This window comes from Nansenia antarctica, assembly GCF_963989245.1.
Source record: "Nansenia antarctica genome assembly, chromosome: 6".
NCBI classification, from domain to species: Eukaryota; Metazoa; Chordata; class Actinopteri; order Argentiniformes; family Microstomatidae; genus Nansenia; species Nansenia antarctica.
In genome coordinates, this window is record NC_137676.1 from 17,263,682 (window position 1) to 17,393,681 (window position 130,000).

Genomic DNA, 130,000 nt, shown 5'->3' on the forward strand with positions numbered 1-130,000 from the left:
ATCTTAACCGTCTAAAGACCTCATCCTCCCCCAGGGCTCGACAGTGCGACTGTTTTGGTCGCATTTGCGAGTGAATATATTTCTGTGCGACTTGGAAATACATTCAATCGCACCAGTGCGACTAACTGAACTACTGTCATGCGCAGTCAAACTTATGTGTATAAGCGATGAGGGAATGAAAACAGTGAACAGAAACGCGTGTCGCAGAAATGCTTCACGCGAGTCCTATATGCGCTTAAAATGCGCATAATGGGTATATGGGATACAGCTCTCATAGTTCGTAGCGCTGTGTTTTGTTAGCCGCTAGCTGCTAGCAGCGTTTGCTTCCGGTTTCATTACAAAGAGGTTAACCCTATATGTGCCTGACGTCTAACAACATTCAAATGACTCTAACTTCATCTTTTTTCGGATTTCAATATATGACACATCATTTGAAAGCTTATGATCCGTAGTTCCAATCCACAACACGTCACATTTTGAAAGTGTTTATGTAACTTTTTTACATTTGAAAGTGTTTTTTGTTTATATATATTTATATTATACAATTTACCAGTCATATTCTGGAATGTGTCTAAATGTTAAAGTTCCATAAGTATAAGCAAAATAAAGTAACAGTTTGTTAATAATTAGTAGCATTTAAAAAATAAAAAAAACACGAACCGTGACCCAAAAACCGAGGTTCATACCGAACCGTGGGTCAACTGAAATTAATATTCTTACTTCCCCTTTACATTGTGTGAGTCTCCATTTTTATTACGGCCAAGAGCTGGTTATGATCATTTTGATGTTATGATTATGATAATTTGTTGTCGTTGTTGACGAAAATTGCGCAATTTTCATTGTGCTACTGAAATTCTTGGTGTGCTACTAAATTTTTCAACATGGTAGCACAGTGCTACCTGGGGAAAAGGTAAGCGTCAAGCCCTGACCCCTCTTCCCCCCTGAACAGTTTCTCTACGATATATATAGAGATAGATGATTCACTTACTTAGACAATGTATTCATCGTAAGTCGCTTTGGATAAAGGCGCCTGATAAATGCCAAATGCCAGTCAAGTTAGGATGAAGTGACAGGCCAGTGACAAGGAACAGCAAGAGAAGTCTGTGTCAATGAATGTTGTTTATATAAATGAAGCGATGGCTGTCTTCCTCTCTGTAGTTCATGTTGCACACAGGGGGTCCTCATGTCAGGTCATTTAGTACACATGCACACACATACACGCACGCATGCACACGCACACCACGGGCGCGCGCGTGCACACACACACACACACACACACACACAAACTCAGGGGGAGTGTCAGCTCACTGAGCGCAGTGGGAGTGTGACTTGAGTGTGCTGAGGGGGACAGAACACGGTTACACAACCACAGCTGCTTAGTCAGGGAGAGGACCAGATTGGAGATGCATCTGAGGACAGCTACTCTCTCCTTCCTCAACCCTCTGACCCTCCATCTCTTCTTCTGACCCTCCATCCCCCTCTCCTCTCCCTCTGTCCCTGTTCTTAGCGGTCTAATCTCTCACTCTCTCTCTCTCTCTCTTCTTTCTCTATCCATTATAACAATGCCCCCCCCCCCCCCCTCCCCTCCTCTCCCCCTGGGGAGTAACTGTAAGCTGCCTCTTGTTGCTACGGGCTCTTTTTTGTATGCTGGAATTCTCATGTAGGTCAACAGTAGTAGGCCTAGGGTATCAATAGTCATGGGCTTTCTGAAAAAGAATCAGAGTATATCTCATGTTCTGTAAATCTGTATCCCTACAGAAGGGCTGTTCACAATTGATATCAAATCCAATATACTGCTAGTGTAGACAGCTACCGTAAAGATGTTCATAGTTTTATTGCCATCTGTTGGTATCAGAGTGAAAATACCAAACATCACCTCTACAACAAACTGTTGCACTGACCGACCTGTTGAGGAGTTTGATTGACAGCCTGTAATTTGTTCTCTGTTTTGGTTGGCAGCAGAGACAGATAACTCCCAGAGGGTGTTAGACAACGAGTCGGCCCAGCAGTTGAAGCTGAGAGAGAGACAGCGTTTCTTTGAGGAGGTGTTTCAGCACGATGTGGACTTCTACCTGTCATCGGCTCACCTACACATCGACTGCAGGAAACGTGAGAGACGCCAACACAACCTCTCTCTCTCTCCCTCTTACACACACACACACACACACACACACACACGCACACACAAAGACACACACACACACGCACACACCATACATACAAACAAACACACACACACACACACACAAACACACACACACACACACACACGCACACACACACACACACACACACACACACACATACACACACACACACACACACACAAAATAAAAAAGACAATAAGTCAATTTCTGAGGGAAATGTGTTCTCCTTGCAGCTCCTATGGGTAGTATCTCCAGTATGGAGGTGAACGTGGACATGCTGGAGCAAATGGACCTGATGGACATCTCTGACCAGGAGGCCCTGGATGTGTTCCTCAACTCAGGGGCAGACGACGGCCCTCTGTCCTCCCCACGACCAGGTATACTGGCATAGGACAGCTGCTCTAGACTGATAGAAGAGAATCACACATCAAAAATACAAAAAAAAGGACATCCTTTGTCTTCCCAATGTCTTAAGAGGTATTGTCATTGAGAGGTAACCTCACTAACCGCCAGAGAATTCCAGAACATTCAACACCTAGAGTGCTTTTACATAGCATACATAGCACACATACACACACCCCACCACACACCCTCTTGGGGACCAGAGATAACTGGTTGGTCAGGTTGATCTTCCCCCCCTGGGGGGTCTCCGGTCTAACCCAGGTGCCCTGGCTCGACTGTACACGGGTCTCGACTCCACATGTACACGGGTATTTTAAAAGACTGGGTTTTTCCCTCCTTCGTTTAAAAAAAACTAAACAGAAATCCCATCCACACAAGCACTGTTATAGAAAATATCTCCAAGAAAACACAAAAACTATTTAAAACGCTCACATAAGCATACCAGGCCAGTAAGTGGCGATAAAACATTATGTCAAACACCACAGAAGAACATTACAAGCATGCACATTGATGGGCTTCTTCTTGAGAATTCCGTCCATTGCACAAAATGTCGCCTCTGGATGATGTAAACAAAGGAGATAACAGCGCACACTCTGATGTCACAAGCCAAAAACTCAGTTTTACTCGTCTACACATCAACAGTAAAAGGTTGTAAAAAGAGGTCTGTTTTCAGTGACCTAAAACGCAGTTTGCGTGTGGACGAAAGGCCAAAACGCATAGAAAAAGCTACGTTTTTAAAAAATACCCGTGTTTGTGTTTGTCTAAAGCATCCTGTCCTGTCTGTCATTAAATGTAATAAAAAACGTGATCACAACAAGAGACAGTCTCTAGACTGTAATCTCATTATAGCCCCTATTCCTGCTTCTGTCACTGTGGCACTACAATAATAATTATTGTATTAATTATTATAATTATTTTATTGCATTAATTCATAATAATGAATACTGAATAACAATACATAAACCGGTCTCTTGTGTAAACCTCTCTGGTGCAGTGTCAATACAGATGAATCTTCTCCCAGAGAGAATGAAAGAATAGCATTGAAGTGACTGGGCACTGGAAGCGTGTGGGAGATCATGGGAGCTCAATCTGGGATTAACTTCGTTTATCTAGATTTAGTACACTAGTGTACCTATTATAAGAAACACTTTTTGAGTCATTAATCAAGAGTGTGTGTGGTTTGTCCCCATTCATCCAGGGATTTACAAAACAATGTGTCATACTGTATGACACGATATAAAACAAGCTAGATGGATTACCCTGGAACTTTCACAGACCTACCAGAATGGTGTAATCGTGTGTAGATACCCCTTTGCTTACATGATGTTGATAAACACTGAAAAAATATGACATAAACAGTAAGTACCGGTAGTGAAACTTTCTAGTTCTATGCTTTGATCCTCAACGTCTATCCTCATTCATTGATGTCTGCACGCTTCTAAGTCTTCCACTTGTTCTCTTTCTCTTCTCTGCTGCCTGCTCTCTTACCCACACCAGTGGTAGACGATGAAGACGAGGAGGAGGAAGATGAGGATGCAGAGGTTGTCTACAGGGAGCGCGGCGTGTCTCAGCGGCGACCCAGCGAAGGCCGGTGGGGGTCGAAGCCTCGCATGGCGTCCACTTCCTCCGGTTCCAGTGACACCAGCGGGGGCGGAGCCAACACCCCTGTGATCCAATCAGACGACGAGGAAGTGCACGCCGACACCCTGCTGCTGACTTCTGTGCACCGGACGAGAGATGAAGAAGCAGAGGAAGAGGAGGAGGAAGAGAGAGCTCCGTCCACTCGGTCGTCATAAAGACACCACTGCCCCCCAGCTAGAAAAGAGGAGAGGGTGAAAAGACTAATTGAGATATTCCATGAAACATCTCTTTCTCTTCCTCTTTCTGTTCTCCAGCAGAAGCCTCTGGATTTCCCCATGGGAAACCCCTAGCATGAATGACCGTCGTAGTGGTTTGATCTGTCTTCATGGGTCTAATGACTTCATTATGTTTGACATTATGAAAATCACTTCACAAAGACGCCTCATCATTTCAACGTGTTCCCAAATACCTTTCTAGAGACTTAACCAGTTTTATCCATTCATACTACTTTTACAATCCCTTTAACATAAAACTGATTCTTACTGTAGATACAACACCCTATTCTATAATCGGGTCAATTTATAACGTTCGTCCCAAACAGGTTGGTTCATTTACACTCATTGACATCCCTTGATTTAAAATCATTGAGAGATCTACGTTCACAAAATGACAACTCGTCAACGACACCAGTGAATTAACTGTGCCGTAGCAAACTGGATTTTCAACTTCCTGTTATTTTCCTGTCCCGAGGTACCTCCCACCGAATTTTGAATCTTTGAAGTCAGTGACAGGGTGATAAGGTATGGTAAGGAGTTGAGCGTGGTATTTATTCACATAAATCACAGGTGTGGCATTTGTGGTGTGTGAGTTCTACCAGGCCACTACCAGGCCAACGCCTTGCTATGAAAACACCCTGCCCTGCTATGAAAACACTTTGCCCTGCTACGAAAACACTTTCTGTTCATAAGAAAACAATAAGGGACACGGATGAGTAACACTGGTGACTTCTTTACCAGAGAAAAAACAAACCACAGAATCAATGTCCTATTTTTGGTGTACTGTACCATCTCATCTGAATATGGTGAATGTGACTGTGTGTTAATGCATGCCAAGTTGTACATGTGTGGACTGTAATACTGTTTTAGTTAAAAATGTACGAGGTGTTCAATGAGGTGTTTTATTACCAGGGTACACTACCAGCGTGTTTCTGATTACAGAGAAGGCCTATCTATGCATGTTGTGTTGTGTGTACAAACAGGGTGTGTCTCTCCTCTCTGTAGCCTCTACCTGAGATGGCCGTTAAAAAGCTGCATGTGCAGAAACTTGGCAACAAACAATGGAACACAGTGTCTACTGGTATAACGTAAAGTAAGAGCAGGGGAGGCTGGCGGAGTGTGTGTGTGTGTGTGTGTGTGTGTGTGTGTGTGTGTGTGTGTGTGTGTGTGTGTGTGTGTGTGTGTGTGTGTGTGGGTGGGTGTGGCTATGGGTGTGTGTGTGTGTGTGGGTGGGTGTGGCTATGGGTGTGTGTGTGTGTGTGTGTGGGTGGGTGTGGCTATGGGTGTGTGTGTGTGTGTGTGTGTGTGTGTGTGTGTGTGTGTGGCTATGGGTGTGTGTGTGTGGGGGGGGGGGGGGGCTATGGGTGTGTGTGTGTGTGTGTGTGTGTGTGTGCATGCGTGCGTGCGGTTATGTGGTGTGGCTGTGAAAAACATCCTGCATGTGAGTTCCATGGGTATGTGTCATTGGTGTGTGTTTTCAAGCAAGGTTTTTATAGGTTTTTCTATGTGTTAACTAGTTTCAAAGTGAGCCTTTTTGACAGTGGATGACCTGTTAATGTACATATCCTCGCCCTGCCCTATCTGCCCCTCCAGTAAAGCTAAAAACCATGAATAAAATCGATATACAAGTTTATGAATACAATCTTTCATATGTTTTGTTCTTGTCGTGTGTGTGTGTGTGTGTGTGTGTGTGTGTGTGTGTGTGTGTGTGTGTTTCCTGGGGATACAATCTCCTTGAATTATCTTGAAACAAAATAAGATGAATGGAATGTTCAACACTTCCAATCATGTTCTGTAACTTCAAGTTGTTAAAATGCTAACATTGTTTTATTGAGTGCTCTTTAAGTGGACATGAAGCCATACATTGGACTTGTATAGATGTGATTTCCAATCAACGTGTTTTATCTTGAACTGGATAAGAGAGAAGTTTTTTTTTGACTAGTCAAGAATAAATTATGCTTCATATGGCCCAGGGCATCAGTGGCAAGTCTGGAACTGAGGGAGAGAGTAATATATCTAAAGTTTTAGACAGGAACTGAAGTCCTTTTTCTGTTTTTTACATAACTCTGAAAGGACAGATTGTAAGCTTTCAAATGATGTATCACACATTGAAATTAGGAAAAAAAAGCATTTTTTAGGATTCACAAGGTTGCAGGGTTGGCGAGTGGTAGCACTTCTCACCAGCACACATCACATATGAGAAGATATGAGAGAAATGGTACAGAGAGGTATAATAGCATGATAGGACATGAGAACCTCTGTGTTCATTTGGAGTAATTAAGGATGCGTCATAGGATGGGCAAAACAAAGTCTTCTACCCTTCAGTGACTTGATAGCACATGTCAAGTTTGAGCGTCAGCTTGACAAGTAGTCTCTGCATCGATCAGGTTATTCCCACACTATCAAAATGGAAAGAGGATTAACAGGTTTATTCAGCCCCTCCTTTGCTCACTGTAGTGATAACTTTCTGTCTGGGCCATGTTCATTTGTACATCTAAAATATTTGTATCAAAGTTTCGTATATGTATCAATATCATAACATGTTATTACCATATTCTATATTTATTTTTTTCCGTACTGTATATTGCATGACTCTGTTGAAAAATGTACAACAATTGGTCTCACACTTACGTCACCATTTTGCCTTTTTGAAACTGTGTTATGATTGGCCGATAGACTGGTCATCTCTCACCATCTTCTCCAACATGCTACCTGAGGTTGGGATATAAGGTACTGTATATCTATGTTAGGCTATGCTATAGTTGCAAAGGATGTGGTCAACCTGCATTGACAATATGTACAGTCATGGCCAAAGATATTGGCAGATAATGCACCAAAATTGTTACAATTACAAATGCTTTGGTATTCACATGTTTATTTCTTTTGATTGCATTGGAACAACACAAAAAAGCAGAGAAAAAAAAATCTGATATCATTCCTCACATCTGGCAATATACTAGAAATCACACTTGCAACCAGTTAAAATGGAGAAAAGTTGACTCAACATTTGTGTTGTGTGTCTGTGTGTACCATACTGAGCGTGGAGAAAAGAAAGAAGAGCAAAGAATTGTCTGAGGAGACCTTCAGAGAAAATATCAGGCCCCTATAGTCTGTGACTGTGTGCATGGCATCATGAAATCTGAAGACTACCAAAGGATTTTGGGGCGCAATGTAGGCCCCAGTGTCTGAAAGCTGGGTCTCCGTCAGAGATCATGGGTCTTCCAGCAGGACAATGACCCAAAGCAAAACTTCAAAAAACACCCAGAAATGGTTTAAGACAAAGCGCTGGAGAGTTCTGAAGTGGCCAGCAATGAGTCCAGATCTATATCCCATAGAATCTCAAAACAGCAGTTGGGAGAAGGCACCCTTCAAATGTGAGAGACCTGGAGCAGTTGGCAAAAGAAGAGTAGAGAGGTGTAAGAAACTCATTCATGGTTACAGGAAGCGATCGATTTAAGTTATGAAAGGGTGTGCTATCAAATATTAAGTTGAGGGTGCCAATCATTTTGTCCAGTCTATTTTGTTCCAATGCAAACAAAAGAAATAAACAACAATAAACAAGAAATAAACAACAAAAAAGCATTTGTAATTGCAACAATTTTCTGGGAGAAGTGGTGCATTATCTGACAAAAGACCAATATTTTTGTCCTGACTGTAAGTGGGATATCGTGTTGGAACAGGACCTTACGCTTAATTGGTATGAATTCATGGAAAAAGCAGAACTCCAAATTTGTATGAAATCTTAAATACATCATCATACATACGGATACATCATAAACTGATGTTTTGTTGCGTGGGAGTTGTGTTGCGTGGCACTTAATACAAATAATACAAATTAATTAGAGTTTTTTGGCGGGCATTTAGCAGACGCCTTTATCCAAAGCGTCTTAAAACAAATTATGTAAGTAAGTTAATTATCTTTCCATCAGTCATCGCAAGAAAAAGTAATCTATGCTTGGGCCAGAGGCCAATGGCAGTCAACATGCTAGAAGAAGCAAGAACTAAGAATTAAGGCGTCAACCAGGTTTGATAAAAAAAGACAAGCAGTGTCAAATGTCTTTCAAGAAAGGCTTGATAATAAAAGTCTAAAAGGGTTGGGCATTAAAGGGAGGATATAAACTTGTCAGCGGTGACTGCTGTATGGAATTATTTCCTTGTTACAACAGGTTCAAGGGTCAAGGGTCAAGTTCAAGGGACAACGGCTGAAATGTTTATCCTTCTTCATAGAATTCAACAGCACGCACCAACCTGTATGTAGCCTTCGCACAGGGACATGGGGAGAGGGGGGGGTTAAGTCATGTGCTCCCAGACATATTTTGTATACTTGAATGTTGTGGTCATTTAACTCCAGGCAGGGGGCTCTACAGAGCAGAGCCATCCAATTAAATGTATCACCATTTTCATGCAATACATAATTAAACTGATGTGAATGTCCCACTGACTGAACTTTCCATTACAACAATCTGCAATCTGCAACTCTGTTGAAACCGTAGCCCCTCATCCATAGCTTTTGATCTTTTGATTTTGAAGAGAATGAGCATAAACGTGTGACTTTCTTCATCACAGGATCTGAAATTAAATCCATTCCATCGTATGATCAGGTTATTCATGGTTCTTACAGTACATGAATAATCTGGGCTACCTGGACCTCACACAGCTTGTGTGACACGTTCACCTTGATGTTGAGAGCTCGCTTGGAGAGGTAGTCTGTCTTTGATTTTGGATGAATAATATACATTTTACATTTTGCCATTTAGCAGACGCTTTTATCCAAAGCGACTTACAATTACGAATTACAGGGACATTCCCCCTGGAGTAACTGAGGGCTAAGTGCCTTACTCAAGGGCACACTAGTAGTGGTGTGGCTTCAGGCGGGATTTGAACTCACAACCTTCCGATCCCAAGTCCATCTCACTATCCACTAGACCACCACTACCCCTCATATCATCTTTGGCTGGTAGAACTGTGGCACTCATCTCCTTGCATTACTATAATTCTGAACCACTGCGTGCAATATGACTCTGGGCCATTCCCAGGTGGTAAGTCACAGTCAATTCTTTTTTTTTTATATATAATATTTTTATTGAAGGGCAAGATTATTATTATTATTTTTAAACAAAAACCATCCGGCTTCAGTCACAGTCCATTCTAATAGATCCCAGAGGTTATAGTGAGGTTTTATTGTAACATCAAGTACTTTTATTTTATGTCTGTTGTCAGTGTTGTTTCAAAAAAGGTGTGTCAACATGGATGACTCATTGACTGCAAAACAAATTTACCTACGGGTACAAATACAGCAACCTGAACCTGAACCTAGGGTGGGGCTGCAGGGTGGGATCTTAGGTGTGAATATCAATTATGTGGGATATCAATTATTACCAAAGATATCAGATGAAAACTAGATGTGAACTGGTTTGGTGAGTGTGTATCACTCTGCACTGTGCTTGTGCTCTAGGTTTGAACAGTAGTAAAAGAGGATGACCTAAGATAAACCTGTAGCGATGGAGGGGCTATACACATTTGAGCCAAGCCCCACCCAAAGGCCTGAGGTGTAACCAATACCTGGTTATTAAAGCTCAAGAAAGCGAGAACACATACCTGTGTCAGCTGTCTGTTGCCTAGGGCGATAGTGGGCCCTCCCCCTATGCAAAGTGTCAGGCTCCTTCAGCATAGGTGAGCAGTTGCCATTGACTCTGAGAATATCAGGCGGAACGGACCAAAATGGGGAACTTTACCTTGGTTCTGCTGTCGGTGGGTACAAAACTGTATTTTATGTAAATATAATGTAAAACTTAATTAGTTTTTGACATTATAAACCTGTAAACAAAGTATTTGCAGAGCATTGTAGTGGTAGGCCGATGTTTTTCATGCAGAGAGTATATATAGCATTTATTTTATTCAAGATGTTGCTATTATCATTCTTTATTTTCACTGGACTCTAAGCGTAAGGTCCCATGTGTGGAACAGTATGTCACTGTCATTGAGTGTTGCAGTAAGCGGTGTTGCAGTGAGCAGTGGTGCAGGGACCAGTGTTGCAGACTAATCTTGATCAACAAATTATTCAGTTGACAACAGAAGATCATGTGTTTGATCCGAACTGCCTGTAGTTTTCCAATACCTGCGTCAGTCCGATTCAGCATGTACTGCACATGTTGGGGGGAAGAGTAGACTAACAGCCAAACTATACCAATGTCACCATGACACTGCACGTCTGTAACGTGAGCTGCAGTTCAACACGTTTAACATGCCAAAAGCAGTACATCTGCGAAGCGAGGCTCTCTTGAAGCTGTGTAGTAGTCTATTTTCCTTGGCAGCTAGAGTGAGGCATAAGCCCTATTCGCACGGGACTAGTATTATCTGGGGACCTCTTAGTAATCTGTAATAATCTGAGAGGTCGTCTGTGATCTTAATCCTGTGCGAATCTGCCATGTCCGTAATTTGAGTAAAGTAAAAATTCCATCGCAAATGACCTACCATATTTTGCCAAACACAGAGGTCCTGTGATAATATTAGTCCTGTGCGAATTCACATCTCTGTGATTTGGGGTCGTTTTTCTGCCATGGTTTCTCTGCTGTGGTCGAAGGGATTAAAGTTTTCACAGCATTTTGGGTGCAAATTCTGGAGGCTCATCTCGCCACACAGCATGGAGTACCATTCACAGAAAGAGCAAGCTCAAGTCCAGAGCGAAATCTCAAAAAGATGATGAGATGGGTGACATACATGGCTTGTTACATATGTATAATAGATATTATATCTATTATATATATACAGTATATATTGAAAAAAGTCCCACTCATATTTAAATTTTTATTGTGACAGAGATAGTAGAGATTTGACAGGAAGGATGGGTGAGAGAGAGAGAAGGGATGACGTGCAGGATATGTCCGCAGCCGGAATCGAACCGGGAACCCTGCGGTTACATGGTCGACGCTTAGTCCGCTACGCCACCTAAGCGCCCCATATATATATATATATATATATATATATATATATATATATATATATCTTGTTACATAGATAACTTGTTGCATATCTGTTACACAGAGCCTTGACATCGTATTCGGGGCATAATGTCAGTAAATTCGAGTAAAATTCAGACTTCACTTATCCTGTGCGAATGGGGTAATTAAAAAGAAATGAGGCCACAGATAATAATAATAAAATAATAAAATCTTGTGCAAATAGGACTATATAGATACAGAGAAATAAACACATAATATAATACAAATTCAAAAATAACCTCAACCATCCTAAAACTAAAGCCCCTTTCACACATACGGTAGTTACCTGTAAATTACATGGAATCCCAACCCGGGTACGCCAGTGATTTTCGCCGTTCACACATAAACTAAATGCCCGACAATTCCTGGGTTGTTCGTACTCTACTTGAATCACGCATTCAACTGGATGCAGTACTGAAACGAGACAGGTGCGTGAGAATGCCATATACCATATATATATATATATGTATACTGTATATATCTGCCATATATCATACCTCCGCTTTATATGTATTTATCATCATATTTTTCACATTAATTTAACAGTGAGTCAACCTTGTATTATGCTTGCTACGCTCGCCAACTAAAGCACTTGATTGCCATTGATATAAACATACTATACTAGTCCAAAAGCAAAGTATGGGAGAACTTGGTGATGGTAAGCATAATATGAGTTAACTCAATTAGACATATTGCTATGCGCTCTGCGCTGCGGGCTCTCTTCCTGATGACTGTGCGATGCAGGATAGCTGGGAGATGATGTGGGTGCACTGCTCCGTAATGCGTCTATATCACAAAATGTACATTTGATAAGTAAGTAAGCTAGCTAAGTAAGTAATCTAGCTAACTATGATTGGAAACTAAGTGCTATCTAGTTAGAATTATAAAAAATCTAGTTGTGTTTTCCTGCTGGTCTCGCTGCCTGGGTTTGAACAGACTTTAGGATCAACTACAACGTCTCCAGTAAATTAGAACTTTGCATCTTTTGAAAAATATGGCGGGATGTAAGGATCTTGTAACTTCGCAAACAATAGCTACATGGCTACATAATAGGATACATGGCTTGTAAACAAAGGACGTGTGCAAAAGCAAGGACTGTGTGATCATCTATGTGTAGTTATGTGTAGTTATGTGTTTTTAGCATGTTGATGTTTTATCAGCAAGTTGTGATGTGCTAAACCTGCAGTTACATGTTCATAGAGATGTTCCTTGCTAGCTGGCTGGCTACTATCAGCTGTCATGCATGTGTTTTGTTACAGAGCAAGTTTTTCCGGTATTTGGTTTGAGGGGTACCAACATTAAAATAAGCATATCTTCTCCAACTATTTTCAGATTATCAGATTAGATCAATGTATGATAACATCATTTGAAAGTTTACAATCTGTACTTTCATAATCTGGAAAAAATAAATAAATGACATTTCCCTACTTGAGGACATTTTCACCACACCCTGTCACAAATGATTGATCAGGATGTTTTGTCTATGAATTTCAGAGCGGCAACATTTCACCCAACCCCATCCCACAGCTTTATGTGGCAGGGGGTGTTGTGTTGCTTTTCGAATAGCAAAGATTGTGGCTTTAAAAATGTGTCCCTTTAGGGCACCTCTGTTAGGTTGACCTATTCAGCTGATTATATATTTGAACACAGCGGATTATGATAATCCCTGGGAACAGTTTACCTGAGATGACTCAGGGATCATGTCGGTTCAGCTATGAATGCCCTCAGAGTTGAAAGTAGGACTTTGTTAAAATCAAAACATCCTGTGTACATTTACATTTTCCTGCTGCACTGTATATTCCATAACCTTTATGGAACTGTATACGGTGTTGTTTATTGTGCTCCAGAGCACCAACAATGTCTTACCTGAGAACCAAATATTGATCTTTCGATAGGTGAGGAACAATACCAAGAGGATTATTTGATGATTTATTAGATATTGTTATACTAGCTTGCCTGATTACATAACTGAATATCACAAATGTCTGTGAAATGTTTAGTGGCTGTTATGCATGCGTATTGGATGTAATATTGTTTTCACATTGAGGTTATTTGTGATCACACCCTCCCCTCAGGCTCTCCTTCAGTCATTCATGAAAAAAGTGATGACTAAAAAAAATAAAAAAAATAAAAGTGATGACTTAACCTCAATTAAAGAAGAGAACAAAGCTGAACCACTGCCAGTATCAATGTATCATTGTATTATAAGTTGTATGTTAGGTATGTTCACACACCCCTCGCACCACGCCCACCAAACCCATCTCACCACCTTCTTCTGGCATTATGAATGCAAATGGCTCCTTGCCCGAGCATAATGTTACGGTACATGTGGGAATACGGTACATGTGGGAAAACTAGAGTTAGGGTTAGGTGCTAGGGTGCTAGGGTTAAGGTTAGGGTTAGGGTTAGGGTTAAGATTAGGGTTAGGGTTAGACATGCCAGCACGTACCAAGTCGACGTAGCACCTAACCCTAACCCTAGTTTTCCCCACATGTACCGTATTCCCACATGTACCGTAACACATAGATTACTTTTTCTTGCTATGACTGATGGATAGATGGTTCACTTACTTAGCCAAAATTGTATTTGTTGTATGTCGCTTTGGATAAAGGCATCTGCAAAATGCCAAAAAGGTAAAATGTAAATGTAAAACTTGTTCTATTTACCTTAATATAGTTCAAATAGAGGGTGTGAAATTGGCTGGATGAATCAAATATTGAACAGACTTTGACACAGGTCTAATCTGTGAATGTTATGTGGGATCCCCTGTGAATATTATGCTCTATCAATGTCATCAGGTCGTCATGACGATCGGACTGGCACTGGGACACGATGGCAACCATACGATCAACAAACGTGGCAAGAGGGTACGTAAAACAGGCGCTCTGAAGCATTCACAAAATACCACACAGAAATGTTTTAAATGTTTAAACAGACTGAAACATTACATAACATTAGCCCACCCTCCCCTTCCTTTGTGTACTGAAGGAGCTACTACTGCGTTCCAAAAGAAGATGGGTTCTCTCCACCATTGAACTTGTAGAGGAGGATACAGGAGTTTTCCCAAAAATGGCCACTCAGGTAAAGACGCTTCCCCCACTCAAACAGGACACCTATATCAAGTCATTGAAGGTGCATTTTAGTCTAGGATTAGGTTTAATCTGTGTAATCGGAAAAACCAGCCCTTAACGACACAACCTTGTAACCTTGTCCCAAATGGTACATACTGTAACTGTGCACTTGTTTACTGGATCTGAAAGAACACATTTCAAATGAAACTGTAGATTGTGGACGATGAAGGAGAGTTTCATTTGAAACTGTCAAGCCTACAGTGTGTAACCCAGATGAAGGTAAGCACGGGATCGAATGACACTCTTTGTGTCTTTTCAACAGATGTTCAATGACCAGACGGCGCATATGGCAGACCACAAGTTCCGTATAACAGGAACTGGTGTGACTGAAGACCCGTTGGGTGTGTTCTCCATTAACAGCAAGAACGGGGTTGTCATGGTCCACATGCCCATCGACAGAGAGAAACACCCCTTCTTTCATGTGAGCACCAGCACTTGCACAACCCTCCTCTATACACTGGAGAGAGAGAGAGAGAGAGAGAAAAACATAGACAGGCTGAGGATAAGTATTGTTTGTGTGTGTGTGTGTGTGTGTGTGTGTGTGTGTGTGCATGTGCATGTGTGTGTGTGTTCTGCCTCTATCTCTGTCCTCCCTGTGTCTCTGAGGAGAGATGGGGGGAGAGAGACGGAGACAGAGACAGAGACAGATGAGATATTGACAGAGGAGAGAGATAGAGGAGAGAGACAGAGGAGAGAGACAGAGGAGAGAGACAGAGGAGAGAGACAGAGGAGAGAGACAGAGGAGAGAGGCAGAGACAGATGAGGTATTGACAGAGGAGGGAATTTATCCCTTTCAGATCCTAAGTCATAGACTCTGCAAAGTCATAGTCGTAGAGAAATCAATGACTATAAGTTTGATACAGGTACCAATCGCTTAAATCCAATTTAGCAGAATTCAAGTCAATTAATTCAAATATTTTACATGGATATTGACATTTTAGAATACCCAAAGTTCCCAAAGAGTTTGTGAAAGGAACAAGATAATTGCTTGTTGTTCTCCCAGATCAAGTTTGACATCCTGGACATAAGAACTGGTAAGCCTGTCGACCGGACGCTGGCATTTGACGTGGACATAATGGACATCAATGATAACGCACCTAAATTTGACCATCCTATCATGAAAGCCACTGTGCAGGAGAACTTAGTAGAGGGTAAGTATTTGTTCACATACTATACTGTTTGTTCACACGTATGTAAATCCTTGTGTGTTCACCTGCAGTAACTCGTATGTAAATCTTTGGCCTGCAGTCAAACTGTATGACAGCAGCTGGTGAAACCGGGAACAAGTCAACAACTAGTCAAGCCAAAACATCGCAATGTAATGGATTCGGTGTAATCCCCACTTCTCTACACTAACTAGGTCGTAGTGGGGATTGCTCACCGAATCCATTGCATTGGCTTGACTAGTGAGTCATTGATTTTCAACAACGTTGACATTTATTAACATTTTTCAGAATAAAAGTCCGAACAATTTGATCGGTTGCCGACTTGTTCCCGCTTTCACCAGCTGCTGTTACATATACACCAGACCTGTGTACATGATATACACATGAAAAAACACATGAGGTGCGCTTGGTTTAGCATGCAGCGTTTGCACTTCTGATACTAGACCAATACTTCCATTGTGCGTGACAAGGTAATCAAGCACACCTCATGTTTTTCAAATATTTAAATGTGCATGTTGCCCAGGTCTGCTATCCATGCCACATAATGCACTTATCGATTTATGATGATTGTTTGTTCCTTTGGTGTGTTTCATTAAAGCGCGTAGACAGGTTAACCCTCCTCCACCACACTATCATCCTTTCATACTTTATCTCTCCATTTCTTTTTCTCTCCACACACCTCTTCACTTTCTTTCCCTTTCCCTTTCCCTTTCCCTTTCCCCCACCCCCACCCCTTCCCCTCCTCCTCTCGTCTTGTCTCAGGGTATCTGCCAGTGTCTCTGGTAGCCCGGGACATGGATAAGGAGGGCACAGAGAACTCTACCATCACCATGACCGTGCTGTCCCAGGTGCCTGCCGAACCCAAGATCTCCATGCTGCAGGTGGCAGGCACCAAGATCAGCCAGCTGACCTTTGCTGGCTGCTTCAACTATGACGTGAGGCACACACACACACACACACACATGCACATGCACACGCACACGCACACACACACACACACACACACACACGCACACACGTACTCATAAACATTTAAGTGTAAAAGTACATGCACGCACACACACACAAAGAAACAACACACGTACACAAACTCCAGTGCAGCTTCTACAATTAAGCTATATCACACGAGAGGGAGTGCTGTTATACTGAAAATCAGCACGGCTGTGATTACCTACGACAAACAGCAAGCGCCATTTATCAACAACAGATTATGATTTGTTTATTTAATCATTTATTTGGCTCCGCCAACACAAATAGTTCCGCAACTGAACTTGCTCTTGAACTTGAACTGGTTCAGACAGTACGTTTTTGCAGTGCAAAGTTTGTTACAATCTGATATATAACCACCGTTAATGTAGCCTAGCCTAATTAACGGCAATTTAATATGTTATTTTAAATGATATAGAGTATATCATATAGAGTATAATATAGTTAAAAGTCCCATTTCTGTTATACTCTATATCAGCACTCATGGAATGCCTTTTGTTTAATCAAATGACTTGGTCGCAACTAACTATTGTAAAATGATATGTCATTCACTTAAATCAATAACTTATTTCTGTTGCTCTTCACATGTGTTTTTCAGAAAATAAAGAAGTATAAAATCATTGTTGAAGCGAAGGATCATGGGAAGCCACCTCTATCTTCAACTGCAACTGTCAATCTCTTTATCGAAGACTCCAACACTCACGCACCAGTGTTCAAAGAGCCAATTGTAAGTTTTGATTGATTCATTGATTCATTGACTCATTGATAGATAGATAGATAGATAGATAGATAGATAGATAGATAGATAGATAGATTGATTGATTGATTGACAAACAATGGGCACTGGGGGGAGGTGCTGTGGAAGATGATTGATGCGAAGTAAAGCCAATGGCTAAGCGTTGTCCGTTTTCCGACACTCTTTTTATTGGCCTAATTGATTTTGATTTGACTTTATTGGGATCCCCATAAGCATGATGCACAAACATCAGCTACTCTTCCTGGGATCCACACAAAACATATACAAGGAAGAAACCATCACACAAAACAAGAAATAACAAAAATACAATTAAAATAAAAAATCAGCAATGCAAACGGCCTTAGATCTTTGTTCGCATCACAAACAAACAACAACGAAGAAACCATTAACACACAAAACAACAAATAACTAAAATAAAATGTAAATAATAAGTGATGACTTACCTTAACATTTTCCTGTCTAGTACCATGCTGAGATGTGGGAGACTGACATCAACAGAGAGATTCTGAGACTGGGTGTGACTGATGGAGACACACCCAATACCCCTGCGTGGAATGCCAAATATACCATCCTGAAAGGGAACGAGGAAGGCAACTATAAAATTGATACTGACCCCAAAACCAATGAGGGGATCCTGGTGGTGATCAAGGTGCGTCTGTTTGACCAGTACCAATTGTAATAGTCATGATACAAGAGCCATCAAAGTTTTTAAGCATAAACCCCGCACTTACAAGTCACTCTCTGAGTTGTTTCACATTGCCTTTTAGTGCTCTAAATGTACATAATATAGTGACGTTCCACATAGAGATCTATAGTGGGCGCTGTTGCATCTTGTCCTGTGTGGTCTACCTTCTCTCTCTGTTCCATATATTAAAATATCTATTATACTGTAACCATGTTTTGCCAGGGAAAAGACTTTGAGAAGACTACGTTTACCAACGTGACCATCGCCGTGGAGAATGCAGAGCCTCTGTTCGTGTGTGGTGCCAGTCCTGGCACCGCCCCTCGGGTCCCGGGGGCTCCTGCCCCTGTGGTCCCTAATCCCCCTTCGGTCAAGCCCCCACCCCCCAATACGGTGACTGTGGCAATCAAAGTGATCGATGCCAATGACCCCCCTAAGTTTGATAAGGTGCAGAAAGATGTGTATGCCAGAGAGGAGGAAGAGCCGGGGATGGTGATCTACAAGCCAATAGTCACCGATGTGGACTCAGACGTAGACGAAATCAGGTTGGTGACACCACACACCTCTGGTGCGTCTGTGTGTGTTAGTAATTAAATGATGTGTAAAAATGCAATCTCAGGTACTACGCTTGCATGAATAATTGCTTTCATGATATTTACCGTAAGGGACACACATATCATTACAACGTTTTTTATTTTATTTTATTTTTTACTGTATCTATTAACATGTCTGTTTCCTGCCCTCCACCCTGTGATGGTCAGGTTTGAGCTGAACAACGATACAGCAGAGTGGCTCGCCATAGATGAGAAGACAGGAGTTTTGACCTCAGTGAAGAAGATGGATCGGGAGTCACCCCACGTCGACAAGAACAACATGTACACCGTCTACGTCAAAGCCATAGATAACGGTAAGCTTCACTACAGTATTTCAAGTTTCAAGTTTCGGTGCTTTGGCAAACCCACCCGGCTTTCCTTAAGGAAACCATGTGATATGTTGACATGTCAATATAACATGTCTCTGCAGCTTGTTGAATTAATCATACGACGATATTAGAGTTCTAGAAGTTTCACTAGATGAATTCTCTCCCTCAGGTGAGCCCCCGTGCACAGCTACAGCTACAGTCTTGATCCACGTGGGGGATGTAAATGACAACTTGCCCAACCTGGTCCATAAGAGCCTCATCATGTGTGGTAACAAAGTGAACCGCATTGCCGTGCCAGCTGAGGATGCGGATGACCCTCCCTTTGCAGGCCCCTTCTCTTTCTTGCTTGGGGGTGAAGACAAAACAATACGGACCACCTGGAAGCTGGACCCCGACTCAGGTGAGCAGACCCACCCATACCCACACACACACACACACACACACACACACACACACACACACACGCACTAACCCCTCCCACTGCCAAGTCTGGGTGTAGTCTAGTAGTTTCACTCAAGAAAAGAGCGGATGTAATTCGTAATTCGCCCGTAATTCGCCCGTAATTCGCCCGTAATTCCTCTATAAAATCATACTCACAGTCCCCCTTCCCTCCCTTCTCTCCCCCTCTCTCCCCCCTCCCCTGGGCCAGGTATGGAGGCAGGGCTGGTAAGCCTGAGGAGCCTGGCCTACGGTAACTACACAGTGCCTCTGGTGATCCGGGACCAGCAGGGCATGATCGGGCCCGACAGCCTCGTGGTGGTCGTGTGTGATTGCGCCGGCGGCGACGAATGTCGCGGCAAACTGCCCGCCACAGCCAGTATGGGCTCTGCTGCCATAGGCCTTCTGCTGATCGGGCTGCTGCTTGTCCTGTGTGAGTCTCACCAGGGACCAGGGGGGAGGAGCTTTGTCAACGCATGCATCTGTCAATCAATTAGTCACTTAGTTAGAGACATCTACATCCCCTCTACCCCCCCTGTACAGTTTCTCTACTGTTAAATTCTTCCTTTTTCTAGCATTACGACTGCCAGTGGCCCCTGGCCTGAGCAGAGATGACTTTTTCCTGCTATGACTGATAGATAGATGATTCACTTACCCAGTCAAATGTATTTGTTGTAAGTCGCTTTTGGATAAAGGCGTCTGCTAAATGCCAAAAACGTAATTGTAACATAACGAGGGTAGCTTGGGTAACTGTACTAACTGTAACTGTCTCTTCTCCAGTGCTGCTGTGCCTCCTCATGATCTGCAATTGTCCAGGGAAGAAGTTCAGCCCCATCATGGCTGATGAGGGAAACCAGACGCTCATCAAGTACAACGAAGAGGGAGGGGGCTCTGCATGCAGGGTGTGTACAAGCGTTGTGTGTGTGTGTGTGTGTGTGTGTGTGTGTACATGCTACAGTGCGTGCGTGTATGTGTGCATGCAAGCTACTGTGCATGTGTGTGTGTGTGCGTGTGTGTGTGTGTGTGTGTGTGTGTGTGTGTGTGTGTCTGTGTGTGTGTGTGTGTGTGTGTGTATGTGTGTACTGTATGAGTATTGGCAGTAAGTCTCAACAGTACACTGTAACATGAACATGACACAGTCGGAGGAATGTTCTGGAAGACAGTGAGGTATGATAGGTACGACAGGTACGATAGGTATGATAGGTATGCACAGACAGGCTCTATTGTTCTTCCTCCGAAGAGACACAAGCAACCAAAATTAATCTCGCCATTTCCTCTTTACTTCATTTGCCTCTCCCTCACTCCTCCCCTGTACTCTCCTCTCCCCTCCCCTCCTCTCATCACATCTCCATTCTTTCCCGCTTCCGTCCAATTCCCCCATTCTATCATTGCCTCTTCTTTTTATATCCTCCTCCTCTCCTCCTCTCCTCCTCTCCTCCTCATCTCCTCTCCTCCTCTCCTCCTCTCCTCCTCTCCTAGAGTGATCCTGTATTGATCCTGACTCCCACCCAGACCCAGATAACCGTGACAGACGCACCGTCTCAGAAGCAGTCCGCTATGCCGGTAAACAACAGACACACACACACACACACACACACACACACACACACAAACACACACACACACACACACACACACACACACACACACACAAACACACACACACAGGGTGTCAAAGGAGGCTTTAGGGTGTGTCAGAGGAGGAATAGATGTACACTGCACAAAGTACAGTATGTGTTAAAAACAAGACAAACAACAAGCTTCAACACATGTCCATTGCAACATGTCCTTGTCAAATTGCTGTCGGCAGAAACACCTGTGGGCTTTTGGAAACAACACATGGGAAAAACTAGTTGTGAGTACAGGCATAGCTATAGAATACAATAGTATACAAGGTCCAGTATGTAGATTCCAGCTTAAATAGTGCTAAATAGTGTTGAATGGCCATGAATCGGTAGCAATCAAGGAATGAGATCACATGATCACACTATAGTCTATACAGTCTCTCTATAGTCTTCTATAACGTTCAGTGACGTTCGCTGTTTTGGACCAAATAAAATGTTTTCTAAAATCTGGTGTTGAGGTCAGACAATGGCCATTACGTATGTTTTTATGTTTCGTTTGTTTTTAACACGACTTGCACGTAATTGACACTATTAGAAAATTGTCAAATGTTTAGTGTGGCCAGAGATGGCAACAATGCGCAATCAACTACATGCTCCACATTACATCAAGGCAGGGGACACTTCAACAATTGTTAAGATCACATTAATTATCTCCAGCATCATGCTAGTGTCATATGTGAAAATATATTATGTGAAAATATATGTGAAAATGAAGATTTGAAGAAAATGAAGATTTGATGAAAATGAAGATGTTCATCGTATAATAGAAAAACATAAGAGAAAAGGAAATGACCCCTCATTTCGTTGTTTTCGGAAACTATAATGAGTTCACATCCAGGGGGAGTGTGTTTGTGGCTGTAGTTTTTGAAAGTCAATTAATTCAATATTAGTTTCACACCCAAATTACATCATAGTGGGTACTGTACTGTTCCATAGGAACTTTTGTCTTATCTTTGTGACTACAGAATGTAGAAAATCACAGTTTTCACATATGTAGACACTAGTATGGTGTCGGAGATAATGATGTGATTGGAGATTGGAAAAAAATGTGTGAAGTGTCCTTTTAAGTGATGGCTACAGTACTGTGGTATCTCCTAAGAAATACTTATTTAGAGTGTAAGGCATAGGGTGGAGACAAGAGTATGTAGTATGCAGTTATGTTCACTAGAGGGCATCTGTGTAAAGCACACTCTGGGAGGCTGACGTGCAACCCAGTAACTTGTGACTCAGTACATCGAAATGTTATGGTGGTTTCCTAAAAATGTTCCTAAAATGGCGGGACTTTCCAAAAATGGAGGGACGTAAAATGGAAGGGAAATTGTCCATACAAGTATATCACCACACTGCCAATGGAGAGGGGAGTAGAGCCAAGCCTTCTACCGTACCTGCCTCTACCTGTCTACCTCCTGCTGCTGAGCCAACCGAGCCACTTTATTCTGATCCAGTCAGACGACCTACAAGATTTCTTTTTGTCCACTTATCCCACTGTTTACCCCCTCACTCCTCAGCGTATACATGCATAATCTCCATCTCTCACCATCTCACTTAAACACTGAACGGAAATACTGTACTGAATAAGATTACTGTCATGTATTTATTTACTCTTTATTTATTCTCCGCTCTCTGATTGGCCAGATAATGGAGATGTCGACCCAGGACGTTGATGAGACTAGGTACGAAAGTGGCAGGATGCCCATGGTAAGTGACAGTGATTATTAAATGAAGTAGAAGCTCTTGGTTGAAGGACTTAATGTCCTTTTTATGTTTAGAGAAGATCAAATATAATATAAGGGGCTGCACTAATAAGTTCAACAAAACCTGGGATCCTTTTCTTTGTTTTGTTAATGCAATTCCTTCTTTAGATGATTAGATTATACTTATTATAAGTCTTATTACTTATTTTACAAAGCACACAGTATGGTACTATTTTTATTTATATATTCATAGGTCAATGGTTGGTTACAACATTGATCATTGATTGTCCTTCTTGAAGTATGAATGTTCATTCAGCCCCATGTGCAGCACAGCCATTTCTTTGTTTTGTTTTGAGTCCTCTCTTTTACAGTTTTTTCTTAGTTTCCTCCTTTTTTGTACTGTACTGTCCTTTTTGTTTTTGTTTTGTATTGTTCTAAACATTTAAAAACGGGTGATTTTATACTTTCAACAATTTGTCTATTTGGTATTGGTAACCCAATAAAGATACTTCTGAAGAAGAAAAAAATGAAGTAGAAGCCGCACAATCTAGTTCCAGATGCAAAAGAGTAGATTTTAATTGACAACGGTTTTCGGCCGTAGCCTTTGTCAAGTCTTAAGTGACAGTGATTATCTGGCCGATTATCTGACAGGTGTATTTTCCCATGTCTGATCTTGCTCCCTCACTGTAGCCCAGCCTGAATAGTGTGAGAGAGTTTCTCTCAGACAGGAGCACAACAAGGACATGCCGAGGCAGGCAAACGCAACAGTGTCTAACTTGGCTAACAGTGCTTTTGTTTTTACATTAGATTAGATCAGATTGGTTTCAACTTTATTGTCATTGACAGAGTACAAGTAGACAATTGTACTAGAATCTACTGTACATCTGATGGTTTATTTTGCAGTGGCACTGTGTACTTTTGAACTGTTTCTCATCTCAAATCTCTGATGAGATCATGGATTTACATTACATTTTTGGCATTTAGCAGACAGCTTTATCGAAAGGATTACAACAAATATATTTTTTTACTGCGAAAACAGTAGTGTCCTCCTTTAATTCTACATTTTTTGACATTTTTGACATTTAGCAGATGCTTTTATCCAAAACAACAACTACATTTGTCTAAAGTAAGTGAAATATCTACACATCAGCCATCATAAGAAAACATCTATGCTAGGACCAGGTGCCCGTTGGCAGTCACAAACCTGCTTATTATTATTAACAGTAGAGGAACTGTACAGAGGGGTAGTGTGAGGGGGAGGGGGTGGGGGGTGAAGAGGCCTTTAGGAGGGACAGTCAAGATGTAGCCTTATCCACTATCTTATCAGCCCCCATCCACTACCTCTACCTCTCTCCCTAGTTCCAGACCCAGATGTTCCAGACCCAGGTGTCCTCTGGCAATGCTGGGTTCTCGGGAATGGGCGAGGCAAACGGAAGTACGAGAATGGGCGAGGCCAACGGAAGTATGAGAATGGGCGAGCCCAACGGCACTATGAGAATGGGCGAGGCCAACGGCACTATGAGAATGGGCGAGCCCACCAGAAATATGAGAATGGGCGAGGCCAATGCCACTATGAGTAGGAGCCACGGTGGGCGGGACATGGTGAGTGACAGCTGTTTCCGATAGCAACAAGGGGGCAACACAACCCTCCTCTTCACACTGCATAGCCTCTTCCTTCTGCACCTTGAGGCTATTCCTCACAGTGAGTGCATCGGTGGTGGAGGAGGTTAGCTACTGGAAACCCACACAATATACAGTTACGAGAGACTTTGTGAAAGAATCTTAGATGCGATTTCTTGTAGTTATTCTCTATGTGATATGTTCTTCATCATCACATATCTTCATGATATGTTTGAAATTGTTGCCCATAACAATAGATTTAATTTATAAATAAAATAATCATATAAGAAAAAAAAGAAGAAAAAAAAAAGTTTTTCAATAAAATGTTAGTTAAAAAAAATGAAAAATGGTGTAAGAGCTCTGGTAGCTATGGCCAATAGTATTACTCAAAAATATGAAATGAGGTTAATAAATAATAACCATAGCAACAATATCAATCTGTATTTCTCAATTGCAGTACTCGACATGGACGACAACCAGGACCAATACCAACAGGGTAAGAGTTTCTGTGCACCGCAAATGGGAACCTGTTTTCTGCTCTTCCTGGTTGAGGTGTATCATAGTATCATCAGGAGTTTTCATAACACCAGATTAAGATCTCTAACATGGAGTGAATACCTCTTATTGTTTTATTTTATTTTACCATAGAGTAATGCTACCCTGCCCTTGAAAGTGTGTAGGAAGCATCGACAACATGGTGCTGTAGTAATGATAGTGGTAGTCACATTTACCCTTACTGCAGCCAGGCATGAAAACAATGCAAATATTTCAGGCTTGGAAGTGTATATGTTACATGTGGGAATACGGTACATGTGGGAAAACTAGGGTTAGGGTTAGGTGCTACGTCGACTTGGTACATGCTGGCATGTCTAACCCTAATCCTATCCCTAACCCTAACCCTACCCCTAACTCTAACCGTAGCACCCTAGCACCTAACCCTAACCTTAGTTTTCCCACATGTACCGTATTCCCACATGTACCGTAACATAATATACTGTACAGTACGGAATAGAGTCCAGGGAAAACTGTTGCGCCTTGCTTTGTCCTTTTTTCTCTTCCAATGATTGGTTGCAGGTGCGGTAGTTTCAAAAAACGATGAGACAGTAAGTGTAGAAGAAAGAAAGTTTATGCAGTGTGCGAGTTCTTCTACACTTACTATACTGTACAGTACAACATGTTTTGTCTTGTTGTGTTTTCACACAACCCTCTGCTCTGTCATCAGAACCAGAGAGGTGCATCAAGGTTCTCCCGCTCCTTCAGCATGATGGCAGACCAGAAGATTGCAGAGCACATAGATCGGGTAAGACAGCTGTCCTTCACCAGGCTAATCACCACAGAACCGGTTGGGTGACGTGACCTGGCCCCATGTGTATAATCCCATAATGAGACCCCTAATCCTCGTTGAGGGTCCTCTCTGGGACATGAACTCTGGCTAGACACGCTAGAGGGCATTGGTGCAGTATGTCTACTGAATACAAAAATGCTGATGACTAACATTAACTAACCTTTTCTTAGACAAATAGTTTTTAGAGGCGGATAAAAAAGTTGAAGGTTAATGAACTGCTTTCTGTCTCCTTTGTTATACAGAGGCTGTTCATGATCGGAGGGTATGGAGGAGAAGAGCGTGGGAACGTCCCAGTCGACCAACCCTATGAGTACACCTACGAGGGGAAAGGCAGCAAGTGCCTATCGCTGGATGAGCTGTCGCTAAGCGACCCAGGAGAGGACCTTCTGTTCCTGGAAGACCTGGGTTCAAAGTTCAACGTTTTGAGAGACATCTGCCATGAGGACATGCAGGAGAGGAATCTGAAGTGGTAGAACATGGCTGGACTGGGACTGGTGCTTTGTTTCAGTCGCTGGTCCTCTTTAGGGTCATTGGGGCCTAGCACACGCAGAAGAGGACATTTGCAGTTACAGAAGTCCTCCATTTTGGATTTTGGACTAAGCGCCAAGGAGATCAAAGACTTTGTATCTGTGGGACTTGCTTTCACACGGAAAAAAATGGGAGGGCCACTTTTGTTATTTTGCCAATTTCATACTGAATTAATGATTCATTGATTAATGCACTGAAAAAAAACTGTATCAAGGTTCATTGGCTTTGTGGATTATGGTTTTGGCAGAGTCGGGGTGTGTTTGCATGGGTTTTGCTTATATGAAATATGTGATGATGTGCACATCTACTGGATATGCCAGAATGGAATTAACTTTTAATCCAGGACTTTGATGGAAACATCAACACTATGTTTGTGGGAGCTTTACTATTTTTGAGGGGATAGATTATGTTTTTATATAAAATTACATATTACGAATTAAAATTAAATCTACTTGCCATGTGATAGAATGGTGGCACAGACTCTGACTTTGGGGGGCTTTTTGAAATCAAAACTGTGTCATTGTGTATCTGATTCATAATGTTTATAATTATAAATATATATAATAAATATATATTATAATTATATAATTATTTTGTTTTATTTACGTTCAAGCTCTGGTCTTCGTTATACCTTTTTGTCTCCATAAGGGGGGAAAAGTAATCCACGTAACCCTTAGGAAAACTGATTCTAGCACACTGTCAGCCGTTACACATTTGAATGAGGCACACACAGGTAAATAGGAAGACTACACTATAGTGGAATAAGCCATATTAGTGAGATGCAGTTTGTATTTTACCATCACATTTGTTTGTGAAAACTTTAAAAGCGTGTTATAATGGTATGGTAAGCACTGTATAATAGCATGTTTATCACACTGCAGCAGAGCTGTGAATGAAAGGCACTGAAATATAAGGTCTATAATGTTCTCTCTCTAACATCAAGCTAAACCTTGTCAATAAAGTCCATCAAAGAAAGACGCGTAGGGTGGCTTTTCAAAATCAGGTATATTGAACTGGTAAAAACTGCAAGACAAACAGCACAAAACATGTTTCAACAGGATGTAAACAAACAGTGGTTAGCTAGAAAGTCCGTTTTTTTGCCTAACAATCTAGCTACAAAATAATAACAAAAAACATAATATTCCCAACAAATGATGACTAATATATAAAGCTACCAATCCAACACTTGATATTTCGTACTTACAACATTGCTTTGTGTAAATCTGAACATGGATGTTGAATGATGAATGGAGAACAAACATAACGTCTCGGTCTCTCTCTGGCAAAGAACGATCTCCCAAACCGGAAGTAGATTTGCGGTAAAACAGGAAGTGATGTCACTACATCAAATATTAACTAAAATATTTATATACATTGTTAACAGTTGTAAATAGTTCGTTTTTAGCAACAAATACATCTTATCAACTTTACTTCTCTTTATGAACTTCTAAAGAAAATAAAGAAAGTGTTGCCGGACAACATAAGGTCTGATAAAGACTATTCATCACTGCAAATCAACATGGTCTTGTATGTCTTAATGGATGTTTTAACTAATATCATATGGGTATTGAAGATGATATATCATATAGATAACTCACAAGTGTAACATGTCATTAGACGTGTAGGCCTAAAGCCAGTGGGAACCACTGGAACACACACCTATTCCTCAGTAACAACAACAGGCCAGCAGTCACAGGTGGATGAGGAGGAGGAAATGGAGGAGGAGGAAGAGGATGGTTTTCATATTTCCATATGTCTTGTCGTTATAAACCTAGCCATAGCCTATATGTGTTATAAACCTATCCATAGCCTATATGTGTTATAAACATAGCCATAGCCTATGTGTTATAAACATAGCCATAGCCTATATGTGTTATAAACCTAGCTATAGCCTATGTGTTATAAACATAGCCATAGCCTATATGTGATCCAATCTGATTTGTTAAATATACGATTCACTGGATTAACTAATGGAAACTGGTTTCCATTTTGGTCCACATGAACTTCAGGAGTGGCCCTGTCTATTTGAGCTTTTATAATTATCTATTTGCTTTTATAATCCTTTCACTCAACATAAATGTCAGGTGGCCTCGGGCTCTCCCACTCATAAAGTGCATTACTGTCTGTGGCCAGATACTACCCAGTATGTGTATCGATAGACAATGGATCTTACAGTCTACTGTCAAACAGAAGTATAATTCAGTCAGGACACTTAAGTCGTTGTAAATGTATTTAGTTTAATGAATGTACAATAGATTTGGCGTAATGGACGGTTCCACTCTGATATAGCTCCCCGCTGAATTCAACAACATTGCAACACAATATAATATTTGCATTTGACCTTGAGTGATGTGAGTGGCGTTGTGAAACATAGTCCCTTTGATAGATGTTTCCTGGCTCTCGGTGAGAGAGAAGTGATGTTTGACAGAGACGAAGTCAGGCAAAAATAACACGCAGCATTTTGAGGAAGGAAAAGGATCAGTTTTTAGTTATGCGGCTTTTAGACTTAAGAGTTGAGTATGTACTAATAACAACCGTAGATGTATAGGCGCTTTACTCCATTGCGAAACCTGAGTCCCTCCCTCCCCAAAAATGCTGTTGCCTAGGACAAGATACCATTGTTTAACTACAGTATGTTTACTTTGACCACATTCTGTGATCAATCACATACCTGGCATGGTACTATACTTTCATGAATACTCTCTTTTGTTTAGACTTCCAGTACAGTATCACTGTGTAAATACAAGAACGACTGGATATTCACTTCCAAATCAAGAGAACTATCCCTGAGTTGAAACATTCAATTTGTTCAGACCTTCCCAAAATGAAACAGATAGTGTTTGTTCGTACTATGTTGTTTCGGCAACGCTGCTACCACCACCTGGCACCAAAGTATCCTGTGTTGGGATGTAAACAAGCCATTAGTAACACAAGTACAGTACGTGAGTAATGTGCCAGCGTTCTTAATTGACCCAGGGCCATTTTGGAGAGAGCAGAGACCCTGTCTCTCTCTGTGATTATGTGTTCCTGGCATTCACAGACAGGTTATGACATGAGGCGCTCTGAAACGACTATACCTTTGTTTGGGTGGATCAAGACTACCATGCTCTGTAACATGCAAATATTTGACGTGGACACACCCTCCCAGGCGAGAGTGTGTGGGGGCTGAGGACCGTCTGACTGGTTTGATAGGGACAGTCTGTGGGTAGAAATAATATTGAATGTGTGTCCAATCTCGCCATCATGGTTTCATGTTTACGTTCACAGCGGTAGCGGTAGCGGGGCCATAAAAATGGGTGTGTAGTAGCTTTTTATTATTATTTCTTTCTTTTATGCAGCTGCAGGCGTTATACTATTTGCTCAATCTCCCATGAGATTCCCCCTGTACTGTGTCTCCTAAGATTTCTACTTCCCCCCCTTGTACTGTTTCTCCAGTGTCAATAAAACGACGACTATCACAACCACTGCCAATGGGCAATGGGCCTGAGCTAGAATACTCTTCCTGCTACGACTGGTGAATTGATGATTCACTTACTTTGGAATAAGGCGTCTGCTAAATACCAAAAGTGTAAAAAGAACACACACATTGTGGCACACGCGTGGCACACGCCAATGGTTCACAGGTTGAGTCACCGGCTAACCACGTTCATTCACTGATGAACCTGGCCACTCTGGCCTGTCTTCTCTAGCCTAGAGTCATACATGGGCAAGATGTGTCCCTGTCTCTGTCCCATAGCATAGCCACCTCCCCCCCTCTGTCCCATAGCATAGCTAGCCACCTCTCCCCCTCTGTCCCATAGCATAGCTAGCCACCTCTCTCCCTCTGTCCTCCTCTCCCCACCTCTGTCTCCCTTTCTCCCCCCATTCCCCTCCTCATTGTCCCCCTCTCCCCCCTCTGTCGTCGTCCCCCTCATTCTACCCCTCCCCCCCTCATTCTACCCCTCTCCCCCCTGTCCCTCATCATTCTCCCCCTCTTCCCATCTTTATCCCCCTCTCCTCCCCCCCGTCTCCCCTGCCCCCCCATCATTCTCCCCCTCTTCCCCCCTGTCCCCCATCATTCTCCCCCTCTCCCCCCCTGCCCCCCATCATTATCCCCCTCCCCCCCGTTCCCCCATCATTCTACCCCTCTCCCAATCTGTCTCCCCTTCCACCTATGTCTCCCCCTCTCCCCCCCTCTCTCCTCATCTCCCCCTCATTCTCTGCCTCAAATTCAGCTATTTCTAGATCGTAGAAAGGCCCATTGCCAATGGGCAATGGGCCTGAGCTAGAATACTCTTCCTGCTACGACTGGTGAATTGATGATTCACTTACTTTGGAATAAGGCGTCTGCTAAATACCAAAAATGTAAGAAAAACACACACATTGTGGCACACGCGTGGCACACGCCAATGGTTCACAGGTTGAGTCACCGGCTAACCACGTTCCTTCACTGATGAACCTGGCCACTCTGGCCTGTCTTCTCTAGCCTAGAGTCATACATGGGCAAGATGTGTCCCTGTCTCTGTCCCATAGCATAGCCACCTCTCCCCCTCTGTCCCATAGCATAGCATAGCCACCTCCCCCCCTCTGTCCCATAGCATAGCATAGCCACCTCTCCCCCTCTCTCCCATAGCATAGCTTGCCACCTCTCCCCCTCTGTCCTCCTCTCCCCATCTCTGTCTCCCTTTCTCCCCCCCCCATTCCCCTCCTCATTGTCCCCCTCTCCCCCCTCTGTCGTCGTCCCCCTCATTCTACCCCTCCACCCCTCATTCTCCCCCTCTCCCCCCTGTCCCTCATCATTCTCCCCCTCTTCCCATCTTTATCCCCCTCTCCTCCCCCCCGTCTCCCCTGCCCCCCCATCATTCTCCCCCCCTCCCCCCCATCATTATCCCCCTCTCCCCCCCTGTCCCCCATCATTCTCCCCCTCCCCCCCGTGTCCCCCATCATTCTACCCCTCTCCCAATCTGTCTCCCCTTCCCCCTACGTCTCCCCCTCTCCCCCTCTCTCTCCTCATCTCCCCCTCATTCTCTGCCTCAAATTCTGCTATTTCTAGATCGTAATACCACACAGAAGACGTGAAGTTGAAAGTAGTACAAATGTTACACAGTTGTTGCACAGTTCTTAGACAGGCACAATGTTAGACAGTTCCCTTAGACTTCCAATCGTGACTGTTTTACTTGTTTTTGACTCATCATGAAGGATATCAGGAAAGATATTGTTCTCAGCAGATTTATGGGTCCTGAGTGGGCAGGGGTGTGTGGGTGGAGGAAGTGAGTGTTGCAAGTATCCCTGTGAAAATGTGTTTGAGAGATTGTATTAAAATTCTCTGGATTGACTAACTAACCACTGGATTGACTAACTAACCATTACCTCATCAGTTGGCTTCATTGAGTCCAATGTGGGTGTATTCATTCAAGGAATTGAACTATTATTCCAGCCCTTGAATTACAAATGTCCCTATTATTTCTTCCCTCAATCATCAATCATCAACCATCAATGACGTACGTACGTATTTCAACATTGGTAGATGTTGACGTCAGTTCTCCCCCATACATTGTGAGTGCTTTGGGTAGTCTAGAAAGGTTACTATCAACGCAATTCAAATTAATTATTATCATAAGGGACCGTAGACACAAAAGGTAAATAACCACAAATACAATGTCATGAGAATCAGCAGGATGGCTAGAGGAGAGATGTAGACTCTCACTTATCAGTCAAATTACATTATGAAATAGCCTATTTTTATCTCTTTAACCTCGTGCCGCAAACACCCCCCCATCTACATCAACGGGACGGAGGTAAAGTGTGTCTCCTGCTTCAAGTTACTGGGTGTCCACATCTCCGAGGACCTCTCTTGGACCCTCAACTCCTCCACCCTGGTCAAAAAGACGCAGCATCGTCTATACTTCTTGAAGAGACTGAAGAAAGCCCATCTGTCTCCCAGGATTCAGGCCAACTTCTACCGGCGCACCACTGAGAGCATCCTGACAAACTGCAGCATCACAGTGTGGTATGGCAGCTGCTCTGTCTCCGCCCGGAAAGGCCCTGCAACGGGTGGTGAAAACCACCCAGTACATCACCGGTACTTCCAGGAAAGTCGGTGTCTGCGGAGGGCGCAAGGCATCATCAAGGACACCTCTCACCCCAGTCATGAGGGGGTTCTCCTCACACCAGCAGGCTCAAGACCACACAGCAGTCACTGTACAGAACACTAGAACATTAACCCCCAGTATCAGTGTAACCTCCTCACACAACCTTAACAGCCCCACACCACCACTGGCTGGACACTCATGACTTCAATTTAGCCTTTGCACTATTGCTTGTTTGCACATACTATAGTACCATGTATTACATTGATCTCAATATATCTAACACACCTCAAGCCTAATTACCCTTGTTCCGTATATATATCATACTGTACATAATATCATATCATAGTGTTACATATCATATTGATATTCATATTCAGATATTCATCTCATGTATATTCTTTTATTTATACTCCTAGTTGCGGTTGCGGTGTGCTCTCCGCCCTGAGACACCTTTGTTTTTGGTTGAGGTTTGGCCTTGGTTATTGTTATCATACAACATTACAACTTTACAACATTACAACACCTACAACTTCAGCTCATGCACTCACCTACACTCCTGACTTTACTGATCACACACACTCTATATCTTTCTTTATGTTATTCTCTTTGGTTAATAAACACTTTGAGAGTTTACTTGGTTGTGTGCAGTAGTCAAGTTGTAAAAGAAAATCAGGGGGGATGGTGGATTGTATCATATATGGGGACAATTTTAGCATCCCCACAGTGTCAGTGACTTGGTAAAAGTGTCAGTGACTTGGTAAAAATGTCATTGCATGTGTGCGTGCCCCCTCGCCCACAGTATTTTACTCAATATGCGCAAAACTAAATGTTGAAATAGCAGTAATACTACGTTCATTGATAAAATGACATAAGGGATGGAAAGGGGGGATGGCAGTTTTAGAAGGGGGATGATTTTGACTGTTTTTATTTCAGGGGGGACAGCCCCAGCCTACCTGCAAGCAATGGTCACCCCCCAAACTTCAGCCCGTTCACTGCGCTTCTCCACCTCTGTTGTTACTGACTGGCCCCACCACCTCTACACCAACGCGGCAGTCACACTGCCCGGGCTCATCTCTTCACTACACTGGCTCCTCTCTAGTGGAATGAGCTTCCCACGGCTGTCAGAACCGCAGAGTCACTCCCCATCTTCCGTCGGAGACTGAAGACCCATCTCTTCAGGCTACACCTTAACTGCTCCTCCTGAGACATCTACTACCCCCCCCCCCCCCCTGCACTGTGTCTCCAGAGACGCCTGCTTCCCCCCCTATACTGTTTCTCCTGAGATGTCTACTACCCCCTTGTACCATTTCTCCAGTGTCTACTAATAATAATACAAATACTTATTATTATTATTTTTTAAACGTTCTTCTTCAAGCACGACGACTGCCAATGGCTGCTGGCATGAGCTAGATTGATTTTCCCGCTACGGCTGGTGGATTGATGATTCACTTACTTAGTCAAATGTATTGATTGTAAGTCGCTTTGGAATAAGTGTTTGTGACAACTGTAACACTTTATACTGTAATACCATACACTGTCTACATTATCATGTCTTTTTGCACTATGATGACACCTATTGCCTATTACCTTACTCTGTACATATCATATTGCACTTATCATTTCATAATTGTACATATCATATTGACATTTATGTACATATCATACTCATGTATATTCACGTTATATTTATTATTCATACTCACTGTAATACCTATACTGTAATTCACACAATTCCATGGAATTTAAGCTCTTATGAATGGGACTGTACAATGACAATAAAGTTGAATCTAATCTAATCTAATAACATTTTAGACAACAAGTCCATACAGTATGGGATTGATGGACCATGATGTACTGGATCACTTCCAGGGAAATAGAGTTGTACGTATCTCTGTCTGCTGCCAGGAGTTCCACAGAAACCCTTCCCTGATTTCAACAGATTGTGTGATAGACGTGCACTAGCCATTGCCAAGATGCCTAAAGAGTTGCCAAAAGAACTTGACCATTTTCTTGTTAGACTGGTTCTGTGTTTGTGTGTGTGTGTGTGTGTGTGTGTGTGTGTGTGTGTGTGTGTGTTTGTGTGTGTGTGTGTGTGTGTGTGTGTGTGTGTGAGTGTGTGTGTGTGTGTGTGTGTGTGTGTGTGTGTGTGTGAGCGAGCGAGCGAGCAAGAGAGAGAAAAAGAGGGAATTATAGTAATTATATATAATTTGATTTAACATTTGAATGCACATAATCTTTCGGAGTAAGCTACTGTACATGTCGCAACATTCTAGTCTAACCCTAAAATGGAACCCTGTGGCACCCCTGTGGCACCCCTTTTCCTTTCTATCTACCGCTGAGATAGTTCCGTAACCAAACACAGGCACCCCCATCCTGATCAATAGATGTCAGTCTATTCAAAGGTTATTTTGAAGTGGGGCAGCCCACTCTTATATTTTTCATTTTTATTCATGATATTAAAAATAGACAGGAAAGTAAGGGTATGTATGTCAGCAGGGCATGGGCCGGAGTTAAACCCATGCCGACATGGGCATATGTGTGCACTGTAGGCCATGGTGCTAGACCACTGCACCTCTCCAGGCCACATACCAGTCTATTCAGCAGAAGATGAGGATAAACTCTATCGAATATCTTAGACAAATCATAAATAGAGCAATACATTTTAGTGTTTATTCCAGACACTAACAATGTCATTCATGACCAGATGCCGAGATGGTGTTATAACCAGGCCTAAAGCCAGATTGATGCAATCAACTTTTTAGCTAAAAAGGACTGCAGTTGAGCATTTAACCAAGGATTCTATTGTTTTATCTACACATAAAAGCTTTAAGATCGGGCAATAGTTAAGTGTCTCCTCCCCTGTGAAGGTACAGGTGTGTGGCAACAGTGTCACAATAAGGTGTGCTGCAATTTGTAAAGACCAGGATCCAGTAAGTCTGCCCCAGTGCACTTGTTTATAGTAAGAGAAGCATGAAGGATTTTCCTCTCTATGATCTGTTTAAAAGAAAACCTTTGATGCCCACTATCCAGCAAACTATTACTACGTGATCCAAACCAGTCAATGAACTGCCATATCACCTGACTGACTTTGAATTTGACACTTCAAAGATATATCCAGCAGAAATGAAATGTTGATTAAAAGCATCACTTACTTCCCTTTTGCCAATAATAGGACCAGCTTTAGTCATGATGATTTGATGGGGCAGTGTGGGTGCGAGACTACGTTTCAGCGATTTAACAGTTTTCCAAAATGTAGCTTCACACTGCACTGCATTGACCACGGTTTAATTACCTGATATTATATTTTCTCTTAATTTGGAGTTGATACAAGACACCCATCACATCAATCGCAGTACAGCTACAGTAGTTTCTGCTCACAAGAAACCGATTAACCACATGCTGAAGTTTCCATGCCAAGCTGAATTTCCATGCCAAGCCTCTGAGTTGCTGAATTTCCATGCCAAGCCTCTGAGCTACAGTCATGTTTTCAACACTTAAATCGTCCCACCTATAGAAATATCATCATTAGGGACTAGGTAACACAAAAGGTAAATAACAACACTACTACCAGTCATGACAGTAATAACAGTATGATGTTACAAGAGATAATAGACATGATTAGACATTGACCTTTACAACGCCATATTATTGTTAAACTGGTTTTATGTTTGTTGTTTTAGAGAGAGAGAGAGAGAGAGAGAGTGAGAGAGAGAGCGAGAGAGCGAGAGAGAGGGAGAGAGGGAGAGAGAGAAGAGGACTTTTGGAGTAAGCTACTGTACATGATAAAATCAGGAAACTAAATAGTGGTCACTGCAGTGCTGCATGAAGCTTTGGCTGACTAGAATGTTCTACAACATGTTCTACAACATTCTAGTCAGCCAAAGCTTCATGCAGCACTGCATTGACCACCATTTAATTTCCTGATCGTATCATTTCCACTCATTTGGAGTTGATGCATAATATAAGTAGCTGGATCTACACAACATGAATTTGCCTCAGTTCTGAGAGATGTCAGTCTTGACATTGCCAATAGGATCCACCGTACAGAGTCCACACACAGAAGTATAGCTCTGACTTTGTAAACTATTTGAAAACAGGTTTTTCCAGGGAGGGTGATGGACAGGGTCAAAACATGTTAAAATACTATAGCTTCAAGTTGAAAAGCAGCTACAGATTTTAACAAACACAGACAGACAGACACACACACACACACACACACACACACACACACACACACACACACTAAAGGCTACAGGCTTGTTTCACCACAGTGAATTACCATACTGAGCCTTTCAGGTGTATATGACATCACTCATTCAGCCAACACTTCAGCCCTCCCACTTATAAATACTCCTGGAAACCACTTCAGGTGTGTTGTCCTCCGTTCCTGCTTTGGACTAACTCATAATCTGGATACAATATGGGGACCAGCGCTGTCAGGCTTCTCGTGGCACTGGTAAGGCTGGATGCTTGCCTTTGGCTATCCTTTAAATAAGTGCTCTTTGTTCTCAATAATGAATTTCTGGCAGAAACCTTTGTTTTTACATTTGATGACATGGTTGTTCATTGTTTGGTGTATAGTATGAGCAGGGATGGACGTGTATGACTATGTAGCAGGAAAGAACAAGTCCGGCACCCAGCATTAAAACACACCTGAGGGCATATGAAGCGTGACGAGAGAAAAAAATGATATATGGAATATTCTGCTTTTACAAAATGTTACGCTGCTTTCAAAATGAAACAAAATATCCTGCTCTTTTCAATGCATTTAGAATAAATGGTTACAGTAACTCCCCAACGGTTAGACTTAACTATGGTAAAATAACAATCCTTACGTCAATATGCAAACCTCTGGTTGGCCTACTCTCAAACCCAAAAAATAATGATCCCACTACTCCCTTTCTCTAGCACCTGGAGTTATTTAGTCTCATTGTGCATTTGATAGGTTGGTACTAGGCCAGACATGAGGGGCATAGAATACTTGGACAGAATTTTTGGGGGGCATTTAGCAGACGCTAAAGACAGACGCATACATTTGACTGAGTAAGTCAATAAGTAAATTATTATTATTATTATTATTATTAGTAGTAGTAGTAGTATTATTTTATTTTTTATATTAACAGTAGAGAAAGCTGTACAGGGGGGTAGAGGGAATGAAGAGGTCTTAGCAGGGACAGTTAAGGTGTAGCCTGCAGAGATGCCTCTTCAGTCTACGGCACAATTGTCTCAGGAGGGACATTTGGACAATTCTAACAGCGTATGTAACGAGTGTAGCATGAGACATGGAGGTCCCTTTTTTTACTGGATGACCAGTACTACTAAGAAGTGATAGAGCAGCTCCGTGTGTCTTCTATTCCCAGGGTTCTCCCTGACGCAGAGGCACTCATTTTCAGCCCTGTCCTCATTAATGGCAACAACCGTAGGCCCCTACTCACAATGAAGGGCATCTCGTGTTTCAGGGGACTGGCTCTGGGAGAGAGGCCATGGCATTGTTGTCAGAGGAAGAATACATGGGGAGTAGTTTCTCTACAAATGTTTTTTTTTTTTTGGTCTGTCTGCTTGGTTCTGTAGTGCCTGGGGATCGTCTGTGTTTCGTCCTCAGAGATTCTGCTCCGGCAGAAGAGAAACTGGATCGTAGATTCCTATTCGATCGAGGAGGAACATCCAGGCCCTTTCCCTTATTTTCTAGGCAAAGTAGGTACATGCCAACTTTCACATGGGCATTGTTGTATGGTCGTATGCATTATGCACGCACGCACGCATGCACGCACACACACTCTCTCACTCTCACACACACTCCCGCCTCTAATAAATAGATTGAAATTGATTGAACATTTATTCAAAAAATCGAATGCATGTTGTATTTTCAGATTGACGTTGACATGAAGGTTCAGGTCGGTTTCAACCTACACGGTGAAGGTGTTGATAAGGAGCCCAAAAACATGCTGAAGATTGACACCAAGACAGGAAATATCTATGTTCTTGGAAAACTCGACTACGAGGCCCACCAGGTTCTTCGGGTGAGAGGTCCTTCATGTAGGCCATAATTAGTTTGGTAATATGGCTTCGTCCTCTTCATCCTCTTCCCTCTCCACCTTCTGTCATGAGGATGTCGTTTGTCTCATCATCATCATCCTCATCCTTCATCATCACATTTTGGTTATAGCTCACATTCGAGGCCCATGGACCGAACGATCCAAAAGATGTGCACACCAGACTGGGATTGGAGGTCGCTGTGCTGGACATCAATGACCACCCGCCTATTTTCACACGGGACACTTACTACACCGACGTCAAGGAGTCAGACAAACAAGGTAATAGGCTGTACGATGCTCTACATTATTCATGACCAGGCGTGTATTAGGGACAGATGTGTTAGGGACAGGTGTGCTAGGGACAGGTGTGTTTTGCTTCAATGTCATTAGACCAGCTATTATTGGAGACAGGTATTTACTGGAAACCTGGCACTTGTTGCAAGTTGTATGGTAATCAAGATACTTTCATGTAAGAATTTAGCTGCCAAATGCTATATCCACCACTTTAAAAAATGTGCTTTCTCTTCTATGATAAGATATTTTTTGATATTTTTGAAAGGACACTAGCAACGATATTCTATGGAATTCAGTGGAAGGGCTCATTGTAATGCATGGAACGGAATGAGGAATAATATCAAACACGCAATTACATAATAATCATATTCTTGAAGTAGAGCAAATCCATCTGGATTATTTTGATGTTTTATGATAAATGTAAGTTTCAAATGTTTTTGAAAATGCATATCATTCAGGAATTAAACTCCTTTAATACAATAATAATAATAATTCCACTCAAACCAATCCATTCCTCTTTTTTACCGCTTTTACTTTTGAATCATCAGGAAAGTACATCATCACTGTGGTAGCAATAGATGGTGATTCATCAGCGACCAACAACGGCACATTTGACTTGAAGATAGTCTCTGTCTCCCCCGACGATACGGACGTGGAGTTCTTCCTTGACCAAAGAAACACAGCCGGAACTATTAACTTCAAAGGTTGCCTTGACCATGAGGTATGACCTCTGTTTGACCATGTCTCTTCTCCTAAGCCTATGTGCATGCCTGTAGTCTAACCCTCATGAATGAATGAATGAATGAATGGTCTTTATTGTCATTGATATAGTACAGGTACCAAACAACGAAATTTGGGAGGGGGGGCTCCCCTGGTGCTAGGAAAAAAAAAACTAAAAACAAGAAGGGAAAATAGCTGGTTTACATAAATAAAGGCTATGTACACTATCCACTATACTATACTATACAAATAAAACACTGTGCTGTACTCTATGCTATGCTATACCTATTCTAACATTTCCTATCTCTGAACCTTATGTACCCGAGGGTTGTCATATTGCACATAGTGTTATTGCACATTCATTTAAAGTGTCGCAGTTTGCAGGTTTGAAATGTTCACAGTTGTGTTTCAGTATTGCACTTGATTTCAATCTAGTAGCTGCCATCAAATTGTCGAGATTGTCCAGGGCCTAGAACCTAGGTCTTTGCTGTGTTCAGGGCCTGAATGGCCCTGGGGTAGAAGCTGAGCTTCAGTCTGTTTGTCCTTGCGAACATGGTCCTGAACCGCCTGTCCGAGGGCAGCCGAGCAAAGTGTTCGTACCCAGGGTGGGATGGGTCTCTGGAGATCTTGGAGGCCTTCCTGAGGCAGCATGTGTTGTACAGCTCTTCCAGAGAGGGGAGGGGGGCGCCGGTGATCTTCTGGGCCGATCTCACGACTCTCTGTAGCGCATTCCTCTCTGCGGCTGTGCAGCTGGAGAACCACACGCAGATGCAGTAGGTGAGGATGCTCTCCACTGCGCAGCGGTAGAAGGTCACAAGCATCTCCTGTCCGATGTGGTTTTTCCTGAGGACTCTCAGGAAGTAGAGCCGCTGTTGTGCCTTCTTGATGATGGCTGCTGTGTTGATCTTCCAGGACAGGTCATCCTGTATGTGCACCCCCAGGAATCGGAGGGTTGAGACTCTCTCCACGCTCCCTCCATCGACGAGCAGGGGCTGGACCTCAGATTTTTTCCTCCTGAAGTCCACGATGATTTCCTGGGTCTTTGACTGGTTCAGCAGCAGGTTGTTAACCTTGCACAGCTTGCCCAGCTGCTCCACCTCATCCCTGTACGCCGCCTCGTCCCCCCCCGAGATGCAGCCCACCACGGTGGTGTCGTCTGCAAACTTTACGATGGAGTTGCTGGGGTGGACGGGGGTGAAGTCGTAGGTGTAGAGGTTGTAGAGGATGGGGCTTAGCACGCAGCCCTGGGGGGACCCAGTGCTGAGTCTGAGGGCTGTGGAGGTGTGGGAGCCCACCCGCACCCTCTGGGGGTGGTCAGACAGGAAGTCCTTGATCCATGCACATATAGAGTGTGATAGTCCCAGGTCTAGTAGTTTGGTCACTAGCCTGTCTGGAAGGATGGTGTTGAAGGCAGAGCTGAAGTCCACAAAGAGCAGTCTCGCGTAGCTGTTGCACACTTGCCACCCAGTTTAACCTTGTTGAGAGACCTAGTACGGAAAGCCTCGGGATATCCATTGCAGAAACTAGCTACAAAGGGGTGGAAACCGGTTTGAATTGAGTGACGCCTCGCAACACAACATGTTGAACCAATCAAATACCTTGCTTGAGTGGAGAATCAGAATTCAGTTTCTCCTTCAGGTAATTTTTTTTCAAAGTTTCAAGCTAGCATAGGGAACAACCGCACACTAATCCTACCTGGTCGTTAAAGATTGCGCACAAAACAACAAGCAACATCCTACGGGCATGTGGGGGGAGGGTTCTGGGAATGTAACATCCAATGAAATTGTGACCACATTCTCCTATCACTCTACTGTCCAGTTCAATCCAGGCCAGAACAACTAATCTAAAATTCTCCAGTCATCCAAAAAACATGAGAACAACGTGATTTGGAGCCATGGTTACACAAGTCTATAGAGTGTGCCTGTCTCAGATAACTAATAGACGCTGTAGATCATGTTGAAAATGGAAATTCCCCTCAGGTCAATAGAACTACAGAATTACACATTTTGTTTTGAATGATAATGTACCTCGTTCCTCCTCAGAAAGCAGAGAAATACACCATCCTGGTGGAGGCTAAAGACCGTGGAGACGTAAAGAAGTTTTCCACCACCTGCACGGTCATAGTGAATGTGGAGGATGAAAATAATCACATGCCAGTCTTCATTGGACAAACGGTGAGCAAACGTACATAACTCAGAGAAACCTGGCAGTTATTAACTGTACAGCATGGTAAATGGACTGCACTTATATAGTGCCTTATTCCAAAGTGCTTTACAATGGCCTCTCATTCACCCATTCACACACACACACACACACACACACACACACACACACACACACACACACACAGCACACACACACACACTCACACACCAATGGCGGCAAGCTACCATGCAAGACGCCGGCCCGCCCATTGGGAGCAATTTGGGGTTCAGTGTCTTGCCCAAGGACACCTCGACACGTGGACAGGAGGAGCCAGGGATCGAACCACAGACCACCACAGACTTCATTAGACGCTGACTCTACCTTCTGAGCCACAACTGCCCCAAACTAACAATGTATAAGGTATAACAATGATACGTCGTTAGTTGTATATCATTTATTTGATGTAGTATTCTCCTGTGTGTCTTTGGTTATTTCAGGGCGTAGGAACCGTGAAGGAGAGAGAGACCGGCCTGGAGGTTCTTCGTGTACAGGTTTCAGACAGTGACACGAGAGGCACGAAGGCGTGGAAGGCCAAGTACACTATCCACGGAGACGAGAACAACCAATTCACAATCACCACTGATCCAGAGACAAACGAGGGAGTCTTGTTTGTGGAAAAAGTAATTTATTTTTTCTAATAATTCACAGACAGATCGTTATTTCACGTGGGGCACAATTGTGATTGTTCCTTAGTGCATTACTTGATATGAAAACGTTAGACATTTAACGCCAAAACATTAGAAGACATCAAAACATTAGAAAACTCTATTGCCGTATTGCAGTAAATCCTATGAATGGATGTGTGGTTGATCGTAGTCCCAGTCATAGCAGAGCTGTGATTTCCAATGCTCTTATACATAAGTAAAAGCTTGTATCATGATACACATGTCCCGCCTCTCTCTACCCTGGCAGTCTCTGGACTATGAGAAAGGCGCATTGAGGAAACTGTCCATCAGCCTGGAGAACGAGATTCCCTACTTCACCTGTACGGTCAAGGGTCGTCCAGAAATAGGCCTGTGGGACGTGGACTTGACGGGGGGTGAGTCTGGAACAGCGGTCACGACCCCGGTCCGAGAGGTGACGGTGGCAGTGGAGGACGTTAACGACCCGCCCGTTTTCACCGATGCTGTCAAAACCGTGCTTGTGGACGAGAATGTGCCGGTGGGACACTACCTGGAGACCTTCACCGCCGTAGATCTGGACGGCAGCTACGCCAACAGCTTCCTGTAAGACTGGGGCTTCTCACCATTTAGCAGAGGCTTTTATCCAAAACGACTTACAATTACAGATTAAGGGGACAGGGTCTCCCTGGAGCCCTTACTCAAGGGCACACTGGTGGCGGTGTTCCCAGGTGGAATTTGAACTCATGACCTTCTGATTACCAGTCCAACTCACTCTCGACTAGGCTACCGCTACCAAGTTAGATCTGCTGACGCATCTTCTTCTGTTCCTCATTAGATTAATTTAGATTAGATTAGATTCAACTTTATTCTCATTGCAGAGTACAAGTACCAGACAACGAAACGCAGTTTAGCAGAAGTGTAAATAGTGACATAGTGCAAAGATGTGATGGTGTAGACAAAATAGGATATGTACAGTTATGAAATGATAAGTACAGTTACAGTATATACAAGATAAGTCGCATATACAAGAGATGGATAACAATAAGCTATGTACAGTTATGATATGATTGGTACAGGATGGTGTAGATGGATGTATAATTAGAGACTAATATGAAAAATGAGGGACAGTCAAGCAGGACTGTGTGACCATTCAGATCACTTCAATGGTGTTTCCACAGCCAAATTACATTTTAATAGTCCCAATACAGTCTAAACAGTCCCCACGTAGGGGGCGGTGGTAGCCTAGAGGTTAGAGAGGCCGTCTAACAATCGGAAGGTCACTGGTTCAATCCCCGCCTCAGGAGGGAGCTGCATCTGAGCTGGTGACTGGAGGGTTGCTGGCATCACATCTAAGGTGCCACTACCATTGTGCCCTTGAGCAGCGCTGACCCTGCGCCTAGGGCAAAAAATAAATGTCCTTGTACTCTGGGCAATGACAAAAAAGGGTTGAATCTAATCTTTAAAAATTCAATGTGTATCGCAGGTACACGAAAGGAGAGGACCCATATGACTGTGTGGCGGTAGACTCAAAGACCGGCAAAATAACAACTACCAAGATCTTAGACCGAGAGGCACCTGACGTTGTGAACAATATCTACACAGTGACAATCCTAGCTGTTGACGATGGTAAGAACCAGATGCATACCATTCTACTCTTTGCTAGTAGTCTTTTCTGAAAACAAAGCTAAAGTGAATAGATTGTTCATGAAAAACGATCGCCTGATTTCCATATACAGGATGTACCGCCACATGTGTCAGATGAGAGTTTCTGTGATTGACAGGTGAGCCCCCCATGACCGGGACTGGAACGCTCAAAATCCAGCTGAATGATGAAAACGACAACTTTCCACTCCTGAGTGACACCACTCTGGCCATGTGCATCGGAGTGGATGAGGACGAAACCTCAGTGGCCAACATTACAGCCAGTGACCTGGATGAAAACCCCTACGGCGGCCCCTTCAACTTCCATCTGGAGGGAGATGTCAAGGGCAAGTGGAGGATAGAGCCTACCAATGGTAATAATAATAATAATAATAATTCATCAAATGTATATAGCGAGGCTCAAAGACGCTGGAAAAGTGAGAGTCTCCTACTCTATGCCAGGTCCTTTTAGCTTCATTTTACTCAGACACGTCATACCGTATAGGCTTTGAATCCCCATACATATAGTCTTGTGGGCTATATTTACTAATACTAATACTAATGCCCCTTCCCCCCCCCCCGCCCTCTGTCTCCCTCTCTCTACCCTTTCTCTTTCTCTCCCTCTCCCCCCCCCTCTCTCTCTCTCTCGCTATCTCTCTCTCCCTCCCTCTCTACTCCCCCCTCCTCTCTCTCTCTGTCGCTATCTCTCTCGCCCCTCTCTCCCCTCTCTCTTTCTCTCCCCCCCCCCCCCCCCCTCTCTCTCGCTATCTCTCTCTCCCACCCTCTCTACCCCCCTCCTCTCTCCCTCCCTCTCTACCCCTCTCTCTCCCTCCCTCTCTGTAGGCTACAAGGTAAACCTGGTGAAGGAGGGCACAGTACACGCAGGGCACCATGAGCTGCAGTTGCGAGTGTTTGACCTGCAGGGTCAGTCCATCCTCCAGAACCTATCTGTCACCGTGTGCCAATGCTCTGACTCCTCCGACGCGCAGAGCTGTTTCCAACGCAGATCCAACAACGTCCAGCTGGGGGCTGGGGCCATCGGGATCTTTTTTCTCGCCTTGCTACTTCTGCTGGGTAGGTATCTAAACACATGAAGTAGGCTGGTATTTAGACCTACCCAGAGTCTCATAGCTGGAAACAATGACGACATGGTTTATATGAAGACAGACTCTCTGAGGTTTCTCAAGCTGTTTCAGGTGAAAAGTTCCTCTCACCTCACTGTACTGTACTCTTACGCCTAAGTAGACCTACGACTTGAGCAGAGACATTTTGACTTACGTCGCCACCTAGTGTTGACATGGCAGAACGTATACTGCTCATTCCTTAAAACTTCACCGAAAAAAAACAATGATGTTGCAGTGTGGGAGTGTGTGAAGATCTGTGTTGTGTTTAAAGTGTACCAACGTGTTGTGTCCTAGTTTTGCTGCTGCTCGCCCTGCTGTTGAGCTGTAAGAGCGAGAAAAAGTTCATCCCTACTGAATGCTATGGAGAACATCTGATCAAATCTAACATTGAGACCCCAGGAACTGACTGCATGGTAACTAGTAACCACTCACAATGATACAATCAAAATAGTCAATATGTTAGATTACATGACCTAAGCATTAGTAACGGGTCATTATTATGCATGAGTACTTTAGAGTCAACGCTTAAAACAATACTGAATTGGCTATTACCAATGAATGTACTGTATACACTCAAACTAAGCTATTGCTTTTTATGATTATCTACAACTCTGTGTGATCCTATAGGTACCTTTGCCCACCACATTCCAAATAGACAACCAGGAGGAGGTGGAAACACAATATCCTGCTCAGCAAATGCAGATGGCATCAGTGAGTAAAGCTATGATACCGTATTATTCTTACCACATGAGAGGTTGTACCAGTTTCAATACTTCATGTTTAGATAAACAGCAAAGGCGCATGCAGCACATAATAAAAACCAATCAATCAAGACTTAAAAAAACTTTAAAATTAAACTGTCAAATGCTTTCTTTTCCCCAGGCAGTAGAAAAATCATCAGCACCCCCAGCCTCATTCCCAGCCCCAGCCCAAGAACCGGACGGAGGCCTATATTCTTCTGAGTATTCCCTTTACCAACAGAGGAACCAACCAGGGCAATTTCAACGAACAACCTCAACACGCAAGGTACATCTTACCTACCATTTACTTCCACCGTCGTTTACTTTTGGCCTGTCAAATACCTTCTCAGTAACTCAGTTCTGAGGTAACCGTTCTACTTTTGATTTCAGAGCGCGACGATGAAATCGAGTACCGGTAGTATGATGAAATCGAGTACCGGTAGTATGATGAAATCGAGTACCGGTAGTATGATGAAATCGAGTACCGGTAGTATGATGAAATCGAGTAGTTTGATGAAATCGAGTAGTATGACGAAATCACAAAACACCAACGGATATGCCAAGGTATTTTCAATCAAGCTCACATAGCTTTTACTTATAACAATATTATATTGCGTTGCTTAACGTCAGATGTGTGTTATCGTTGTTGTAATTGTCTGTGTCTGATCACTCAGGGGTTGAACCGGATGGAGTCCATGTCGGGAATGAGGACGACAGAGTCGACGTCGGCGATGAGGATGATGGGGACGGGGTCGAAGTCGATGACCACCAAGAATTACTCCTCATGGGGAGACGAAGGGGACAGATCTGACGCCCTGTTCACTCTACTCAGTCAGGTATTTACAGACACGGGAAACGCACAGAAAATAGAAATCCAGATTCAAACAGTTTGCAACTATCATCCTGTAACCAAATAGCATTATGAATATCATCATCAGGGCTGCAATGGTGTCAGTTTCTGTCTCTAACTGAGTTTTCGGTCCCCCTGTCCCCCCTTCTCCACAGAGGACGTTTGCCCTCCAGAGTCCAGGGGCGGAGCTGGGTGACTACGCCCCTTACCCATACGCTGAGGAGGGGGACCTAGAGACTGACTTTCAGCTAGACGCCATCTCCATCCCGGAGATCCCTTTCGACACGGACATGCTCCTGTACCTGAGCCCCAGGTTCAACACCCTGGCCACCATCTGCAGGCCAGACGCCGCATCTTAAACCCACAACGCCCTCACCCTCTAGGGCAGAGACTCTCCCAAGAGCAGGCTTCAGCATGCAGGGAATGCTAGGCTGGGTTATAGCACGCTTACATGGGTGAATAAACTGCACTAATTGCTTAAAATGCGACGGAACTGCAAACTCACCTGGATTACGATGTCATGATGAAGCAGTCATTCTTTACAACAACAACAAACAAAACAAAAAACTAAAATCTGGAGTTCAAGAATCGACACGCCAGTGTTGAAAGAAGTGCCCAGCATAGAATCTACTCTGGTGCTGAGTGGTGATCAGGTGGACAATTACAACTACGAGAGGCTAAGGATAAGGACAATGGCTATTGGAAGCTATGGAGAGGGATTGCATAATGTCTGACAACAGACCGTTCTATCCTGGAGTTAGTGCTTGAAATCACAGTTGGTTGACCAGTCATCGTTAACCAAAGCAGGAAATCCTTGAATAATGCAGGTTCTAGCAGGTTTTGTGAATGTTGTGACAACTATAAAGTGCTGTAGTGCTGTAGCACAGATACATAAGGTGTGTGTTGGAAATTGAACATTGTACAGTTTTCTGTTTTGTATTAATAATTGTTTTTGTTCAATTTCGCCAAACTCACAAATATCCTCTTTCACACAATGCCAACATCATCCATCACAATGACAGCATTCAACAGGACAAAAAAAACAAACATCCCAAAATAGCCATTCAATATATCTTGGAAGGAGACAGACAAGGCACAGAAAGACCAGACTGACAGACAGACAGACAAAAGACCAGACGCTCAAACAAACAAGAGATCTTACAGATACTGATAACAAAAAACGACCATGGCAAACAGAAACAAATGACAAGAAGAAGCTGTCAGACACCATAGGCCCTTGTTATTGATGAGCCAGACATGTAGGATGTAGTGGGAGGGGGGGGGGGGGGGTCATTTCACAAATGTTGTGGTCTTGTGAAGGTGTACATGACAGTATGTGGAAGTCTATGTGCGTCGTCTAGCCTACTGGTTAACTTGCGACTGCTGTTGGATTCTACGCTTTTCACTCACACAAAACACTATGTTATTCTTCAGTCAGAAGTCACCAGAAGCTTGGTTAACAGCTGATATGCAACATTTTCGGGTACATAAAGAGCAGGGGGGTGGGGGTGTCTTCTGTCGTTGGACAAGTAGCCAAAATGGCTCGTGCTAGATTGCAGCGCAGGTTTGGATGAGTTGGGATTGATATAGTGACAAATATGCAACCAGTATATATGTGAACTGTATATCGGATCCGGACAGGTGCACATTGTGTCATTTAGACCTCTCAGGCATTCACCTGAGACCTGATCATTTCATGCTTTTCACTCGCACAAACCACTAAGTTATTCTCCCATCAAAAGACACCAGAATTGTGTGGTTAACAGCTGATATGTAACATTTTCTCTGGGTACAAGGGTAAGATTATTATCTATGATGGTCCATTGTTTGGAATAGTTATGCCTTATTTTGGGATTTGTGTGTACATATTGGTGTTGCCTTTGATTGTTGATCTTCTGCATGTTTATATGTATGTATTATAAATAAAGGTAAAAAAAAAAAGGTGTTTTGCATTCAAATAGTTGTATTCATTTGGTTTTACGGCATATACACACACAATGATCTAAAATATTCATAAAGCACTTTCCCAATCCTTTTTAAAAAACAGGTGTTCCTTTACTGTAATGCAATATTTAATCCTCCACTAAGCCAAAGAACAAGTGTTCAAACATCTGTCTTAATCATCCAAACCCCATCAAGTTTTAATGAGCAACATCAAGCAGTCAATAGCAGGCACTGTGTGAGTGTGTGTGTGTGTGTGTGTGTGTGTGTGTGTGTGTGTGTGTGTGTGTGTGCGTGAATGTGTGTGAATGTGTGTGTGCGTGTGTGTGTTTGTGTGTGCGTGAATGTGTGTGTGTGTGTGTGTGTGTGTACATTTGTATCTGTGTGTGTGTGTGTGTGTGTTCCAGTTAGCATCATTTGGTGCTGTACCCAGCCTGCAGGAGCCAGTGGTAAGCGGCGAGGGCGCTGGGTGTGATCTCCTGACCCACCTGGAAGCCTTTCTGGGGGTAGTCACGGATCCTCTCTATGACGCCTAACATGTAGGAGATGAGGTCCGAAGCCGTCCCCACAGTGGGATGGGGGTAGCCAGAGATGCCTGTCTGCGGGGAGGTGACGACGGCATGCGTGTGTTCCCCGTGTCCAGGCCACTGGCGCAGGAAGGTGGCAAAGACCCTGCGCTCCATGAAGGGCTGCTGGACCAGGATCACCCTGTCGGCTGAGACAGAAAGGTGAGAGACGGAATCAGCAAAACGGACATTTGACCAATATAACCACCAGTGTTTAACTGCACATGACAATGACACCAACCGACACGGCCGGTAACTGTCACTGGACCCGTAGTAGGTTGTGTCCTAGCGCCCCCTAGTTGCAGAGTAATGTAACAACAACAAACACATGAATGAGGAACTTTTGTTGTGGTCCTAGTATGGAGTGTGGTCCTATGGATGGTCACCTGGGACGTTGTGCTCCTGGAGGACCCTGTAGGAGAAGCGGATGTTCTCTCCGGTGTTGGTGGCCTCTGTCTCCAGTAGGATGCTGCCGCGGGGCACCCCCATCCTCAGAGCCACGTCCAGGAAAACATCCGCCTCTGGACTCGTCCACACACCTGTACCGCATGTCACTTCACTCAGATCTCACATTGGAAACAAGGTGTGTGTGTGCGTGTGTGTGTGTGCGTGCGTGTGTGTGTGTGTGCGAGGGGGAGAGGGAGAGAGAGAGAGAGAGGTAGAGGTGTAGAGAGCAGAGAGAGACATAGAGATGCCCTCAGTGCCCTCACTGACCTGCAGTCTGGTTGCCCTGGTAACCGGTGAAGAGTAGCCATGGAGCCCATCCCTCCAGGAAGAGAGCAGCCGACCTCTCAGCGACTCGCAGATCATGGCAACCAAGGCCAATTATGACATCACTCTGAGGGAACACAATACCATTATGCCAATATATCAAGACAGGAGATGACATATAAGACAAGATGATGACATTGTTTCAAGAAAGGAGACGCATCCATTAGTACATCATTCTAAGAGAGCATGAGAGCAGTTTATGACATCCCTCTAAAAAGAAAAAGAAGAAGAAAATGATTGACGATGATTATGATCTTACTTTCTGTAACACGATATCATGACATCACCGAGAGAAAGGGAGAGATTGTGGTATCACACTAACATGGCATCACACTAACCAATTGCGACGAGTCCATTAAAATGGAACCTAAATCTAAATGCAATGTATCGTGTGTCTCGTGTGCGCTGCTACAACCAGATGCCAGTCCTTGCCTTTTCCAGAGGTTGGTGTAGACAGAGGTAGTCCCACAGAACTCTGGCCCACTTCTCACTCTCATTGTCCATTCCTCTCACATGCTGGCCTGCGGGAGAGAGACAACACAACCATAAATAAATAAACCTCAACACATCACCCGACACCCAAACAAACAAACAACACAGATATGAAACTGGACTAACAAGCAGAGTCCCCCCCCACCCCCCCCAAAAAAACAACCCCTGTTTAAAATGAATGTGTAATGGAGGGGTAGGAGAGGTACATACTCCTCACCTCAGACCAACACAAACAGTAGAGTAATGGAGATCCGTTCACACAAAAGGAAATGTGACACAGCATCACCACAACAACACCGCCCTCAGGGCAGGTGACGTAGGTCGTTCTGCAGTGGCCGGGGCCACAACACAGGCTTTTTTCGTGCTGCACTGCACCGCTGTTCAAGTCGACTGGCTTTTCCCAACATCACAGGTCATTAACGTTGTCCCCTGTTTGTCCCCTGGATGAAAGCTCAGCGTACACACCAGCAGCTCTGTCTCCTCTTTCACCCTGCCCCCCCCCCCCCCTCTGCACTCTCCATTTTTCCTCCTCTTCTTCTCAATATCTGATTAAAGAATGACGTACGGTTTTCAGCCTTTACCCAGGATGCACTGCCATACGATTACTGTGGCACAGCAGTTGTGATGTAAAACACTGTGATGAGCTGACCGATATTCTATCCAACTGTCTCAGTCTAACTCTCATTGGCTTATAAAAAGTAAATCTCGGTGTTTACTTGTTTTAATTTTATTATTGGTCTGTCACAACATCCCTTCTTCATGTTCCTGTAGCTGATGCATGTCTCCTAAAAAACTAACTGTGATTGGCCATTGTTTGCCTCTTTTTTTTTGTCTCTGATTGGCTGGACCCTAATTACAGGGAGTCTGAGGACAATAGTTTCCTAGAAAAGAAGAAAGAGGCTGACAGACAGATGAAAAAATCGAGTGAGCCCTCTAGTGCGGCACTGTTAACACTGAGCCTTGTCCTGCTAGCAGAGTTAACATCCTTGTGTTATTCCTTTATTTAGTCAGGGTTTTGTGTGTTTTCTGTCACAAGACTACATACAACCACTGCGGGCAACAAAGACACAAGGGGCTGCCTCTCATTCCAAAGAGCTGCCCTAGTTCACCCCTAAAAACAGAGCTGAGACGATTAGATAGGTGTTAGCATTAGCCCCAGCTAGTTTCCTCCATATTGCTTTCATCTATCCAGATTGATGACTGAGGGCAGAGGGAGGGGAACAGTGTGGAATGAGCCCACCCTCGCTGCTACTCTGAACGACTGACCCCCACACAGAGTAAACATCCTCCCCTGCGCGCGGCCAGGGTCACGGAGGGGTCAAAGGTCAACTCGGTTACACTGCTGGTGTTGATTTCGTTTTTCAACCACAGAATGGACAGAAAAGTATTTTAGCACAGATGATGGACGCATCACTGCGAGACTGAATGAATTGACTCTGCTTTTGCTATTTAAGCAATATCACACGAGAGGGAGTGTGTTATACTGAATATCAGCACGGCTGTGATTCGGTCATAGGTACGAGGCCGCCAGGCCGAGTACCGAAGACAATCACAGCCGTGCTGATATTCAGTATAACACAAGACCTCGAGTGTGATATTGCTTTTATACAACAGTTCTACAGCGCAATTTATTAATTAACAGTAATAAGTGACAACAGATTATTATTTGTTTGTTTATTTAATCATTTATTTTGGCTCCGTCAAGAAAAAATAGTTCCCCAACGGGACTGTTCAACTGGACTGTTGCCTAGTAACCTGAACACAAACTAGCTACTTTGTATCGTGGCTAGCTACTTTGTATCGTGTACATTTATTTGTACATTTCCATGTATTGTGCAACCAGTGAAATATGACTCGGTTGACAGTCGCTTTGGTGGCATGTGTGAATGTGATTCAGAGTCAGACCAGTTGACATCAGACAGCACGCTGCTCCATCGTTTTCTAGTGTGCACATTATAGTCAAATATCAACATGAGTCAACTCTCTAACAATGAATACGGTGAGGTGTCGAGTAGTACACAGTCTATTCTAGCACAAGCAATTGAATCAGACGCGCCTCTTGAACTCACACGGACAAATGTCCGGAGGTTAGAACAGCGGTACGATGGCGCAGGTCCGCTCTACAATGTAGTCTAATTAACGGTCATTTAGAACACCTGTGCGGCGGAGTGATACATCTAGTTAAAAGTCCCAGTGCTGTTATACTGTATATCGTAACTCATGGAATGCCTCTTGTCCAATCAAATTACTTGGTCGGAACTAACTGTTGTATAAAAAGCTCTTATCATTTAACTAACTGTTGATAGGTCAGACCCTGGGGGGACTACTTACCAGTGTTTTCTAGAAACAAATAATTACATTTTATGATATTTATATTTGAACATAGAGAAATCCCTGTAAATGTACATGTGACATCACAATAATTCTCTGATGTCATAACTACCAACATTAACACTTCATAAATAGAATATGATATCTCTTTACAATACAAAAACATACAAGCTATCAATAAAACAGGAAAGCAAAAGAAGAAAAGGAAAATCATGTAATGAAACTAGTTAACATGAGTAAATAAAACAATGAGCAGATGAGTGTATTAAACATACTTTATTCAATCAAAAATACATTTCATGTGTCACAGTTACATAAATATCTGTCTTAGTTCGACAATTCAAACAAACTACAGTTTGGCAGGAGCAGAGCAGAGAGGTAGTTGGGGTGTAGTGCTCTCTACTACCACCTAGTGGGCTTCTCCGCGCCACTCCCTCCTCCCTGTAGGTAGCCATCATACAGCTCTCTGAGGTGGAGGATCAGCTCCTCTGTGTTCTGTCCAGTGAGTGCTGACACAGGGATGACCCTCTGGGTCACACGACCCCTCAGGGCCTCCAGGTTACCCAGGGCTTCGGGCAGGTCCATTTTGTTGCCCACAATAACCTGGGGTCGGAGAGAGAGTCCAGGCTCGTACTGGTCCAGCTCGTAGCGTAGGTGCTGGAGCTGGGTCCAGGGCTCTGGGGTGGACAGGTCCAGGACGAAGAGCAGGAAGCGGCAGCGTTCTATGTGCTTCAGGAAGGAGACCCCCAGGCCTCGGTTCAGATGGGCTCCGCGGATGATACCTGGGATGTCCGCCACTAGGCAGGAGGGAGAGGGGGTGACATGTCATGTCATTGAGTATTTTGGCATCTAACCAGATGTGGCATAATGCAAAAAACATGAATGGAGACTGTGCATGGTATTACAGTATAGGTATTACAATGAGTATAAGTAAATTAATATAGGAGGGAATATACATGACAAGATGAATATCAATATGATACGTACAGTTATAACATGATATGTACAGTATGATAAGTACAGGAAAAGGGAAATAGGTCTTGAGATATGCAATATATTTAAGATGTATAATTAACAGAAATAAATGGGGTATTTTATTCAATTCACTTGAGTTGATTGCGTTTTTGTCTGTTTTAAATTGTCTTCAATTAGACTAATACATTGTAAAACCTTTGTCTCCAAGAGAAATTCGAGGTTTTGCGACAGTACATGAGGTTACAAATGAATGTGTGTAGCCAAACCATATTATAATCTGATGGAGGCATCAAAGCTGAGACACGTGTTGAATGCAATGGGGAAATAAACGAAATAACACTGCAATGAATGATGGGTGTGTCCAACTGACACCTCCTTTTTAAAAGCCAACATAACATAAAACAGTCAGATGATGAAACCCCATTACCTGCCACTTGCTCATGGTCCCTGTACGTGACGATGCCCACGTGGGGGTTGAGTGTGGTGAAGGGGTAGGCTGCCACAGCAGGCCTGGCGTTGGAGATGGCCCTCAGCAGAGAAGACTTCCCTGCATTGGGAAACCCAACCTGCAATAAAAAAACACCCATACACATATCAGTTTCATCAGTACAATGAATTGACAATGACAATGCTGACAGTACCATTAGATTAGATTAGATTCAACCTTATTGTCACTGCAGAGTACAAGTACCGGACACCGAAATGCAGTTTAGCGTCTAACCAGAAGTACAAATAGCGATGTAGTGCAAAGACATGACAGTGTACACCAAATAGGATGGATAACAATAAGCTATGTACAGTTATGGTATGTACAAATGTATATAATATAATTAAAGACTAATATGAAATCATTTGAAATAAGTCAATCAGTCAGTCGATATCTTTTGCTCTAGGCACAAGGTCAGCCGTGGATAGTCGGCGACCCTGGAGCAATTAGGGGTTAAGTCAGTGCTTTTCTCAAGGGCACAAGCAGCTCCCTCCTGAGGCGGGGATCGAACCAGCAACCTTCCGATTGCTAGCCGGCCTCTCTAGCCACTAGGCTAAAGCCGCGCCGCCCCCTGCCGACCCACTGCCGTGTCTCACCATTCCGGCGTGGGCCATGGTGCGCAGCTCCAGCTGGAGAAGCCTCTCCTGGCCCCGGTCTCCCGGCGTCGACGTCATGGGCGCGCGATTCTCATTGGACAGGTAGAAGCGGTTCCCCTTTCCCCCGGCCCCTCCGTACACCGCCACGTACTGCTGCCCGTGCTCGGAGAGGTCCACCACGGTCTTCCCTTCCTCCTTTACCACGGTACCCACTGGGACCTGCGTGGTGTCAAAACATCACACGGACACCAGGTTACATTCTACCAGTCCGCTATTATACGCTTTTATATGGGTTTTATAGAATTATATGGGTAGAAATGTGACACTATACTGTGTTATGTAAAAAAAAAAAAAAAAAAAAAAAAGGGGAACTGACTCACAGGAATGTAGAACGGTCTGGCATTGCTTCCATAGCAGTTCTTGTTGCCTCCCGGTACGCCATCCTCTCCCTTGTAAACCGGAAGAACTTGCGCCAGGGACTTAATCTGCCGGTGGACTGAAAGCAGGCATATAAGAAAGATATAGGCCATGGCGCAAATCCTCTTCTGGTCAAAATGCCTGTCCAAGTTCGTTCAAGTTGAGATGCTCTTTTACCCTTCCATTGTGTAATGCTGTATGCATGCGTCACCTAAAATGTTATCAACTGTAGTGTAGGATGCTCCATGCTCCATGGTACCGTGCTCCATGGTACCAAACCAAATTCCTAACATGTTTACATGTCATGGCAATAAAAGTCTTCTGATTCTGATTCTGATTCTGATGGTAATAGGCCTAACTCAAAACAGAGGAATGGAAATACACAGGCTAATCAAGACCAGCACTTTTATAACACTTGTTGATTGCTAAACCCTCTATAACCAGTACACTGTGCAGTGCACAAGACTGATGGACAGATGTTGTCTGTGTCTGTGAGCAGGCAGGCATCAGGACAGTAGCCTACCTTTGATGATGATATCTGCCCCGTCACCCCCGTTCCCTCCGTCCGGTCCGCCCCACTCTTTCCTGGGCTCACTGTGGAAGGTGCAGGCTCCTTTACCACCTGCTCCGGCCACCATCTTCACATTGCGATGGTCCACAAAGTATCGTGTCTAAAGCAACCAAGACAAGAGCATCTGACGTGAATGAATGTTACACATGGGGTCTGTGTCTTGTGTATTCACACACACAGTACTAACTGCAATGTTTATTTTTTCATGTTGCTCCAAGGAGGAAGAGTGAAAGCTACAGTACATATAAACACTGTAGAGTTAGTCATGATGTCATGAATGTAAACAAACAGTCTGTCCTGAACAAGCCAGCAACTATGGTCATATGGTATAATCAGGGACAACCAACTCATGACATGTTGTTCTGGGGTGGTTAAATACGTACCAGTTTCTTTTCAGACATCTCTCTCTTCTTCTGAAAGCCATGAGCCTTGGCGCAGAGTGCACAGCATGTGCTGACACCCCTGATCCCGCTGGTCCTCCCCATCCTCTGTGTGGCTGATGTCTGATGGCTCCTGAGCCCCAGCCACCCTCCGCCGTGCAGCTCCCTCACGCACACCTGGGCGAACACGCGGCTCATCTCTTGACCGAGCCATGTTGTTTGACTCGGGACCTTAGTCAACGTGGTGAACATTATTAATCTCGTGCAGGAATTATTAAAATGTCTAAAACGGAGAGATGTAGTTATAGTTACAGTGTCGCTATGATGACCTCCGTTAGCCTAGCTAGGCTATATGACTGACTACCTTCCCACGCAAGCTAACAATAACATGCTGGCTGGCTAACTACCCAAGTCACTGACTGTCTGTCGCCAGTTAACTAACACAACTAGAGAAGATGTCAGTCATTTAACTATAATACAACAGCCGCCCTTATAGCAATGTACGTGGTATTTTTAGAAAATGAATTCCCGTTGTGGCTGTTGTTCACCATTCAATGCGTTAGCTAACGTGCTAGCTACCTAACTTCCAGCATGGCTATGCAGTGTGACAGCTACGGAAAGAGCGGAGGACCAAAACAGTCCATAATAAGTCAAAGCGCCAACTTCAAAACTCCAAATAGATCATAGTTCCGCACAAATACAAAACAAGTTCAAAGTAAATTTATTTTTACATAAGAAACAGTAACAAAAGAGAGCTGAAAAGAAGCATTTACAGTATTCAACACAGAACACCAGACCCTCTGTGTCTGACACGCACGCGCACGCACGCGCACACACGCACACACACACACACACGCACACACACACACACACGCACACACACACAGATGATATCACACTATAAAGAACTCGAAAAGACTACAGTACACATATCCAATTCACAGGAAATGAATACATTGACATTGACACATGATGTAGTGTAGAGAAGCCTATGATTGTCACTGTAGAGTTGAGTAGCGTACAGTACAGTACAGTACAGTAGAGCTGTTTGACAGCCAGGTACCCCAATGTTGATTCTCACTGCATTTGTAACATACAAACAGGATGACTTGTGCTGGCCCCTTTGGGGTAAATAGAATATAATATCAGCACAGTGTTTCACTCTGACGTAGTTACAAGGATGATTATTATTAGTAAACCATGATTTGCAAAATGGTTGGTAGTGTCCTCTAAATCTTTTGGAAATAAAAAACTACCACAACATCTGTCCATTTATAAACATTATCATAGAAAATAACAAGGCAAGTGTGTTTGTTGGACATACCGATTGGACACTTGTCTCAATATCTTCTACTGGTTTACACCCCCAACACTTGATCTATGGTTGCACTGAAAACAGTGTAAGGTGCCCGATAAGGATATTAATGGTAAACAAATGTTTTTTGCAAGAAAAATAAAAACATGTATGCTATAGGTACACTTACACAAACACACATACAGTAGGCTAAAAACAGATCACATAGGTTGGAAAGCAACATGAGAAAAACATCTCTAAAAAAAAATCCAACAACAACCAGATCCCAAATACAAGATTGACCTTTGACAAAATAATACTTTGGATTATCTACTCAACAAGATACAAGCCAAGACCTCTTCAGACTGAGGTGGTTGCTTGGCTGCACAAAGTTAGTTATTCAGTTATTCAGGAAGTCTGTTATAAGGTCCACTAACAACCTGCCACTGGGACTGAGTGTATTGCACTTATTGAAGCAGTGATGTGTCCAACACATCCCTGTGTGTTACTTTGGCTGTTTGAAGATCACTTCTTAGAAACAACATGAATCATACTACAATAAATAAAACTGCATTATACAGAATGACACAGAATAAGAATAAGTGCTGTGATAACTGAGTTAACAAATCAAAAACAGCGTTAGCACACTAATGAGTAAGTTAACGACACAAGTCCAGACAAAGTAGCACAGTACAAAAAAGTCCCACTAAGTGGACATTAATTATTATGATTACACATAAATGAACTTTGATTAGAAGGCTAAATGAATCGAGAGCTAGAATAAAGGCATTTAATTAAGACAAAAATCAAGTTCTGCACCAGACTGGCACTAACATAGATAGGGAGGGACCCTTTACTTCCACATGGTAGAAACATATGCACGGTGAAATCCATTCAAATAAATAAAAGGAGCTTATCAGTAAAATGTACTGTATTGGTTACATGTTCGTTGTAAGACTATTATTGTTGATGATGCACTCTCTGACGAAATCTAAATTAATCAGCAATTATCAATCATCTATTGTGTCTATAACCTTACAAAGACGTAGATACGAAGAGTGGTAGCAGGGAATGTTCAGTTATACCACACACATACACAACTCCACAGTTTAGCTAACAGATTAAAAACAACTCCCCTGATTGAATCAGGTTGAAGCACAGACTTTTTCACCCTCATATACTGTATGCAATTTCTTATCATGAATTAACATAATTTCTCTTCACTGGATAAACAGACGCTGAGAGTTTGCCATTAGATACATCTCAGGGAAAGTGGGCTTTCTTTTCTTGGCTTAATTAGCGCATTTACAGCTACAATCTTAAAGACAACACTTATCTTGTGCACCCTGTCAAAGACAAAGAGGAAGGAGCAGGAAGAGGAGAGAGAGCGGGGGAAAAGATAGAGGTGGAGGACAGAAAGGAATGAGAAAGAGAGATAAGGGAGACATTTTGAGAACAAAAAGTATACTGTATATTGAGTGAATGCACTAAACCAGTAGTCAACACTTATTGTGGTGCCCATGTCAATGTTCCAAATACTTAAAGGGGGTCCATTATGATGTGTTATCAGAGTGGCCAGCACTCCTTGGCACACTGAGTGGAACCATGTTAGTGAGCAAGGAGGAGAGAGGGGTGAAATGAGGTGCTTCATGCTAGACCTCCTGGCCCTTCTCTCAATGATAAAATAACAAACAAGACTAGTGGGCGATGGGTCTGATTTAGGCTAGCGTCCTAAACCACGTCTTAGCAAACAAAAAGGACTCGGAGCTGATAAAGGATCGGAGACAAGTTTGCACACAATTGTTATGTGGTATTCACAGAACTATTCCCTTGCCTAATTCGTCCAACAGTCTTCCCAGGAAGTGATGCTTTATTGCTGGTAGTTTCCATATTGACCCTAAGAGACAAAGGCAAAAGAAGAAACATTTGTGTGTGATCTGCGTTTGCTAGTGTTGCTCTCATCATTGCGAGACCTACAGTAGACAGTATGAGGAGGAGTAGCATGGTGTAGTAGAAGCATCCAAGGCACATGTTAGGTCATCGCCCCCTTTGTCCTTGAATATGCCTTCTCCAGAGAGTTGACCCACTTACCCATTTTTTAGGTCGTCATGTCTTTTGTACAAAATGCCTGTGTCTGTGTGTACCGGTATATGTACCTGTTTGGTGTAGGCTCTCTGTCTGTGTGTGTGTGTGTGTGTGTGTGTGTGTGTGTGTGTGTGTGTGTGTGTGTACCTGTTGGTGTGGCTCTCTGTCTGTGTGTGTATGTACCTGTTCAGCGTAGGCATAGGGTCTCTGTGTCTGTGCCCCAGGGCCAGTCTGGGAGGCTCTGTAGGAGCTGTATTGCTGGCCCTGACCCTGCTGATACTGGGAGTACTGGGAGGAGGCACCCTGACCTGGACCTGAGGGAGAATATCACAATCAATCATTAATCAAGCAAGCAAGCAATTCATGTGTGTGTGTGTGTGTGTGTGTGAGTGTGAGTGTGAGTGTGAGTGTGTGTGTGTGTGTGTGTGTGTGTGTGTCTGTGTGTGTGTGTGTGTGTGTGTGTGTGTGTGCGCGTGTACGTGTGTGCGTGTACGTGTGTGCGTGTGTGTGCGTGTGTGTGTGTGTGTGTGTGTGTGCGTGTGTGCGTGTGTGTGTGTGTGTGTGTGTGTGTGTGTGTGAGTGTTAGTGTGAGTGTGAGTGTGAGTGTGCATGCACGTGTGTATGCATTTGAAGGAATCACAATTGGTCCTGTGAATGGATGTCAGTCCTGACCTCTTATTGAACTTTCATTCATATTATTTCTTACACTTTGTTGTGACCATGTCTTAAAACGTATGTAGCAGAAGGTTTTAAGCATTACAGTTATGTTCCTCACCAGGAACAACTAATTTATGTGTAATGTGTTATTATTACGTAGTCTTGTGTGTCAAAAGCTATGTTTAGAGAACATAAGATAGGTGGGGAATCTAGACAATGATGACCCCGGGGTGATATACAAGTGTCACAGGTAAGTTTGGCAAATTAAATTATTTTGTACACTTTTATCCAAACTGACTCACAATTAGAGATTACAGGGACAGTCTCCCTGGAGTAATTTAGGGCTAAGTGCCTTACTCAAGGGCATACTAGTGGTGGTGTTCCCAGGTGGGATTTGAACTCATGACCTTTTGATCACCAGTATCACTATCCACTAGGGCACCACTACCCCCTTGCCAGTCTAGGTAGGAGGAATAAATGGATTCTGCCGCATGAAGTAATCAGCCAGAAAATCCGACATCCTAATTAAATCAATGAGATTAAGTCTGTGAGAATCTCCACACACATGATTTACATGGTATTTTTCAGTATATAGCAAATTAATGTTCAACTTCTCGTCAGAGACTCTTTGGGAGCTGTGTCTTCCAGTAAACAACTATTCTATTTCACCTAGAATATGTTGTTGCTCTTTCTGTTGATTATTGCTGTTGTATTTTTACTTGAACATGAATTGAGTATTGAATGAATGACAATAAATCGTTCATTTGATTCATCCCAATTAATGTTGTCTGTCTTGTGTTCTTTATTTCGAGAGAAAAAGTATATTCCGACACATTCCTTACCGTAGCCCTGTGTCTGCCCACTGTAGCCCTGTTGAGAAGAGTACTGCTGTTGGCTGAATGGCTGCTGCTGGCCTGAGCCCTGCTGGTACTGGGCCTGCTGCTGGGTGTACTGGGAGTTGCCTGTGGGACACACAGACCCACTGTGACATCAACACTACTGACCTGAATCAAATGAAAGTCATCACTGTAGTCTAGGGTGACCAGATGTCCCGCTTTGCGCGGCCACGGGGGCCAGTGTCCATCTGCAACCAAGCGCCGCAACCAAGCACCGACATGTTCAGTTGCAGCAGAACGTCCAGATTCTATGGAACGTCTTCAGCCTATCAGGAAACAGCATTCATGTTCCCATGCAACGGCCCCACGTGGATATAGGGAGCTGGCTGAATGTGCGAACCACCCGCTGACTCGGGACATCTGGTCACCCTACTGTAGTCCTCTACTCATCCGGCTCGACAAAGAGTAAGGTAAAAAAATTACCTCAAGACTTACTGGGCTAGGGTAGGTTACGCCACACTATCTTTATACATATATATATATACGTGTAATTATGATATAATTGATATTGAAGCATAAAATCCAAATGGGTGAGGAATAAAGTTGATGCTCAAAGGATAGTTGGATTAAGACAATTAATTCAGACCTGGGCTCACACACCTGACTGTTCACACATCTGTGGCCAACCAGCTAGGAACAAAGGAATGTTACTAATATCTTTATAGATGGTGATCAACAAGTTGGCCATAAAAAAACATCTGGCACTTATGTCTTGGCCTGGTGCCAGGAAGTCTAGAACCCTTATCACCGTTACTATGGCAACCAAGTCAGTTAAAATAACCAGGATTAAAGAGATGCCTTAGGAAGAATTTCATCCTAACTAATACAAGATACTGCGGTCGGATGTTGTAAGGCTGGGTACAGTACGCACCTCCTTCATAGTAGTGTTGTGAGGATTCATCAAAGGACCTCTCATAGCCCTGTTCACCGTATGATGACTGCTGGTAGGAGTACTCCCCGTGACCTGTAGGGGGCAGGAAAGAGCACATGCCAAAACAACTCCCTCAAGTGGCTCCTCAGACACAGTGGAAAGTGCTGACAGTGTATAAAAGCATCCCTAGACGTGCACCAAGAGAAGATGACCAGAGCACAAACAGACGCTTGCGATGCCTCCGACACTCACATACTTATCAACTCACAAACACACAAAGCACAGAGAAACACCCTACGATCAGTTTGAGCTGTCCTGAACAAACAGATACACACACACACACACACACACACACACACACACACACACACACACAACAAAAACGGAAATCTGAAATTTCGGCACACCAAAGGGGAAGCTATTGACAGGGACACACTGGGAGAAAACAGTTTTGAGACCAACCTCAGCTCTTTATAATCATAATTCCGGAAACATTATGACCATAGAAAGAGCTCCAATTGAACTCCCACATGAGGTGGAAAAGAAGACAATAACCAATAACCCAGAGGATTGGACTTGGAGGATCGGAGTAACTCGGACACAGGGCAGTGGGATGACGCTGAGAGGGGATGACAAGTACATGTGTGTGCTTGAGTGTGTGCGTGTGTGTGTGTGTGTGTGTGTGTGTGTGTGTGTGTGTGTGAGTGTGTGTGAGTGTGTGTGAGCCGGGTTAAGGCCCTGCATGATTACCATCAGGGTAATTCTGAGTGTGTCCGTACTGCTCTCCGTAGAACTCGTCTTGTCCCATGTACTGCGTTGCAGATCCTGCAAGACAGGCGACACCAGGATTGGTTAATCAGCTGGTCTGACCAATGGGCCTCTGTGTGGATGACTAAAGGGGGCGCTGCCAGGGATGCTCAGGCAGTTGGAGTGTGTGTGTGTGTGTGTGTGTGTGTGTATGTGTGTGTCAGAGAGAGAGTGCGGATACTTATGTTATGAGAAGCTTTTTCCTGCTGAAATAATTCAGTCTTAAGTGTTATTACTAGCTAGATCCAGCTGAGCAAATGGTAGTTTCTGAGGTGTTTATTATGCCTGCCTGTTGTCGAAAATGAATAATAGATAGACTTTATTGATCCCAGAGGGGAAATTCAATAATAGTTCAGTCTTCAGCTAGTCTGTTTTAAATATGACCTATGATCTAAATTGTGAATTGATGGAATGAATAGGAAATGAATCATCAAAAAAAGATGAAAAAAGGACAACTGAATTATGACTGCAATTTGGGTCATCTAATTTCGGAATGTTCCTGAATGTTCCAGAGCCGTAATAAAGGTAAGAATCCCACGGGAACGAAATGAAAGAGAGTCTTTTGAAAATTACCAATGAAAGAGAATGAAAGTTCTCAAAACAAAATCACAGAGGGCCAATGGTAGGGAAGAAGCTGATCTTGGTGGTGTGCAGAAACTCCAGATGCCACTCCTCTCCTTTAAACCCTTAAAGACATCCATAGAAACCCACAATATTAACACCCCAGACTGCTAAAAGAAACCCGAAATAAACCTTGCGTGTCATCGACAGATGAGAATAAGAAGAACCATTTTTTCCATTGAAAGTCCGGCAGCAGATCAGTACTCTATCTGATATCACTATTTATAGACACCCGCTGACACAGCATGGGTAACATGATTTACAGAGACCGGGACACGATGTGACAGCAGCGATAAATCTTTGGTCTGCCTCTTAAAGTCACAGGCGGACCATAAAGACAGTCGAGATAACCCTAGCGACGCACCTGGGGTGCCATGGCAACGCTCAACCCATGTCATACATCACATCCGCCGTATCGGTCCGGCTTATTAGTTAGCGCCCTCAACTCAAGACAAGAGGAAGACGTAAGCACGTCCTTTGCGGGACAGGAACACCTGTCAGCCATTCACTCGAACCTGACAATCTGACTCAACAACCGCAACCAGTCGAGCTCTGTCTGCAAACCTTTCAGGAACGACGACTGATCTAACTTACTCTACGAGAAACAGTCTGGGCTTTCTCATTGGCGGAGGTGGGAATCAGTGGACGGGGCTCATTGTGAATGAAGAACCGTTCCTCGTTCCGTGTGATGAGACCCCGTCCTCCGATTTCTACCTCCGCCAGCCTCCACCGACGCAAACATGTACTCCTCCACCACACGCACACGCACACGCACACGCACACGCGCACACCCGCACACGCACACGCACACAGCGAGCCCCATCATGCACCCCTGCAGACGCAGCATGCCCCCAACAGCACAATCACACAGCTAATCATACGGCAGCCTAGAGGGGGAAAAGCCGTCACCTACCTTGCTGTGAGGGCCGGTACGTTCCCATGGGCCGCTGGGCCATCATGCTGTTGCCTTGGCTACCCTGGGCCATCATGCTGTTGCCTTGGCTACCCTGTGCCATCATGCCCATGGACTGCTGCTGGCCCTGGTAGTGCTGCTGGCCCCCCGCCTGGGTGGAGGTGTAATGGGGTGTGGCTGACTGCTGCTGCATCATGGAGACTGGAGAGGAGGGTTGGGGTGGGGTTTGGGGGGAGGGTTTGGGGGAGAGATCTTTTACACATTTAATACACACAGGTTCAACATCATCAGCGACAGCATACAGAACATCATTGTCGTCATCATCATCATCATCAACATCGACATCATCAGAACTGAAACAGGCAGAGTCAAATGAAAAGCTAAAGGGAGGAGGGGCCATGACAGCCAGAGAGCAACCAATGATTTTGTTAATACAAACTCAGAGAGGTTAGAAGAGAGGCTTTCAAATGCTGTGTAATGCAAACAAAGCCAAAAAGAAGGGGGGGGAGGGGTAGTGCATAAACAGAGATAAGTACACATGGAGGTACAACCATGGACAGGCGGGCTGCATGTCAGGGGTCAGAGGTCAGGGGTCAGGAGAGGAGAGGAGGGCCTGAAGCAGGGAGGGAGGTGGGGACCTACTGTTGCTAAGACTGGAAGTGGAGGGGCTGCCAGCCTGGATGAACTGAATGTGTTTGGATTGGTTTGTCTTTCATACAGGACAAAGAAGACATTCAGAGATTATGAAGTGTTAAGTCCAGCACATCAAGGGTGTGGGGCGTGTGTGTGTGTGTGTGTGTGTGTGTGTGTGTGTGGAGGGGGGGTGACATTGAGAATGGTGTGGAGGAGCTGTGGGTGATTAAAACCTTCTCTAATGAGTCCATTGCTTGGACAAGTCAATTATCCATCTGTAACAAATCGTGTCATGTCCATATAATGGGCCGGCAATTTGAGGTTCTCGTCACCTTTCCTGCCATGATTTCGGGGGGGCAGAACTCACTCCCATCCCTCTCTTCACCCTACTGATTGGGACAAACACCTGTGCCTTCACACCCTCCCTCCCACCCTCCCTCCCTATTATCATCTCCGATTTCATTTGTCCTCTGTTTCACTTGCCCTCTAAACATCCCCCCCCTCCCTCTCCAGATCTCTAACATTCACTCCGATGGAGACTAGCCACTCAAACCCTCACAAGCCCACTCACTTTTCCTGCAGCATCAGAATGTCTACGGCTCTACGCACCACTGGAGCCCCCTGGACACTGGACTCCCTTGCACCTGGCTCACCTGGGTTGGGCTGCATGTTGTTGAGGTTGCTGCGGGAGGAGGAAGAGGAGGTAGAGGAAGAGGAGGAGGATGAGGAGGAGGAGCCATAGCCCGGGCCGGGGGTGGGGCCACCAGGGCCCTGGGAGGAAGGAGCGGGGTGGCTGTAACCGGCGCCCGAGGCAGGCAGCGCAGAGCCACCATGGCCGCTGGCCGGCAGACTCAGAGATGAGGAGGAGGAAGGCACGGCCGACTGCGTCTGACCGGGCTGCTGCTGCTGCTGCTGCTGCTGCTGCATGGGAGCGTGGCTGGGGCCTGGCGTTACGACACACACGCACACGTCAGAGAGCAGAGCAGAGCAGCTCAGCCGTGGGGCAACCATGGAAACGCAACACATTCAGTTCATCGCTATTTGCACAGGACACTTGTGTGTGTGTGTGTGATTCAATGAGGACTAGAATGAGGAGTTTAGAATCTGGGGTGCGGATATCATGTGGGAAGAAAAAAAACGAAGAAAAAAAAATAAATCTTCCTTGTTTTAGAATTTTGACTGCCAATGGCCTCTGGCCCGGGCATAGATTACTTTTTATTGCGATGACTGATGGATTAGATGATTCACCTACTTAGACAAATGTATTTGTTGTAAGTCGCATTGGATAAAGGCGTCTGCTGAATGCCGTAAATGTAAATGGAGAAGAGGTAGATATGAGGGGACAGGTAGCTAAGACGACAGACACCTGTATGGATACGTAGAACATGAGCTGGACAGAGGGGAGTACTCGAGAGCAGAGAAGCTGCCATGCAAAAAAAGGAGAGGTAGACAGGCAGTCAGTCAGACGCACGAGGAGGATGCACAGACAGACACGGAGCAGTCAGTCAGTAGCGAGGAGCAAGACAAGCAGTCGGACAAGAGGCCAGGCAACCATATGTACGGACGCATTGGATGGAGGTGTGTGTGAGTGTGAGGGGGGGGGGGGGGGGTCCCACCATTGCTCATCTGACCCTGCATCATTGAGGTGGGGGGCAGGCCAGGGGTCAGGCTGTCATTGAGGTTGGTCTGGGAGTGACTGCCCCCACTCTGCCCCATTCCGGCAGGACCCACGCTCATGTTGGGAGTCGGTGGCTGTCAGGGCAAGGAGATGAGAGGAACAAGAAGTTATAGCAGGATATATATATATATATATATATATATATATATATATATATATATATATATACATGTATATAGAGAGAGGGGGGGGGGGGAAAGGGGGGGGGGAGAGAGAGAGAGGGGGGGGGGGAGAGAGAGAGAGGGGGGGAGAGAGCAAGAAGGATAGAGAAAGAGAGAGAGATGGAAAGAGAGAGAGAGAGAGGAGAGAGAGAGAGAGAGAGGGGGAGAGAGAGAGTGAGAGAGAGAGAGGGGGGGGGAGAGAGAGCAAGAAGGATAGAGAAAGAGAGAGATGGAGAGAGAGAGAAAGATAGGTCAATAGGGGGCTCCATTGTATTGCTTGTAAACTCACATGTCGCTCATGCCAGACTTACCGCAGGTAACAGTGACTGCATGTTCTGATTAGAATCGGCTATCGTGGCTAGATAGACCAGGTTTCTGTGCAATATCTGCTGATACCTGTCGAACCAGAGACAGTATATACTGTAGATGCACTGGCAACAGCCTTTGAATTGATCATCAGCCGTATGACAAGAGAATATCTTCATGCATAAAACTTATCCTCATTGAAATATACAGTGAGTGTAGAATATCTGTGATCTACAGCCAACATACAGGTACATACATCTGGTAAGGATAGGTGATATGGACAGGTTTGGACACCTACTGTGTGCATTCGGCTGTCTTCCCTTTGCTCTGATAATCCATTATGCATTGTATCAGATGGTGATTTTCATCCAGCATCTTTAGAAGACAAACACATGTTATGAATGATTTGAGTGCTATAATTAATGAACACGTGTCCTGAATTCTCGGAACTCGCGCGCATGTTATTTTTTTCCCTTTCCTCTCTTTCCTGATCTCAGAAGACATTTATCTGGGTCAGATGTTTTTCTTGGAGTATTTTACACGTCGCCAGAAAAGGCCTCGGGACAGAAGAGATGGTTTAAGTGGGACAGAGTTGTTCTTATATTCGGTGACTCTTAAAAAGCCTACAGTTTGGCCACATCCAATCACATTTGCAACATCCCAACATCAGTAAAAGGCAATTGTGAACAAGGGACAGTGTCGCACGTGTAGGCAGCAACCTACGCACAGTAGCCTAAATCATTTTAAAATAGTGCGCTCTAACACATGAAAAGCAATTCAGATGCTCTGATCACATCGGATCGTTAAATTGATCTTGTATACTGTAGTTACATCAAGGATTAACAAAGGTTTAAGGATGTTGCACGTAGGCTGTCCCGTTAGACATTTTATAATCACTCCCTGTCGCCGGAGTCAGACCATCATCTCTGTCCACCTGCCTCTAGTATTCTGACACAGGCCTACTGCCATGGTTATCTTTAGTAGCCAAACAATATATACAAGTCTGTATATATTTTCAGCAGATAAAATGTTGCTACACGGTAAGTGTACAAAAATAAAATTCCATACGTGCATGCACTAAGCAATATTTCAGACACTGGTAAAATAAAAAATAAAACTCTAAATTAGGCTATATGTAAACTACTAGTCAATGCATTATTTCTTTTTTTTGTGATATACATTTTCAGCTTCTTCTATCATTTCCGACACTAAGACTTAACGCATAACACCTTGAAAGTCAAACCCGAACACAACGTTGAACACAGACACCAGCATTAACGGTGTGTGAGTCAGTGCGTTTTTATTAGCTGCACATCCTGTACCCTGGCTTTGTTTAGATCGCATTGTACTGGAGCAGGTTTCATCTCTGAGGCTGATGTTCACTAGCCTATACTTTCCCACCATTGACACTGGCTGACTCGCTACACGCTCCCCACGCCGAGCAGATACAAGGCATTCTCCTGATGTAGTGATGCAGAAAACCACATTACCTTTTGAATCGTTTGTTGAGTTACCTCTCCTTTACTCCTTGGCCGCGCCGATGAAAATGCAACTGACATTTTTTTTTATTTGGAAAAAAATATGATCGCTTCTTTTTTATTCTAACATTTATTATCGTGCGCGCACAGCCCCTCTATTACATAGTTAGGTTTTCCATTTCTGACAAATAGGGGTGTTGAACCCTTTGGATTGATCCAACATTAAATTTAACCTTGCAATAAACCACTAATGGTACTCGAAGCAAATTCATCACGCATATTCGGTTCTGTTGCAATAATGGACATCGTCCCCAAAAACACACTTTTCCAATGAAAGGTTTTGTTATTGGCGAGATATTCACTCTGTAATTTTTTTGGTATAACCCAGACCGCTACAGTAGCCTTCACTTTTTTCATAGTAGTAGGACTGTTCTTTGATTCACGACAGCCAATACGCTCTCTCTCCGACGTAAATGTGACAGATAGCTGCAATAACGGTCGGGGCACTGAAGTCAGGGAGAGGCGCTGTGCCTAATGATGTTGAACGTGATTTTGCAGTTTCATTCAGCCAGGTCACTTTCACTTTTGTTATAGGGCGCTGATCAATTCAAAGACAAGCATAATCTGTGAGGCTACGCGTCCTATACAATCAATCTACCCTGAACGATGAGCTACGATCGCGCAATCACAGTGTTCTCGCCTGATGGACACTTATTCCAGGTGGAGTACGCTCAGGAGGCGGTTAAAAAAGGGTCAACCGCTGTAAGTAGTTTAGCACGGCGCGCCTCTGACACATTTACGCACACAGCAGGGATAAGTTGCCAAATGAAGTTAAGTTATTCTTTTTCATAGTGATTAAACTGTCTGAAAATAAACCGGGTCTAGTGCCAATAGATGCTATGTAAAATGCTTTCATAGGTTGGAGTACGAGGAAAGAACATTGTTGTGCTGGGAGTGGAGAAGAAATCTGTCGCCAAACTTCAAGACGACAGAACGGTGCGCAAAATTTGCCCCTTGGACGACAACGTTTTTATGGCTTTTGCAGGTAGGCCTGATGTCTGTATTGTATTGTGGCCAACTGACAAATCATTTGAACAGACACTGAATGACGGACTATGGTGTGTATTATTTATTCACAAAGTTTGATTGTTAATTGGTGTATCATGTCCTTTTTGGCCAGGATTGACAGCAGACGCCAGGATCGTAATCAACAGGGCCAGGGTGGAGTGCCAGAGTCACAGGCTAACTGTGGAAGACCCTGTGACGGTGGAGTACATCACACGCTTCGTATCCAACATTAAACAGGTGAAGTAACCTAGCTGCGGCTTAATTCATTAATTGGTTTTTATTGCCATGCAATGAACTTGTCAGTCAATTGTTGGAATTTGGTATTTTTAGGCTCTAGGCAAGGGGTCCGCCATAGACAGCTACCCTGGAGCAATTAGGCATTCAGTGCCTTGCTCAAGGACACCTCAACATATGGCCAGCGAGGGTTCAAAGTGACCCCTGAACTTGCTATCATTAGACGCCGGCTCTACCTCGTGAGCCACAGCTGCCCCTTATCAGCCCATATTCAGTTTAAGACAGGTGTATTTGTAAACATTGTTGACTTATTTTGCACTTGACTATGATATAACCAATGCGCGAGATAATACAATTTAATTATGCTAATAGATGATTTCTTTCACTTCCAGCGCTACACCCAGAGCAATGGTCGAAGGCCCTTTGGGATCTCTGCCCTCATCATGGGGTTTGATTCTGATGGAACATCCCAACTGTACCAAACAGACCCCTCCGGAACATACCATGCCTGGAAGGTAGGGGGACCCTGAAATCTCTTGAAATACTGAATACATTTCTGTTCCTTGAAAACCTTTCTACCATTGGCCCAATGAATAAGCAAATATAGGGCTACCACACAACATACTCAGAGGTAAAAGTCTCAAAAATGTGAATGTGCATATAGGCAAACGTCATTGGAAGATCTGCCAAAACTGTGCGGGAATTCCTGGAGAAGAATTATAAAGCAGAGGATATGGAGTCTGACGCGGAGGTCATTAAACTGACCATCAGGGCGCTGCTTGAGGTGAGACGTACTACCCTTGTTGATTGGTAACACAACTGGATAAACCTCTACCATCTAGTGATCGATCTGGAAAACAAAACTCAAATGTTCCTCAGTCATAAAGTCTGTTTTCTGTGTTCACAGGTGGTCCAGTCTGGAGCTAAGAATATTGAGCTGGCTATCATGAAGCATGACACGCCAATGAAGGTCGGTTGAAATTCATTAGTCTTCTTCAAATCCAGACAATTTCATCTGAAAGTACCTCGGGTAAATTGAATGCTATTTATAATGTCCCATTCTCCCTCACCCCTCTAGCTTCTGGTTCTAGAAGAAATTGAGGAATACGTCTCGGCTATTCAAAAAGAAAAGGAGGAAGCCGATCACAAAAAGAAAAAAACTACCATTCCCTGATTGAGAGTGAAGAAGCGATGACCATTTAAGCAATGTGCCTTTAAAATACGGTATCAGGAATGCCATTGTTTACATGCGGCTTGTCTTATGGACCAATAACATGTAAACACATCACCAATAAACAATATTTGTATGCAAACTAATTAGCGAGTCACAGTCACTCATTTTGAATGGGGCCCAATAAACCAGGGCTCAGCAGGCTGCAGACAAGGATAACAAGGAGATCAGCATTGACCCATGTTTATTAATGGCTTGGTAGCAATTCAAGCATCTCACTTCATTTCCTCAAAATGATAGAACACAAACCAATACATGGGAATTCAATCTTTTATGCAGACATCTGGTCTGTATTACGTTATTGCACATCATATTGATAAGTAACATTTATAATACCGTACATCAAAAAAACTAACTGAGTGTATTTTTCCCCTCACCACCTTCATGGTCGAATTTTGCATTTACATAATCAAGGAAGTGATGTGAAAATGTCAGTCATTAATCATTATTACAAAAGGTAGAAATGCAAAACAATGATGTAGTCGCAGTTTTGATTTACCAAAAGGCACAAATGAAATGCAAAAGTAACATTCACTTCCTATACAATTCACAAATTCTGTTGTAAATTTTAATTCAGGGCCCAAAAGCCTAACTAAATATATGTCCATTCTTTTCGAGTCACCTAATGGTGGTGGAGGAATCGAAATAAATATTTTTTGGTCGACCACAAAAACAAAGGTATATACACAAGACCACTTCATGGGTATTCAAGCTCTGTGGCCGTTCCAAATGAGATCTGTTGAAAAATGGAAAGAGATAAGTGCCCAACTTATCTATCCTGAGTGCTAGCTTGATGGTAGACTGCCACAAATGTGTTTCCATCATGACAGCTTATTTCACTAAGTGGGCAGTAATCAACAGCCTGGCACTGTTGATTACTTCCATTAGCATGAAACACATAATGTCAAATCTGAATCACATCTGGTGTTTTGGGCATATCAGATATACAGCTGATGTATTTTTCTTGACATGGAATCTGATCTTTTGAATCCTGATTTGGACCAAACATACAATTCTGATACCTGGCAATGCAGCAGTCTGAACAGACAATTTTTCAAAAAGGTCCAGTGGGGTATTCCATCAACGTTGCTAAAGGAAAAACCAGGCATATGTTTGATAAGTCTTCCTAGACAAAATAAGCCTGTTTTCTTTCCTTTGGCAACATTGATGGAATACCACCCAGGTGGAGTTGACATGCACACAAAAGGACTTCCTTACCTGAACCTCACTGCCTCGTGCTCCCAACCCTTTGCGGGGGCAGACGCTGTGCTGCCCCCCACCCTCTCCGGCCACGGTAGCCCCCACGGAACCCACGGCCCCCGAGGAACCGACCGGGAACTCCAAAGGTCTCGACGTTAAGCTTCCGCTCCTCTGCCCAGGTAGTGCGTCTAGGCACAGACAAGTAGGGCACTCGTTATTCATGAATTAGACTGTTTCCAATCGACAAAGCTTTCAGATGTGGAAAACATCAGTTTAGGGCAGTGGTTCTCAAACCTCTCCTCGGGGACCACTAGCCGTTCCACATATTTGATCTGTTCCACCACCAGCACACCTGATTCAACTAATCGAGTACAAACCATAATTGCTTTGCACTTGATTAGTTGAATCAGGTGTGCTGGTGGTGGAACAGATCAAATAGTGTGGAACGGCTGGTGGTCCCCGAGGAGAGGTTTGAGAACCACTGGTTTAGGGAAACTTACTTCAACTTGTTATTAAACCTATTCAACTGAGCGTTTCAAATATTTACCTGGATTTATTATCTGACGAGATGTTGTCAAAGAAGGATTTGGCTTTGTTGTAGTAGCACTTAGGCCCGAAGAGATCCTCCTCCTCAGTCTTCTCACTGGGTGGCTTGTCCCCTCCTGATTCAGCCTTTTCCTCCCCCTCATCCTTTGTGTCTGGCGAGAGATTGAAGATACACAGATCCTGTACTCAAGATGAAAACAGTGACCCACCCGTGCTCTGAAAAGCTTGGCACCCATCGCCAAGTGGGAAAATGAAGGCGTGCCATCATCACAACCCAGGGAAGCGTGCGTTCTAAATGATAGTTGAAAGCAAGTGGCTTGAGGCTACGAGAGGCTTGCAGATGGTGTTATCGCATGCATAATCATGCAAAGGAGACACTAGCGTGCAGGAAATCTGCACAGTTGTGAATTTGTGGCTATTGTTATGCAACAAACCTTTGATGTTCAACATGTCCTGCATCTCCCTCTCCAGCTCATCCTTGTTAAACTGCGCATTTGCAGAATCAAAGTCAAAGTCTGACTCAAACTTGAGGGTGCTCGTCTTGGAGTTTCCCACAATGAGCTGACCCCTACCCCGGTTCCTCGACCTACGGGCTCCTATAACAAAATGAAAACGTCTTTACTTCAATATTATTATAAGCAAAGGTCAATCCCACAAGCGGAGGACACTATTGAAATCTCTCCACAGCACATCACATTTCACACATCACAAAATCTGTAGTTTATCAGTGATAGGTCTAGGCGTAACAAAGGTCTAGGTGTAAAAGAATGACCTTGTCTCCTCCTTGGCGGTGGCGGCCTGTTTTCCTCATTGCCCTCGCTCTGTGCTTGAGATGTCCTACCAGGATCTGACCCACCTGCAAGTGAAAAGACTTTAGGAGATACTGTACCCCTCCAGCTTGCTCCGGTGAGGGCCTTTCCACCCTGCCCCTGCCGCCAAGTCTGCTTACCCATGGGCCCAGAGCGTCTCTGGGTCTGTGGGCTCCCTCGTCCAGCCTGCTGGGGCTTACTGGTGTCCCGACGCTGGTCCTGGGATACACCCAGACCTTTTTTCGGCCCAGCCTTCTCTGCAGGCACTGTTTGGACTGCCTGCTCCACCATAGGACCTCTTCTCACCTGAGGGCCTTGAAGTCCAGCCCCTGGGGAAAACAATTAACACAGTATTAGTGACCCACAAGTTGGACATTCTCATTTGAAGCACCTGTTGAGCCTGTGTGCCATATTAATAGACTAAATGTACTTTTGTTCATAGTAATCATTTCACACAATTGTCCCTCACAGGCTGTATTTCCATTGAACCTTCACTAATAGGATGAAAAGATCTTTCATCCAAGCACTCCAATCTGAAGCCCAAGTAAATAAATCAATAGACATTCTTCTTACCAAGTGACTCACCAACTGTGAGCCCAACATTCACTTGATCAGTCTACTAACTCACCCAGGCCAAGTGCTGCAGCATACTGCTGGTTGAGCAAGGAGCTGGCAGCTAGCTGGTTATATGAGGGGATCCTGAAAGGACTGAATTGTCCTTGGTTGGGGTAAGAGCTTGCTGAACTGCCGATGGAAGACTGAACCAGAGAAGGAGGGGGATAAATGGTAGTTTTAACAGTGTAACAGCACAAGCTGTTTTTGATGTATGGACTGGGTTAGGGCAGGCACACATGCATATACATACATAGCCTACATACCTGCACTATGGCAGGGTCCTGCGGTAGGCCGTGCCCGTGGTGGGATTTCGGAGGCTCACACAGTGTGATGTCTTTAATGTCACTTCCCCTGAAGATGATGTATTCGTAGATGTCATCTTTGGGTGGAGTTGGTCTGTCTGTAGGTCGCCCCTCTGATCCATACGACTTCACTGTCCAAGAAAAGAGGAATGAATGAATGAATGGTCTTTATTGTCATTAATACAGTACAGGTACCATACAACGAAATTTAGGAGGGGGGGGGCTCCCCTGGTGCTTGGAAAAAAGACTAAAAACAAGAGAGCCAAGGGTAAAATAAAAGAGGGAAAAAGAGCTGGTTTACATAAATACATCTTTCAATTTCATTGACAAAGCCAACTCAAGACTCAAGTCACAGGAGGATGATCACCGCCTATATTTTTTATCAGTAGTCTACTATGTTCAAGTCAAGGGCATGTGATGTGAAAGTTTGGCTACAGCCTACATGACTAGGGAATGGCTAGGCCAAACCTTTAGCCTCACCGCAGCATGGGCATTCGTTTGGCAAGCAATCACTCACCCTTCGCCAACACCACCGTCGAATTCACCGTATCAATTGTGTATAAGATGCCCTCGTATCGATTTAGAGCTTTCGAAATCAAGCCTATCTTACTGCCGATGTAGGGCGTTCCGCTCATGGCTGCTGAACCGATGGCACTTAATAGGCCTTTAGTTTTCTGCGTTGTTGTTGAATTCCATACAGCAGCACACGTGCGGCGCGCCATCGGATAGAATTTATAGTGAGTGACACAAACCGGTAAGCCACGCCCACGCCTCTTCGTTTCACTCAGGTGCACCTGTGCACATGGGACATGTCCAGCCTTCTTCTTCTTTTTATTTGATTGGCGGTTGGCAACCAGCTTAAGGTGCATTACCGCCACCTACTGGACTGTGTGGCTCATTACCACCCCCTACCGGACTGTGTGGAACGTTAGCTTGACAGGGGGAAAATTGTAAATGAAATAAATAAACAAAATGGTGGGGAGGGGTAGGGGGAAAAATGTAAATGAAAGAAATAAACAAAATGGTGGGGAGGGGTAGGGTTAAATCCTACCTATCAATCCTGTTTCTTTCAGATATTTAATTACCTGGTTATTTACTTTATCTGTGTTTCCAAGTAAGTTCCCTACAGTAAACCTTAACTTAACTTTCTGAATTGCTGCTTTCAGGAGCTTTCTCTGTTCTTCATATTTTCCACATTCCAGCAGCACATGCTGAACAGATTCCGGGTTATTGCAGTGTGCACAAATGCCGTTTGGGTGTTTTCCTATTCTGTAAAGTGTGTCATTCAACCCAGTATGACCTATCCTGAGCCGGGATATCACTGTCTCTTCTTTCCGGTTCCTGCCCATCCTACTTCCTATTCCGACTTTCTTTTGAATGTTAAACAAATGCCTTCCTGTTTCATTTCTGTTCCAGTTTTCTTGCCATAGTTCCTGCATGTGTTTTTTAATGATTGATTTTACCTCAGCTTTACTAAGTGGAATATCCATTTCTATTGATTCTGATTTAAGTGACTGCTTAGCTAATATATCCGCATCTTCATTTCCTTCTACCCCTACATGAGCAGGAACCCAAACAAAGCAAACAGTGATATCCATACTATATATTACATAAATTAAATGATGGATCTTGAAAACAATATCCTGTCTGCATGATTTCAACGATCTGATACTTGACAGTGCTGCCCAACTGTCAGAGGCAATGAGTGCATTACTAACCCTATTCTCTACCAACCATTCTAATGCTGTCAATATTGCTAGGAGCTCCACTGTGTACACTGATAAATGATCAGTGGTTCTTTTTTTAATTCCTGTTTTATACTGTGGGAAGAATACTGCAGCTCCTGTACGTCCTGTCTCTGGGTCTTTTGAGCCATCTGTAAAAATTAAGAACTTGCCTGTATAGTGCTGACCAATATAGTTTTGTACCACATTCCCAGGATGTGCATGTTTGGACTTCTTTCGTAGTTCTTGCTGTATATCTAAATCTACTAATGGATTCACATATAACCAGGGTGGAATAATTGAGTGCGGGATTACTGGACTATACCGTAATTTATCTAAATCGTACCTTTTTGCTATTGTATTCCCTATCCATCCAAAACTCATATAATGAGTCTTATTATGCTCCCAACAATCTTGTACAATAGACCTAGTTGGATGTGAACTATTCTGACCTTGGAGATTAACCCAGTAAGCTAACAATAGTTTAATTCTGCGTATCCACAGTGGCTGTTCCCCAACTTCAACTTGTATTGCTGCTACTGGGGATGTTTTAAAAGCTCCACTACAAGTCCTTGTGTTTGTTGCACATCCAACTTTTTAAGATGGCTTACTGCTGCTGACATGTATCCTAAACATCCATAATCTAGAGAAGCCCTCATCAAAGCCTGATACACATTAAACAATGCTGCTCTGCTTGCTCCCCAATCTCTCCCTGACAGGCATCTTAACAGGTTATTGACCTTTTTACATTTATCTTTTACTTTATCCGTGTGCTGTTTCCAGGTCAACTTTTCATCAAATAAAACACCAAGGAATCTAATTACATGAACCTGTTCTAAAGTATGCCCATATAATTTCAATGACACTTCTCTCGATCGTTTAGAAAAAACTATTACCTGTGTTTTAGGTATAGATAATTTGAACCCCCACTCATTTGCCCATTGTTCCACCTTCTCAATTGCAATCTGCATTTTCTTCTCTATGTATCTCAGATTCCGCCCCCTTATCCACAAGGTCCCGTCATCTGCATACAAAGACTTCCCTATTCCTTTTTCTATTTGTTCAAAGATGTCATTAATCATGACATTGAATAATACTGGACTACAAACACTCCCCTGTGGAGTCCCATTCTCAACCCTGTATTCCTTTGAATGTTCTGTCCCTACCCTTATCTGTATTGTCCTGCCAAAAAGAAAATCTAACACCCAGTTATATAACCTACCATCTACCCCCAGTTTACTTAATTTGATTAGCAATCCTTCCTTCCACAACATATCATAAGCTTTCTCAACATCGAAAAAGACAGCTAACACCATTTCTTTGTTAGTTTGAGCTTTCCTAATTTCTGACTCAAGACGTAAAATGGAATCCATAGTATTTCTTCCTCTACGGAACCCACTTTGAAAAGGAGAGAACAACTCTTTACTTTCTAAATAGTATGTTAGCCTTTCTGTGATCATTCGCTCCATAGTTTTCCCTAACTGTGATGTAAGTGCTATTGGTCTGTAGCTTGATGGATCTGATGGGTCTTTACCTGGTTTTAAAATAGGTACAATGATTGAGTGTTTCCATTTGTTTGGAATTTTACCTGATTCCCACACTTTATTAAACAACTTTAATACTACATATAATGCATGATCCTTCATATGAGCTAACATACTATAGCAAATACCATCCTTCCCTGGTGATGATTGCCTCCTCACATTTACAGCCCTTTTTAATTCAAGCAATGTAAAAGGTAAATCTAAACTATCCCTTGTTGCACTCTTCTTTACATTAACATCTATATTCTGAGCAAGAATTGTATCCCTACGGTGTCTAGCATTTACTGTTAAATTACCTGAACTGTGAACTTTCACTAGTGTTTCTGCCAGAAGTTCTGCCTTATCTTTATTACTGACTGCTGATTTATTGCTACCTGTCAACACTGGTATTACATAATTCCTTTTAATTCCACTCATTCTTCGGATCATTCCCCATATATCAGACAGCTTAGTCTCCCTTCCTATCGTATTACAATATTTCCTCCAGTATGTCCGTTTAGCTGTTTTTATTGTTTTCCTAACTACTGCTTGTGCCCTTTTATATTGAATTAATGATTCCAGAGAATGATGTTTTTTCAACTGTCTAAATGAACTATTCCTATGCTTAACTGCTTGCCAACACTCTTTATCCCACTGCACATGGGACATGTCCAGCCTTTCCCCCCAAAATGATACTAAAATAAATATTTAGAGGCATCTTATTTTCAGCCTATCAACGTCATCCTGCTTAGGGACTGCTTAGGGGCTGTGTAGGAAGTCACGTTTTCACTCGAAACAAATAACGTGGGACTGACACTAGCGTCTCATAAATCAATAGAATAATTTATTATCAATTCATTCAATACTCAATTCAGTCCCAGTAAAATGCAATCAAGAGAAAAAAAAAAGACAAACTCGCAAGGACAGAGCAACATTATACCCCGGTGAAATAGAATAGTTGTTTACTGGATTTAAGCCTTCTGTTGCATACATTTTAAAACATAGTATAGTTGGTCACAACATCTGTGATTCAGATTCCTTCAGCTGTAGACTACATATCCCCAAGAAAGCCTGTATACAGACCAAGGCTTATTATTGATTTATTATTGCTATTATTGTTATTATAAAGAAAAATAAAGCATTGGAACATTTGCTATACGGGCCTGTTTTGGTCTGGATGGTCCACAAACACTAACGTATTTGTTTCGCATAGTCTTTTTATAGTTATGGGGAAAAAAAAGGAATCTCAATTATCAATTTTTCTTTCAATATTATTTTTATTTCACAACAGACAAACATCAACATATTACATTATAGATGAAAAAACAACAATAAAATACATAAACCAAATATTGTTTAATGGATATTATTTTATTAGATATTATTGCTATTAGTGGCTTTAATAGTCCGCGCCAGCAGAGCTGTCTAGTTCAGTTTGACAGCGTTGAGCGCCTGATATGCGCTCTCCTCTCCTGCGCGGTGACAGCTGCTCGCGGACTGCACTCCAGAAAAAAACAACGCAGCCATTTTGAGTCGAGCACAACAACTCAAACGGGAAAATAAACGTGTCGATGTACTCGAAAAAACGATTCAAAGTAATCGCCATGTGTTGTGCAATGACCATCCTGTGTGGTCCGTTTCCAATTTGGCGATACTACGGCCATCTCGCAGCCTGTCACAGTCTGTCGTCCCTATTTTCGGCCGTGCCGTCTCATCCGGCTGGCATTCTGAAATGCAACTCGTCACCATTCATCCCAAAGCTTTAAATCCAAAAGCGACCAATCAGCGCCGCCCGGAATCCGATGTCAGTGAGGTACATCCAATCGGCGCATGCGTCTCACGAGCGAGCGTAGCACGGTCAAGATGGCGGCGGGCTCCGATTTGCTGGACGATGTTTTCTTCAACACAGAGGTGGACGAGAAAGTAGTGAGTGATCTCGTCGGATCTTTGGAGTCTGAGCTCACGGGATCGGCTCACGGAAACTCCGCGGTCAGGGTCCAGGCTGCAACCAATCACATAGGCAATTCCAATGTCCAGGACAGCAAAATCATGGGACTTTCAAAAGAGCTTGCTAAAGCAGGTAAGCAGCGCTATGGGCTTAGCGGGTGACTCTGGTTAGCTCATTTTAAATGGTCACGTTGTTTTGTTTATTTCCATCTCTTTTACACACAAGTAATGGACACAACTAACGCATGAGTGGCATGAGTTCCGCTACAAATATGATCATATTTACCTTTCTCTCATGTATGTATTTTATCCGCTGTGGTAGGGAGCGGAGTCCAGGGAGGTGTCATTAACAGTACCAGGTCCCCGTGTTCCACCATGGAGGCGGCAGCGGGAGCCGGGACCACATCGGCGGCGGGATCGGGCATGACAACCGGTCCCAGTCAAGGCAAGGCAACGGGAACAGTTAGTGGTGTTGTAACTACTATGGTGTCTGACCACGGAGGAGCAGGGATCGGCAAACCTGGGACGGCTGGCATGCAACAAACTTTGAATGGAAGTAGCGTGGTGACGAACTCTCATCATTTAGGGAACTCGGGGAACAACATGAACATTCAGTCTGCTGTCACGGTTGTCAACAACGGACCGTGCTCCTCCGTGCTCAAAGGAAACCTAACGTCGCCCCCCCCAGCTTCCAGTACTACTGTCATTCAGAACTCTTTGCAGAATGCTGTCACTTCGACTGTGATCTCGAGCGGTGTGCCCACTGTCACACTCGTGAGGCCACCTATGCAATGCACCCCCGGGACAGTCACCTCGCAAAGCGGGAGCAATAACACCGTTTTAACACCCTCCTGTGTCAACGTTGCCCATCCTGCGAGTTTGTTAGGACAGATCAACAAGTTTGAATCGCCTAAGATCATACAGACAACAGCGCAGGTCGTCGCGGCTCCCAACGTTGTGAAAAGCACACTTTTACAGAATGTGACGAGGACTTCGATGCCATCGGCAATCGCCGCCAGTCCCGGCGGGATACGGACCATCGCGCCCCAGATGCTGGCCCCCAGGCTGCCCCATCCCCAACAGAATGCTCCAAACATCCAAAATATTCAGCTCCCTCCAGGTAACTTTAACATTTTCTGACCAAGTTATTCTTTAAAAGCGTTCTCCTTCTTCTTCTTCTTTTTCTTTTTCTTTTGTAAACAATCCACTGTTGTGAATGATGCTCTCACAAAAGTGACCTATTAACAATAACTTTGTTGATAGCCTAAAACTTGTAGCATCAGAAATGCAACAGCTTCACATGTCATTGCTTTTCGACACATAGGAACCTTTTGTTTGTTTATCAGAGAAACTGCCAATGGACACTCTGTGTCCCTCCTGGAAGTGTGTGTGTGTGTGTGTGTGTGTGTGTGTGTGTGTGTGTGTGTGTGTGTGTGTGTGTGTGTGTGTGTGTGTGTGTGTGTGTGACAGCCAGAGTGAGTGAACATTCCATTGATTCTGTCTATTCCTGTTATCATGGTGGCACAGTGACACAGTGACATCAACAAGGACATGTTTGCAAGCACAGTCAAGCTACTGTTCAAGCAGCAGGCAGAGGTCATGTCAAACAAGGCTATTCCACCGTAGGCTGTTATTCATCTGACTCTGTGATGCTTTGATAACGTTTGCACCTCACGGCTACACGTTTCGAGAACTGATTCCGCAAACTTTTGAAAACTCTGCAAGGGAGTTTTCCGTATTCGTATATTCCTTGGATTCCGCAGCCGTATGGTCAGCGATACGGGAGCGTGTTGATACCGTCACTGGATAAAAGCATCTGCTAAATGTCAAAAATGTAAATGTACATATCAATATGCTACGTCTGTATGTCATGGCTAACTACTATCTCAATGTCCACACTTGTACACAAAATAGAACGCATGGCCAATACACTGGTGAAGTGCATCATCATAATCGAAGAATACCATGACAACGAAGATAAGGCTGTTGTTTTGCATGATCAAATGTTTGTATTTGATATTCAATACATGTGTACTGGTGCAAGTAGCGTGGCTAATGTGACCAGTCACTAATACAGCTAAAAGAAATGTTTTTGAAAATAAAAAAATTGTATCACCCAATTTAAGAGGAACATTGGAGAATCAGAACATTGCCTAGTAACCAACCTACAAGAGTTTCAAGAAACACCTTTATCATTTTGAAAGCTTATGAAGTGTATTCACGGTATGGACTCCTAAGAGCCCAATAAATAGCCTACACTTGATGAACCAGTGCTGTGATATTATTGACAGTCTTCTAGAAACATCTTAGCAAGAGGCACTTCAACAATTATCATTAGGCTAAGTTTATTATGCTTCGGCTCTTTTCACACAACTAAAGTTAAGTTACACAGATTAATAACATACTAATAACATATATATTGGGTGTGTGTCTGTGCGTAATATAGGCGTAAGAGAACAAAGGCCTAGAAATATGAGTAATAATTAAAAAATAAATAATTGTATATGAATAAAAACACTTTATGCTATGAATGGTACTTTATATAGAGTAATATTGCGGAGAATGTTTTGTTGTGCTTCCTGGTTTCGTATCAACACGTGCATGCCCTTGTGTGATGTAGTGACGTGCTTCTGGAACGTGCTGAATAAGTTCCTGTTTCTACCAGCTGTGATATGCGATTCTGTGTGGCTGGAAAATCTTTGCATAACAGTGTGAAAACACTTGTGTGACCAGAGATCAGATGGGCTCTGAAATCGTGTATCGACGTTGTGTAGCCATGCCCTTACGTTAGGCCGACTGATTTGGGTCCGGTCTGTAAACTTTAAAATGTTTATTTAAACAATCTTGTTGATCCTTCCCTTCGTTGTCTCTGCCTTCTTGGTGTTTACACATCTAAGGAACTGGATTAAACTGGTTTAAGCAACATGGCAAAAGCTCCCTCTAGCCTAACTGGAAGGCTAGATTGACCCATTAGCAAAGCTTACACCTACCTGGTTCTTTCAGCCCTGCAAACTCTGAGACGGTGGGGTTAAGTTGTGTGTATGTTGATCCTTCCGGAGCTAGACTCTGACCCCTGTGTGACCTCTCACCTATGACCCCTTTGTGATGTTTTCCCTTTGCAGGGATGGTCCTGGTGCGCAGTGAGAGCGGGCAGCTGTTGATGATCCACCAGCAGACCCTGGCCCAGATGCAGGCCCAGTCTCAGTCCCAAAGCGCCATGACTCCACGGCCCGCAACCCCCACCAGCACTCCCTCTGTCCAGATCACCTCTGTGCAGGTAAACACACACACACACACACACACACACACACACATTCATCTGCACTCCTGCCCGTACATTTACACAGTCATAGACACAGATATTCCTTAAGTACTAAGCAGGCTCACACACACACACACACACACACACACACACACACACACACAGACACACCAGAATTCAGCTTTGTGAACTGTAATCTCCAGGGGTAGAGAGGACATGGCATTTTGGAAGGTAAAGACAGGAAAAACACAGAGGCCTAGGAGAACCCCTGAGCCCCCCTCTCCTCTTGTCTCTGCTCCAGGCTCCAGGGGCGCCCCTCCTGGCCCGTCAGGTGACCCCCACCACCATCATCAAGCAGGGCTCCTCGGCCCAGACCAGCGTGCAGGCGACCACCACGCTGCAGAGGCCGCCTGTACTTCAGGTAGACAGACAGACAGACAGACAGACACCTGTTGGCTGACCACACACTGACACGTCACACACACTGCCCTCCAAACACACACACACACACACACACACACACACAGACAGACAGATACCCCCCATGACGATGACTGACTCCACAACATGTCATGTTACTTTATTAGGACACCTAACAAACCCTCACCCCTTCTCCCCCTCCCCACCCCCTCTCTCTCTCTCTTTTTCCCTCTCTCCCCATCTCTCTTTCTCACCCCCCCCCCCCCCCCCCCCTCTCTCTCTCTTCTCCCCCTCTCCTCTCTCTCATGTCATCTCAATTCCCGGTCTCCTGTAGAACACCATCATGCTGGGGGGCACCGCCACCACCCCAGGCCAGCCTATGGCCACGCCCCCTCCGATGCAGCCTGGGGCGGCAGGAGCAGCAGCGGTGGTGACCCAGAGAGCAGGGACCCCCGGAGCTGCTACTGCTGGGACCCCTGGTACCCCCGCTGTGGCCACCACGGTGAGGCAACGCTCCTCACCTCCACCTCCCCGAGCCCCAGTAGCAAACCTGTGTGTCTAGTTACTCCGTATTGAAACTCACCTTCATGCACTAGATACTCCCACATATAATACACTACCTGACTATGGTTAAAGTGTAATGGAAAGAAAATGTTCCCAGTTTTGCTCTTTGACCTGGTTCAGACACCTCTGTTCCAGCGCCAAGTTGCTGGCGTGGTGGTAATGTGTGTGTGTGTGTGTGTGTGTGTGTGTGTGTAGGAGACCCTCGAGAACGTGAAGAAGTGTAAGAACTTCCTGTCTACGTTGATCAAGCTGGCCTCCAGTGGGAAGCAGTCTTCGGAGACCACTGCCAACGTCAAGGAGCTGGTCAAAAACCTGCTGGTATATCTCTCTCTCCTTCCCTCCCTCAGCCTCCCTCTCTACCTCTATGTTCTCTTCTCCCATTGGTTGTATAACACTTGTCACATTCCCTGATGCTTCTCGTGCGTGTGTCCACACAGGAAGGGAAGATGGAAGCGGAGGACTTCACCAGTAGGCTATACCGGGAGCTCAACTCTTCCCCACAGCCATATCTCGTGCCTTTCCTCAAGGTGAGACTAATGGCTATCAGCAGGTATGAAGGACTATCCAAACACAATGAGAGAGCATCTATTTTACATGGGCATTGGCTATCATTTTTATCAGTTGATATTAAAGCGCTTGTATATGGGGAGCAATAGGCTGCTGTTATTAATCTGTAACATTGATGTATTGATGCCATGCTAACTCAGAGACGCGTCACAAATAACTAATTAAACCAAATACTGTATGTAACTGACGATTAGCAATTCCTACCCACCAAATACAGTGGACAAATAAAAATGGAAATAAAATGTCCCATTCGAGGACCGACTTGTCCAGTGACAAGAAAAAGTATGTGAACCCTTTGGAATTACCTGTTTTTAATTTAATTAATTGATCATAAAATGGGATCTGATCTTCATCTAAGTCAAAAGTATAGACAAACACAATGTGCTTAAGCTAATAACACACCAACAATTATAATCGTTCATGTCTTTATCGAACACACCCATTGAACATTCACAGTGCTAGTGGAAAAAGCAAGTGAACCCTTGGATTTAATAACAGGTCGAACCTCCTGACGTTATCCTGACAAACTTGGGAATGCATTTTCCCCTCTGATGGCAAGCTGTCCAGGCCCCGAGGCATGAAAGCAGCCCTGAATCATGATGCTCCCTCCACTGTACTTCACTGTTGGTTTTCATGTTGGTATGTGGTGCTCTTTTTACGCCGTAGGTAGTGCTATGTGTTCTTCCCGAAGAATTCCACCTTAGTTTCATCAGTCCATAAAACATTTTCCCAGTAGCGTTGTGGAGTGTCACGGTGCTCTTTGGCAAACCTCAGGAGCGCAGCAACGTTTTTTTGGGGAGAGCAGAGGCTTCCTCTGTGGTGTCCTGCCATGGACACCATGCCTGTTCAATGTTTTTACGTATGGTAGACTCATGAACAGAGATGTTAGCCAGTTCCAATGATTCCTTCAAGCCTGTAGCTGTTACTCGAGGGTTCATTGAGAATTCTGCGTTGTGCCTTTGGAGTCATCTTGGCTGGGCTCCCACTTCTAGGGAGATTAGCCACAGTCATAAATCATCCCCATTTATAGACAATTTGTCGAACTGTGGACTGATGAATGTCTAAACTCTTTGAGATTTGGTAGCTCTTTGCAGCTTTATGCAAATCAACAATGTTTGATCGTAGGTCTTCGTATAGTGGGTTTCTCTTTATTTGTGGGTTAAAATGTGTATATTGAGAAGCTTAAATTGTGTGGAACTGTATATATTGAAATGACCTCAAGGAACCAGAGGGAGGGTCTTGTCTGAGCAGATTAACACGTTGATGATCACCCTAAAACCTGGCAGACAATAGAACTAGGGATGCTCCGATCTGGATTTTTGGGGCCGATACCGATCACCGATTTTTTTCCTCAAGATCAACCGATACCGATACCGATTTTAAAAAAAATACATAACTGTAGGCCTACTGACTGGATAGCCTACATATTTTTTGCTTTTTAGACAAAAGTTTTGATCCATTAGGCACCAAGCAAACGCAGACCCATTTTTATGGCATAGTAAAGGTCTGGCCTATCACCCAGTTAGGGCCTGAAGCCCAAGTCAGTCGATATGGCTGTATAAAAGACATCATAAACGTGGCCTTCATGGTTTACATACTGTTACGTCCTCCTATGTTTTCTGTTCAGTTATCTGTCTTCCCCAGGGGAAAAAAAAAAAAAAAAAAGCCGTTTTTTTCCGATCGGCCATTTTTGCCGATCACCAATCGAGTCATTTGGAGTGAAATCGGCCGATTTAAATCGGTGGCCGATAAATCGGAGCATCCCTAAATAGAACCGGTTTTCTGCTCAAGTTTCGTCACAGCAACAGACAACAGATGCATCTGAATTGTCACAAAGACATGGCCACCTCTTTTGTTTTCTCTAGTCGGCCCATGACGCCTAGGAACCCATGACGATATTGAGACAGCCAGGACAATGGGTGGGGAAAAGACTGTATAAGGGATATGCTGGCGGTTGTTCAGGGCCTGCTTCATGAACCAGCCCGGCTTTGATTGTCTGCAATAAAGAAGTCTACTGAGACCATCAACAGCTCTGGGTTTGTGAGATATTATTTAGAAGTTTTTTTTAAGTAAAAATGTGTTACGACAATCGCAGATCTCTTTTTTGCAAGGCATGGCTCACATCAGCCAGATTTTTCTTGTGAATAGCAAACTCAAAATGTTTGTCAAAACAGTCATCTGTTTTCAGTCATCTCCAACCTCCCATCTCGTTTCATTGATTGGACTCCAGGTTTGCTAACCCTGTCTCCAATTAGCTTTTGTAGAAGTCGTTAGCCTAGTTGGGTTCACATACTTTTTCCAACCTACACTGTGTGAATGTTTGAATAATAATAATAACTTTTTATTTGTATAGCGCTTTTCTTGCAAACGTTGCAGCTCCAATCATTATATAATCATAATTTAATTATTTAGTAATTTAAAGGCAATATTAAAAAGATGGGGTTTTAGTCTTGACTTGAAGATATTTGCTGAGGTTGCATCCCTAATGTAAACTGGCAGTGCATTCCACAATTTGGGTGCATAAAATGAGAATGCAGCCTCACCAAATCTCTTCTTTTGTACATAGAAAACGAGCGTCAGAAGACCTGAGAGCTCTATTGGGCTGATATGCTAGCAAAAGGTCTTTCAGATATTCTGGTGCTATGCCAGTGAGAGCTTTATAAACAGAAAAAAGCAGAAGGATCTTGAAATCTATTCTGAACTTAATAGGAAGCCAGTGTAGAGTTTCTAAAATAGGAGTTATATGAGCTTGTCTGCTTGTTTTGGTTAAAACTCTCGCTGCTGCATTTTGGACTAATTGCAGCTGGCCAATAGCTTTCTTCGGAAGACCAGAAAGGAGACTGTTACAATAGTCCAAACGGGTAATAACAAAAGCATGCATTAACACTTCTGCGTCAGCTTGCCGGAGAAAAAGCTTAAGTCATAATCTATAATCACACCTAGATTCTTAGCTTCATGTTTGCAGTTTGAAAGCAGGGTTCCCATCATATTCGACAATTTGTCTTTTTGTTGTTCTGGTCCAATGACAAGAATCTCAGTTTTGTCCTGATTTAGTTGTAGAACATTTTTGGACATCCAAAGTTTTATATCTCGGAGACAATTCTCCAGCGAGCTGAGTGCATGTGAATTATCAGGCAATACTGATATGTACAGCTGAGTATCATCAGCATAACTATGAACATTTACACCATGTTTTCTGATTCCACCTAATGGGATCATGTACAGGGAGAAGAGCAAGGGACCAAGAATAGACCCCTGAGGGACCCCACATGTAATGTCAACATTATCAGAAACAGAGTCTCCCAGGACAACAGAGAAATGCCTACCAGCTCGATACCATTTAAACCACTCTAAGGTCATGTTCTCACATGAAACTCTGAATCATGAGATGATTGCAAGTGGATGAGATTGCAACATTGTTGCATAAATTATTTCTCTGATTTACGTTCTCACAGCCCTTTATGTAAACGAAGTAACATACGCAATCGAAGCAACAGACGTGGTAGTTGATTGGTCAGTTTGCCCGTTCATCCCACTCTTATCCAGATCAACACGCATGCGCTGTTGTTTTCCTATGGACAGCCTCGATGCGTTGTTTCTAATCGGAGCGAAACCACCCTTTTCAAGCGGAGCATCCATCGGCTGTTTGCTCCAGGAGTGACTTCGAATGCGAGTTCTCATAGCTCCAAACGACGCAGAGCAAAGCGAATTTTATCCTAAACTCTGATTCCAAGTGAAGCAAATGTTCTAGTGAGAACACATCCTAATACAAGTCCTGAGAGACCAACACAGTTTTCTAAACAATGTATTAGAATAGTGTGATCTACTGCATCAAAAGCAGCACTCAAATCTAACAAGACAAGAACTGATACACCACCAGCATCTATGATAAGTCTGAGATCGTTGTGAATGATTGTATTCAAAATAGACAAGAACAATACAATAATCTGTGTTATTAGTTCAACATTTTTTTTTATATCATTATTTTTAACTTAATTCAGATCAGACCATATTTTAAGACAAACTTATACACATCCAGGTAATTCCAAAGGGTTCACTTTTTCTTGACACTGTAGTTGTTTGTGTTTCTGACTCCCCTCCCCCTCCCTCCCTCCCTCCCCCCTGTGCCCCTCTCTCCAGAGGAGTCTCCCTGCCCTGCGGCAGATGACCCCCGACTCGGCGGCCTTCATCCAGCAGAGCCAGCTGCCCCAGGCCAGCACCCAGCCCGCCTCTGCCTCCACGGCCCTCACCGCTGTGGTGTTGGGCGGCACGTCCATGCAGAGGACCCCCCTCACCACCACCACCACCGCCACCCCCACTACCGGTGTCGGGGCGAAGGGGATGTTGGTGGGGGCGGGCACTGTTCATCAGTCCCCCGTCATCAACCTGGCCCAGACGCCTCACAGCAAACCTGGCATGGTAAAACAGTAGTTCGCGGTTCCCGCGTTTACCTTTGGCTGCGACCATGCAGTTTGAGCTCTTTATTAGCATAGGATTGTATAACTGTTTTGATATTATGCTGTATGGTCTGTTACAGTACTATATTAGAGGCCGGTTTCACAAATAAGGCTTAAGCCTAGTCCTGGACTAAGTCACACTTTCAGTGTAAAATCCCCATTGAAAGATGCTTTTTAGTCTAGGATTAGGCTTAAGCCTTGTCTGTGAAACCGGCCCTATGTGTATTATCTGCTTCAGCTTATACGTCTTTCTCTCACTTTGTCCCTCTGGTCCTTCTCTCTCTCTCTCTCTCTCTCTCTCTCTCTCTCTCTCTCTCTCTCTCTCTCTCTCTCTCTCTCTCTCTGTCTCCCCCTCTCTCTAGATTGTGCCCCAGCAGCAGGGGGCGATGGTGAGACCCCAGATGACCCTGGCCCAGTCGCCCATGGTGACCCTGAGAGGCCAGCCCCACAGTCGCATCATCATGGGCCAGCCGCAGGTGGTCAAACAGCTGCAGACAGGTGTGTGTGTGTGTGTGTGTGTGTGTGTGTGTGTGTGCGCGCGCATGCATTTCATATCGTGTGAATAAAGAGTTCCTGTGCGTTTAAGGTCACGTGAGAAATCTCTGCTAATTCTCCAACAGTTCCACTGTTGTGTTAACGCATAAAGCCATTCATCAGGGTACGATTCGCTTTCTCTGTGTTTCGATGACTCCAGCGGAGTAGACACCACCGCTCTGTGTGTTTTTCCACTAGCCGGCTCAGGGATATAAACACCTCTCTCAGGACAATAGAGGGAGCAGGGTCAATGACAGAAACCGTTAGGTGTAAGTGCAGTGTCTTTGTCTGCGGCCGGCTGCTATTAGGCAGGGGAGACGGCAGTAATGTGATAAGTGCCGTTGTGTGCACTGCTCTCTCTCTCTCGCACTGCTCTCTCTCTCTCTCTCTCTCTCTCTCTCTCTCTCTCTCTGGAGACTAGTCCTATTGTCGCTCACCTACCAGGGACTGTAAGGGAACACTGCCCCCTTGTGATGTATGTGTGTAACTGTAACAGCATGTGGGAAAAGGCACATTTTATTATAAATGTATATTATTTCATATTATATTATGCCCCCTTGTGATGTATGTGTGTAACTGCATGTGGAAAAGGCACATTTTTTTATTATAGATGTATATTATTTAATATTATATCATGTTATTTCCCCTCCCCTTTTCTCTCTCTCTACTCCTCTCGTTCTCTCTCCATCCCTCCCTCCCTCTCTCTCTCTCTCTCTCTCTCTCTCTGGGTCAGTTCCTGTGGCGAAGCAGGCTCTCGCCCCGGGGACCAGGGTGTCTATGGGTCCCCAGTCTGTTCTGTCGGCAGCACAGAGGAACAAGCTGAAGGAGGCCGGGGGAGGAACCTTCAGGTCAGCATCACACACCCCTGTGGGCCCCCGTTCACGCTAGCGCACATCAGACGACAGCTTCCATGGATGAACTCACCTGAAGTGTTTTTCCCCTCCGATGTCACTATTTGTCTACTGATTCTCACTGCTTGTTATTACTGACTTTTGACTCCCAACACCTCTACGTTAACCTAATTTCTTAGTGAAATTGAAGCCTATACAAACATGATACTGAATCTCTCTCTCTCTCATCCCTCCATCCCACTAGGGATGATGATGACATCAACGACGTGGCCTCCATGGCGGGCGTGAACCTGTCAGAGGAGAGCGCCCGTATCCTAGCGACCAACTCGGAGCTGGTCGGCGCGGTAACCCGCTCCTGTAAAGACGAGGCCTTCCTCTACACCTCGTCGTTGACCCGGAGAGTGATGGAGATCGGTGAGACACACACACACACACACACACACACACACACAGTTCTCTGTGACACGAGCGACTGCTTGTCTGGAGCCAGGTGAGACACACACTCACAGTCTCTGATCCACCCTCCCCCCCCCCCCCCCTCCCCCCTACAACAGGCAGGAAGTTTGGTATGACAGAGCTGGGCCCGGAGGTGATAAACTACGTTTCCCATGCTACCCAGTCACGGCTACAGAACCTGCTGGAGAAAGTCTCGGAAGTGGCGCAGCAGAAGAACATGACCTTCAAGGTGAGGGACTACCTCCTCAGTGTCTTGCTGTGTGTGCGCGTGCATGTGTGGTATGAGGTATATTTAGACTCTCCCCTTTTTTTTCTTCTTTCTCTCTCTTCCTCGACCCCCCCCCCCCCACACACCTCCTTCCATCCCTCTCTCCTTCAGGAGGACGACAGGTATGAGCACGTGGGTGATGTCCGAACTCAGCTGAAGTTCTTTGAGCAGCTGGACCAGATGGAGAAGCAGAGGAAGGAGGAGCAGGAGAGGGAGATCCTGATGAAGGCTGCCAAGGTAACGAGGCGTCATCGGCCATAGGAAACAGCCGACAAAACTGGGTTCTTTGCGCCATCTGGTGGCTCTAACCGGAAGTCCTAAAACTGTCCCCTCTGTCTGTCTGTCTGTCTGTCTCAGTCTCGGTCGCGGCAGGAGGACCCCGAGCAGCTCCGTCTCAAGCAGAAAGCCAAAGAGGTGAGAGGAGAGAGCTTCTGCACGTGGATTTGGATCGAACATTTATGATGATGTGTGACGCATCATGTGTTAAAAAATGTGTGCATTATTTTCTGTATTACGCTTAATGTCATGTGTGTATGTTGGCGTGTAGGTGTGTACGCGCACGTCTGCAGTCGTGTGTGTGTGTGTGTGTGTGTGTGTGTGTGTGTGTGTGTTAATTGAATTATATCTTTCACCGATGCACTCAAATGCGTGTTTTTGATATTGTTCATACCTTTTCAAATGTTTCGGGAATGTGCTTTCATCAATGTTGATGCCTTGACTTGCACTGTGATCAAACGAGATTAATAAATGTGCTTGAAAATGAAATGCGGTCCTTGAGAAAGTCTTGAATTTCAAAAAGTCCTTGAGACGGTGTGTGTGTGGAGAGAGGGAGAGGGAGGGAGAGAGAGAGAGAGAGAAAGCTAACTAACTTGTGTATGTGCGTGTTTTCCAGATGCAGCAGCAGGAGCTGAACCAGATCCGGCAGAGAGAGGCTAACCTGACCGCCCTGGCAGCCATCGGCCCCAGGAAGAAACGGAAAATGGACTCGCCCGTCAGCGGAGCCGGAGCTGAGGTACAGTACCAAATGCGGACCGGTCCTAGAACCTGTTCTTTTAAGGTGAATTTGCATCTGCTGATCGTGACCCTCTTTCTCTGTGTCGGTCCAGGGCTCGGGCTCTGGGCCGTCTCAGTCGAGTGGTTCTGGTGGAGGGGGGTCCAGGCAGTTCACCCGGCAGCGCATCACCAGGGTCAACCTCAGGGACCTGCTCTTCTGCCTGGAGAACGAAAGAGAGACCTGTCACTCACACCTGCTCTACAGAGGCTTCCTCAAATAGCAGAGAGACCAGCTAGCACACAGTAGCATCAAATACAGAGAGAGAGAGAGAGAGAGAGACTCCTCTAATACCACCTCACAAAGGGACAAGAGAGACCAGCAACACCCATCAGCATCTCCCTCTAAGGGAGAGAGACCAGCACCTCACCCCTCCTCCCCTGCTGAGCTTGGCTAGAATGAAGACCTCCAGTAGGGAAGGGATCAGCGTCGCCCGTATGGGATATCACGTTCTACCAGCCCTCAAGTGAGGCGGTGACATTCTTGGCCCTCCTTTCCTGGTGCCCCCCCCCCAGCCCTGGCACTTAACAGCACCACCTCTCACAACACTGCCCCCTGGTGTCCTGGAGGCTAAAGCCTCTGAACTGGATGGTCACCTTTTGGGTCTGGAAACATCCCCATGTTCAGTGGGGATATCAGCTTTTACATCTTTTAACCTAAAATGAGTTTGAAAAATATTAATTGACATTTTAGTGTGAGCAACTTTTAACCAGGTCTAACAAACACATTTACCAGAACTGCAGTAATGATGTCCCAAATGTGTTCCCTATCACTGTCAAAACAGAGACTCTTGTGGCGCTTTTTCACTATACGGCCCGGCTCGCCTCGGCTCAGTTCGCTTCGGCACGCTTTTGAACAGTTCTGGGTATTGGCGCTTTTCCACTATACACAAGAGACCAGGAACGAGTAGGAGGAGCAGGAGATAGTAGGCGGAGTTACGCGTCATAACAGTGTCATAAGATTCCCCCCGCTATACAGATCAGCAGGGGGAAAGTTCAACTGTTCAAAAAGTGCAACTTCTCTGCTTTCAGAAACTCTTTGAATTTTTTAGATTGGGCATATAGTTCATGAATTACGGTAGTTTGAATCCGCTGTAGACAGCTCCGGTTTCGGAGCAAGACTATCAGCATTAGTCAAATACATGCTCACATCAAGTCATCCGCTCACTGCTGTCCATCAAAAATGGCACATCCATCAATAATATTACATAATAACAACTGCTCTGATTAGATTGCTTAGATTGTTTAATACATCAACGGGGGGAAAAGCGAGATGAACTCGCGAGTATCATGCCTCATTGAACGGAAAGTCCTATCTATCCCATTCAAAGTGTTTTAGCCATCCCCCTTTCCACTGGTAATAAGGAATTGGCAAGAATAGATCGATATAAATAGATCAACATAATGCAGCACTATCATGCACAGATCAGCCTTAAAACATGTAACGTTAGATATATAACGGAGCGATGTATTTCTACGGAAAGGCTGACGCGGGGCTCATTCAATCTCCACGTTCGTTATAGATACGCTTGCAGCAGCGGGTGAACTCCCGGTTCATTGAGTTTACGGTTAAAAGCATAACTTCTCGGGGTGTCAGCGCGGTGGTTCAGGGCTCAAAATGACCGTATACCGATGGTGGAGTTAGCAAAGGAGTATTGTGATTGTACCACCTCCATAGCCGGTGTTATTCACGGGCAAAGACGGTGCCCTTTGCGGGTTAATAACTTCGGTTTACCGTGGGTTAGGATAACAATTCAAACGTGTCCGGATAGGGGAGAGGACAGGGAATCCAAAACCATTTGAATGGTGTCGATCCTACACTCCTATCACGGTCGACACAGCGCGGAGCGAATTCCCTGGTAAAACTATTCTCTCCCCGCGCTGTCAACGGGACTTTCAACCAGCAGGCGCGGTGCTGCGAGCAGCAGCGGGTGAACTCCCGGTTCATTGAGTTTACGGTTAAAAGCATAACTTCTCGGGGTGTCAGCGCGGTGGTTAAGGGCTCAAAATGACCGTATACCGATGGTGAAGTTAGCAAAGGAGTATTGTGTTTCTACCACCTTCACAGCCGGTGTTATTCACGGGCAAAGACGGTGCATAAAAGCGATTTTTGTGTTATGCTTGTTGTAAATAAAAGTTCTATGATGCATTGAAATGACATTAAACTAAGATAATACGATGGTCAGCATAATTTTTCGAATCTTTATTAATAAGCTATTACAGAAACTGTAGTGACATTTTACAAGAGCGAATGTGGTATTTAAATCTATGAACATGGGATGACGATTTCCATTGACCAATCAACGGTGTGCAGCGTCACACGTCACACGCAGCCTGGCAAAAAGGTTCCGGGTCTCAAAAAAGGTTCCTGCCCTCGATGGGTAGCTAAAGAAGCGACCCGACCCAGGCCGACAAATGGAAAAGCGCCAAAGAAGCAGGCCAGCCCGGGCTGACCCGGGTCAGCCCTCTAGTGGAAAAGCCCCATTGGTGAAACACACAATGACAACAAAGTTGATTCTTATTGTGGACAAGTGTCTTTATTTTCAATATCGAGTCATTTTAATGATATTCTAATGCCTGTGGATTGTTTTAAGTTGACTGGTAGTCATCTGCTGTGTTGCCTTCTTGCCAAAATAAGCCATATGAATCATAAATGTCTAACTCACCTCCAGCTATCTGACAGGTTATTAGTTAGCGTCTAATCAAAGCAAAGTCATCTGTCATTCTTCAGTCAATTTTCATTTAGTCTTCGGGCTTTCTTTGATTTCTGTCTCTTTTATGCGCTTACGTGTACGTGTTTGACTTTGTTTGGAATCAGTTTAATGATTATTTGTCAGCATGTCTGTTGAGAAGATTAAGTATAGGTCAACACACATACCAGACATGGTATCTCATCTGTAGCTTCCATATTGTGAGGGTCAGAGTTTTCGGAAAGCAGTTATGAAGGAATGGATTTAAACATTGAAATGTTTATAAATATTTTTGCAAAACAGAAATGTGCAGTATAGTGGATTGCATTAATGCATAGTTGATTGTATTTGATTCAGGAAGGGAGAGATTTTGGTGCAGAGCTCAATGGCTGGAGGGACGCATAGCTGGTAACCATGGTGAGTGAAGAGTAGGGATGTCCAGATCGGATATCGCTGCGATATTGGTCCTGAATGCTGGATCGCAGATCGCACCAGAAAAAAAATAGGCTTCGATCTGCGTGGCCGATCTGGCGTGTCACTCACGTGATGACAACAGTAGAGTTGGCTAGTTGCTACCTGTTTGTAATGAGTCTGACAATGTCATGATGCTAGCTGGTGAAATCATAAACCATTTGTTTTAGTAATTTTTCGGTTATTTACATAGTCTGAAACTACAGATGGTAAGCTTTCAAATGATGCGTCATACATTGAAATCGGAAAAAAATTCAAGGTGACACGAGTATTTGAATGTTGGTGCACCGAATGGGAATGCGACAGGAGAAAAGTGACTCTGATCAAACCACAACAACAAACGCTGCTAACAGCGGTACATCGCTAGGAACGTCTAACTGCGTTTTTATAACATCACAACATACTGAGAGAACATGGACATGCTAAAAACACATAACTACACATAACTAGATGAACACACAGTCCTTGCTTTTGAACACGTCCTAAAACGAGAGTATGTTTACAAGTCATTATCACTTACTTGTAGCCTCCGAAAAACGAGAATAGTTAATCCAATCCACAGATTATAACTGTTTTTTATTATATGGACTGGGTACTTAAAACTTGAGTTGAAAAAAAAGAAAACCAGATATTGTTGACACCCCTTCGATTTCTGGTCTCATCAGCAGCGTCACTAGGCTACACTTTTAAAAAGGGTCCTATAATTGATTTGCCATTTGTAAGAGAAGATAAATAGAATAAAAACCTGAAGGCACTAAAACTAGAAATCAGACAGTAACTCTTTTTTTCTACAATGCTGAATGCTGCTGTCTAAATTGTTTTAACCAGTTGGTCACTGAGTACTGCAGAGTACTGTTTTTGTTGCTTGAATAAAGGCTGGCAGTCTTTAATAGCCAACTGTTGTTGTGGACTATATACTGGGGAAGTATTTGTTATTATTCAGGAGTAAAACAATAAATACAAATATCAGATTGGTATCGGTATCGCAGATACCTGAAGCCCAGGTATCGGTATTGGTATCGGTAGTGAAAAAATGGGATCCGGACATCCCTAGTGAAGAGTAATGGAATGCAGGATATATCTTTATACTTCTTAGTGCACATACTAATTGGTTCTTTGTGTTGTCGTTATTGTATGAAAGAATATCTATTGATGATTTTATAATGATTTTATGACTGTATAAACTTCAGTTGGCCTGTTATAGGTCTGTCAATAGAGGATGATTTACAAGGTAGGCAGTCTCTTTTCAAGAAGATTTTTCATCTCTGCTAATCAATCAGTATCGATTTTTTTGATACCATTACCCAAGCAACTGTTACACATCTTACCCTGTTTTAATTTTCTATCAGATGACAGTTTAAGTGGAAAAACTGAAGTATATGTATCAATATCTTGTACATTTTGCACAGCACTTGTTGATATGTAAATATTCTAATTAAAAAAAGGTTTTTAATTGCTATTGTTTTATAGAGGATTGAGAGAGAATGATCTCCTTCATTAAAAAAAGAAAAATATTCAGATGGGTTGTGCTTCTCTGATTTGAGCCATTACACATCATACACTATACGAACACAAATTGCACCCTTCTCAATGCCTAAACATAGTTTATTTACTGCAGTAAATAACAGTGGGCATGCAGAAAATACTCAGATGATTTGCCTTACTCAGAATAAGACAATATTTCTATTAAGCTGCTTACATGATCTGAAAAAAATTAAAATACTCCCCAAATATCTTACTGGTGGTGCATACACTGATTAGTTGGTAAAGAAGTAAAACCAGTTAGGGAGGCAGGCAGTAGCGAAGTTTAACCAATTACCAACTCCAACATGGTTCAACTACAGATGATGGTTTCTCCGGATGAATGAGACGCAGGCCATGTCCGCCTGCTGACTGCGATCTATTTAGCAGGTGTTTTCAGTATGCCAGATTACAACGTTTTGCAGTATGTGAAGTTTAGCAAAATTAGTAGTAAAATCCCAAGATGTCATGCTAGATTTGCCTTTCCATGCAGTATGAATTCACTACACACTATCCAGGAAGTCCTTTCCAATGTTAGTCCCACAATTCAAGGCAGCAAGTCAGGGATGTGGGCGGCAGTGAAATTAAATGACTGTGGTAATAGTACACGAGCTACAGATGATGATTTCTCAGTACTACTAAAGTGTAATATGTTGAAAAGTATTAAACAGTAGGCTGTAAATTAGCATGTAGTAGATCATTTTAGTAAACAGTAGGCTGTAAATTAGTATGTAGTGGATCATTTTAGTAAACAGTAGGCTGTAAATTAGTATGTAGTGGATCATTTTAGTAGACAGGTAGCATGAGCTTTCGTGTCACAATGGAAAGGCAAATCTTTTTTTTTTTGTATACTAAATGTTCATATAAAACTACAAATAAATACTGTAAAAGTCTAAACTCTAATCTCGCATACTGAAAATGCCTTGCTAAATAGGTTGTAGTATGAATGTTCGGATATAATAATAATACATTTATTTTATAAGGCGCCTTTCAAGGCACTTAAGGTCGCCGTACAACAAATTTAAAAAACAGTTACAAAATTCAAATACAATTAAAAATCAGAGGAGAAATATACAGTATATACATAGCTAGTAGCAGAGCAACACGGGAACAGTAAGTCAACGGACATAGGGGCGGAGGGCTGAAGGCTCTTAACCCCATGATGGGGGGACGGACTGGGGGGACGGTCAGGTTGATGGAGGAGGCAGACCTGAGGGACCGGGTGGGAATGTTGATGTGGATGAGGTCAAACAGGTATGGAGGGGCGAGGTTATGGATGGCCTTGAAAGTATGGAGGAGGGATGGGGATCCTGCAGTGCAGTGTGTTCCCAGAGGAGGGCACTGTTGCATCAAACTAGATGTAGCAGTCTCAAGGGAACAGAATCAAACACATCAAAAACAAATGTATTAGTTTAGTCTGTGTGTGTGTGTGTGTGTGTGTGTGTGTGTGTGTGTGTGTGTGTGAGAGAGAGAGAGAGAGCGAGAGAGGTGGGGGGGATCATTGTGGGTAATAAATATACGGAATTGCAGTTTTATAGCGCATCTTACATGGTTCCCTGAGTATTAGGGTAACACTCCATTAAGCACCAGTGTAGCACTTACCTAGGCCACCTGGTACACATACCAGACTCTCTCTCTCTCTCTCTCTCTGGACAGCAACTTCCAGAGCATGCCTTGCAGTGTCTCACTCTCACCCAAACAGAGTAGCCCGACAACAGCCAAAGTAACAGAGCACAGAGTCAGCGGACCGATCTTTTATGAGCAAAAAAGAAAAGTAGCAAGTCAGACAGTAGCACAGGATGTCCTGTCCTCTGTTCTACTGAGACATGGGTGGATTGAGAATGCAGAGGTAGGTACACACAGTGGGGATTACACACACAAACAAACTCTCAGACAGATAGCTCAGGGAAGGGGGATCACATTAAAGCGCATAAGTCACTTTTCTCTCACTTAGTGTGGATTTGAGGCTCACAAAGTTGTTTGCTGAGTTCACTCAGTGCAAACATGGTCGATATACCTGAGAATCCCTGTCTACATCCCAGTATACACATACCATATAAGGGAAGGAATCTACGGTCCCCATACATTGTTATTTGCTCTATTCCACTGGTCTCCTCTGCAGCAAATGCTAGTTGAAGGAAGAAAGGATGGAGGCGGAGAACATCCTGAGTGCATGAAATATTGAAACATGTTGAATCAACAAACAGCCTAATCCTTCTGAGCAACAAGGCAAAGAGGGGGGGGGGAGAGAGAGAGGGGGTTGTTTGGATAGATAATGTACCTACCTACTGATGACTCTTATCCATAGAGTGCCGCCTTATCAGTGGGTGAGGATTGATAGTGTACACACACACACACACACAAACACAAACACTCTGTGAGATTAGCTCTGGCACTGTGGCACTATTGGATTGATGTAGGTCTACAATGCTGTGCACACATAGGGTGAGGAGGATGAAGAGAGAGAGATAGAGAGAGAGAGAGTTCAGAATAAGAAAGTGGAGCAGGAAGAGAGTGAGAGAGAGTTCCTTCACCGTTCTTTGATGGAACACCTGCTCATACAGTGCCTCCCATAACTGCACCTGCATGGTCTGTCACACACACACACACACACACACTCAGTGCCATTGACCACCTTTCAAACACAGACAAATACACTACAAAATCAGCAAGGGATTAATATTCATGGCGCTAACACGGTAAGTGAATGAGCAAGTCTTTGTGATTAATTGCCCCAATTGAGCGACAATTACAGAGACACCAACAGTAGTAGGTGTCCATAAGCGGTGCCCTCCCATGGCCAGGGATGCTCTGTGGTATAGATTCGTTCTCTGTTCGTTGTCGAAAGGCAGGAAAGAAAGGGGGGAAAGGAGGTGTGGACGTCCCTGGGGGCTCGCGTACAACCTCCGCCTGCATCTTCCGTGCGTAATTGAACAAATTAGCCATGAGCAGCTGTTACCTGTTAAAATGACCCGCTTTCACTTTATTGCCGTGGACAAGAGGTCTGATAGCATCTGCACGCTACAGCTGTCAGGCATTCTGAGTGGCTCGCCGATTCCTGCTTTCAATATATCATGACAAACATAATTACCTCGACATCTCTTTTTTATGGATTCTACAAATCGCCAAGCGCACCGAGCATGCCAAGTGTCCATCAATTACAGCCGCAGTCTCTCTGCCAGTAGACTCTCTGCTCCGCTGCTTGACTGTATTAAGCCGTTCTCATTTAAGGGAAAAGAATCAGAAGGAGGCAATTGTTGCAGCTGTGACATGGTGTGTAGTGCTTTGGAGTTTTTAATGACCATGTGATCTGGTTATATGGCCAAAAGAAACGTAGGGCCCCTACGCATGAGGGGTGGCTCAGAGTCCCCTGGCCCTAATTGTGACGTTCATCATGGTGACAGGAAGTCTGTTTGTAGAAATGGACTACATAATAGTTTTCTTTAAAACAACTCTCATTTATTGCAATGATTGTACAGCAGTTGCCTGGTTACTTCCCTAGCTCTAAGAGGTTCACAGGAAGCTCTCCCGTTGCTGTTGTAAAAGCTGTTTTATTTCCATACTACCAAGCATTACGTGCTTCCATTAGTGTCATCAATCTCCTGTGGTCTACTCAACAGAAACATGTCTCTGCAAATCAAATATCCATGGAAACATCGTAAACACTTTGTGCCCTTTTCCGTTTATTTTCCCATCTAATTATGCTAAACGTTAAACATTATTTGCTATTATTACTGCCGCAGTTTATAGAAGTCAAACAGTAGGCTGTAAGGGTCGTTGTTAGGATTTTGAAACATCAGGGGCATAGCCCAGCCCCAGCCCAGGGTTGTGGCGGGGTGGGGGAGTTTTTCATTGGCAGGTGGTAGCTTGCGCTAAATCGACAGCGATGCTAAATTGATGCCGATGCCGTAGATGGTGGTAATTCGGTGCTCGAGCCCCCAATGCACAGGTCTATATCCTCTCCCAGCCGAGGAAACAGACTGTCATCATTAAAACTTCAGCAGACAGAATTAGAGGAGAGTCGTCTGATGACCAGTAGGGTTCAGAGTCATCTCTTTTAAAAGTCTTGAAAATAAACTTTGAACAGGTCACAGGTCATGTTTCTCTGGCCTCCCGGGTCATTTGAAATGGACATTTCTAATTAGCTTTTGATTAAAAACACTGGCACCTACACTGGCCCCTGAAGACAGGTCTAATAGACGGGTTACTTAATTCTTGAATATACTCTAGGTGGCTAAGCACTTGGTGGGCGAGAAGTTGGTGACTACTTTAGAGTGTACTTTAGAGTCTCTTATGATTCCTCCACAGTAATGACTAGCTAACTGCAGACTTGTGTCTTGACAGTTGCACAAAGTAACAAAGCCCAGAGGTAGCACTGAGCGAACCCCACAGCAATGCAGACTCTTTAGAGAGGACCGTAAAGCCAACAGTAACGCTAGTAAGGGCACAATGGGGGGGAGGGGGGGGGGGGGGGCACTTTGTGACTGGCAGGGCAAAGGGGCAGGATTTCTTTTTTGCTATCCAGGATCAGATCGAGCTGGCTGATTTCCCCTATACGACTAAAAAATCTGCCTGATTCTGGATAGCAAAAATCAGCATAATCATGGCTCCTTCTGAATGATTACGTTTTGAACAATTGGCTCCCAAGAGATCTGATCTCTGGAGGCTGGTGGAGGGAGAAATCGTAACGTAGTCTCCAACGGAATACGTTCTGGGTGGTCGTTTCTGCAGACTACGGAAATATGGTCTGTGTGCACCAGGGCAGGAGTTTCATGGCGGTCGCAGTGCCCGCTGAGTTTGGCCTTATACCCCTCCAAAAATGATATGCCCTGGGGCCACAGTGACCTGGATGCCCAGCTGATTTAGCTGTTTTCTCTGCCTCTTTTACGGGCGGCTGTGGCTCAAGAGGTAGAATCTGAACTGAACCCCAAATTGCTCCCAATGAGCGGGCCGGCGCCTTGCATGGTAGCTTGCCGCCATTGGTGTGTGAATGTGTGTGTGTGGGTGAATGAGAGGCCATTGTAAAGTGCTTTGGAATAAGGCGCTATATAAGTGCAGTCCATTTTTCAATACAATCTTTAGACACCAGTGTCTTTTGTTGAGATTCTGAATTCTTATCGGCCTGACACTGGCGGACTCAGAGGGGGGCGACCGCCCCTCCTGGTGCCCCCACGGTTGAAAAACGTCTCTCTTAAGTGCCCTTTTGAGTGGCAAAAATGCCCTTTTGAGTGGCGAAAATGAGAGGACGTGCCCTATTGGTGCCCCTCCAATGGTCTAAACTTGACCATGTGCCCCCACAGTTGAAAAACTTCGCACTAAAGTGCCCTTTTGAGTGGCAAAATTAGAGGATGTGCCCTATTGGCTGCCCTTCCAACGGTCTAAACTTGACCATGTGCACTGATGGGGTAGCACATGTTGTGCAGTAGGTGCCCTTTTTTTCTTTTCGCCCCTGCCTGCCCTTCAAACAGCCTGAGTCCGCCACTGCGGCCTGATATGAACCCCTGGAAAACAATTTCTGACGATAGTTTGACACATATTTAGCACTGGCTCGAGCACCGGCCATCCAGGAGTTAATCGAACTCGTCCTGATGTGCCAACTGCCAATGCCACAAAGCTGTGACTGAGTGAACTTCTGAGAATATAAGATTGACTAGCTGAGGTAGGAAGGTGTGATAAATGAGTGAACGATTGAAACAAGACTCAACATATAATGTTACGCGTTGCTCGTATATCGCAACAACTGACCAAGTTAGGTATCTAATGAGCCTAATGTTTGTAACATTCATTTTAACAAACGTAACGTTAGTTAACGCTTGCTAGGTAGCTGTCAAATCAATGTTACCCGTATGTCTTTATGTTAGGTAGGCTAACACGGTAACACCGGTTGCTGGCTTCATTACAACAACGCTACTTTCATTCTTCTGTTTCATTCTTTCATTCATGCTATACAATTCATTCATGCTATACAAATAAAACGTTATTATTATTATTATTATTAATAATAATAATAATTATATATTTGTCTCCCCAAGCAGTGGAGGGAGAAGATTCTAAAGAAGTGCTTTCAGGATGCAGTTAAAAACTGCAAAACAATGTTTTTTTTTTTTTAAGAAGGTGGTTGGAAAATTATGTTTCAAGAAGCAACAATATAGTTAGTTAGCCAGCTAACAACACACCAATATAACTGTAAGCCAGTTATTATTCAGTGAGTCAGTTTATCATGTAATTTGCTGTTAGACGTCTTTACCCAGTTGATGTATTAGGTGTCAATATTTTGGTCTTTCAGGAGAACAATAACTTATCGCAGCTGGGCTCTGATGGGGAGCAATGTCCTGGGTCTATTTGGGCCGACACCTTGGTGTAGGGTTAAACAGCACCTCTGTCCATCATGGTGAGATCAGACTGTTCACCTCCCTGTTGTCCTCAGAGTTGAACCCAGCAGGTCCGGACCGGGCTGTTCTGTTCTGCATTGTTCTGTACTGAGTTGAGCTGAACTGTACTGAGCTGTACTGTACTGAGTTGAGCTGTTCTGTACTGAACTGTACTGTGCTAATAGATTATTTTGTGAAATAAACAGTTTAATTTTTTTTTATTATACCATTATTATAATATTATATTATTGTTATACCATGTAGGCCTATTAAAAATAAAATCATCCATAACACCGTAAGTAAAATTCATTATTTCTGTGGACTTAAAATCATTGTTGTATTTGATGGCCTTGCAGCCCTGGCTTTTACCCTTTGTGTCCTCAAGAAAAAAAGCCCAAGCCCGTAGGCCAAGTGGCCTTGCCCCTAAAAGGATGAAATTCCAGGCCTGGGAGGCACACAATCAGGGCTTATTTTGCGAGAAGTCTTGCGAGATTTATAAAAAACAAGCCTGCATATATTATCTGTCTATACCACCATTTGACCACCTGTTGTGCTGTAAGATACGCCAAAAACTAAAGATGCGTTGTGTAAGAGTTATGTGAATTATGAATTGCGGGAATATTAGGCATTGACTTTGAGTGGTTATGGTTAGGGTAATTTAGCAAATAGTAGCATAAGCGACAACAATTGTTTGAAATGTTGGGGTTGCAATTCGGTCGCTTCATCCAGAAAACAGTTTTTTGTGTTGAAGTAAATGGTGGGGAGAATGTAAATGTATGGTATGAATGTCTTTGTTTACAATTGCAATGCATGATTTATGAAAATATTTGCGATTGCTGATGAATGTGTGCCCACTGAATGGGAGACAGACAACGACGTTACTGATGCAATATATGGATCAGTGCCCATGCACACCTGGGCGGCACAATGACAAACACACACACACACACACACACAGACACACACACACACACAGACACACACAGACACACACTTGTCATCAGCTGCGTCATGGTTGGCCAAGCAACGGGTGACAGCGAGTTTATAGAATGTTCCATTTGCGTTTCAAGACTCATTGAGCTATCTTCATTCCATTCCATCTCATATATAACCATGACCCCCACCGCTGCCAGACAGAATGACGACTTCAGGCAACTGTGGTTAGTCAAGTAGGACGTTTGTGCATCAGCGATGAGACTGATAGGGAGAAATAATCAAGAAATTCAAGCATTATTGGTACGGAGACTGCTTGGTTGCACTGTGTTGACGGTGTGAGTGAGTGAGTGATAGATAGAAACTCTCTGAATAGCTCTGGAGGGTAATGCTATTAGAATGCTACAATGGAATCCCAATCTCATTTAGAACCGTGGAATGGGCCCAGCGCCCAACTCATATGTCTCTCGCTCACCATCCTTAATGTGGTCAGCCTGGCCTATCTACCCCTGGGGCCTCGTCTTGACCACCTGGGGGGAAGCATCATCCAATCACACAGCCAGAGCTTTAGAGCCCCAGATACTTCTTAAAATCACCCTCATGGTAACCATTACCCCCCCCAATATCATCCATCATCACAATGTTCAGTAAACTGTAGTTTCAGCAACAGCCATGTAGATTGAATATCTCCTCCTGCGTGATAAAAAAGTGGAGATTTAAAGTTTCCTCACACTGTTTGAGGTCCCTTTGACTGTTTGAACCTCCCCCCTCCCTCTCTCTCTAGAGAGAGCAGAGTCTTACCCAGAGTGCATCACACTCTTACAAGATCAAACGAGGGGTTCACAATGGGGCCAGCAGTCAATTTGCATACCGCCCACCATGGTTAGGAATGATTCAATGCATATGTGTACGACAATAAGGCCGATGAGGCTGGACCATTTGTTTGTTCTCATTACATACTGTGACACGTCTCCCTCTGAGCAAAGGCATTACTGAGAGAGAACAGAGAGGGAGAGAGAGAGAGAGAGAGAGAGAGAGGGAGAGAGGGAGAGAGAGAGAGAGAGAGAGAGGGAGAGAGGGAGAGAGAGAGAGAGAGAGAGAGGGAGAGAGGGAGAGAGAGAACAGAGCAGATAGACAGAGAGAGAACAGAGCAGATAAAGAGCGATAGAGAACAGAGCAGAGAGAGAGAGAGAGAGAGAGGGAGGGAGAGGGAGAACAGAGCAGAGAGAGAGATACAGAGAGAGAACAGAACAGAGCAGAGAGAGAGATACAGAGAGAGAACAGAACAGAGAAGAGAGAGAATAGAGAGAGAGAGAGAACAGACTCTGCTCTATTGTCTAACCAGTTCCTCCAGGGCCAGGGGCACCCCACTGAAACAGCCACCAGGTACATATCAGACGGAAAAAAAACACATATCAGACTAGTTACTTTACCTTCTGTTCTATTCCAACATCTCTTCAGTCTATCTCTAAGACTGAGGAGGGTGCCACAGCTCTGGAAGACCTCTTGCATCGTCCCAGTGCCAAAGAAGGGACGGCCCAGCACCCCAAACGACTACAGACCTGTCGCCCTGACACCACAGGTCATGAAGATCCTGGAGAGGCTAGTGCTGCAACACCTTAAGCCCCAGGTGAAGGACTTCCTGGACCCCCGGCAGTTTGCATACCAGGAGAGCATGGGGGTGGAGGATGCCATAATTTACATGCTGCACAGGGCCTACACACACCTGGAGAGGCCACAGAGCATGGTGAGGACCATGTTCTTCGACTTCTCCAGTGCATTTAACACTATCAAGCCATCACTGCTGGCTGACAAACTAGCAGTGATGTGTGTGGAGGACTCCCTGACGGCTTGGATCCACAACTACCTCACAGACAGGCGTCAGTATGTGAGACTGCAGAGCTGTCAGTCTGAGGTGGTGGTGTGCAACACCGGTGCCCCCCAGGGAACTGTTCTGTCACCCTTTCTCTTCACCCTCTATACCTCCGACATCCAGTTTAGCTCCGACCAGTGCCACCTGCAGAAGTTTTCTGATGACTCCTCTATCGTCGGTTACATCACAGACGACAGGGATGAGGAGTACAGGGCCCTGGTGGAGAGCTTTGTGCAGTGGTGCGACACCAACTACCTTTTGCTTAACACCAGCAAAACAAAGGAGTTGGTGGTGGATTTTAGGAGGAGGAGAAGGACCCCAGCCCCCATCACCATCAAGGGGGTGGAAGTCGAGAGGGTGGACTCCTACAGGTACTTGGGAGTACAAATTAATAACAAACTGGACTGGACTGACAACACCGAGGCTCTTCTCAGGAAAGGGCAGAGCAGACTGTTTTTCCTGAGAAGGCTGAGGTCTTTCGGTGTCTGCAACAAGCTGCTGCAAATGTTTTATCAGTCGGTGGTTGCCAGCGTTCTGTTCTTCGCCGTGGCCTGCTGGGGTGGAAACACCTGTGCCAGGGATGCTGCGAAGCTAAACAAACTGGTGAAGAAGGCCAGCTCTGTGGTGGGGACCGGGCTGGACAGCCTAGAGGTGGTGGCAGAACAGAGGATGGGGAAAAAACTGGCGGCCATGCTGGCCAATCCCTCCCACCCGATGTACTGCGAGCTGGCGGGGATGAGGAGCAAGTTCAGCCACAGATTTGTTCTCCCCCGTCAAAGTACAAAAAGATTTGGACAGTCCTTTGTTCCAGCTGCACTCCGACTCTACAACCAGGCCCTGCAGGGTGGGGGAGACCCGGAGCTGGAACTTTGGAACTTGGAACTTTTTACTTATTGAGCCGGCACTGTTTTATCTATTTATTTATTGAATGTTTTCTGTTTTCTGTATTGAATGTTTTCTGCCCTAACTGAGCTGTTTGACAACAAAATTTCCCCATTGGGGACAATAAAGGTTTTCAATCAATCAATCAATCAATTCTCTCCTCCTCCTCCTCCTCCTCCTCCTCCTCCTCCTCCTCCTCCTCATCTTGTCCCCTCCCTTCCCTCCAGTCCTCAAGCCCTCAGAAGGGAAATGAGAATGTGGTCCTCTGGGAAAGCGGTCCTCTGTGGCTCAGGTTGGTAGAGCATGGCGCTAACAACGCTTAAGTTGTGGGTTTGATTCCAGCTGGGACCATACAGTATACTGGAATGTATGCACTCATTGCAATGTCAGTCACAATGTAAGTCTCACCATCTTTCGCCAGAGACTGAGGACCCATCTCTTCAGGCTACACCTTAGCTGTCCATCCTGAGACATCTACTACCCCCCCCGTATGTTTCTCCTGTGTAAAAAAAAACATGCTTCTTCTAGCACGACAACTGCCAATGGCCCCTGGCCTGAGCATAGATTACTTTTTCCTGCTGTGACTGGAGGATAGATGATTCACTTACTTAGTCAAATGCATTTGTTGTAAGTCGCTTTGGAATAAAGCGTCTGCTAAATGCCAACAATTTAATTTAAATGCTTTGGATAAAAGCGTCAGCTAAATGGCATAATATTATAATATGAGGGAACTGGATGGGTAGGTGGATGGATGGATGGATGGGTGGGTGGGTGGGTAGGTGGATGGATGGATGGGTGGAGTGGCCATGTCTACTCTGAAGGCAATCTCAGTTCTGCTTCAAAGCTAATTTAAACACTCTCTTACGCTCTCTCTCACTCACTCACTCACTCACTCACTCACTCACTCACACTCTTACTCAATCTACACTCTATTGAAGTTTTTTTGCAAAGCATCTATCAAATGCTCGAATTTCATGTAGATGTGGTCGCGCACTAAGGTGTTTTTAGATGTTTTATAGATGCACATTTGTGGGTTTGACCTTATGATAAACAGTGTGAGCTCGCAGATGATCACTCTGCATGATCTCAATGTTAATAGGATCTCTCATCCTGTTAAATGTGTATCTATTTATTTTCTAGATATATCTATTCTTGTTTTTCTTTCTTCTTATTATTTTTATTTTCTTACTATCTTCCTCTAGCTGTATTTTTTTTAATGCTGTATGTAAAGCACTTTGAATTTCCCCTGTTGTATGAAATGTGCTATACAAATAACCTTGCCTTGCCTAATATCTGCACACAAATTACATTCTATGTGAGAGGAACTGTAAGTGCTGAAGCACATGATTTAGTTAATTTGTACGTTCCATTCTTCGGTGGCCTTGTGGCCTAATATACCTTTTATGTCTAATGGTAAACAACTTCTGTTTCTCCTCTCAAATATCCCTTGAATAGATTCATTCTCAGCTTTTCCAATTACTCTGGCTCAGTCAGTCAAGATATTTGTTGAGATAATGGGTTCTATTTCACTGGACCTTGGAGAAGAGCCCTTTGGAGAAGAGCCCTATTCGTCTGAAGGAGACGAAGGAGACCCTTCACCTCACCACCTCATTGTGCTGAGCTCCTGAAGAGTGGTTCGCTTGATATTAATGGCGAGCTTGCCACGTCCCTTTATTGGGACGGGTGAGAGGTGGGGTTATCACTTATCGCAACCGCCATCGGTCTCTGCCAGGCCGTTGACTGAATAAGGATCTTCAGCGGTAGGTGAACACGAGTGCATGTCGCATATAGTGAAGGAGGGTCTCCCTTATCTTCTTCAGAGAACCTGGTTCCATTTGTAACCTTCCGATTTCTCGGTCACACATTGATGAAGGAAAAGGTACACTAGCTACACTTTTAATTATGGTAAAATTATCCAGTAATACATATACGTATACATATACATCTACCCTACTTGACAAATGTCTTGCTTTGTCAAGGTCATGTTCTAAATGTCATTATGGTTCAAGTAGGGAGAGAGAGAGACACAATAACCCCCATTCTCCTCACAGTTTGCCGCTCACTGACGCCATGTTTCCCATGGCAACACTCACAGAGCTCGCCGGCGTGCGTGTGCTCATCCTCCAGCCTTCAGCCCAGCACTTCCTACATCCGTCTATTGATCCGGCCCTAATAAAGGAGCCAATGTGAACGAAAACAACATAAACAGCTAAGAATCTCATGTGAAATTGAACTTGTTTGTACAGCATTTTAGAGGACATGGTTCAAGGAGCCGATATAGATATTTATTTAGAAATATTTATGGGCACACCTCTTTCTTCAGCGGCCCTGTATTTTGTATACGGTATTTGTTTTCGATTTCGACCGGATGATTTTGACCAGAACATCGACGACCTTGCCAGTCAGCCTTATCAGCGGGGGGAAAACATTGCATCATTGGATCAATATAAACACAGGTTAGCCACCTGTATGAATCCATAACGGGCCTCAATGCAGCTTAATGTGGTCCACATAACCATAGGCTACTTACCTGCGTTAATCTATCATGACACATCCAGTCAACCGTGCCGTTTTACTGCTAGGCAGAACTCTGTTTACCTGGCCCCCCCCAGCCCTCCTCTGTCTCTAACAGACCTCACCCCTCTGTCTCTCAGTCCTCCTCTCTCTCTAACAGACCTCAACCCTCTGTCTCTTAGCCTCTCTCTCTAACACCGTGGGCGGGCTATTGATGGAGGCCATAGTGTGTGTGTGTGTGTGTCCTTGTGAATGTGAATGTGAATGTGAATGTGAATGTGTGTGTGTGTGTGTGTGTGTTTGTGTGTCAGCCAACTTTGGCAGACGGTAGGAGATATTCCGTCTGCTTGTGCATTGACGTCTTGTGACAGGCCAATCGATGAGGAGGAGATGCATCCTGCTGCTGGTTCATTGACCCACAGTGCTACACGAGTACAGCTGGAGGTCACTCTCGGACCGGCCCGCCTCCCTCCTCGTCTGTGCCGGGCTTCAGCTTGTTCTGTCTAAAATGGATACTGTTTTCGTGGTGCTGATTTGAATCCTGCTTTTACCAACCTTGAATCAAGGTTATTTCAAAATGTATTTTATTACTACTCCATACGTATATGTCTCGAGTGGAGTGAGTGACTACTGAGAGAGAGAGAGAGTGAGAGTGAGAGAGAGAGAGAGAGTGAGAGAGAGAGAGAGAGAGAGAGACTACTGGTTGTTTGTTCATAAGGTATGCTAGTTTGATCTTTTATTCATACAGGTGGTCGCATTGAGATTTAGGTCTATTTTAGTTTTTCAAATGACCAGTGACAGCTCGCATGGATGACCCTCCACACCATTTTGCAACATTCGCAATTAAAAGTTCCCATCAAAAATAATCTCCGGTGTTCATCACACCATACCGATACATCAAACTACTGTAGGATTGTATTTATTTATTTATTAGTATTTTTTTACATTCAACATTAATGAGGAGAGGAGTTTTATGCTTGCTTGCAGCTCGCTCCATAGTGCCTGCCAATGATTGCGTTTGAGTGGCGAGGTCGTCATGGTAACACCGTCTTAAGTGGCAGTGTTTAAATCGAGCGTTCAGCGGCGCATTAGGAAAATATGATCTGCGCCCGCCTTGTAATATCATAGAAAGTTTATTCCTATTTGCATGTCATCAGCTAAAGCTGGTAGAGACATCATTACCACACCTTGTTAGAGGCCCCTATTAGTCCCCGAGCCGACAACAGAACCACCTTAATTGTGTTGATCATTTGTGCTGCTACTTAACTGAGGTGGAGAGTGAGTCTCAATCATCCATTGCAAATATTAGCAATCTAAACTCTCACTCTCCCCAAAGTCTCAAAAGCTTTACGATAAGACAGTGTCAATGACGCTTTGCTGAGAGGAGCCAGAGCTTATTCATGGATGAATAAAAAGGCAACAGTTCTTCTGTGGTAGACACCCAGAGCCTCCCTAGACAGATGTGTGTGTGTGTGTGTGTGTGTGTGTATGTGTGAGTGAGTGTGTGCGTCTGTGTGTGTGTGTGTGTGTGTGTGTATGTGAGTGTGTGCGTCTGTGTGTGTGTGTGTGTGTGTGTGTGTGTGTGTGTGTGTGTATGTGAGTGTGTGCGTCTGTGTGTGTGTGTGTGTGTGTGTGTGTTACACGCCAATGTAAGCCTAGAAATCAGACCTCTTCATGAAAACATGAGGATTGATAGCATTTTGATCAAGGTCGTTGGAAATCCATGCTGCACACCCTCCCCCCCCCCCCCCTGCCCCGACAAGCGCCCCCCAGTCTGGGTCTACACGCTGATGGGTTCTTGTAATCCAGTTATCGTGCAGTTTGCACGCCTGCTCTATCAAGGTGAGTGTTACTCTATACCAGGCTGGGGGCCTCCTGTCAAATTGCATCCTGCTTTTCCAGGGCCATAATCAAATGCAGTTACCAAATCACATATAACTACCCTTGGGTTCAATCTGGGCTCCCCTGCTGCTAAAGGCAAGAAGACACATTACACCAAGTTGATAGACTGTCTGCAGCGTGTGACTTCAGTGGAATAGTAAACAGGAGATATTTCATAACAACTTGTACCACTATGGGGAAAAATAAAGTGGAGCACTGCATATGATGTCAGGTAGAATTGCTCTGCTTGGCCTTGATTTTGTTAGTTTATAGATTATAACTTGAGTCCCCTGAATGAGATATTGTCTGACTTGAGCTATTTGCAAAGTAGAATATGATTCCAAATATCTTAATAAAAAATGCTCACCAAAAATAAATCCAATTAACTTCCGTTGTTTGGCAACTGCCTTTTGATCCGTCAGCTGTGTTGTATATTGCATCATTAAATGTAATAGTAAAACAAGAGATAGAAAACACAATATCGTATAGAATTTAAAATAACACTTCAAACATTTCAGAATACCAACTGATGAAGTCTGAATGTTTCAAAGGACATTTTAACTCATTCATTAACCTGCAGTCGAAAGGAATCTGATCTTGTTTGGCTAAAGGCAGCAACATATTTCTAATAACACAAATGATATAACTAAAGGCATTTGATGTGATGAAGATATATTAAAATGAAAGCTTTCTGATCTTTCTCACAGCATGTTTCATGCAGTGTGTATCAATCCCTTGATAATGACCAAAGTTGAGCCAGATTAGTAAACAAAGCTGTGCTGTGGGTAGGAGAGTATGTCTGTAGCCGTGCAGCAAAAGTAACGGTTGTGGGTTTGATTCCTGCTGGGACCATACATGTATATACTGAAAAATATGTGACAGGAGCTGGTGAATCAAATTGTTCTGACTTTTATCCTGAAAGATATAAATAAATGTCAACGTTGTTGAAAATCAATGACACACTCGCTAGTCAAGCCAAAATATTGCAATGCAATGGATTCGGTGAGTAATCCCCACTACTACCCAGTTAACTATAACACTACTTTACATAGTTAGCAGGCTCACAAAACAAGCTGTGTTAGTTGACTAGCGAGTGTGTCATTGGTTTTCAATAACTTTGAAATGTATTTACATTTTTCTGAACAAGTCTGAACATTTGATCGGCTGCCGGCTTGTTCCCGGTTTCACCAGGTACTACACCCACAATGTAAGTTTCTTGCCTTGGATAAAAGTATCAGCTAAATGGCATATATACATATATATATTTTAAAAATAATATATACAGTATATATATGATGGTACAGGGAAACTGTTTCGAGTCATTCTATGGTCAAAGTTGTGTCACTTATTTTAGTTTGCTGATGACATGTTGTTATACAAGTGGGGCTAGTTTCCCTCACACATATGAAGTAGACAATCAAACTGTTCAATAGAATACCTCCATTCAAGATGCATTTTAATCCGGGATTAGGCTTAATCTGTGTCCTATGAACCGGCCCTGAGTCACTGTTTTACAGGCACCCAAAGCGTTGTTTAGCACCATGCTCTACCAACTGAGCCACGACGTACCACATCACATACTGGGAAGACAAGGAGGAGACGTGAAACAATGCTTTTATAAGGAGGGGAGACTTTATTTATAACACAAGGTTGCTGGCGGGGGTGGGGGGGTGGGGGGGGGGGTCGCCAGCTCAGCTTCTATATTACAAGGTTTATCTGCAAGGCTGCGTATGTACTGTACTGTATTTGGAAACCAAGATCGCAGTGGCACTAGAAACACACGCTGAAAACAACACTCTTTCCCTTTTTTTCCCAACTTTTTTCTCTTTTCATACAAAATGGTACAAACAACAATACAAAATATTTGTGCTGTTGACAGTTTACAAAAAGTATTTTTAACTTGATAACTGTGCAATTATTCTTTTTTTTAAGCATTTTTTTCTTTTTTTACATTTCTTTTTTATGTGAGTATGGTACACACCAGAATTCTTTCCGGACCGCAACCTCTGTCATGCGGGTTGCTACACGTTTTAAAAGTCTCTGTATGGTAACTGTTATAGAATTCTTCTGTCTGTTATAAAAAGACACATGCAAAAAAGCTCCAATTGTACAGTTATATTTTGCCTAACTTGATCTGTTTAGCTTCAAGCAATTACTACATTATGTACACTCAAACGTGAGCAACATTGGGGCAACTCCAATTAGACACTGTTGTGTTTCTTTGTGGTCCTGGCGACAGTAAGGACTATTCCTACCGTTGTAACATCACCCCCGGTGGAGTCTCCTACTGTTAGATACTCTACAGTATTGGTGGGTGAAAGCTGTGAGGAGGACTTGTCGTCCTGAATGAGGCTGAGCCTCCCAAACCTCACGTCATTCAAGAGAGAGATGGGCCGCTTCTCTCTATAGACAGACCACCTCTGTAGACAGACCACCTGTGTGCAGGCCTTACGATAAAGGAGTCACTGTAAAGTGGGCCAAACAGTGCACACCTGCTTCATGGCAGGTCTGAAAGATATACTGCAGTAGACGTACATACCTCAGTCGTCCCACCCTCATTCACATGAATGTCTTCAAGGACTTCCTATAGTACACTTAAGCCTCCCGCTAACACTCCCAGTTCAGTTCGCTGACTGAAACATGAACGGTACAATCCATGTATCTCCCCCCAGCACGCCTGTCTGTATCTCTGTCACACTACGGCATTCATTCAACCTAGCCACCTTTGCATATTTACAACTTCTGTGTCCCATTCCTTTCTTATTTATCCCGTATTTTTACTCAAGCTTCATTGGTCTCAGTAATGACTTGTGGTCCTGGCATTGATAATCAAACATCCTCTAGTAGGACAGGCGTGATGCTCTTCATGTGACAATGCTATGTACTGTAGGTCTTAGGACAGGGGGGGTCTCCCTCCACTCTGTTTGTGGCCCCAGGCAGATGTATGTCTGAAAGACAATGCATCAGCATAAGGCATTCATAAACCATGTCTTTATGAATGCTTCATCCATGTTGGAGCTCTCTGGTGGAGATACAGCAAAACCTTGAGGCGTCAACAACCTCAATAGAAACATTGGAAAACACACGCAGTAAGGCCTGGAGGCGTGAGGGTATACATATGTATGTACAGTATGATTGAACGTTAATGTGTGTAAATGTAATGTATGTAGAGACTGTTTACGTGTTGGTAGAAAGCGGGATGTCTTGTCATCTACCAATGAAGCCAACCTTGAACAGCAGCATCAAATAAACAAGTATGGCTGCAAGCCTTAAAGTATCGTAGTCTTCAGTAAGTACACATGGCTTTAGTGGTGAGTCAAAGCTCGCAAGTATTCATCCAACAACATAGACAACCAAAACAACAAGGTGAAAGAAAATCAAAAGCAATATACAAAACAACAAAGTGTGTAAAAAAAAACAACAGGTTTATATACAACATTTATTGTGTCAGAGTTAATAATGAATAATAATGAAAAGTGACAGCTGCGTGTGGTCAGCTAAGCTACGTACTGTACGTTGTGGTGAATAGAAGCACTAAGACAATACTTTATTCTGGAGGACACCTCTTCATATGGATACTCCTACGTTTTTCCTCTGGGTGACACCGCAGTGAAGTGAGAGGGGAGGAGGACATGCTGGGACATTTGGCGGAGGTAGAAAAATCGGAGGACAGGCTCATTGTAATGCATAACGCATCCACGTGTTTGATACCATTCCTCTTTCCATTCCATGCATTACGATGAGGACGCCCGTCCTCCTTTCTATTCTACCTGTGCCAGTCTCAGCTGGATTGGGTGCAGCCTGAAGGGAGAGCTGCTGGGAGGAAGTGAAGAGGGTGAGAAGAGTCCTGCTCACATCTTATCTAGGACTTCTGAGGCCGACTCGTCAGGGAGATTACCTCAAGGGGTTTCTAATCCTCTTAATTAATAGAGGAAGTGAAGGATGGATTAAATACATAACCCTGTCCAATCCCTATCAAATCCACCATTAGGGAAAGAGGAGATGCTTTTTTTTTTACAGTCCCCCAACCGGCATAGATGATAGTGTGTTGAAGAAATAAAATTCAGCTCAAATTTAAAATCTCAACTGAAGTGACATTGGAATCAGGTGACATTGAGCGTTCCACATTCCAATTGTACAATTGGACTCTGTCAAGATGACATCACACAACAAGAGTTGGACAGGTATTACGTCTCTCATGCTAACCCTAACACTAACCCTAACCTGAAGTCCATCAGTCGGTAATCACATGTTATGTTGTGTGCGAAAAAGAACCAACGCCTCAGTTGGGATGTGTGTGGGTAATGAAATGTGAAGGCAAAACACATTTTGCATATCTAATCATTGTAGCATCTAAAACTCTCTCTTCTCTGTCGCCAATGAGCTATTGTATATATATATATATATATATATATATATATATATATATATATATATATATATATATATATATATAACTCGGGGCAGTGTACATCATAGGAATGACCCATGGGTAGTGTTTTCACAAAAGACAACAAAATGACCCCTCCTTAAACGACATAGTCCCTGCTAAATAGTGTCATAGTTACAGAAACACTGCTTTGGTTCGGTGCAGATGTTTTTAAGCTCTTTCAGAAAAGTTGGTAACAAGCTGATTTGGCCAAACCTTTTCTTTAAAAAAACTCTTACACTTTTCCCAACCTTCTAGATGAATGAAAAACTGTCTATAGAAAGACAGATTGTGTAAGCGCTGGAGGTCCCTGGCAGAGTCTCAGCCCCCCAATGTTATTTCCACTGGGACCCGCATTGAGATTGTATATCAAAAGTTTAGCATGTCACAACAGTGAATCAGCAACAAAAGAAAAAAAAACTGAGAAAAAGAAAAGTCAAAGCTTGAAACTTTGGGTCTCACAATTTGTAATCTCTACCAGCCTGCCTACTGCTAGAAGGAAATGGCACACTAACCTCTTGAAGTTTTCCTAGTACTTCACAACAATATCTATTTTACATACTTTCCCCATCTTTGTACAGTTTATAGGCAATAGTTTTCTTCAACACATTTACCAAACCACGGGATGCCATGTTGATTACCTTTGGGTGTTCCGTAGGTGGCTGGAAGTCATGCTTCTCCCCCACTACGTCAGTGATCTAAAGACAAGATCTAGGTAGCAAAGAGACCCTCTTGTGGATTAATTTCCCTCACATTACAGTCATAAAGTGATGTGTCATCTCAGTCCTTACTTCAACCAGACTTATAAGTGCAAAGTAACGTGAAAAAAAAAAAAAAAAAAAAGTTGACCGTCTAAACTCAACCACTACCAGAGCCACATTTCAAAAGAAAATACCGTTTCAAAAAACATATATACAATTTTCCCTTCTGACACAGTTCAATCATGGAACTGTTTCCCTCCTTTACTCACATTAGAGGATGGCTGGGCATCAGGAGTTCACGTGCCAGATTGGAGAAAAAAAACAACAACTTGTCCTTCACTTAAGGAGACATTGTACAGAGCACTTCCTCTCCTACCATTATGCCAATGATAGATACCTCATCCCCTATAGGTGAATCCCTTCCACACAACCATAACTGGCAGCTCCTGCGTTTGAAGGGTCAAGAAAATCGAGGGAGAGGTTCGATAAGGGGATGGGGCCAAGCGATTAAGAAAATGGCAACCAATCCTGAGTTAGCGGGAGTCTGCTAAATATGCACCACTGAAGGCACTTCTTAAACAAACAGTGCTTCTATTCTAAGGAATTCAAGTTCAAGAGAGAATTAACCCACTGCCTTCCTTTCAGAGGAAGGAGTTTTATTTCTGTATTCATTTCTTTTCTTACCCTCGTGCAAAAGCTTGAACTATCTGCAAAGGGGGCTGGGGACTGAGGATGGACTGCAATCTGCCTCCCAATATGAGGAAATAGATTGTATCGAAGGACAGTGAGGACAACAAGCACGTAAAAAAAAAAAAAACAACAACAACCAAAATAAGACAAAAGTAACCGACCCCAAAATCTACCAATTATTAAAAACAAACGAACAAAGAACAACAACAAAAAAAGAAGAGCCTACAGTCAGATCTTCAGTCTCAGTCTCAGACAGTCTTGGAGCAGGAGAGGAGGGTACAATGTGGGACCCCAACGCTGCCTCACAGCACAGTCAACTGTGGTTGGTTGGCTGGTTGGTTGATTGATTGATTGATAGATTGGTCGGAGGAGGGTCAGTTGGTTGGTTTGTGTCCTAGTGTGTGTTTAGAGAGAGAGAGAGAGAGAGAGGGTGGAGAGACAGAGGAGAGAGAGCATGGCTGCTGAGAAAGAGAAAGAGAGAGAGAGGTGGGTGTGAGAGGGGGGCGGGGGGGGTGTGTGGGCGGTCGGTAGGGGGGTGTTTAATCCTCGTCCCCTCCTCCGTACATGTCGGCAAGCTTCTTGAAGCGGGGGCCCCAGTCGTTGAGGTAGTCGTAGTCCTGGTCCCCCGTGCTAGACGAGTTGAGGGAGCTGACGGAGCCGGCCGTGGAGCCGCTGCCCTCGTAGTCGAACACCAGGAGGGAGTCGTAGGGCGGGGCCGTGGGGTCGTTGTCCGCCGCCCTCAGACCCTGGAGGGACACGCCACAGAGAGAGGAGGGGAGAAGAGTTAACGCCCACAGGTCAACAGGGTTAGGTTAGGGCTAGGGTTCCAAATGCACATGTCAACAGGGTTAGGTTAGGGCTAGGGTTCCTAACCACAGGCCAATAGGTTTAGGGTCAGGGTTCCTAACCACAGGCCAATAGGGTTAGGTTAGGTTAGGGTTAGGGTTAGGGTCCTTAACCCACAGGCCAATAGGTTAGGCTAACAGTATCATACAGTCAGGCAACACAGAGGACATCATCTGCAGTACAGGGAGAGTTTCAGCATCCGTTGGTTTACACTAAGCTAACCGGGCAGGGAAGGATAGTACTGTATGCTTGTTTGTCAGAATGTTTGTTGGAGCAACATTTGTCAGCAGACGTGGATCTCAGCCATGTTTGGTTGGTCGGTGGCGCATAGAATGCATGGTTCTGATCAGATATGTGAGATTTTATAGTTGAATGGTCCCCAAATAGATCGCTCTTCTAGTGGAATGTTTTCCCGAAAACTCTGCTGTGTTCTCTCGGGTTCTGAGTAACTGAGTGAAGTCATTGACAGGGTTCTTCAACTCCTAAGAGGATACAGTGGGCAACAGAGTCACCGTGGGTTTGGATGTTCGTGTTTTGCCAGATTGCTGGAGCGAGATCAGGTGTGTGTTTGTGTTTGTGTGTGTGTGTGTGTGTGTGTGTGTGTGTGTGTGTGTGTGTGTGTGTGTGTGTGAAGCCAAGATACGTAGATCAAAGCTGAACAGCTGCCAACACCTCTCAAGTGTGAACGTGCTGTCATGAGCCTGTCAATCAAACCCTTCTTCCGTGAGTGTTTAAAGAGCGGGGTTAGTTGTGTGCGTGTGAATGCATCCATGATAACAGCTGTCAGGTAAAAAAACACCAACATCCTCACTGCCAGAAACTCAACTCATTGAAGCTTGTGACTGTTATTCAAAAATTCATGCACCACTTACACTCACTGAACACTTTATTAGGAACACCTGCACACCGTCTCATTCATTCAGGTGGTGTAATGGTGTGGGGAATGTTTTCTTGACACATTTTGGGCCCGCTAATACCAATCAATCATAGGCTTGCCATAGCCTATTTGAGTACTGTTGCTGACCATGTGCATCCCACAATGTACCCATCTTCTAATGGCTACTTCCAGCAGGATAATGCACCATGTCACAAAGCGAAAGTCGTCTCAAACTGGTTTCATGAACATGACAATGAGTTTAGTGTTCTTTAGTGGCCTTCCCAATCACTGGATCTGAATCCAATAGAACACCTTCGAGATGATGGTAGAACAGGAGATTCAAAGCTTGAAAGTGCACACCTCAGAAATCTGAAGGAAATTCGTGATGCAATCATGTCATCGTGGACCAGAATCTTAAAGGAATGTTTCCAACATCTTGTGGAATCAATGCCACGAAGAACTGATGCTGTTTTGAGAGCAAAGTGAGATCAGTGCTCCTGATAAAGTGTTCGGTGAGTGAAAATAGAGGCAGCCCCTCCAGCTGCTGCTACATTTTGACTGACTCCTAAAGACCACTTCATCCCCACTACCCCCCTGTACAGCTTCTCTACTGTAAATACATTCAAAAAGGAAGGAGAAAAAAAAAGGAAGTTATTCTTCCTTCTTCTAGCATTACGACTGCCAATGGCCCCAGGCCCTAGCATAGATTATTTTTTATTTTTATTTTTTTTCTTGCGATGATGATGGATCGATAACGCACTTACTTAGACAAATGTATTTGTTGTAAGTCGTTTTGGATAAAGGCATCTGCTAAATGTAAAACATTTCATAAATGTAAGGTAAGCTCATGAATGACTGTTATTAATATACTATATATGCCATTTAGCTGACGCTTTTATCCACAACAACTTAAAATGAGTGCATACATTTTCAGTATATATGGTCCCGGCAGGAAACGAACCCACAACCGTGCAAGCGTTGTTAGCTCCATGCTCTACCAACTGAGCCACAGAGGACCAGTGGTGTATTACGGGTGTGTGCTGTTTCCCCTGGTGTCCCCCCCCCTACCTCGTTGATGAAGTCCCCTATGTCTCCAGGGTGGGGGATCACTGGTCGGATGGGGTACTGGGACTCAGGGATGATGGGGCGCTCGTCCACCCGCCGTACGCCCGGGGGCTTGGTGATGATGTGTTCCAGGGAGTCAGGCTGCTGCAGCTGGCTCAGGTCATAGTCCTGCATGGGAGGAGAGGGGGAGGGAGAGGGAGAGAGGGAGGGAGAGGGAGAGAGGGAGGGAGAGGGAGAGGGAGAGGGAGAGGGGGAGGGAGAGGGAGAGGGAGAGGGAGAGGGAGAGGGAGAGGGAGAGGGGGAGGGGGAGGGAGAGGGAGAGGGGGAGGGACAGAGGGAGAGAGAGAGGGAGAGAGAGAGGCAGAGGGAGAGGGAGAGGGAGAGGGAGAGGGAGAGGGAGAGGGAGAGGGGGAGGGAGAGGGGGAGGGACAGAGGGAGAGAGAGAGGGACAGAGGGAGAGAGAGAGGGAGAGGGAGAGGGAGAGGGGGCAGTGAAGATCACAGGTGTTCATAAGTTTATGCAAACCTGTGCGTGTGCGTGCATGTGTGTGTGTGTGTGCGCATGTGTGTGTGTGTGTGCGTGTGTGTGTGTGTGTGTGTGTGTTTGTGTGTGCGTGTGCTCTCACCTGGTCCTCCTCTCCTCCTCCCTCCTCGTCGTATTTGAGGATGTTGTCCCTGACGTCGTCCTCCGGGTCGATCAGCAGCTGCTTGGTCTGCCTCTCCTTCTCTCTGCGCTTCATCCACACCACGAACAGCAGCACCATACCTGCAACACACAACCACACAGCTTTAACATACACCCCATTGTAACCCATGGTTAAAACTACAATACCCACTGGTTACCTAATTCCACAGCACACCTATAACATCCGGGTCGCGAGTTGTTTACTTGGTCTCTCCCTCTCTACCTGTGAGCTGGCTGGTGTGTTTGGCGTGGTGACTATGGCGGTGTTTATGACTAATAGAACAGAGATTCAAAGGTCAGTCACCAGCATGAGACTGTATTCTAGAGCAGTTCTGGGCCACAGGCCCAGTACTCTAAAGCCATACTAGACCAGTTCCTGGCCTTTTGTGTTTCCTTTTCCACCTTTGTGTCTCTAAGAGAAAGTGGGGGTCAATCCCCCCCCCTAACCTCTTCATCACAGCTAGCCCTTCCTCATCACAGATGCGGACAGGACATGCCTGTGGTTGGCTTGAGCCCTACCTGAGGGGGTGACTGTGACCTCTGTATAAAAACAGTCTCCTCTGTTAAGACACTTTCTTGAGGACGTTTGACTGTCATGAGACATACACAAATAATATATATATATATACAGTACCAGTCAAAAGTTTGGACACACCTCATTCAATGTTTTTCCTTTTATTATTTTCTACATACTGCTACTAGCACTACTGCTACCTTTGCACACCCCCCTGGTCACTGTGGACACTCACACCCTTCGCACGACATGTTGACATACTTATCTTTGTACATACCATATTTTTTTGCACATATCTGTATAAACCTCATTTTTGATATTAGTCTCTAATGAATACGTCTGTATACCCCATACGGTACATAGCTACCTTCGGTGACCCCTGTGAGTAAAAAAACAATTCTATCTTTGCACTCTATAACATTTCAGGACCCTCCTTTCATGACTTTTCCTAGATATGTGCGTTCTACCACCCAGTATCCTTACATTTTCAAAATCACTTCAGGATAAGATAGTATGTTTTCTGTGTAGGAGGCAGGCTAAAAAAAGAAGCGCCCTCTAGTGATCTCTGTGTGAAAATAGCAGATTTACATTCTAAAAAGGGGGTCTATTTGACCCCCAAGGCGGCTCTACTAGTAGGTAAAATAGGCACGGCTGTTGTAGTGTTAAATAAAGTAATGCAATGAACCGCCAACCACCACACATTCTCAGCCAGACAGACACAGTCTTCTATGGTAACCCACAGAACAGAACAGAACACCATAACGACCCGTGGGTCACACATATCTGAGGGGCCATTCTGAGGCCATTCATTTATAATACAACCTATACCATATGTTATTGTCTAAAGCCTGCTATAAATATTTGATGAATAATGTCCCAAACTGCAGCGATGTGTGAGAGAGATGGGAACCGTAAGCCTTTTCAGCATCTGGTGTGCCGGTTGAATATTCCATGTTCTATTCCATAGAGATCTGATCTATGGCACCTTGGAAAGTAGGAGAGATAGCTTCGAGGGGGGAGAAGAAGTACAGTACAAGCAAGATATCTCTGTTCCCACTCTCTTTGGGAGCAGGGGGAACATGATTGGGTGTTAATAATTAATTGTTAGCTCAGAGCGAATCAGAATGTAGGGTCAGATCAGTTCGGGAGGGAAGAAACAGTAGAACAGCGCCTGACTGGGAGGCGACACCTGGACTGCTTCAACGATAGGCTGTGTGTGTGTATGTGCGTGCGCGTGAGTATCAATGGAGACACCTGTTTCCCCCCCTACTGTTTCCCCTGAGATGTCTACTACCCCCTTGTACTTGTACTGTCTATCAAGCACTATTAAAAAAAAACCTTCTTCTCCTAGCACGACGACTGCCAATGGCCTCTGGCCTGACCTAGATTACTTTTCCTGCTACGCCTGGTTAATTGATGATTCACTTACTTAGTCAAATGTATTGATTGTAAGTAACTTGTACATCAAATGTCATGTAAATGTAAAATCAGACCCCAGGCCCATTGTAATGGAGGGGACGGAATGAGTTAAGGTATCAACATTACAATGAGCCCGTCCTCTAACTTCTACCTCCACCAGCCTCCCCAGGTGTGTGTGTGCATGTGCCTGTGTGTGTGTGTGTGTGTGTGTGTGTGTGTGTGTGAGAAAAATGTCTTTAATACAACAATCATGATATGATGTTCACTGAAGACTGTATGAATAACAAGAATGCTATGTGATTAAAACTGCAGGTGGCAGATAAAGAGCCACTTTCACTCCCTTCTCTCCAAGGCTAAAGTGAAATAACGACGCTCTGTCTTATCTGTACCCACGTGATGTCGTGCAAAGAACTGAATGTTGTAACTAGACGACGAACCGACCACAGAGAGAGGTGGGCTTTGTACTTTGAAACCCTATGTTGACTGTGCTAGAGACCCCTCTTGCAAGATTTAAAAAAAAAAAAACACTCTGAAATGATCGATAAAGCTTCAGCCTCCTTTGGTTATTATTAATCCACTTAACAGTGTGTCTATGATGTGTCACTGATACTCACAGAGCAGTATGATAATACAGATGAGGATGGCTATGATGGCCCCGGTCCCCAGGCCAGCGGCGGCCACGGCTCCTAAGGTGGTGCAGTCTCCGTTGGCGTCGCACGGACACACCTTCACCTTGATGATGGACCTGTTAGAGAGGGGGGGGTTCCCTGAGTCGGACACCACCACCGGCACCTCGTACACCCCCGGCTCTAGATACACCTGGTAGCGCAAAGTCAGACGGGCATAATCCCCTGGGGAAGGGAAAGAGAGAGAGAGAGAGAGAGGGAGGGAAGGGGGGAGAGGAGAGAGAGAGAGAGAGAGAGAGAGAGAGGGAGGGAAGGGGGGAGAGGAGAGAGAGAGAGGGAGGGAAGGGGGGAGAGGAGAGAGAGAGAGAGAGGGAGGGAAGGGGGGAGAGGAGAGAGAGAGAGAGAGGGAGGGAAGGGGGGAGAGGAGAGAGAGAGAAAAAAAAGAGAGAGAGAGAGGGAAGGAGAGAAAGAGAGAGAGAGAGAGGGACGGAAGGGGGGAGAGGAGAGAGAGAGAAAGAAAAGAGAGAGAGAGAGAGGGAAGGAGAGAGAGGAGAGAAAAAGAGAGAGAGAGAGAGAGAGGGAGGGAAGGGGGGACAGGAGAGAGAGAGGAAGCAAAAAAAAGAGAGAGAGAGAGAGAGCAGATACAAGTTATCATCAACGAGCATAAGACCAAGGAAATGCAAAATGCAAACATAACCCTACAATAGTTTCTAGTTCTGGTAACAGTTTGACTACGTTGAAACTGATCCAGAGACTTCCGGTGGCGCGCGAACAGAGATGGCAGCCTGATAACAGAGCTCCGGTGTCAGCCTTAAATTACCCCTAATTCAAGATATTTTATGCACTCGAATTGATATATATCAACGTAATGATGGAGGGGGACAAATATAAGAGAAAGGGTACTGGGGTTCGAAAGCCATCTGAGAGAATAACTGAGAAAGACGGAGCAGCTAGCAACAGAGCTAACGTTACCCCGACGGAACAAGATGGAGGCTTGAGAGAGAACGAAACGCTGGACTCGATTCGTAAAGTGGTGAGCGAAGTCGTGAATGCGGGTATGACAACTTGGCAAGCTGAATTGAAAAAGGACTTTTCCGAATTCCTCATGGATTTCCGAGAGGACATTAAGAAACAAATGGATGAACTCACGACAGGAGTGAACCAGCAAATCCAAGACGTGATAGGCCGAGTGGAGGGGGCGGAGGAGCGCGTGGGGCAGATGGAGGACGGTGTGGCTGAAATGGAGCGGTGGGACATTGGTGTCAAGGATGCCCTCACCCAGTTACTTGGTAATCAGCGGGCGTTGCAAGATAAAGTGTCTGACTTGGAAGGGAGGTCTAGACGCAACAACATCAGGATCTACGGCATCCCAGAGGACTCGGAGGGTACCTCCGTAGCAGCGTTTGTTGAAAAACTGATAAAGTCAGAATTGGGAGGTGATCTTGACTGTGACCTGGGGATAGAGCGTGCCCACCGTGCCTTGGCGCCCAGACCACCCGGAGGAGCTCCACCGCGATCCATGGTCATCAAGTTCCTCCAGTTTACAGTGAAAGAAAAGGTCCTCTATACCGCCTGGAAAAAGCAACCCACTTACCAAAACAAACGTGTTTTTTTCGACCATGATTATGCGACGGACGTGCAGAACAAAAGGATGGAATATATACCCATCAAGAAGGCGCTTAAGGAGAGGGGAATACGCTTCCAGACCCCGCTGGCTAGAATGCGTGTCTTTTTTGATACAGGCACCGTCATGTATAACAGCGCGACACAAGCAGCAGAGGACCTGCGGAGACGGGGATTCATCTTGGACGGAGCTGTTCGCGGGACCAAGGACAAGGGCATAACGGAGGAAACGCTGACTCGACTTCTACCGTGGGAAACAACCGAGCCCCGGAGGGGTGGAGCCCAGAACCAACATCAGCAGCAAGTCCGGGAGAGATTGAAGCAGTTTCGTCGGGGCGATGTGGATTCTACAGCAGATAATGAGTGAGTGATTCACTTCAGCCCAGAGACTCTTATTATTATTTTTTCAAGATGTTAACATAGGCTGACACCGACAGTTCATAGACAGTCACTAGACTCTTTTTTTTCCTTCAGCCTATTCGGTCATTGACCAAGAGCCACATCTTTTTAATTTTTTATTTTTGCAACAGAGGGGCCCCACTTAGTGGCCAGCACCCCTCATTACCAAAGGTGATATGTCACCTTTTCCTTCGGAAGTCCAGTTCAGTGTTCAGTACTATTTTTGTGTATTTCATTGTTCATTGTTCATTTTTCAGTACTATGTTTGTGTATTTCATTTACAACTGTTTACTGTAGCGACTGGGAAGCTTTTCATGTACATGATGGAAATATCACATGTTATAACCTAAATGCAAGATATAAGAATAGTTTCTTTTAACGTTAATGGTTTACTTAACCCGATAAAAAGAAGGAAGATCCTAACAAAATTAAAGAAAGATAGAATACAAATAGCATACCTACAGGAATCCCACCTTACCAATACAGAGCATGCCAAATTGAATAAACTGGGTTTTAAATATGTATATTCATCCTCATACGAACCAGGTCATAGGAGGGGTGTAGCCATACTGTTATCAAATACAGTGACCTATGAACACATATCAGAGTTTAAAGATAAAGATGGTAGGTTTATAATGATAATAGGGAAAATAGAGGGAACCCTAGTGAGTTTACTGAATGTATATGCTCCTCCTGGTAGTGACTGGACGTTTTATAGACAGATATTTGATTTAATGGCCACAAAATCTCAGGGAATCTTAATCTGTGGGGGGGACTTTAATGTTCGTTTAAACCCAAGATTGGATGCATCTAGCGGTAATCCAGAGTCAAAACCTATAAGTAGGAAGATAAAAGCATTAATGAAGGAAATGGGAATCATAGATGTTTGGAGAGAATTGTATCCATCCAGCCGGGACTACACCCACTACTCCTCCCCCCATGCCGTATACTCAAGGATAGATTATTTTTAAATTTACAATAGAGACCTACATAGAATAAGTCAATGTGACATAGGACCGATTGCCCTCTCTGATCATAGCCCTATTTACATGTCTGTGTGTCTCAATAGAAAGCCAAGGTCTACAATATGGAGGCTGAATTCAAGTATCCTGAATAACCCAGAGACAAGGGAGGCCATGAAGACTGAAATTAGAACATATCTTGAAATAAACGATAACGGGGAAGTGGCTCCGAATATGCTCTGGGATGCACTTAAAGCAGTAATGAGGGGTAACATCATCGCCACTACTTCACTTATAAAAAAACTTAGAGGACAAAGACTGCATGACCTGGAAATTAAATTAAAACATCTACAAAGACAACACAGTAACAATTTGGATAACAGGGTAAAACAAGAAATGAAAGACATAAGGAACGAGATAAATGAAATAGGCAATCAGGACATACAAAAAAAACTATTATTTACAAAACAAAGATACTATGAAGTAGGTGGGAAATCATTGAAACTCTTATCATATAGACTAAGAAAACAACAAGCAGATAATGCAATCTATAAAATAAGGAACCCCGAATCCGGAGCGATAGAATGTAAGCTAGACAAAATTCAACAGAGTTTCGAAAAGTTCTATAAAACACTATATTCCCAACCACAAGTGGACAACAACCTACAGATTGAGTCATTCCTAGCCTCTCTTGATTTACCCTCTGTCACTAATGAACAAAATAAAGACTTGGTAGCCGAAATAACAATAGAGGAATTACAATCAGCAATTTCGAGATTGAAGGCAAACAAATCCCCGGGTTCAGATGGTTTCACTGCTGAATGGTACAGATCATTTAGAGAACAATTAGCTCCAACATTACTGAAGGCATTTAATTGGGTACTACAGAAAAGGGAAATTCCACCCTCGTGGAGGGAAGCAATAATTTCAGTCATACCGAAGGAAGGGAAAGACAAACTAGATTGTAATAGCTATCGCCCTATCAGTGTTCTCCAGCTCGATTATCGACTGTTTACATCAATACTATCCAGAAGAATAGATAGGATTCTACCTAAACTCATTCATTTAGATCAGACAGGATTCATTAGACAACGGCAAACACAAGACAACATTAGAAGGTCATTGCACATTATCAGACATATCACACAACACGGAATAGAGGCAGCTCTTGTAAGTTTGGACGCTGAGAAAGCTTTCGATTCAGTTAGTTGGACCTTTTTATACAAGGTACTATCGAGATTCGGCTTTCATGAGTCTATTATTGCAACTTTCCAAGCATTATATGATAGCCCATCCGCAAGGATCAAAATTAATGGTGCCCTATCGGGATCCTTCACTCTGGAACGTGGAACCAGGCAGGGATGTCCCGCTTCCCCACTCCTATTCAGCCTTTTTATTGAGCCTTTGAGCCAATGGATAAGGCAAAATGTTGAAATTAAGGGAATAGACATGGCAGCTGGTGAGCATAAACTTGGTCTTTTTGCGGATGACGTCCTGGTATATCTAACACAGCCCACACAGACAATCCCAAAATTGATGGGTTTATTAAAGGAATATGGGACACTTTCAGGTTACAAACTAAATATTCAGAAGACCCAGGTACTAACACTTAACTATGACCCACCCAACGATATTAGAGGGAAATATAACCTGAAATGGGATGCAGATTCAATCAAATACCTAGGTGTTAACCTGCCAAAAGATGTCTCAAAATTATCTGATCTTAATTATGGCCCTTTGAATGTAAAACTAAAATCAGATGTACTACGGTGGAGTCTCATTCCCTTCTTGAGTTTGAGCTCTAGGGTGGAGTCTGTTAAGATGAACATCCTACCAAGGTTACTGTATTTATTCCAGACTCTTCCAGTGGAGATACCTGCTAAGCAATTTATAGAATGGGACAAATTAATATCTAGATATTTATGGCAAGGGAAAAAACCCAGAATCAGATACAAAACTCTACAGTTAAGAAAAGAAAACGGGGGATTTGGCCTTCCTTGTTTACGAGAATACTATTGCGCAGCTCAATTAAGGCCTGTAGTGTGTTGGTGTACTCCATCATACTCTGCAAGATGGAAGGAAATTGAGAGTGCAATGACAGAAGGGGTTCAAATAGCAGCGATAGTTGCAGATAGTGAATTAATAAACAACATGACAAATAAAAATAATCCCTGGATTAACGTGGCTTTGAAGATTTGGCAGGAGACAGTAAAACTGTGTGGTATAAAGGACTCACTTAAAATGCTAAGATGGTGTGCATATGACACAGACTTCCCTCCAAACAAAACAGATGCTAGATTTAAAGTCTGGGTTGGAAAAGGCCTTTCGAACTATTTAACTTTTGTCCACAAGGGGGCATTCCATAGCTTTGAATCGCTACAGAGAAAACATGGTTTGGAACAAAATGATTTCTATAGGTATCTCCAGGTCCGACACCATTTCAATCAGAATTTAGGGGGAGTATCAGAAGAGGGGGTAACAGGAATTATGGAAGTATTTACATCAGCAAGCAAATCATTGATATGCAACAAGGTGGTATCTAGACTATACAATGGCTTCCGCCAGATCAATCTCAAAACAGTCAATACAATATATATTAAAGAGAAATGGGAGAAAGAGGGTAATTTTACTATTTCTGGGGAGGATTGGGACAGATTATGTAAACTACAATGGGAAACGACATGCTCAAATACGTGGCGAGAATTTAGTTGGAAAAACCTTACAAGGTTTTTTATCACCCCCCTACAAAAACGACATCAGGGGACGGGTGTAGCGTGTTGGAGATCCTGTGGACTGAATGAAGCCAATCACTACCATGTATTCTGGGAATGCCCAAATCTAGTCCCATTTTGGCGGGAGATACACAATAATCTGGAAGCTATTTTTGAAATTAACATCCCCTTCAAATGTGACACCTTATACCTGGGAAACATCTCATTCGAAAATTGGGACAATAACGACAGAAAATTGATATTGATACTTCTGGTAGCAAGTAAAAAGGCTATCACAAGAAAATGGTTAAAGCCAGACGTACCCACAGTGGATGAATGGATAGATATAATTCATGATATATATGTAATGGAAAAGATGTCATACTCCCTTAGAATTCAGGTAGAAAAATTCTATCGGATCTGGACGAAATGGACTGGATATGTTAAACCTGTAAGGTCAGATTTCTGTTGAATTGTTAAAAGAACATGAGAGGGTGATGTAATTGTGTTTATTTTCTTGAATCATTTTCTATTCTAATCTATCATATGTAAGATGAAAGCTCCCAAAGTTCACTCGCTATTGTTTTTCTTTTTTCTTTGTTTGTTTTTGTTTTCGTTTTGTCTTGTCCTTACTTTACTTAATATAAAAAAAGAAAAAAAGACTTTGGTCATAGGAACTGAGTTGATTGTGATATGTTGAATGTAATGACGATTGTTGTAACCAATGACCATTGACAATAAAAAGAAAATTTCAAAAAAAAAAAGAAACTGATCCAGAATGTTCTGCGTTCTACAGTAGATTCTGTGTGGGGATATCACCGAGCGCTTCTTCTCATGGCGCACGTCACAACGCTGATCTGATCAGTTTTTTTTCCCTCCTTAACTGCTCCTCACCGCTGAGGCGCGACACGGTCCAGTTGCGCCGGACGTTGGCGGGGAAGGAGGGCAGCTCGAAGACGAAGGGGCCCACGTTGGGGTCGATGTCGGCGTCCACGGCGGTGATGTTGACCCCGTTGGTGTTCCTGGAGGTCCGCTCGCAGATCTGGGACTCGCGGGGCACCAGGGCCGGGGCGTTGTCGTTCACGTCGATCAGAGTGATCTGCAGCGTCCCTGTACCGCTGGCCTGAGGGTGGCCTGAGAGGTGGAGGGAGGGGGGGGT

At 44.0% G+C, this 130,000-nt stretch overlaps 8 protein-coding genes and 1 pseudogene across 9 annotated transcripts in view; 4 read left to right on the plus strand and 5 right to left on the minus strand.

Moving 5' to 3' along the window:
* Window positions 1–14,210: 14,210 nt before the first annotated feature.
* On the plus strand, window positions 14,211–26,246 carry cdh26.1 (cadherin 26, tandem duplicate 1; the record flags this gene model as incomplete). The annotated part of the gene is made up of 17 exons (XM_080534261.1): window positions 14,211–14,273; window positions 14,395–14,487; window positions 14,800–14,958; window positions 15,541–15,688; window positions 16,466–16,638; window positions 17,289–17,417; window positions 17,911–18,096; window positions 18,355–18,674; window positions 18,891–19,036; window positions 19,221–19,451; window positions 19,701–19,922; window positions 20,270–20,391; window positions 20,969–21,052; window positions 22,750–22,812; window positions 24,168–24,410; window positions 25,651–25,728; window positions 26,016–26,246. 17 exons carry the CDS (start codon window positions 14,211–14,213, stop codon window positions 26,244–26,246), a joined length of 2,691 nt encoding a protein of 896 aa, XP_080390387.1.
* A 12,008-nt stretch (window positions 26,247–38,254) lies between these two features.
* Window positions 38,255–46,963, plus strand: cdh26.2 (cadherin 26, tandem duplicate 2; the record flags this gene model as incomplete). Its single annotated transcript, XM_080534262.1, has 13 exons — window positions 38,255–38,392; window positions 38,539–38,686; window positions 39,250–39,422; window positions 41,464–41,595; window positions 42,064–42,246; window positions 42,539–42,852; window positions 43,733–43,875; window positions 44,031–44,264; window positions 44,734–44,964; window positions 45,309–45,427; window positions 45,642–45,725; window positions 46,429–46,590; window positions 46,760–46,963. The coding sequence occupies 13 exons, from the start codon at window positions 38,255–38,257 to the stop codon at window positions 46,961–46,963; spliced, it is 2,265 nt and encodes a 754-aa protein (XP_080390388.1).
* Window positions 46,964–48,958: 1,995 nt separating this feature from the next.
* LOC308160346 (uncharacterized protein SCO4629-like) lies at window positions 48,959–50,379 on the minus strand (the record flags this gene model as incomplete). Its single annotated transcript, XM_080534263.1, has 5 exons — window positions 48,959–49,260; window positions 49,498–49,650; window positions 49,826–49,949; window positions 50,142–50,144; window positions 50,374–50,379. The coding sequence occupies 5 exons, from the start codon at window positions 50,377–50,379 to the stop codon at window positions 48,959–48,961; spliced, it is 588 nt and encodes a 195-aa protein (XP_080390389.1).
* A 2,693-nt stretch (window positions 50,380–53,072) lies between these two features.
* Window positions 53,073–56,675, minus strand: mtg2 (mitochondrial ribosome-associated GTPase 2). Its single transcript, XM_080534004.1, has 6 exons — window positions 56,135–56,675; window positions 55,704–55,851; window positions 55,144–55,259; window positions 54,764–54,982; window positions 54,108–54,246; window positions 53,073–53,502 (listed from the first exon to the last, which is right to left on the minus strand). Exons 1-6 carry the CDS (start codon window positions 56,381–56,383, stop codon window positions 53,108–53,110), a joined length of 1,266 nt encoding a protein of 421 aa, XP_080390130.1. The 5' UTR covers window positions 56,384–56,675; the 3' UTR covers window positions 53,073–53,107.
* Window positions 56,676–59,295: 2,620 nt separating this feature from the next.
* On the minus strand, window positions 59,296–68,612 carry LOC308159906 (calcium-responsive transactivator-like; the record flags this gene model as incomplete). The annotated part of the gene is made up of 11 exons (XM_080533734.1): window positions 59,296–59,322; window positions 59,694–59,824; window positions 61,010–61,129; window positions 61,935–62,027; window positions 62,685–62,759; window positions 64,276–64,476; window positions 65,562–65,852; window positions 66,525–66,660; window positions 67,059–67,143; window positions 67,352–67,428; window positions 68,544–68,612. 11 exons carry the CDS (start codon window positions 68,610–68,612, stop codon window positions 59,296–59,298), a joined length of 1,305 nt encoding a protein of 434 aa, XP_080389860.1.
* Window positions 68,613–69,075: 463 nt separating this feature from the next.
* Window positions 69,076–71,133, plus strand: LOC308160039 (proteasome subunit alpha type-7-like). The gene is made up of 7 exons (XM_080533895.1): window positions 69,076–69,293; window positions 69,450–69,576; window positions 69,712–69,836; window positions 70,226–70,348; window positions 70,498–70,617; window positions 70,741–70,803; window positions 70,912–71,133. Exons 1-7 carry the CDS (start codon window positions 69,198–69,200, stop codon window positions 71,005–71,007), a joined length of 750 nt encoding a protein of 249 aa, XP_080390021.1. The 5' UTR covers window positions 69,076–69,197; the 3' UTR covers window positions 71,008–71,133.
* Window positions 71,134–72,289: 1,156 nt separating this feature from the next.
* Window positions 72,290–75,171, minus strand: lsm14b (LSM family member 14B; the record flags this gene model as incomplete). The annotated part of the gene is made up of 7 exons (XM_080534264.1): window positions 72,290–72,452; window positions 72,812–72,962; window positions 73,245–73,406; window positions 73,760–73,948; window positions 74,248–74,377; window positions 74,498–74,667; window positions 75,054–75,171. 7 exons carry the CDS (start codon window positions 75,169–75,171, stop codon window positions 72,290–72,292), a joined length of 1,083 nt encoding a protein of 360 aa, XP_080390390.1.
* A 3,986-nt stretch (window positions 75,172–79,157) lies between these two features.
* On the plus strand, window positions 79,158–92,527 carry LOC308159507 (transcription initiation factor TFIID subunit 4-like). Its single transcript, XM_080533310.1, has 15 exons — window positions 79,158–79,863; window positions 80,053–80,850; window positions 82,853–83,007; window positions 83,294–83,413; window positions 84,172–84,294; window positions 84,414–84,503; window positions 88,684–88,962; window positions 89,363–89,498; window positions 90,268–90,382; window positions 90,630–90,799; window positions 90,940–91,070; window positions 91,221–91,346; window positions 91,467–91,523; window positions 92,002–92,121; window positions 92,216–92,527. Exons 1-15 carry the CDS (start codon window positions 79,614–79,616, stop codon window positions 92,381–92,383), a joined length of 2,838 nt encoding a protein of 945 aa, XP_080389436.1. The 5' UTR covers window positions 79,158–79,613; the 3' UTR covers window positions 92,384–92,527.
* A 25,127-nt stretch (window positions 92,528–117,654) lies between these two features.
* Window positions 117,655–130,000, minus strand: part of LOC308160348 (cadherin-4-like) — a 254,557-nt pseudogene continuing 242,211 nt past the window's right edge. Inside the window, exons 11-15 of the transcript in view lie at window positions 129,736–129,975; window positions 123,135–123,371; window positions 120,529–120,668; window positions 119,907–120,071; window positions 117,655–117,861 (exon numbers count right to left, since the gene is read on the minus strand). The product of the transcript in view is annotated as a cadherin-4-like (transcript). The remainder of the gene's footprint in view (window positions 117,862–119,906; window positions 120,072–120,528; window positions 120,669–123,134; window positions 123,372–129,735; window positions 129,976–130,000) is intronic.

Bases quoted from the DNA above. Each gene is read 5' to 3' on its own strand.
- LOC308159507 (XM_080533310.1), top strand. From the start codon at position 79,614: ATGCGTCTCACGAGCGAGCGTAGCACGGTCAAGATGGCGGCGGGCTCC. The intron at 90,800-90,939 runs GTGAGACACACA...CCCCTACAACAG, and splicing joins CCGGAGAGTGATGGAGATCG to GCAGGAAGTTTGGTATGACA. The intron at 91,071-91,220 runs GTGAGGGACTAC...TCTCTCCTTCAG, and splicing joins AGAAGAACATGACCTTCAAG to GAGGACGACAGGTATGAGCA.
- LOC308160039 (XM_080533895.1), top strand. From the start codon at position 69,198: ATGAGCTACGATCGCGCAATCACAGTGTTCTCGCCTGATGGACACTTA. The intron at 70,618-70,740 runs GTGAGACGTACT...CTGTGTTCACAG, and splicing joins CCATCAGGGCGCTGCTTGAG to GTGGTCCAGTCTGGAGCTAA. The intron at 70,804-70,911 runs GTCGGTTGAAAT...TCACCCCTCTAG, and splicing joins AGCATGACACGCCAATGAAG to CTTCTGGTTCTAGAAGAAAT.
- mtg2 (XM_080534004.1), bottom strand. From the start codon at position 56,383: ATGTTCACCACGTTGACTAAGGTCCCGAGTCAAACAACATGGCTCGGT. The intron at 54,247-54,763 runs GTGAGACACGGC...TTTTTATTGCAG, and splicing joins CCATGGCCCACGCCGGAATG to GTTGGGTTTCCCAATGCAGG. The intron at 53,503-54,107 runs GTAATGGGGTTT...CCTCCTGCCTAG, and splicing joins GGACCATGAGCAAGTGGCAG to TGGCGGACATCCCAGGTATC.